This window comes from Rana temporaria, chromosome 4 (genome assembly GCF_905171775.1).
Source record: "Rana temporaria chromosome 4, aRanTem1.1, whole genome shotgun sequence".
NCBI lineage: Eukaryota > Metazoa > Chordata > Amphibia > Anura > Ranidae > Rana > Rana temporaria.
In genome coordinates, this window is record NC_053492.1 from 450,519,397 (window position 1) to 450,663,575 (window position 144,179).

Sequence of the window (144,179 nt, forward strand, 5' to 3'; positions counted from 1 at the left end):
TTAGAGCGGAGACTGCGAGCCAGACTTTCTCCTCCAACATCAGTGCCTGACCTCACAAATGCACTTCTGGAAGAAGGGTCAAACAATCCCATAGACACACTCCTAAACCTTGTGGACGGCCTTCCCAGAAGAGTTGAAGCTGTTATAGCTGCAAAGGGTGGGTCAACTCCATACTGAACCCCACAAACACACAGTCGGATTTTCCGCAGACAAAGCATAGGCCTTTTGTCCGAAGGGCGTTGGCCAGGAATTTGTCTTACATACAAATGGCACACAATTGTCGGCCAACGATCACGAAACTGTTTTTTTAAGCTATTTAGCGCCACCCTTTGGGCACCTTCTGCTAATGTTGTGTTTGGTGAGGACTGATTCCGAGCATGCGTGTTTGTACTTTGGACTTGTACACACGCTTGGAAAATCCGACAACAGACCGTTGTCCACGGAAAATTTTAAAGCCTGCCATTCAACATTTGTCCCTGGAAAATCCGACAATTGTCCGATGGAGCGTACAAACGGTCGGATTTTCCGCCAACAGGCTGTCATTACACAATTCCCTTTGGAAAATCCGATCGTGTGTACGAGGCTTAAGACTGGGATGCCATTAAAGTTCATGTGCGTGTAAAGGCAGACGTCCCAATACTTTTGGTAATATAGGGCCAGATCCACAGACAGAGTACGCCGGCGTACTTTCAAATTTCCCGCGTCGTATCTTTGGTTTGAATCCTCAAACCAAGATACAACGGCATCTGGGTTAGATCCGACAGGCGTACGTCCTCGTACGCCTTTCGGATCTAAGATGCAATACTTTTGCGTCCGCTGGGTGGCGTTCACGTCGTTTTCCACGTCGGGTATGCAAATTAGCTATTTCCGATGATCCACGAACGTACGCGCGGCCGTCGCATTTTCTTACGTCGTCTCTAGTCGGCTTTTTCCAGCGTATAGTTAAAGCTGCTTTTTTGCGGCGTATAGTTAGACTTGCCATGTTAAAGTGGAGGTCCACCCTCAAAAAAAATTCTGACATCACACAGAGTCGCGCCATCCTACCGACAGAATGCCGGTGTTTTTTTTTTTTCTCAGCACATACCTCTTAATCCCGATTTTCACCCCCCGGCAATCCCGCGGGACTGGGCGTTCCCAAGCACTGCCTGTGATTGACAGGCTTCCGAACGGCGCATACTGCGCGTCACAGGTTGCCGAAAAAAACCGAACGTCGGTGCGGCTCTATACGGCGCCTACGCACAGACGTTCGGGTTCTCTCGGCAACCTGTGATGCGCAGTATGCGCCGTTCGGAAGCCTGTCAATCACAGGCAGTGCTTGGGAACGCCCACTCCCGCGGGATTGCCGTGAGGTGAAAATCGGGATTAAGAGGTATGTGCTGAGAAAAAAAACAAAAAAACACTGGCATTCTGTCAGTAGGATGGCGCGACTCCGTGTGAGGTCAGAATTTTTTTTAAAGGGTGAACCTCCACTTTAAGTATGGCCGTCGTTCCCGCGTCGAAATTTGAATTTTTTCGCGTAAGTCGTCCGTGAATCGGGATGGACGTAAGTCACGTCTAAGTTTAAAAAATGACGTCCTTGCGACGTCATTTCGCGCAATGCACGGCGGGAAATTTAGAAACGGAGCATGCGCAGTTCATTCGGCGCGGGGACGCGCTTCATTTAAATGAAACACGCCTAATCGCCAATTTGAATTCCGCGCCGTTACGCCACTTGAGATACACTACGCCGCCTTAACTTACGGCGCAAATTCTTCGGGGATTCGAACCGGCCTAATGTAAGTTACAGCGGCGTAGCGTATCTCACATACGCTGATCTATTTGTATGTGAATCTACCCCATAGTGTATATACTGTGTATATGTATGTACAGTGTATATATATATATATAAAATGTGTTTTACGCAGTGCTTAGCATTAGCAAAGAAAAGGTTTCTACAAAAAAAAAAAAAAGAACACATCTCAGTGCTTTTATTACAACAATTTTTTTTTACTAGTATGTAAAATTATTCAACAATGTATGATTTGGTTGTCACATTTAGATACATCGGCTATATTGGTAACATTTTCACTGCCTGTACAATGTTTAAATAGATCTCAAACATAACGACAGACAGATGTAGAGTAGAGAATGGTGAAAGGGGCACAATTATTCAGGAGAGAACGGCAGAGTAAAGCAGTATTAACCACTTGCCAACCAGGCGCTTTTACCCCAATTTTCAGCTTTCAGCGCTGTCACACCTTAAGGCTGGGTTCACACCAATGCGAATTGGATGTGGATTTCTTTGCATCCAATTCGCATGACAGGAGATTGTGACTGGCTCTCTATGAAGCCGGTTCACATATCTCCGTTGCGGCTGTAGAGCGGTTCGCACAGAGATCCTGTGCGTCTTTGGCTCCTTTTCAGGGCCGATGTAACGGGAGGGCCCGTGGAACACAGAAGCTCTTAGGGCCAGATTCACGTAGAAGTGCGGCGGCGTAACGTATCGTAGATACGTTATACCGCCGCAAGTTTTCATCGCAAGTGCCTGATTCACAAAGCACTTGCAATGAAAACCTACGCTGGCGGCCTCCGGCGTAAGCCCGCGTAATTTAAAGGGGCGTGTGCCATTTAAATTAGGCGTGCTCCCGCGCCGGACCTACTGCGCATGCTCCGTTTCGAAATTCCCGCCGTGCTTTGCGCGAAGTGACGTCATTTTTTCGAACGGCGACATGCGTAGCGTACTTTCGTATTCCCGGACGTCTTACGTAAACGACGTTGATTTTTAAATTTCGACGCGGGAACGACGGCCATACTTTATACAGCAATATGATTGCTGTGTAAAGTTAGGGCACCCAAAACGACGACTAAATTTGCGACGGGAAACTAGACTAGCAGCGACGTAGCGAACGCGAAAAACCGTCGTGGATCGCCGTAACTCCTAATTTGCATACCCGACGCTGGTTTACGACGCAAACTCCCCCCAGCGGCGGCCGCGGTACTGCATCCTAAGATCCGACAGTGTAAAACAATTACACCTGTCGGATCTTATGGATATCAATGCGTAACTGATTCTATGAATCAGTCGCATAGATACTCTGAGAGATACTCCGTCGTATCTCCTTTGTGAATCTGGGCCTTAGAAAGCATAAGCCAGAAAATAATGGACATTCAGAATAGATCTTGGATCGCTTTAACACGGGTCTGTAATTCACAACATATTTCAGGATATCTGTAAGGAACTATTACTGGTTGTTGATTCTGAACTCAACAGGTTAATTGAAAGATGTCATCACCTCCAGCTACCTGGCTGCCTGTGTAATGCAAATTGAATCCAGACTAACTTCTAAGGCTCTTTCATTGTGGCTTGCTCTAATTTACCGTGGGGTGGATTCAGGTACGAATTGCGCCCTCTTACGGAGGCGCAGCGTACCGTTTTAACACTGCGCCTCCGTAAATTACCTGCGCTGCGCTTCATTCATGAAGCAGTAGCTACGTAATTTGCGCGGGCGCTCCTTAAAACTGCCCGGCGTAAGGGCGCGTAATTTAAATGATCCCGTAGGGGGCGTGGATCATTTAAATTAGGCGCGTTCACGGGCCGAACGTAGTGCGCATGCTCCGTCGGGAAACTTTCCTGACGTGCATTGCGGCAAATGACGTCGCAAGGACGTCATTTGCTTCAACGTGAACGTAAATGGCGTCCAGCGCCATTCACGATTCACTTACGCAAACGACGTAATTTTCAAACATCGCGATGCGGGAACGACGGGTATACTTAGCATTGGCTGCCCCTGCTAATAGCAGGAGCAGCCTTACGCGGAACCCGACGAACGTAAACGACGTAAAATGCGTACGTAGGGCACGCGTACGGTTGTGAATCGGCGTTAGTATGCAATTTGCATACTCTACGCTGACCAATACGGGAACGCCACCTAGCGGCCATTGTAAGAATGCAGCCTAAGATACGACGGCATAAGAGCCGTATGCCAATCATATCTTAGGCTGCAGTCGGCGTAACGAGCTTTCTGAATACAGAAAAGTCGTTACGCCGGCGCAACTAAGCAATTGCCCTGCGTAACTATGGTTACGCAGACGCAATTGCTTACTGAATCCACCCCCCTGTATTGTGTGAAGGTCTATTGATGATAATGTGTATTGTGAGTTAACAGGCAGCCTAAAGGTCAAGTGTATGAGTCATCAGATGTAGTTAATTAGCTCATGTAAATTAGGTCAGGAGTTGGAGTCAGGATGTCTGTTAAAAGATGTATTGAGGAGGATGTGTATTGGGGCTCATTAGGTAAACATTGTGTGATGTTGTGGGTGGAGTTGGGTCATTGTTCATTTGATTACTGCAGTATCCTAAAGTGTATATAAGAGCTGTATTTCTCAATAAAGGGTTATTCCTGTTGAACCTCAAACAGAGCTGTGTCTTGTTAATGGGGGAATCTAGAAGGGCAAATGTAGAAGGGAGAAGAGTAGAGGAGGTGGAATATAGAAGGACAGTTGTGGATGAGGGGGGGGATGGGGGGATCTAGAAGGACAGATGTAGAAGGGAGAAGAGTAGAGGAGGTGGAATATAGAAGGACAGTTGTGGATGAAGGGGGGGGATGGGGGGGATCTAGAAGGGCAGATGTAGAAGGGAGAAGAGTAGAGGAGGTGGAATATAGAAGGACAGTTGTGGATGGGGGGGGGGGGGTAATCTAGAAGGGCAGATGTAGAAGGGAGAAGAGTAGAGGAGGAGGAATATAGAAGGACAGTTGTGGATGGGGGGGTGTAGAAGGACAGTTGTGGATGAGGGGAGGGATGGGGAAAATCTAGAAGGGCAGATGTAGAAGGGAGAAGAGTAGAGGAGGTGGAATATAGAAGGACAGTTGTGGATGGGGGGGAGGGATGGGGGGAATCTAGAAGGGCAGATGTAGAAGGGAGAAGAGTAGAGGAGGTGGAATATAGAAGGACAATTGTGGAGGTCACTCTAATAAAAGGTTATTGGAAAAGAATAAAAGGACAGAGGGGATGAGATCTAGAAGAAGGGTAGTTGTTGTGGAGAGAAGTGGAGAGGGGGTTGAATTGAAGAAAGTTGTGGGGTGAGAATGGCAGAAGATCTTGACTTTTAGAAAATCTAGAAGGATAGTGGTAGAGAAGAAAATGGCAGAGATGGTAAACCCAGGAGGAGGATAGTTGTGGAGGAGTGAAGAGTAAGAGGGGGATTGAGCCTAGAAGGACGGTTGTGGAGGTGAGAATGGCAGAAAAACTTGACTTTTGAAAAGAAAAATTGTGGATGGGGGGGGTGTAGAAGGACAGTTGTGGATGGGGGGGTGTAGGACAGTTGTGGATGGGGGGGTGTAGAAGGACAGTTGTGGATGGGGGGGTGTAGGACAGTTGTGGATGGGGGGGTGTAGAAGGACAGTTGTGGATGGGGGGGGGGTGTAGAAGGACAGTTGTGGATGTGGGGTGTAGAAGGACAGTTGTGGATGGGGGGGTGTAGGACAGTTGTGGATGGGGGGGTGTAGAAGGACAGTTGTGGATGGGGGGGTGTAGGACAGTTGTGGATGGGGGGGTGTAGAAGGACAGTTGTGGATGGGGGGGGTGTAGAAGGACAGTTGTGGATGGGGGGTGTAGAAGGACAGTTGTGGATGGGGGGGGTGTGTAGAAGGACAGTTGTTGATGGGGGAGTGTAGGACAGTTGTGGATGAGGGGGGGGGTGTGTAGAAGGACAGTTGTGGATGGGGGGGGGGTGTAGAAGGACAGTTGTAGATGGGGGGGGTGTGTGTAGAAGGACAGTTGTGGATGGGGGGGTATAGAAGGACAGTTGTGGATGGGGGGGGGGGGTGAAGGACAGTTGTAGATGGGGGTGTGTAGAAGGACAGTTGTGGATGGGGGGGGGGGGGGTGAAGAAGGACAGTTGTGGATGGGGGGTGAAGAAGGACAGTTGTGGATGGGGGGGTATAGAAGGACAGTTGTGGATGGGGGGGTGAAGGACAGTTGTAGATGGGGGGGGGGTGTAGAAGGACAGTTGTGGATGGGGGGGGTGTAGAAGGACAGTTGTGGATGGGGGGGGTGTAGAAGGACAGTTGTGGATGGGGGGGGGTGAAGGACAGTTGTGGATGGGGGGGGGTGAAGAAGGACAGTTGTGGATGGGGGGGGGGTGAAGGACAGTTGTGGATGGGGGGGGTGTAGAAGGACAGTTGTGGATGGGGGGGTATAGAAGGACAGTTGTGGATGGGGGTGAAGGACAGTTGTAGATGGGGGGTGCAGAAGGACAGTTGTGGATGGGGGGGGTGTAGAAGGACAGTTGTGGATGGGGGGGGTGAAGGACAGTTGTGGATGGGGGGGGTGAAGAAGGACAGTTATGGATGGGGGGGGGGTGAAGGACAGTTGTGGATGGGGGGGGGTGTAGAAGGACAGTTGTGGATGGGGGGGTATAGAAGGACAGTTGTGGATGGGGGTGAAGGACAGTTGTAGATGGGGGGTGCAGAAGGACAGTTGTGGATGGGGGGGGTGTAGAAGGACAGTTGTAGATGGGGGGGTGTAGAAGGACAGTTGTGGATGGGGGGGGTGTAGAAGGACAGTTGTGGATGGGGGGTGTAGAAGTACAGTTGTGGATGGGGGGGGGGGGGGTGTAGAAGGACAGTTGTGGATGGGGGGTGTAGAAGTACAGTTGTGGATGGGGGGGGGTGTAGAAGGACAGTTGTGGATGGGGGGGGGGGTGTAGAAGGACAGTTGTGGATGGGGGGGGGGGGGGTTGTAGAAGGACAGTTGTAGATGGGGTGGGGGGGGTGAAGGACAGTTGTGGATGGGGGGGGGGTGAAGAAGGACAGTTGTAGATGGGGGGGTGTAGAAGGACAGTTGTGGATGGGGGGGGTGTAGAAGGACAGTTGTGGATGGGGGGTGTAGAAGTACAGTTGTGGATGGGGGGGGGGGGTGTAGAAGGACAGTTGTGGATGGGGGGTGTAGAAGTACAGTTGTGGATGGGGGGGGTGTAGAAGGACAGTTGTGGATGGGGGGGGGGGGGTGTAGAAGGACAGTTGTGGATGGGGGGGGGGGGGTTGTAGAAGGACAGTTGTAGATGGGGTGGGGGGGGTGAAGGACAGTTGTGGATGGGGGGGGGGTGAAGAAGGACAGTTGTAGAGGAGAGATCGGTGTGATTGGTTGGTTGTAGGTCAGTTGCACCTCATTGTATTCTCCTTTATAGGAGAATCGTGCAGTTCTCCGGGAGTGTGCCGCAGCCCCAGCGGTCGGTAGGTAGGCAGCTGGCGGGCGGCAGGGAGGTAGGTAGGAAGCCGGCGGGCGGCAGTGACATGTGTCCTTCCTCCTCCCGTACCGCAGGCAGCTCTTTGGAGACGCTCCCTTAGGCGGCACAGTCTGCCTCCCTCCCAGCCCAGAGAGGCTGTAGCGCCGGAAAGTGCTGTGCCCTCCGAAGTTGGGGGAGGGAGTGGGGGGGTGAGAAGTCCGCCCGTTGGGAGGAATCCTCGGAGGGGAAGCGGCTGTCCCCCCGGAACGTCCTGCCTTCCTCCCCCTAAGATGAGGCTCCATGGCAGCGAATGGCAGCGGCAGTAGCATGCTGAAATGCGTGGTGGTGGGGGACGGGGCGGTGGGCAAAACTTGCCTGCTGATGAGCTATGCCAACGACGCCTTCCCGGAGGAGTATGTACCCACCGTCTTCGACCACTATGCAGGTAGGTGCTCAATACAAGACAATGGGGGCACCATGAAGGGGGAGGGGGAGGCATCTTAGGAGAAGAAAAAAAAAAGAGCAAAAGATTACATCATAAGTATTACTGCAGATGCCACACAGCTGCCAATCAGAGGAGCAAGAGGTTCTGCAGCAGCAGAGTGACCCCTGGTGGAGAGGGGAGGTTGGTGCCACTTATGGGGACTATACAGGACCACATTTTTGGCAGATGACCCAACTTGGTAAAGCCAACAGAGCCAAAGTTGGGTATAGAGCAAGACTGACCAATCAGAAGGAATTGTTCTCTTGGGTGGCTGTAATATTCTGATGACTGAACTTGGTAAGGTCAACGGAGCAACAGTTGGTTATAGAGCAAGATTGACCAATCAGAAGGAATGGTTTACTTTTGGTGGCTGTAATAATCTGATGACCCAACTTGGTAATGCCAACTGAGAAAAAGTTGGGTATAGAGCAAGATTGACCAATCAGAAGGAATGGTTTACTTGGGTGACTGTAATAATCTGATGACTGAACTTGGTAAGGTCAACAGAGCAACAGTTGGTTATAGAGCAAGACTGACCAATCAGAAGGAAGGGTTTACTTGGGTGGCTGTGATAATCTGATGGGCGTGGGTTATGGCATCTCTGCCTCCCAGAGGTCATTGCCTCCTATAGGGAGCACGCCAGATCACTTTTTCTGTGGATGACCCAACTTGGTGAGGTCAGCTGAGCAACAGTTGGGTATAGAGCAAGACTGACCGATCGGAGGGAATGGATCACTTGGGTGGCTGTAATACTCTGATGACTGAACTTGGTAAGGTCAACAGAGCAACAGTTGGGTATAGAACAAGACTGACCAATCCTGAGAGAACGGTTCACTCGGGGGGTCATAATAATCTGATGACCCAATTTGCAAAGGTCATCAGAGCAACAGTTGGGTATAGAGCGAGACTGACTGATCAAAGGTGAATTTTCACTTGGCTGGCCGTAATAATTTGATTACCCAACTAGGTAAGGTCAAAGACGCGATAGTTGACTAAAAGTGAAACTGACCAATCGGAGGGAACAGTTCACTTGGATGGCCATAATAACCTGATGACCAAACGTGGTAAGGTCAACGGAACAACAGTTGGGTATAGAATGAGACTGACCAATCAGAGGGAGCTGCTCACTTGAGTGGCTGTCTAATGACCCAATTTGATAAGATAAACAGAGCAACAGTTGCCTATAGAGCAAAACTGACCATTGGGAGGGAACGGTTAATTTTGGGTGACCATAATAAACCATCTGATGACCCAACTTGGTAAGGTCAACAGAATCACAGTTGGGTATAGAGCAAGACTGACCAATCAGAGGGAATGGTGGTTCACTTGGGTGGCCATAATAATCTGATGGGTGCACGTTATGGTGTCTCTGTTGCCCAAAGGCCACCTTTAGTTCAATTAAAACTCGGGGGAAATCCAATGGGTACCAACAAGTTTTGGAGGTCTAAGAAAGCCCGATTGTCCCTCTGACGTTTATTGGAATAAAGTTGTATCTGGACCTCTTGGCAGTGGTGGGCACTTCTGTCTCCACTGTTGTTAAAGTGGAGGTTCACCCTCAAAAAAATTTCTGACATCACATGGAGTCGCGCCATCCTGCCGACAGAATGCCGGTGTTTTTTTTTTTTCTCTGCACATACCTCGTTATCACGATTTTCACCTCACGGCAATCCCGCGGGACTGGGCGTTCCCAAGAGCTGCCTGTGATTGACAGGCTTCCGAACGGCGCATACTGCCCGTCACAGGTTGCCAACAGAACCCGAACGTCGGTGCTCAGGCGCCGTATAGAGCCGCACCGACGTTCGGGTTTTTTCGGCAACCTGTGACGAGCAGTATGCGGCGTTCGGAAGCCTGTCAATCACAGGCAGCGCTTGGAAACGCCCACTCCCGCGGGATTGCGTGAGGTGAAAATCGTGATAACGAGGTATGTGCTGAGAAAAAAAAAGAAACACCGGCATTCTGTCGGTAGGATGGCTCGACTCCATGTGATGTCAGAAATTTTTTTGAGGGTGAACCTCCACTTAAATTATATAGCTATATATAACTATATAACTTCCAGATTACTTTTTTGTCAGTTGACCCAACTTGGTAAGGTCAACAGAGCAACAGTTGGGTAAAGAGCAAGACTGACTGATCTGAGGGAACGGGTAACTTGGGTGGTTGTTATAATCTGATGAGTACGGGTTATGGCATCTCAGGTACCCAGAGGTCAGTGCCACAAATAGGGAGCACACTGGATCACGTTTTTGGTGGATGACCCAACTTGCTAAGGTCAATGGAGCAACAGTTGGGTATAGAGCAAGTCTGACCAATCAGAAGGAATTGTTTACTTCGGTGGCTGTAATAATCTGGTGACCGAACTTGGTAAGGTCAACTGAGCCAAAGTTGGGTATAGATCAAGACTGACCAATCAGAAGGAATGGTTTACTTCGGTGGCTGTAATAATCTGGTGACCGAACTTGGTAAGGTCAACAGAGCAACAGTTGGTTATAGAGCAAGATTGACCAATCAGAAGGAAGGGTTTACTTGGGTGGCTGTGATAATCTGATGGGCATGGGTTATGGCATCTCTGCCTCCCAGAGGTCATTGCCTCTTTTAGGGAGCACACTGGAGGAACCCCACAAAAGCACAAGGAGAACCTGCAAACTATTTTCAGTCTGAATATAACTGCCCTTTGAGATTGTTAATTAACTACTTCAGCTCTAAGGCCTCGTACACACGATCAGTCCAAACTGATGAAAACGGACTGAAGTTCAGTTTCATCGGTTAACCGATGAAGCTGACTGATGGTCTGATGTGCCTACACACCATCAGTTCAAAAACCGATCGAGTCCAACGCGGTGACGTAAAACACAACGACGTGCAGAGAAAAATGAAGTTTAATGCTTCCAAGCATGCGTCGACTTGATTCTGAGCATGCCCGGGTTTGGAACCGATGCTTTTGCATACTAACCATCGGTTTTGACTGAACTTCAGTCCGTTTTCATCGGTTTAGACTGATCGTGTGTACAAAGCCTGAGAGGTTTTACCCCCTTCACGACCAGGCTATTTTTTGCGATACGGCACTGCGTTACTTTACCTGACAATTGTGCGGACGCGCAGCGCTGTACCCAAATAAAACGTATGTCCTTTTTTCCCCACAAATAGAGATTTCTTTTGGTGGTATTTGATCACCTCTGCGGTTTTTATTTCTTGTACTATAAACAAAAAAATACAGACAATTTTGAAAAAAATATAAATATATTTTTTACATTCTGCTATAAAACACATTCAATAAAAATACTGAAAAAAAAAATCAAATTTCTTCATCAATTTAGACCAATATGTATTCTGCTATATATTTTTGGTAAAAAAATCACAACAAGCGTATATTGATTGGTTTGCGCAAAATTTATAGCGTCTACAAACTATGGGCTATTTATCGGGGTATTGCGCGCACCCGCATATAGCGCGCACCCCAACCTAGAAGGGAAATTTTTGAGAAAAAAAAAATACTTACAGTTTGAATGCCCCTCGTTGGTGTCTTGCCCGGCGTCCATCGACCGGTGTCCGGTCCGGCGTCCGTCTGCGGCCTCGGTGGTGTCCTCCCGCGCTGTCTCTCAGTCGAATCCCCGCTTCCCGTGCTGAGTTTGAACTGCGCCGCCGACATATACCGAGCGCAGTACACTCGGGCACGTTCGGCCACGCTCAGCTTCTTACGCATAAAGGCTAGGAGGCGTCACAGAGCGTGACCGCGAGCCAAGCCGAGCCTGGCCGAATGTACCCGAGTGTACTGCGCTCGGTATATGTCAGCGGCGCAGTTCAAACTCAGCGCGGGAAGCGGGTATCGGCGTATATCGCGCACCCACGATTTTGCCCTGATTTTAAGGGCAAAAAAGGGCGCGGTATACGCCGATAAATACGGTATTTATTTTTACTAGTAATGGTGGCGATCAGCGACTTATAGCAGGACTGCGATATTGCGGCAGACAAATCTGACACTTTCTGGGGACCAGAGACACTAATACAATGATCAGAACTTAAAAATATGCACTGTCACTGTACCAATAAAAAACTGTCTGGGAAGTGGTTAACATCGGGGGCAATCAAAGAGTTAACTGTGTGCCTAGCCAGTTGTTGTGTACTGTGGGGGAGGTGCTTGTACTAGGAAAAAAGGGCATGGATCCATGTCCCTGCTTAGCAAAGACACAGGATCCATGCCTTCTGTAATGACAGAACGGTTATCTGCCTGTTTTACATAGGTATACCGCCATCCTCCCTCTGTACCGATGGATCGGCAGGTGCCAGCGGGCATTGATGTCACCGGTACCCACCGATTAGCTCCCACTGTGTATAATCACAGTGGGAGTGGGCCGCCGGAAGCGCGCGCCACAGACCCGGAAGTGTCGGATAACGCACTAGCTACTAGGCGCAGTTGTGCCACTTTGCCACCATATATCTAAGTTATACGATCGGCAAGTGGTTAACTGGTCATTCAACGCTGTACCCTAACAAAATGTATACATTTTTCCACACAAATAGATCTTTCCTTAGTGGTATTTGATCACCACTGAGTTTTTTTTTATTATTATATAAATAAAAAAATAAAAAAAATTATTATTATTTTTTTTTTTTTAAAGTAATTTTTTTACTTGAAACCAGTATTTTTTTACTTTCTACTATAAAACATATCCAATACGTTTCTTCATAACTTTTGGTCAAAATGTATTCTGCGCCCCCCCACCCCCAAAGCAAACCCTTGCCTGGTGATTGTCAGGGTCTGCGGGCGGGGACTTATCGGAATCTGGAAGCCCCCTTAAGGTAGCCCCCAGATGACGGGCTCCCACCCCATTCACGTAAAAAATAAAAACACTACACAGGGTTTTAAAATATTTTATTAAGGCAGCTTCGGCTCTTCTCCCTCTTCTGGCGACGTCTTCTCCCTCTGCCGGTCCTTTTCCCCCTCTCCGGTTCTTCTTCTCTCTGCGCTGTCCTCTCTCTTCGCTGTCTTCTGCTCTTTTTCTGGGTTCTTCTCCCACTGTTCTTCTGATGTTGACTCAACGCGATCTCCCGATGTAATGCTGGGTCCACCTGGTGCTATGACTTATATTGGCATGGGGCGGGGCCACCCGATAACGTAAGTTGGAGGCCACGCCTCTTGTGACGTCATCACCCCATTATTCCACCTTTTGCTGGCGTTTTTACAGCTCTAGAGCTGGAGCCTCAGAACGCACTGGTCCTGGAATTTTTTTGGAGCTTAAAAACGCCTATGCCACTTACAGGTCTTAAACACCTTGGTGGGCATGAGGCCATAGGCTAACATGGAGAGGCGTTTTTAAGCTGTGAAAAACGCTCCTAAAAGTGACTGTAAAAACGTCTGTGGGCATGAGGCCTTAAAGAGGAAGGAAACCCTCTGTTCAAAAATGATAAAAATTTAAAATCCTGCAAGACAAATGCATAATGAGCTAGTATGCATAGCATACTAGCTGATTATGTTTTACTTACCTTCGATCGAAGCCCCCTCAGTGGTCCACGTCTCCCCTTCCGGCCACCGACATGTTGTCCCGGAGTGACTTCCCGGTCTCGCGGCTCCGGCGCTGTGATTGGCCGGCGCCACGATGACGTGACTCACGCACATGTGCACCATAACGCCACAGTACAACTGAAGCAACGTCCCATAGTGCCAGTGCTTCAGTTGGCTTAAGTGCACATGTGCCGCATGACGTCAGCACATGTAAATACAGGGATATCTCCTAAACCGTGCAGGTTTAGGAGGTATCCTTGTTAGCTACAGGTAAGCCTTATAGGCTTACATGTAACATTAAGTTGTAAACAAGGGTTTACAACCACTTTAAAAGCACAGTTCACCTTTACAAAAAAACCTGCCTATGCAGATAAGGGGCATCTGTTTAGCTCTGACTAAAGATGAATAATACACTTGTTATAGATGTAGGCCATTTACATACCTTATGAAGCCTGACTGGAATACTCACAGAACGGTGCTAAGTGAGGCCTAGTCATTATTGCTCACCTCCAGCATCACAGGAGTGAGCTCTCAAATACTAAGCTCAGAGCTACTACATCAGGGGGGAGAGTATGTGAGGAGGTTTGAATCGGAGAAGCAGCTCGCTCCTGTGATGGTGAAGGTGAGTAGTAACGACTAGGCCTCACTTATCAACATCCTGGGAGTATTCCAGTCAGGATTCATAGACCAGTTTCACACTGGGGCCGTGGCCATGTTAGCGCTAAAACGTTGTTTAGGCTGCGCTTTTCGGCTGCTAGCAGGACGTTTTTAACCCCTACTAGCGGACGAAGAAGGGGTTAAAAATACCCGTGTTGTGGTGCTCAGGTGCTTTGGAAGCGCTGCCCATTCATTTCAATGGGCAGGGCATTTTGGGAAGGCTGTATACAGCGCTCTCAAACCACCCCAAAGATGCTTCTTGCAGTACTTTTTCTAACGTCCCGCAAGCGCACCGCCCCAGTGTGAAAGCACTCGGGCTTTCACATTCGGGAGACATGGAAGGCAGTTTTCAGGCGCTTTACAGGTGCTATTTCTAACGCTAAAATGCCTGAAAACGCCTCAGTGTGAATGGGGTCATAAGGTATGTAAATGGCCTACACCTATAACAAGGGTATTATTTATCTTTAGTCAGAGCGGCTGTTTGTTTTTATCTACAGACACCCCTTATCGGCATAGGCAGTTTGGTGGTAAAGTCGAACTATTCCTTTAACTGGCTTGCAGCGGAGAACTTGGAGCGCACCACAGCATGTTCCTAGTTCTCAGCCCTTCTGCCAAAGGGCCATGTTAGTGTTCTTGTCAAGGTAACTGAAGCTGCTAAACCATTTAATACATTCTTCTCATGAAAGGGAGAAGAGCTTTGGCAAATCTCGGAGTTATCAGTCTGGGCCCCTTGGAGGTCTAGACCTCGGGGCCACCTCTCCCTGTGCTGTGTAGCTTCTGTTTCTGGCAGTAAAGCTGCAGGGCTGTGTGTTTCCTAGCAATCAGCAGCTGACCCTACTTTCCCCGCCATCCCTCTCATACACACAATGGTTGTCTTGTCTGCTCTCTGCCCCCCTCCCTCTCTGTGTTTTCCTGGAAAGCGTTGGAATAATCCATAGAGATAACGATGATGACACTCGTATCTCCGGCCCTTAGGTTGCTTCTTCATTTCTCTGAGCAAAAAGCCATGACTTCATCAGCCAGGTTGAGTCATCTTGATGGGAATTATTTAAAAAACACTGGCCCGGATTCACAAAGCACTTACGCCGACGTATCTCGAGATACGCCGCCTAAGTGTAAATATGCATCGTCGTATCTAACCAAGATACGCCTGAAAATAGGCTTCATCCGACCGACGTAACTTTCCTACGCCAGCGTATCGTCGGCGCATATTTACGCTGGACGTCAGTGGCGCTCCCATTGATTTCCTATTCAAATATGGAAATGAGGGAGATACGTCGATTCACGAATGTACTTGCGCCCGGCGCATAATATACGCGGTTTGCGTAAGTCGTACGTCCGGCGTAAAGTTATTCCCCATAGATGAGGCGCAACCCATGCAAAGGTATGGACCAGGGAACACAAGCCGTCGTATCTTATGTCGTTTACGTTGTACGTGAATATGACTAGGCGTAGGTTACGTTAACGTCGTAGGCAGTGATCCGTCGTATCTTAGGGAGTAGTTCCGACGTGATTCTGAGCATGCGCACTGGGATGCATCCACGGGACGGCGTTATTCGTATCTTTATGGCGCTCGGCCCATCATTTGCATGGGGTCACGCCTCATTTGCATGGCTCACGCCCACTTCCACTTACGAGGACTTACGCCTAAGAAACCCAGCGCAGATTTGGTGGCAAGTGCTTTGTGAATTCGGGGCTTGCCTCTCTGCGCTGCGTCGGCGTAGCGTAAAGAAGATACGCTACGGCGGCATAAATATGCGCCGATGTATGTGAATCAGGGCCATTGTGATTTGAAAGTGGCACCCATTAATTTCAATAGCTGGGGTGGTGGAGGAGCTCCCACACCGCCCCAAAGATGCTGCTTGCAGGACTTTTTTTCTTGTGAAAGGGGTCCAAAGGTAAAGAAAAGATTTGGGGTATCTTTGACCCCAGATCTTAAAGAGGACCTGTCATCCCTATTTTTATGAGGGCCAGTATACACCATAGAAACAGTCAGGATGCGTTCCAGATGCGCATTTTAGATGTGTTTTGGTGCATTTTTGATGCAGTCCAGTCCATTTTTACCCCCCTTATTTTTTCTTAAACGTAAATAAGGACTTCTATGTTCCACTGTGTTTTTTAATGCGTTTACAGCGTTTCTGTCCAAGAAAAAATGCAGCATGTTCTACTTGAACTGGAACGTATTGGAACTGCAATCACTAGTGTGAACTATGACATTGAAAACCATATAACCTACTTTTCTTGCATTTTTTTTTTTTATGCAGAAAAAAAAACGCACTGGACTGCATGTGGTGTGAACTGGCCCTTACAAAGGATGTTTACATTTCTTGTAATAGGAATAAAAGTGATCAAAAAAAAAATAATTAAAGGCACAATGTGAAAAAAAAAAGGAAAAAAAAAAATGTAAAGCATCTGTCACTCTGAAGAAAACGCATACTTAAATGGTAATTGCACCACACGTGAGGTATTGCCGCAAACGTTAGAGCGAGAGTGCCGTCGTACGTGGTGTACGTAACTGTGCTTTGCTAGAGCATTTTGCAAAAAACGATGGTGTGTGGGCAACGTCGTTTTTTTTAAATGAAGTTTGAAAAACTTCGTTTTTTTTCATGATAAAAAACGACGTTTTTTTACAAGACAAAAAACGACCTTGTGTACGCGGCATTAGAGGCTCCTCTCTTCTTTTTAATACTCAGTTGTGACATGACGCTACTCTTATATCAAGACATCGCTTGTATATCAAGGCAAAATTTGATAAAACATTTTGCTTGTCTTGCAAAACACTCTCAAACCAAGTTACTCTCAAACTAAGGTTTTACTGTATATTGATTGGTTTGCGCAAAAGTTATAACGTCTACAAAATAGGGGATAGATTTATGGTATTGTTTTAATTAGTAATGGCGGCGATCTGTGATTTTTATTTTGGCTGCGACATTATGGCGGACACATCGGACACTTTTGACGCTATTTTGGGACCATTGTCATTTATACAGCGATCAGTGCTATAAAAATGCACTGATTACTGTGTAAATTACACTGGCAGGGAAGGAGTTAACCACCACGGGCGATGAAGGGTTTCAGTGTGTCCTAGGGAGTGATTCTAACGGGGGGGGGGGGCTGGGCTACTAGTGACACGACAGTGATCACTGCTCCCAATGACAGGGAGCAGATCAGTGTCCTGTCACTTGGCAGAACAGGGAAATGCCTTGTTTACATAGGCATCTCCCCGTTCTGCAGCTCCGTGACACAGTCACGGGCCGCCGGCGAACATCGAGTTCACAGGGCACGCGGACACGGTGGGCGCGTGCAGCTTCTTAAAGGGGACATACAGGTATGTCAATTTGCCCACGGCTGCCATTCTGTATATCGGTGTGCAGCAGTCGGCAAGTGGTTAAGGAGAACTTTTTTTTAAGATTAAAGAATTTATTTATGAACTTTACTTTGAATTAATGGTTATTGGATGAACATTTCATGTTTTATTTCAACCCTTGAAGGATTATGTTATTGTGATTCACACTTGGTGATTTCAACAATTTGAATAAGCGCAACCAACATACAATACCGTATTTACACGTTTTTGAGTTGTGGGAACAGAATTATTTGGTTTGTAGCTGTCGCACATTTAGAGTTTTGTAATATTTTTCAGAGGAGATCGCGCGGGATAAATACACTCATTTATTTTATTAAAAGCTGATTGGCTGCACTCCTGGAGAAAAAGTTTGTCTCGATTACTTTTTTAACCACTTAAGACCCGGACAGTTTTTGCGATTCGGCACTGCGTCGCTTTAACTGACAATTGCGCGGTCGTGCGACGTGGCTCCCAAACGAAATTTGCGTCCTTTTTTCCTCACAAATAGAGCTTTCTTTTGGTGGTATTTGATCACCTCTGCGGTTTTTATTTTTTGCGCTATAAACAAAAATAGAGCGACAATTTTGAAAAAAATGCTATATTTTTTCCTTTTTGCTATAATAAATATCCCCCAAAAATATATAAAAATATATTTTTTTCCTCAGTTTTGGCCGATACGTTATCTTCTACCTATTTTTGGTAAAAAATAATCGCAATAAGCGTTTATCGATTGGTATGCGCAAAATTTATAGTGTTTACAAAATAGGGGATAGTTTTATTGCATTTTTATTAATAATTTTTTTTTTATTACTAATGGCGGCGATCAGCGTTTTTTTTTTTGTGACCGCGACATTATGGCGGACACATCGGACAATTTTGACACATTTTTGGGACAATTGTCATTTTCACAGCAAAAAATGCATTAAAAATGCATTGTTTACTGTGAAAACGACAATTGCAGTTTGGGAGTTAACCACTAGGGGGCGCTGAAGGGGTTAAGTGTGACCTCATATGTGTTTCTAACTGTAGGGGGGCAGGGGGCTGGACGTGTGACATCATTGATCGTGTTTCCCTATATTAGGGAACACACGATCAATGACAGCGCCAGAGTGAAGAACGGGGAAGCTGTGTTTACACACACCTCTCCCCGTTCTTCAGCTCCAGGGACTGATCGCGGGACTCCAGCGGCGATCGGGTCTGCGGGTCCCGCAGCCGCGGTCACGGAGAGCTCCGCGACCCACGGCTGGTCACTTAATGAGGACATACAGGTACATGCTTGTGCCCAGCCGTGCCACTCTGCCTACGTATATGTGCAGGAGGCGGTCCTTAAGTGGTTAATAATCCCCCCCCCCCAGGGAGTCTGGGCAGTCACATGGCCAGTACTGTTAAAGTGGAACTAAACCCATTGATTTAACAAAAACGGTTACATTAAAGGCATGCCATGAATGATAACTGTCACAGTTGCTTGTGCTGTCATCTGAACTGTCAAGCCATGAAATGGCTGGTGTCATAACAGATCACATGTGCAGCATCATAACAACTGTGGATCAAATAGAGGCTAAGATGGCAGCTTCCTTGGCTGTAAAGGATAGGAGGGTTTAGTTCCATTTCAATGTCCTCTGTGATAAGTTGGCTGCAAGGGTTGCTGGGAAATAGTTCAGGAAACCGCACTGACATCTCAGGCAGGAGCTGTATTTAATATCATATCATAGATCTTCGATTTTTACATATTTGAGTTGATGTGCTGAATCGTATGACTCAGACCTCCAGAAGATAATAAAACCACTAAACCATATTTTTAGCTTCTTCCCATTTTCCTGTCATTGTCTGATTGAGTGATTAAAAATAATGCAGAAGTTTGGTCTAAACCTGTCTAATCTTAAACCTCCCCCTCCCCCATTCTAAGTCCCATACTCGCTATCCTGTAGATGGAAGAGGTGTATTCTTACCTATTCTCGGGGTGCTCCAATCCGGTCATGTGATCTCCCTAGTGCCAGCTTCAGGGGGTAGAAGGGATGGTGGACAACAGATGCCCCATAATAAGCCCTGTGGGTGATGTCACCAATGAGCTCTCTTCTGTCCCGAAGCCGGCCGATGGGGAGATTGTGTAACCGGACTGGAGCGTCCAAGGAATAGGTAAGCATACAGATCTTTCCTCTACAGCAGTGGTCTCCAAACTGTGGCCTGGATGGGGCACTGTTCCCCTCCACTGATGCCAAGGATGGGCCACTGTTCCTCCCACTCATGCTAAGGATGGGGCACTGTTTCCCCCACTGATGTCCAGGATGGGGCACTGTACCTCCCACTGACACCAAGGATGGGGTACTGTACCTCCCACTGACACAAAGTATGGGGCACTGCACCTCCCACTGATGTCCAGGATGGGGCACTGTACCTCCCACTGACACCAAGGATGGGGTACTGTACCTCCCACTGGCACCAAGGATGGGGCACTGCACCTCCCACTGACACCAAGGATGGGGCACTATTCCTCCCACTGGCACCAATGAAGGAGCACTACTTCTCCCAACTGACACCAATGATGGGGTACTATTCCTCCCACTGACAGCAACAATGGGGTACTATTCCTCCCACTGGCACCAATGAAGGAGCACTATTCCTCCCAACTGACACCAACGATGGGGCACTATTCCTCCCACTGACAAATGATGGGGCACTTTTCCTCCCACTGACACCAACATGGGGAGAACTTTTCCTCCCACTGACACCAATGATGGGGCTCTGACACCAACATCAGGGCACTATTCCTTCCACTGATACTAATGATGGGGCAATAATAATTCCCAGCCAAAGATGGGACATTGTTTATTTCCACTGGCTAGGGTCCACTCCCCTAAAGTCTGAAGCACAGTAAACTGGCCCTTTTTTTTAGAACTTTTGGAGACCCTTGCTATAGAGCAGGGGTCTCCAAACTATGGCCCCTCCAGTTGTTCAGGAACTAGAATTCCCATCATGCCTAGTCATGTCTGTGAATGTCAGTTTTGCAATGCCTCATGGGATGTGTAGTTCCGCAACAGCTGGAGGGCCGTAGTTTGGAGATCCCTGCTCTAGAGGATAATTAGTATAGGACAGTGATGGCGAACCTTGGAACACCAGAGGTTTTGGAACTACATTTCCCATGATGCTCATGCACTCTGCAGTGTAGTTAAGCATCATGGAAAATGTAGTTCCAAAACATCTGGGGTGCCAAGGTTCATTATCACTGGTATAGGACTTACACCAGACTTCTATTTTAAAGCCCAGCTCAGGAATAAGTAAAGATCCGTCCCTGCACTGTGGAGCCTCTGTGCCCATCTGCAGTTTGATTTGAGCCCATCCAATGCAGCCTGATGCCCATCTGAAGCCTCAATGCAGCCCCTGTGCCCATCTGCAGCCTGATCTGTGCCCATCCAATACAGCCTGATGCCCATCTACAGCCTCAATGCAGCCTCTGTGCCCATCTGCAGCCTGATCTGTGCCCACCCAATACAGCCTGATGCCCATCTGCAGCCTCAATGCAGCCTCTGTGCCCATCTGCAGCCTGATCTGTGCCCATCCAATACAGCCTGATGCCTATCTGCAGCCTTACCATCTCTCTCCTGACTCTTCTCCTCTCCATTGCCATAAACTTGTATGTTTGCTCAGACGTGTACAGAAGCCCATGAAACAGTTGACCTTGAAGGTGGACAGGCTGTGCCCTCACACCTACCAGCTTTCTAAAGTAGGTAGCCTTAGTGCCGGTTCACACTACAGCGACTTGGGATCCGACTTGTCAGACCTCAAGTCGTTTCAAGTCGCTGGACATGAGAAATTCCATTGAAGTGAATGAGAGCCGTCTTAATGTACACTACTGATGTCGCTCCGACTTCAGAAAAGGTCCCTGTACTACTTCAAGGCGACTTCTAGCCGACTTGTACCCATAGATTTCAATAGAAGTTGTCTCCAAAGTCGGGCCGACTTTCATGTCGCTGTAGTGTGAACCGGCATTAAGGCTTTGGTTACAGAACAGCTAATCTCAAGTTGAGAATGCACAACCTTCTCCACCCTTATTCCATCAACATAGAACAGGGGTCTTCAAACTATGGCCCTCCAGTTGTTCAGGAACTACAATTCCCATCATGCCTAGTCATATTTGTGAATGTCAGAGCTTTACAATGCCTCATGGGATGTGTAGTTCCGCAACAGCTGGAGGGCCGTAGTTTGAGGATCCCTGACATAGAACATCCAAACAGTAGAGAGTTGGCATACGGGTGACTAATCCTCAATGCTGATGGTGCAGCGCTATAAACAGTCCATATGTGTTGCAGAGACACCTTCAGTGAATATGGTGCTGGTAAAGAACATATAAAGAAGTGACTTCACAGGTGCGATGAACCTCCACCACCAGATGAAATGGCCTCTCACCGCACAGCGAGGACACTAATGCCGCGTACACACGATCAGTCCATCCGATGAGAACGGACCGATGGACCGTTGTCATCGGTTAACCGATGAAGCTGACTGATGGTCCGTCGCGCCTACACACCATCGGTTAAAAAAACGATCTTGTCAGAATGCGGTGATGTAAAACACAACGACGTGCTGAAAAAAAAAAGTTCAATGCTTCCAAGCATGCGTCGACTTGATTCTGAGCATGCGTGGATTTTTAACCGATGGTCATGCCTACTAACGATCATTTTTTTTTCTATCGGTTAGGAATCCATCGGTTAAATTTAAAACAAGTTGGCTTTTTTTTAACCGATGGTTAAATAACCGATGGCGACCACACACGATCGGTCTTGACCGATGAAAACGGTCCATCAGACCATTCTCATCGGTTTAACCGATCATGTGTACGCGGCATAAGATGATAAAGGGTCAAAAAACGCATTCCCTTGCGGGCACTCACAAATAGATCCGGTGACCGAAATCCAAATAGCTCAGAAGGAATTCCCAGGTCTCATGCCAGCATGGAATGGGAAAAGGCAAGAGACATAGTGCTCTCCTCCTCAACAATGTTTAAAATGTATTAAAACACAAAATGAAAACTTACATACAAGGCACCAATAGATCAGGTGCCGATGTATACAGTGTTATATGTAAACAGACAGAACGTGATGTCACAATGCTCCTTCCGCACCCGTGGTCATCACGTTCTGTCTGTTTACATATAACGCTTGAGGCGGAGAGCACTATGGGGCAGATTCTCGTAGATCGCCGCATCTCTGCGGCGGCGTAACGTATCTCATTTACGTTACGCCGCCGCAAGTTTTACGGGCAAGTGCTTGATTCACAAAGCACTTGCCTGTAAAGTTGCGGCGGCGTAGCGTAAATCCCCCGGCGCAAGCCCGCCTAATTCAAATGATCTGGGTAGGGGGCGTGGATCACTTAAATTAGGCGCGTTCCCAAGCCGAACATACTGCGCATGCGCTGTCCCTAAAATTTCCCGATGTGCATTGCGCTAAATGACGTCATTGGTTTCGACGTGAACGTAAATGGCGTCCAGCCCCATTCACGAACGACTTACGCAAACAACGTAAATTTTTTAATTTTGACACGGGAACGACGGCCATACTTAACATTGGTTGCCCCTCATATAGCAGGGGCAACTTTACGCGTCGCAAATCTAACGTAAACGTCGTATCTTCACTGCGTCGACCGCGCGTACGTTCGGGAATTCGCGTATTTTGCTAATTTGCATACTCGATCGGGAAAATGACAAGGCGACACCTAGCGGTGAAAAAAAAAATTGCATTTAAGATCCGACAGCGTAAGAGCCTTACGCCTGTCGGATCTAATGGTTATCTATGCGTAACTGATTCTGATTCTCAGCAGACATGTTTGGCCGTGTGTAGGCCCGAGCGGACCATTTTCGGGCGGATCGGACAGGTTTCCAGCGGACAACTGTTTCCTGGACTTGCTTTAAAACAGTCCGCTGGAAACCTGTCCGCCCGTACATGTACGGTCGTCTGTACCGACCTACCGTACATGTCCTGCCGCCCGCCATCCCTCGCATGCGTCGAATGACTTCGACGCATGCGTGGAAGCATTTTAAAGGCAGGCCGCCCACGTCGCCGCGTCATTGTCGCGGCGACACCGCGGACACGCCCCGCGTAATGTTTACGCGCGGACCTCTGTTCGATGGTGTGTACAGCCATCGAACAGAAGTCCCTGGGCAGTCCCCGGGCAGACATGTCCGATGAAAACGGTCCGCGGACCGGTTTCATCGGACATGTCTGCTCGTGAGTACTCGGCCTTATGTGGGGAGATTTGTTTCATCTCTGTGTATCATCTGAGGCTGTTCACTTCACTGGGTATAGGAGAGGGTTTACATCCACTTTAAAGGGGTGTTCCAGTCATTTTTAATGTTTATTAAAAGTCAGCAGCTACAAAAAGTGTAGCTGCTGACTTTTAACAAACATACACTCACCTGCTCCATGCTCCAGCGACGCGCCGGCCGGGGCTCCACTCCCCCCCCCCCCCCCCCTCTCCGGCCGGCGTCTTCATTCTAAGTGTGGGCACCCGGCCGTGACAGCTTTCGGCTTCACGGCCGGGCACCCACTGCGCATGCGCGAGCGGCGCTGTGCCATCCAATTGGACAGGCGATCGCCTGTGACCTGTCACGTGTCCCAGGCGATCACCTACAGGGAGGGGCTGCCAAAAGGCGATATGACTTTTTGCCTTAGCAGCCCCTCGGCGGAAGGAGGAAGTGGGACAGGAAGTCCCACTCCTCCTGAAGCCCCCCCCCCCCAAAAAAAATTACATGCCAAATGTGGCATGTAAGGGGGCGAGGAGTGGATTAAGTGGAAGTTCCACTTTTGGGTGGAACTCTGCTTTAAGTGACCCTTTTTTTTGGGGACCAGTGACACTAATTCAGTGATCAATGTTAAAAACATGCACTGTCACTGTACTGACACTGGCAGGGAAGGGAAGGTTAACACCATGGGGCAATCAAAGGATTAACTGTGGGCTAGATTCAGGTAGCTGTGCTTGATCTTACGGCGGCGCAGCGTATCGTATTTACGCTACGCCGCCGCAACTTACAGGAGCAAGTGCAGTATTCACAAAGCACTTGCTCCGTAAGTTGCGGCGGCGTAGCGTAAATGGGGCTGGCGTAAGCGGGCTTAATTCAAATGTGGAAGGGGGTCGTGTAAATCTATGATGACCTGACGTGATTGACGTTTTGTACGAGCGGTGCATGCGCCGTCCGTGTACATATCCCAGTGTGCATTGCTCCCAAGTACGCCGCAACAACGTATTGGTTTAGACGTGAACGTAAATTACGTCCAGCCCTATTCGCGAACGACTTACGCAAACGACGTAAAAAAAAAAAAATCGAAGCGGGAACGACGTCCATACTTAACATTGCGTGCGCCTCATAGATGCAGGAGCAACGTTACGCCGGAAAAAAGCCTTACGCAAACGAAGTAAAAAACTACCGCCGGGCGCACGTACGTTTTGTGAATCGGCGTAACTAGGTAATTTGCATACTCTACGCCGAAAACGACGGAAGCACCACCTAGCGGCCAGCGTGAGAATGCACCCTAAGATTCGACGGCGTAAGAGAATTACGCCAGTCGGATCTTAGGCTAATGTCGGCGTATCTTGCTTTCTGAATACAGAAAGAAGATACGCCGGCGCAGATTTGAATTTACGCGGCGTATCAATAGATACGCCGGCGTAAATTCTTTCTGAATCTACCCCTGTGTGCCTAAAATGTGCTTACTAACCGTGGGGGAGGTGCTTGTACTATGCTTAGCAGAAACACAGGATCACTAGTTCCCTACTGACAGAACGACGATCTGTCTTGTTTACATAGGCAGACTGACGCTCTCCCGAACGATCAGCGAGTCCTGGCAGACAACGAGTCTGCCGAACCTGCTAATTGGCTCCTGTTGTGTCCAATCACAGATTCGGAAGTGCAGGAATCACGTGATCCGGTGCAGGAGTGCCGCCTTGCCGCCGTATATGTACAAAATGATTGATTAAAAAAAAAGATACTTTAGGTGGTAAGCGATGTTTACTGGAACTTTTAGTTCCTTGGGCAGCATGACCTGACCCTGGTGGGGGGAGGGGGAAGCGTTGTGGCAGAGCTTGCCTTCTGTATTGTGCTTGGCTCAGGCAAAACTTCCTCTCTGTAGGCTATATTAGGACGGGATAGAGTTCAGTACCTGGCAGAGCGTCATAGAAAAGCTGAACAAGTGTATGACACGCCGCCAACCTTCTCCGATAGTCAGCACAAGCCTCTCATATGCCAGCAGAGGTGTCATTTAACACGCAGTCATTTACTGAAGGACAACATCGCAGGGAAAGCAGTTCTGTCTGCTGGACACTTTAGGGGATAAAAATGTTTTGTAATGTTTATACCATCGGTCCGTGGCGGCTGTTTAACCACTTGCCTACTGAGCACTTTTACCCCCTTCCTGCCCAGGCCAATTTTCAGCTTTCAAAAACTTTCCCTGGCGCACAAGTTTTCCGTAACTAGCCGACCTGCGAGCCGGCTCTATACGGCCCTATACGGTGCCTGCACCCGCCGTGTAGAGCTGACTGCGCAGGCGCCATATAGAGCCGACTCGCAGGTCGGCTACTTACGGAAAACTGGTGACGCGCCTTATGCGCCAGGGGACGTTTTTCACCAGACGTCAATCATCTAACCTCTGAATAGGAACGCCCAGTCCCGCGGGAGCCAGAACCCGGAAGCCGGGGGGAAAATAACAATAAAACGGTATGTACGGCAAAAAAAATAAAAAACAGCATACTGTAGATGTCGGAAGTATGCTGGATGTAATGGCATATAGATGTTTTTTAGAGTGAACCTCCGCTTTAACCACTTCATTACTGGGCACTTAAACCCCCTTCGTGCCCAGACCAATTTTCAGCTTTCAGCGCTGACGCATTTTGAATGACAATTGCGCGGTCATGCAACACTGTACCCAAATTATATTTTTATCATTTTTTCCCCACAAATAGAGCTTTCTTTTGGTGGTATTTGATCACCTCTGTGATTTTAATTTTTTGCGCTATAAACATAAAAAAACAGAAAATTTTGAAAAAAAAACACAATATTTTGTACTTTTTGTTATAATAATATCCCAATTTAGGGACATTTAGTGCGATACGTATTCTTCTACATATTTTTGTTAAAAAAAAATCGCAATAAGCGTATATTGATTGGTTTGCGCAAAAGTTATATCGCCTACAAAATAGGGGATAGATTTATGATTTTTTTTTTTTTTTTTTTTTTACTAGTAATAGCGGCGATCTGCGGACGTATCGGACACTTTTGACACAATTTTGGGACCATTCACATTTATACAGTGATCAGTGCTATAAAAATGCACTAATTACTGTATAAATGTGACTGGCAGTGAATGGGGTTAACACTAGGGGGTGAGGAAGGGGTTAAATGTATTCCCTGGGTGTGTTCTAACTGTGTGGGGGGGAGGGGACCGACTGGGGGGGGTGACCGATGCTGTGTCCCTATGTACAAGGGACACAGATCGGTCTCCTCTCTCCCTGACAGGACGTGGAGCTCTGTGTTTACACACAAAGCTCCACGTCCCTGCTGTGTCACCGACGATCGCGGGTACCTGGCGGACATCACGGCCGCCAGGCACACGCATCGGCTCCCGAGCGATGTGCCGGGCACGTTGTTTCCCCGCTGAGCCCCCCCGCGGCGCGCACGGGGAATGACAACAATAGGACGTCCAAAGACGTCCACTTGGCACTTGAGAGCCGCGCTGTGGACGTCTTTCGTCCATAGCGCGGATCCCAAGTGGTTAAATGACATGACTGATGACTGGAAAGGAAGGATTTTGCAATGCTATATGTCATATAGCATTGCAAAATCCTTCCTCTCCTCTCATCATTCATGTCATTTATTATGCAATAGCCAATCAGTGCTGCATTTCAGTGCCTGCCCATAAGTGTCATCAGTGCCACCTTTCAGTGCCCATAAGTGCCACCTTTCAGTGCCCATGATTTCCATCCATCTGTCAGTGCCAATCTATCAGTGCCATCTGTCAGTGCCAATTAGTCAAATTGTCACATGATATTATAAAAAAGTATCAGTATCGGCGAGTACTTGAAAAAAAAGTATCGGTACTTGTATTCGGTCCTAGAAAAGTGGTATCGGGACAACCCTAATAAAAAGGTAAAAATGATTTTGCGTTTCTAAAATTCTGTGGCACTGCCCCGCCCCCTGCCTTTGCTTTGCTGGAGAAGATCGATATGCTTGTAAGGCCTCGTACACACCAGCGGACATGTCCGATGAAAACGGTCCGCGGACCGTTTTCATCGGACATGTCCGCTGGGATCATTTGGTCTGATGGCTGTACACACCATCAGACCAAATTTCCCGCAGACAGGATACGCGGTGACGTGGCCGCGACGATGACGCGGCGACGTGCTCGACCCTGGAAGGTCAATGCTTCCACGCATGCGTCGAATCACTTCGACGCATGCGAGGGCTTTCGGCCGAGCGGACATGTCCGGTGAGTCGTACAGACGACCGAACCTGTCCGACGGACAGGCTTCCAGCGGACATGTTTCTTAGCATGCTAAGAAACATTTGTCCGCTGGAAACCTGTCCGATCCGCCGGAAAATTGTCCGGTCGGCCGTACACACGACCGAACATGTCTGCTGAAACTGGTCCGCGGACCAGTTTCAGCAGACATGTTCGGTCGTGTGTACGAGGCCTAAGTCTCCTAAATACTCCTCCACCACCCACCTGTTAGCTTACAGAGCAATGCATTAATCTTGTGCTGAATTTCGCTTTGTTCAGCCTAACACTGTGTTTTTGTTCTTGCAGTGAGTGTTACTGTTGGCGGCAGACAGTACCTTCTTGGACTTTATGATACCGCGGGACAAGTGAGTATAACAGATGGTGAATGTATGTTGTATGTATATATTCATTCTATGGAGTAGCTCTCTGGGCACTATGGCTCATATACTTGAAAGCCTTTTTTCCAAAGAATTTACTTGGCAACACCTGGTAGGTCACCAGGTCTCTACTCATCCCTCCCTCCAGTTGCTTGGCTTGGGAGCGACATACAAAATGTGATCATACCTGCGCATAGCCAGTTTGTATTCACGTACTAGGGCCAGTTTAGATAGGAGCCAATTACTTTACCAGCGTGTCTTTGGAGTGTGGGAGGAAACCCAGGCAAGTAGAGGGAGAACATGCAAACTCCATGCAGATAGTGTCCTGAAACAAAAATGTATACAGCTCCACATTGGTCCATATTACACTGCACCTTACCAACCGTTCACTGTCTGCCACTCCTCTCTGCCAATCACTCCACTGGCTTCCCATTGCCCAACGAATAAAATTCAAAACACTAAAGCCCTGTACACACGATTGGTTTGTCTGATGAAAACAGACCGATGGACTGTTTTCATCGGACTAACCGATCGTGTGTGGGCCCCATCGGTTTGTTTTCCATCGGTGAAAAAAAATAGAACATGTTTTAAAATTTTCCTATGGATAAAAAAAACGATCGTCTGTGTGGAACTCCATCGGAGAAAAATCCACGCATGCTCAGAATCAAGTCAACGCATGCTTGGAAGCATTGAACTTCATTTTTCTCAGCACGTCGTAGTGTTTTACGTCACCGCGTTGGACACGGTCGGATTTTTGACTGATGGTGTGTAAGCAAGACTGATGAAAGTCAGCTTCATCGGATATCTGATGAAAAAATCCATCGGATTAGATTCCATCAGATATCCGATCGTGTGTACAGGGCATAACAATAACGTACAAAGCCATTCGCAATTCTGCCCCGAGCTACATCACCATCTTATCTCTAAATATCACCCAAACTGTCCTGTCTGCTCCTTCCAAGACATTCTCCCCTCTAGCTCCCTTGTCTCCTCCTCCCATGCTTCTGTCCAGGACTTCTCCAGAGCCTCTCCCATCCTCTGAAACTCACTACCCCAATCTGTCCGGCAGTGCCGATCCTGACCTCCCTGGGGCAACTAAGCAAAATGACAGGGGGGGGGCTGCTGAAAATGACATGTCACATTTAAGTTGAGAAGCAGGGGGAGGGGGTGTTCTGCTGTGGGAAATGACATCTTACATTAAAGTGAGAAGCGGGGGGTGCTGACTTCTTCTTACCTCTTCTCCCATACAGCCAACGAGTTGAGAAGCGGGGTGAGGGGCCAAAAATGACTTCTCACCAGGCGGGGGCCTCTAGTAATTTGGGGGGCCCTCCACAGCTTTGTGTGGCCCTAAGCCGCATAGTGAGCCTATAGGGCGGATCGGCCCTACTGTCCGGTTACCCCCTACTCTCTGGAACCAAATCCCGCTTAACATTCGCATCTCCCGAAGCCTATATGCGTTCAGGAAGAAGCTGAAGACCTGGCTATTCTGCCAAGCATTTCAATCCTAGGCCAATTTTTCTTCGCTGATTTCTTTTTTTTTTTCTTCTCCCTTCTCTTTTAATTATGCTCCCCACGCCAGAACATCCGGGCTATTTTGTCACAAAGCGCTTTGGCACCACCGACCAGTGGTATATGCGCGCTTCCCAAATAAATAGTAATAAATAATAAATAATAATAATACTCTGTCCACTTTTAGGTGATCCCTGAAAACTCCTCTCTTCAGGGAGGCCTATCCTGCCTCCAGCTAACAAGCGAATCTTCTACTCCCCTCATAAGTTCATCCCTCACAGTCCCTAGCTTTTGTTGCACCAGCCCCTCCCTTTTAGATTGTAAGCTTGCAGGAACAGGGCTCCTCTAACCCTCTTGTATTGTGCAAACTGTTGGCGCTATATACATCCTGTATAATAATAATAATACTTACAATGGGTGTCAGTCCAGCTAACACTGAGGTGTCAAAAGATCATAGATGGGTGACCACACTCCAGTAGAATTACTTATTTATGGTAATAAAACCATAGAACAAACAAAACAGCACGGCAGGGAAGATGTGATATAAAAACACGTTTCGCGTTACAGCGAGCACTTCGTCATATGATAAAACGCGTTGCCAGTATCTTCTCTCTTGCCATGCTGTTTTGTTCCATGGATTTATTATAATAAAGGAGTCATTTTTACTGGAGTGCGGTCACCTGGGTAGTGTCCTTATTGTGATTCGAACTATAGACCCCAGTGTTTGTGATTCGAACTATAGACCCCAGTGCTGCAAGGCAGACGTGCTTGCTACTAGGGGGGCTTTTTCTTCTGTTTTTGCCTTACAAAAAGGAGAAGAAAAATGCATAATCATTAAATCCTATTGAACTCTTCACACCAGTTAGTTGTCGGTCAGTTGCGTTTTTAAAAGTCCTGCATGTTGCATGTTTGGTGTGGTAAAAAAAAAAGCACCATAAACGCATCTCCCTATTGAGATTAATAGAAAAAGCATGAAAAACTTGGCAAAAATGCATCAAGAACGCACCCACTGTTATCGGTGTGTCAGCAGGATTTAAGGCTGCTGTAGAAAATGGCAGTTGAGAAATAAGAAGTTGAATTGGAATACTAGGGGGCAACTCAAACTGCTCTTATTGCAGCATTTCAGACACAGATAGACCAGGCAGAATGATATGTACTGAGTATTTGTGCATAAATAAAAATATATGGAACATATGTCCATATGGACATGCTGTCCATAATAACCAGTCAGATTCCAACTCCTATTCTGGAAACTGTAAGGGAATATTACCTGGAATGATAATATTCAATGTATGATTCTGTTTTAAATGCTTAGACTGTTATTTTTATATAACACATTATTGGTGAGTACACATCGGCCCTGAATGAGTCATTCCTGTGGCAAACCGACCTTCAGTCGTTCATGAAGTCAAAGTTAAAAAAAGCTATAAATGATAAGAAAAGAGCTTTTAAAAATAAAGGAACACTATCATCATTTAAATGTTACAAGGAATATAACCGAATATGTAAAAAGGAAACCAAGGCCACAAAAATTCAAAGCAAAGGATAGTAGGATAAATCCAAAGAAATTCTTCATATATATTAATAGTAAAAAGGTCAGGTCTGAGCATGTAGGCCCTTTACAAAATAATCTAGAGTGGGTGACTGGGGACAAAGAGAAGGCAAAATTATTAAATACTTTCTTCAGCTCTGTGTATACAAAGGAGCATGGGGGAGCTCATGTCCATAATGGGGGTGGTAGTGACACAGCCCCAAATGATACACTTTTGCTCAAAAATGATATGGTCCAGAAATACTTATACAGAATAAAGGTGGATTAAGCATCCCAGATGGCATCCACCCGCTGATCTTAAAGGAATTGAGCTCTGTAATTTCAAAGCCATTGTTGAATGACAATTGCTCGGTCATGCAACACTGTACCCAAATTAATATTTAAAACATTTCTTCACACAGACTTCTTTTGGTGGTATTTAATCATTGCTGGGCTTTTTATTTTTTAGAAAGAAAAAAGACCAAAAATGTTGAAAAAAATTAAGTTTTCTTGGGCACGGTCACGGAGCTCGCGGCGGGCACCAGCGTGCCCGCTAGACAGCAGTTTCAAAGCAACGTACAGGCATGTTGCTTTGCTTGCCTGTGCCATTCTGCTGACGTAAATGTACGTTAGCCAGTCGGCAAGTGGTCAAGAACCATCTTCAGGGTAAAGAAGAACAAGGAGTCCTGGAATTGATGGTTTGGCCCCTACAGAGCCCTGATCCCAACATCATGGAGCCTGTCTGGGATTACATGAAGAGACAGAAGGATTTGAGGCCGCCAACATCCACAGAAGATCTGTGGTTAGTTCTCCAAGGTGTTTGGAACAACCTACCTGCCGAGTTCCTTCAAAAACTGTGTGTAAGCATACCTAGAAGAATTGAAGCTGATTTGAAGGCAAAGGGTGGTCACAGCAAATATCGATTTGATTTGGATTTCTCTTTCACGTCTATTTCTTAAAGCATTCTTTATCTACATTTGTTCACACCTGCCTTATGCAGAGTACACACGACAGTTTTTCATGACGAGAAAAATGCAATTTTTTTTAATTGGTTGTGAAAAATGGTCGTGTGTAGTCTCCAGAGCATTTTTCTCGTCAACAAAAATGGCCGTTAAAAAATTATAACCTGCTCTATTTTTTCTCGTCATTTTTCACACAGTCGTTTTTCTCGACGTGAAAAATGGTCGTGTGTACGCTTTAACGTTGGGGAAAAAAACATGCATGCTCAGAAGCAAGTTATGAGATGGGAAATTAGCAAAATCAGCCCAAAGGGTGGCGCCATTCGAATGGAACTTCCCTTTTATAGTGCCGTCGTACGTGTTGTATGTCACCGCGCTTTGCTCGAGCATTTTTTATCACGATTGTGTGTATGCAAGGCAGGCTTGAGAGGAATCGCGTAGAGAAAAACTTAGGGCCATATTCTCAAACAAGTTACGCCGGTGTATCAGTAGATACACCGGCGTAAATCGAATTTCCCGCCGGCGTATCATTGTTTTGTATTCACAAAACAAGATACGCCGGATTTAGGCTAGGATCCGACTAGTGTCACTTACACTGTCGGATCCTAAATGTAATTCGCCGCCGGCCGCTAGATGGCGTTTACGTTCAGGTCTCATTTGTTTATGCAAATGAGCCTGATACGCCGATTCCCGAACAAAATCGCGTCGCGTAACCGTCGCTTACGTCGTTTGCGTAAGCGTAAGGTTACCCCTGCTATATGAGGGGTAACATTACGCCAGTCCCACGTATGCCATGTTAAGTATGGCGTCGGGTCCGCGTCGTCTTTTCCCGTCGAGTACGTCGTTTTACTAAGTCGTTCTTGAATACGACTTTACGTCAATGACACACACGTCGGCGTCATTGACGTTTTCCGTCGAGAACTGGAGCATGCGCACTGGGCTATTTTTTGCCCGGCGCATGCGCAGTTCGAACGGCACGGGGCGCGCTTAATTTAAATACAAGCCGCCCCCTTGGATTTACGCGGGGATACGCCGGGCCAATTACACTACGCCGCCCCAAACTACGGAGCAAGTGTTTGGGGAATACGGCACTTGCTCCTGTAAGTTGGGGCGGCGTAGTGTAAATGGCTTACGCGCCGCCGCCGCAGAAACTACAAGAATCTGGCCCTTAGTTTTTTCCCATGACATGAATAACGGTCGTGTGCACGCGGCATAAGACTTTTGCACAGTACTGTATGTATTCCGATTGTGTGGAGTTCAGCTTTAAACTCCATCACCTTATTCTGCATTTCACTTTGAAACTAAACAGAAAAAAAAACAACCTCATTGGAATAAATGATGTAGAATAGCTGCAGTTTGTGTTCGCAGAGATGAGGGGTATTATCTAGTTATAGCACATAGAATGTCATCTGCCATCTCATTGTAGAAGGGAGTGAAGAGAACATTGTATTACTCTGAGCTGAGGAAAGATTCTCTACAAGCGCATATAAGAATCTCATTTTCTTTGATCATTATTCTCTCCGCTGAACATTTATGACAACACAGAGCATATTATGCAGAGTAGCTACACAGCCCGTTACCATGCTTGGATGGTTTACATATTGAAATGTGCCGTGTTTATATATCAGCGATGTTCATGGAGTATTCGGAGCGCTGTCAGATCAGTGGTAAGTGGGTTTGTCTTGGCCATTGCTCAAAATGTATCAGCTGGCTCTTCAATCCAAGTGAAACTTCCGCAAGATTTTGGCCTAATGTATCAGTGTCTGAAAAGGAACTGTCTGTTTCCTTGTAGCATCTAGTGGGATTTAAAGTAGGGTGACCAGACATCCCTGGTTTCCGGGGACAGTCCCCGGATCGAGCACGCTGTCCCCGGACCATGTCTGTCCCCGGTTTTGTCCCCGGATTGGATTTGAACAGGGGATTAGGCAATTTTAACCACTTGAGACCCGCGCTATTGACAAAAGACGTCAACAGCGCGGTTCTCAGGTGCCAACTGGACGTCTTTGGACGTCATTTGAAATGCATTACCCGCGCGCGCCACTGGGGGGCGTGCAGCGGGTAACCACTGTGCCGCCGCATCGCTGGGGACCCGATGCGTGTACCTGGCGGCCGCGATGTCCGCCGGGTACACGCGATCGTCGGTGACACAGCCGGTAACAGCAGGGACGTGGAGCTCTGTGTGTAAACACAGAGCTCCACGTGCTGTCAGAGGAGAGGAGACCGATCTGTGTCTCTTGTACATAGGGACACAGCATCGGTCACCTCCCCCAGTCACCCCTCTCCCCCCACACAGTTAGAACACACCCAGGCTACAAAGTTAACCCCTTCCTCACCCCCTAGTGTTAACCCCTTCCCTGCCAGTCACATTTATACAGTAATTAGGGCATTTTTTTAGCACTGATCGCTGTATAAATGTGAATGGTCCCAAATTTGTGTCGAAAGTGTCCGATACGTCCACCGCAATATCGCAGTCCCAATAAAAATTTGCAGATCGCCGCCATTACTAGTAAAAAAAAAAATAATGAAAAAAAATTATAATTCTGTTCCCCATTTTGTAGGCGCTATAACTTTTGCGCAAACCAGTCGCTTATTGCGATTTTTTTTTTTACAAAAATACGTTGAAAAGGACGTCAATTTTGTTTGGGAGCCACGTCGCACGACCGCGCAAATGTCAGTTAAAGCGACGCAGTGCCGGAAGCTGAAATTTCGCCTGGGAACGAAGGGGGTTTATGTGCCCAGTAAGCAAGTGGTTAAAGACAGTCAGTGCAGAATAATAAAATAAAAATAAAAATCTGAATTACACACCCCCGCTCTGCTGCTCCTACTAGCTTAGGGGGTGTATTTTTTCCATTATCTGTGCCCCTTTCTGATGATTATGTGCTGGTCGGAGCGGAGCGAATATTTCTTCAGTTTCGGGTGCATGCCCATTCAGCTCCGCTCGCATGTTCTTCTGCCTTGGCTCAAGTCCCGGCCAGCCGCTTGCCTTTCCTGACAGAGTGATCTTCCTCCGCCCGGCGGCGACAGGCAAAGAGTCGCTGATTGCCACCATTACTAATAAAAAAAAATGTGTCCCTGGATTTCATTTAAAAAATCTGGTCACCTTAATTTAAAGCATAACTAAACTATTGCCTCCTGTCCAGTAATGCAATTTCCACAAGCTCCTTGGGCACCGCCATTCTCTTCTCCCCCGCTTCTTCGGGGGTGCACGGTCTTTGGCATTCTTGATTGGCGAGGCTGGGATGATGAAACTCTGCACATGTGCACCAGGGGTTCATTCATCGTGGCATCAATACGTGCCAAGAGCTGTGCCTTCTTCCAGACCTTCTTGATTGGCAAGGCCGGGATGACGCAACTCTAGCACATGGGTATGGCAGTTTATTCAGCCCCACATCGAGGCGTGCCAAGAATATCCGCTGAGCTGCATGTTAGTTATTCCAGGTTTATGGTGTACAGCTATCTTGATTGGCAAGGACAAATGAAACAACTCTGAAGCCTCGTACACACGCACAGTTTTCTCGGCAAGAACCAGCATGAAAACTGCCAGCAGAGCTTTCTTGCCGTGTATACCGAGCGTGTGTACGAGGCTTTGAGGTTTCTCATCAAGAAAACTGCCCAGAATCTAGACGAGAAAAATATAGAAACTGTTCTCTATTTTCTCGTCTTGAGATTCTCGGCAGTGTTTTCCTGCTGAGAAACCCGAGCGCGTGTATACTTACCTGTCTCTGTGGAAACCCGCGCATGCTCGAAATGACTTTGACGCATGCGTGGTAGCTTCCAAGGCATAGGTAGGGTAAAGCAAGGTGGCGGTGACGTCATCAAATGTGATGAGCGCATGCTCGTCGTAGTCGGTGATGTCACCGCGTTCGTGCCATTCAAAAGAACGGCGGTTCTTTTGAATCGTACGTGTGTACACTTGGCCGAGAATCTTGCCGTGTGTACAGGGCTTAACACATGTACAGGGCTTAACACATGTACATGGGAGTTTATTCGTCCTGGTAAGAAGGCAAGCCAAGAATGTGCATCGAGCTGGGTGTTCTGAGTCCATGGTCTTTAGCCATCTGGAATGACCAGGCCAAGAAAACGGAACTCCTATACATGCACACCAGGGGGTTTATTCATCCTGGCATCAAGGCACGCCAAGATTGTACACTGAGCTTCATGTTTTTCTGAGTTTGGGGTCATCGGTCCTCGCTCCCAAAACGAATGCAATGAATGGGCAACGCTTCCGAAGCGCCGCAACACGGGAGTTTTTAACCCCTTAAAGTGGTGGTTCTCAACCTTTTAGTGCCGTGACCCATTGATACAATTTCCCAAGTTGTGGGGACCCCTAAAACAGTAAAATTTTCGTTGCGTGCGTTGTCAGCACCCGAAGAAAGAAAAGTAATTTGCACCCCTGACCCACGGAAATGTTGCGCTCCCTGAGTCCCCTCCACTCGTACAGTATTAAAACCTCATATGGTACATTTTAGGATGTACCACTCTTTCTTTGTTCTGCTCTCTTTACCTTTTATCTCTCGCTATCCTAATTTCTTGTTTTTCCCCCCGTCCCTCTCTCTAGCTGTCTTTCTTGTTTTTTCTCTTATTCTCTCTCTCCCTTTTTTCTTTCTTCCTCCCCCTCTTTTCCTCTCCCTTCCATGTATTCTCTATTTTTATTCCTTCTCTTACTCCTTGGTGGGGGGGGGGGGTGATGGAATGAGGGGTTGTGCTGGGGGGGGGGGGGGAGTTCTGATCTTCTTCTGAGTTCTGAAGTGGGGACTTTTAATGGCAACTATAATCACTTTGTGGTGTCTCGTATAAGTGACACCTATGCTGAAATTAGGAGATAGGGTCTCCTCCAGTCCCACCTGACAATCCTCACCAGTCAGCAGACCTCTAGTCATTGCCCCCCAGCCATGCTGTGAACTGAATGGGCGGCTGTGAAGAGGCTGAGTGGGCGGCTGTGGGCTCCAGGAACAGCCCAGCTGGGTGGCCACAGGCTCCAGAGACAGCCCTGCTGGGCAGCTGCAGAAAGGCTGGGAGAGTGGTGCGGGCTTTAGGAACAGCCCAGGATTTGGTGACCCCTGGCAAATCATCATTTGACCCCCGAGGGGGTCCCGACCCCCAGGTTGAGAACCACTGCCTTAAAGGGAAGCATTTTTTCTTCTTTTTTTTTTTACGCAAAAGCAATTGAAAAACTCCTCAGTGTGAAAGAGCTCTTATTGTTATGCCTGGTACACACAATGAGATTTTTGGATGAATGATTGTCCGTTTTTATTTATTTATTTTTTTCTTTTTGCATGCTAATCTGATACCGAAAATCAAGTGGTTATTAAAATTACAAAAATTCTCGTATGACAGAATAAAAATTCGGAAGTGTAATGTATCTGTAATGTATTTTCGGACGACAACTGTACTGATTAAACGAAAATCGTAAGGTCTGGTATGGTATGAGAAACACTTTTGTGCTTGTCCTATCAGATAATTTTGCATGAATTGTGATCGACTCTCGAAAGCTGTGATTATCGGACGATCGCTTCAAAAGTGGTATTTTTGCACGACTTTCTGATATTGTGTGTACGGGTCTTTAGTGTATTTTATGTATGGCCCAAGACAATTCCTCTTTTTTCAATGTGGCCCAGGAAGGTGAAAATGTTGGACACCCCTGCTGTAGGGTATAATGTTTCTAGAGAAAGCTACCGGTAGGGGCAACCAGGGCTGGTGCCAGGATTTTTGACACCCTAGGCGAAACCTCATTTTGCTGCCCCCTTGGCTCCACCCCTGACTCCACCTCCTTTGCCCTGCCCATGTATACCCCACCCTTTTAATGAAGTGTGCATCAAATGCAGCCCACTAGCACCCATCAATGCAGCCTACCAGCGCCCATCAAATGCAGCCTCATCATCGCCCATCAAATGCAGCCTCATCATCGCCCATCAAATGCAGCCTACCATCGCCTATCAAATGCAGCCTACCATCGCCTATCAAATGCAGCCTACCATCGCCCATCAAATGCAGCCCACCATCGCCCATCAAATGCAGCCTACCAGCGCCCATCAAATGCAGCCTACCAGCGCCCATCAATGAATGTTTGCTTGCTTCCATTCATTCAGGAGTCGGAACACAGACACAGTCCTCCACCGCCGCTGCACCTCTGACTTAGTTGCTTGCTGCAGAGAGAAAAGAGTAGGAACACCAGTGGCCGTAGTGCCCTAGGCAGCAGTGCGCCCTAGGCGGATGCCAAGTTTGCCTAGTGGTAGCACCGGCCCTGGGGGCAACTATGGGGGATGATGTCTCTGGAGATGGCTGATGGTTTTCAGGGGCAATGTGTTAGAACATAGGTCATTGTGGGGGCTACAGAACACCGCGGGACACTGTTGGGGGCACGTGGGAGGTTGACAGGCACTGTGTGGAGAGCTGGGGGTAACTGTTGGTGATGGGGGTCTCCAGTGGGAAATGGGGGTCTTTCCAGAAAGCTGGTGGTTTTCCAGGTGCAATGTGGGAGACCGGAGGCACAGTAGAGGCCGAGGGACACTACATGGGGCACTATGGGGGTCTGTAGGTTTTGCAGCAAGCTAGAAACTTCTAGAAAGCTAGAAACTTCTGGAAAGCTGTAAATTGTGGAGGTTGAGGGGCAGTTTATTTATAGTGAGATTCTACTTCAGATTATCAAAGCTGAAATCCCAGGTGCTAGTACTGGAAACTTTGAAGTAGACCACCCTAAAGAAACGTAACTCACACAGACTGCTGGAACTATTTTCCTTGCCAGCTAACTATGGCCTACGATGGGATGTTGGGTCCTTGCACTTCCGCAGCAACTGGAAAGCCGCAGGTGGCCTAAGCTTGCGACAGAAGGACTATAAGCCCTTCTAGGTTTCATACATGTGTTCAAGACTTACCCTATGCAACTGTTACCACTGCCCTTTCATGGTTAAACATTGGATTCCTGCCCAGAACTTATTTTTGGCTCTGCTGGATAGTGTCACAAGCAGTAAAGCCAGACTAGAATTTCTTTTTAAACCACAGATGTAGCAGATGGTCTGTGATTTAAAGATCACAAAGGAAGAGGTGCCAGCTTGTACTCTAACCTGGGTGTGATGCCATCCACGCTACTTAAGTCGCTAAGAGAGCGAAATAGGAAAACGTTACTGAGAAGTTACAGCTGAGGTCACAGGAATTTTATTAAGATTTAAAGCGGGGGTTCACCCTATCGACGGGAAAAATTTTTTTTTTTTTTCTTTTACCTTTAAATCAGGCATTGTAGCGCGAGCTACAGTATGCCTGTCCCGAATTTTTTCCCCCCATACTCACCTTGTAGTCGTCCATCGAAGATACCGGGGAATGGGCGTGTCTCTGGAGACGGAGGATGATTGACGGCCGGCTCTGGCGCGTCACGCTTCTCCGGAAATAGCCGAAATAGGCTTGGTCTTCACGACGCGTGCGCATAGCCTGTGCGCACGCGCCGTGAAGAGCCGAGACCTACTCCGGCTGTCTTCGGGGAGAGTGACGTGCCAGGGCCGGCCGTCAATCATCCTCCCTCTCCATAGGCACGCCCATTCCCCGCGGGAGCCGAAATCTACGATGGACGACTACGAGGTGAGTACGGGGTTAAAAAAATCGGGACAGGCATACTGTAGCTCGCGCTACAATGCCTGTCTCGATGGTAACATCAAGTACGAGAGGGTGAACTACCGCTTTAACTGCAACACGCAGAGCGGAAGGGGATGAAAACGTTCGTTTTGTACACATCTGGAAATTTAATTCCTCCGTAAACCTTGGATTTGTGGGAGGGTCGCGCCATAAAGTGATATTAAATCTCTCGTTTTTTTTAGCACTTTCAACAGCTGATCACTTGCTGAATATTCAGTTTCTTTATCTTTTAATCCTTCCTTATGTTCCTGTTGAAAGCTGAGTTCCAGGAATTCAGGTCCTTTGTAAAAAGTGAAGGCACACAATGAGTTAATCACTTGCCGACCGTGCTATAGCCGAAAGACGGCTACAGCGTGGCTGGTCAGTTCTAGGGGGGCGTCATATGATGTGATCGTGCCCGCTGCGGCACGTGGGTGGCAAGCTCTGTTATTGCTGTATCCTTAGGACACAGCTTATCACAGATCAGGGTAAAGGGCCAATCACAGTGGCCTTTAACCATGTGGTTGGACACAGCTGATCATGTTGTAAACACAAGCCGGTTATCGGCATTCCTTTCCTCATGCTAACAACTAGGGTTGTCCCGATACCAGTATCGGTATCGGGACCGATACCGAGTATTTGCGGGAGTACTTGTACTCCCGCAAATGCCCCCGATGCCTGAATAGAATACTTAACCACAATCCCCCCCCCCCCCCCCCCCCCGCCGACGCATACCGCAAAGCCGCCGCTGCCGCGTTAATCAGCGTGCGGGGAACATTACAGGCAGCTTTCGTTTGAATAGCTGTATTCCTCGCCGCACCGTGTATAGACACTCCCCCTTGCTCGGGATTGGACAGATCCGTCCAATCCCGAGCAAGGGGGAGTGTCTATACACGGCGCCGCAAGGAATGGACAGCTATTCAAACAAAAGTTGCCTGTAATGTTCCCCGCACGCTGATTAATGCGGCAGCGGCGGCGGCATCATCATCTACTAGGTATGGGGGACATGGTTGCAATATATGGGGGGACATGGCTGGATATATGTGGGGGGACATGGCTGGATATATGTGGGGGGGACATGGCTGGATATATGTGGGGGGGACATGGCTGGATATATGTGGGGGGGGGACATGGCTGGATATATGTGGGGGGGACAAGGCTGGATATATGTGGGGGGGACATGGCTGGATATATGTGGGGGGACATGGCTGGATATATGTGAGGGGGACACGGCTGGATATATGTGGGGGGGACATGGCTGGATATATGTGAGGGGGACACGGCTGGATATATGTGGGGGGGACATGGCTGGATATATGTGAGGGGGACATGGCTGGATATATGTGAGGGGGACATGGCTGGATATATGTGGGGGGGACATGGCTGGATATATGTGGGGGGGACATGGCTGGATATATGTGGGGGGGACATGGCTGGATATATGTGGGGGGACATGGCTGGATATATGTGGGGGGGACATGGCTGGATATATGTGGGGGGGGACATGGCTGGATATATGTGGGGGGGACATGGCTGGATATATGGGGGGGGGACATGGCTGGATATATGTGAGGGGGACACGGCTGGATATATGTGGGGGGACACGGCTGGATATATGTGAGGGGGACACGGCTGGATATATGTGGGGGGACACGGCTGCAATATATGTGGGGGGACATGGCTGCATTTGGGGACACATTTTAAAAAAAAGTATCGGTATTCGTTATCGGTGAGTACATGAAAAAAAGTATCGGTACTTGTACTCGGTCCTAAAAAAGTGGTACCGGGACAACCCTACTAACAACAAGAGGAGAGCCGATAACCGACTTGTGTGAAAGGAACATGTACACTGATAATCAGGGCATGGATTATCATTGCAGTCTCAACAGTGCCCACCAGTGCTGTCAATCAGTGCCTCCCCATCAGCACACATCAGTAAGGGCCGGTTCACACTGCTGCGATCCGGGAACCCTGCGAATCCACTGCGGGTTCCTGCATCGCATGTTTCCCGGCGGCAGTTCACACTGCTCTATGCAAAGTGTTGGGAGTGTCAGTTAAAAGTTAACCACACCCCCAAATCAGTTTGCATATCGCAGTGCAATCTGCAAACTCGGACAGGAACGCCCATGCGATCCAATTCTGCTGCGGACAAAAAAAGGGTCCTGTGCGAGTTTGATGCAAATTCAGCTATACGATCTTTATGGCTGAAATCGCATCCGATCTCTGACATCACACCAGTGTGAACCGGCCCTGAAAGAGAAAAATTACCTGTTTACACAATTTTATAATGAACTATGAAAAAAGTTTTATTTTTCAAAATGTTCTGTCTTTTTTTTTAGTTTATTTAGCAAAAAAAAAAAAACCCAGTGATGATAAACCGTCTCACGCAGATATACTGCAGCAGAATGGCTCCCCTGGTCGAAATCCTGTACTGGTACGTTCTTCCCCTTTTCGGCCACTAGAGGCCGCCGGCCACAAACGATCACGTGCACGAGCGCCAGCACAGGGATTTGTGTGTTTGAACACACAAATTCCTGTGCTATCAGGGGAGAGGAGACTAAGTTGTTCCTACTTGACTTGTTCCTACTAAGTAGGACTTGGTGGTGCTGTAGGGGATAAGGTTTCTAGGGGGAGCCAGGGGAAACTTTGGGGGATGGGGTCTCTGGAGGGGGCTGGGGGTCTTTCAGGGGCAATGTGGGACAATGTGTCACTTCAGTGGCTATGGGGTACTGTGGGACACTGCTGGGGGCAATAAAGGGGGCACTGTGGGAGGTTGATGGGCATTATGCGGGGAGCTGGGGGTAACTGTTGGGGGTGGGGTCTCTGGAGGTAATTGTGGGTCTCTCCAGGGGCAATGTGGGAGACTGAAGGGCACAGTGGAGGCTGGGGGCACTAAGGGACACTGTAGGGGGCTGGAGGCTTTTCAGCAAGCTAGTGGCTACTTCAGGAAACTGTGGGGCACTGTGGTGGCTGAAGTATGTAAGGGGGCCTGGGGGCAAAAAAAGAGGTTGTGGGCCACTATAGGAAGTTGGGTGGCACCATGGGAGCTGGGAGGTACTGTGGAAGGTTAGGGAATCTGCAGCTAGCTGAAGCTCCAGGTGGAGAAAGGCCATGCCCCAGCAGTAGGCTGTGGCCTGGTGGTTGACTCACTGTAGTAGACCATTCGGCATGTACAGATCACCCATGGAAACCAGTAAAATGCTAAAGCGGAACTAAACCCTCCTATTCTTTTCGGGCCAAGGAAGCTGCCATCTTAGCCTCTGTTTGATCTGCAGTGGCTATGCTGGTGTGCAGTCATGTTGGAACAGGAAGGGGCCATCCCCAAACTCTTCCCACAAAGTTGAGAGCAGGAAATTGTCCAAAATATCTTGGTATGCTGACGCCTTAAGAACTAAGGGGCCAAGCCCAGCCCCTGAAAAACAACCCAACACCATAATCCCCTCTCCACCAAATGATTTGGACCAGTGCACAAAGCAAGGTCCATAAAGACATGAATGAGCTAGTTTTGGGTTGAGGAACTTGACTGGTCTGCACAGAGTCCTGACCTCAACTCAATAGAAAACCTTTGGGATAAATTAGAGCAGGGACAGCGAGCCAGGCCTTTTCATCCAACATCAGTGCCTGACCTCACAAATGCACTTCTGGAAGCAGGGGTGTATTTAGGTTTTGTGCTGAATTTAAATATGACCCACCCCTTCCTGTCAAGGCCACACCCCTTGCGGTTTAAGACCCACCCTGAAATTTACAAGTGGGGACGGCCTTCCCAGAAGAGTTGAAGCTGTTATAACTGCAAAGGGTGAGCCAACTCAATACTGAACCCTACGGACTAAGACTGGGATGCCCACTAAAGATTTCTGATCGCCGCCATTGCAGTAAAACCTTGGTTTGCGAGCATAATTCGTTCCAGAAACATGCTTGTAATCCAAAGCACTTGTATATCAAAGCATTTTTTTACAGAGTATAAAAGAGAAGAGAGGCACCTCTAAGTGTAGCTATAAGTTGATAAATGTTGTACCTTCATTAAATGTAACCATATTGCTACACTTGGAGGCTCCTCTCCTTTTTTATACTCAGTTGTGACATGACGCTACTCTTATATCAAGACATCGCTTGTATATCAAGGCAAAATGTATTAAAACATTTTGCGTGTTTAGCAAAACTCTCTCAAACCAAGGTTTTACTGTACTAGTAAAAAAAAATAAAAAAAATGCCATAAATATATCCCCTATTTTGTAAACGCTATAACTTTTGCGGAAAACAATCAATATACGCTTATTGCGATTTTTTTTTTTTTTTTTTACCAAAAATATGTAGCACAATATATATTGGCCTAAACTGATGAATAAATCTGTTTTTTTATATATATATTTTTGGATATGTATTATAGCAGAAAGTAAAAAATATTGGTCCAGATTCAGTAAGCAATTGCGCCTGCGTAACCATAGTTACGCCGGCGCAAGTCAGCAATTGCGCTGCGTAACGAGTTCTCCTGATTCAGAGAACTCGTTACGCCGACTGCAGCCTAAAATCTGCGTGGCATAAGGCTCTTATGCCACGCAGATTTTAGGCTGCATTCTTGCATTGACCGCTAGGGGGCGCTCCCATTGTGGTCAGCGTATAGTATGCAAATTGCATACTTGCGCCGATTCACAATGTTGCGCGGGCCCTGCGTACGCAAGTTACGGAGTTTCCGTACGGCGTCTTAAGCGTAAGGCTGCCCCTTCTAATAGTAGGGCCAGCCAATGCTAAAGTATACCCTCCGTTCCTGCGTCGTGAAATTTGAATTTCACGCCGTTTGCGTAAGTGATACGTGAATGGCGCTGGACGCCATTCACGTTCACTTTGAAGCAAATTACGTCCTTGCGACGTCATTTGCCGCAATGCACGTCGGGAAAGTTTCGGCGGGATCATTTACATTGCGCGCGCTTACGCCAGGCAATTTTGCTGGCGCGCCCTCGCAATTTACGGAGCTACTGCTCCGTGAATCGAGGGCAGCGCAAAATATTTGCCGGGGCGCAGGGCAAAATCGCTGCCCTGCGCCTCCGCAAATAGAGCGCAGATCTCTTTGAATCCGGCCCATTGTTTTCTTTTCAAAATTGTCGCTCTCTTTATTTGTTTATAGCGCAAAAACTAAAAACCGCAGAGTTGATCAAATACCACCAAAAGAAAGCTCTATTTGTGGGGAAAAAAAGGACTTCAATTTTGTTTGGGTACAGCATCGCACGGCCGTGCAATTGTCAGTAAAACAGTAAACAAAAGTCACTGCCCCTACCTATGACTGGTCTATACAATAAGGAGTGCTGGAAAGGGCGTATATACATACAAAAACATGGAATATCCAGGCTCAAACTTACCGACCAATCAGCAACCAACCAAATTCACCTGTCTAACAGTGTGCGTTAAAAACAGAGGTTTAGTTGCACGCATTTGCAAATGCATGTGTAAGCTGCAGGCCCCGTCAAGGCTCTCTGTATACTGTATATGCGCCCTTTCCAGCGCTCCTTATTGTATAGACCAGTCATAGGTAGGGGCAGTGACTTTTGTTTGTTGTATTTATGTCACTGTGGTCAGGCAGCGCACTGGCACCCTGGCTTCCATGTGCTGAGTGTGCAGTGTGCTCCTGCCCCTTTAATGAGGGCTGGGCTACCTCCAGTCACCTGCCCCTTATCTATCCATCAGCAGTCATGTGCTCCTACTGAGGAGACATAAAATGCAATGTTGCAGTTAGGACTGCAGTATACAGAGAGCCTTGACGGGGCCTGCAGCTTACACATGCATTTGCAAATGCGTGCAACTAAACCTCTGTTTTTAACGCACACTGTTAGACAGGTGAATTTGGTTGGTTGCTGATTGGTCGGTAAGTTTGAGCCTGGATATTCCATGTTTTAAAGTAAAACAGTGCCGTATCGCAAAAAATGGCCTGGTCAGGAAGGGGGTAAATCCTTCTGGGGCTGAAGTGGTTACAATCAGGGCCGAAACAACGAATCGATTATGAAATTAAACAATTATGAAAATAGTAATCGATTAATCGGCCAGTAACATAATGGGGTTAAAATCACTACTGTAAATATTACTTTCACTGTCCCACAGAAAAAAATGAACCCCTTACAGTAGCGATTACCGTATTTGCCGGCGTATAAGACGACTCCCTAATTTTCCAGCTAAAATTTAGGTTTTGGGATATACTCACCGTATAAGATGACCCCCTTCCTACTAGGCATGCCTCGCCTCACTGTGCCATTACATGCCAGACTATGCCACCATTACATGCCAGACTGTGCCACCATTACATGCCTCACTGTGCCATTACATGCCAGACTGTGCCACCTTTACATGCCAGACTGTGCCACTACATGCCTCACTGTGCCATTACATGCCAGACTGTGCCACCTTTACATGCCAGACTGTGCCACTACATGCCTCACTGTGCCATTACATGCCAGACTGTGCCACCATTACATGCCTCACTGTGCCATTACATGCCAGACTGTGCCACCATTACATGCCTCACTGTGCCACTACATGCCTCACTGTGCCATTACATGCCTTACTGTGCCACTACATGCCAGACTCACTGTGCCCCATTACATGCATCACTGTGTCACTGCATGTCTTGACGATCCCTTACCTTATCCTAAGACATGCAGACCGCGGCAGTCCATTTTTTCAAAAGCCGCGCCTCCTCCTTCTGCTGTTCCGTGAAAGGCGGAACACTCAGCTTCCCAGGAGACACTGTGTTCATTGTTCCGCCTATCACGGAGGCCCTCTCGTCCTCGGACGAGAGGGCCTCCGTGATACTTTTAAGAAGAATTTCAGGGGTTAAAAAGTCATCTTATACGCCGGAAAATACATTATTTGCTCTTTGTGTACAAATTTTTGTTTTTTTAACCCCATTATGTTACTAAACATCTCAGGCCGGGGTCACACCTTTTTGGTGCTTTTTGCAGAAACACACTACAGCTCATTTACATGTTTTCCTATGGGGCACGTTCACATCCATGATTTTTTTTCAGCTGTTGCGTATTTGGAAAGGGCAAGGACTTTTTTTTAATGCAAAACGGTGCGATTTTTTTGTTTTGTTTAATATACTTCAATGGAGAAGCCATACCTCCCAACTTTTCAAAATCCTACCGCAGGACATTCATTCCATTTATTTTCCATGCCATTAAAGTTGTTGTTGCTACTACGGGACGACGATAATGAAAGTGTTGAGCGGGGGGGGAGGGGGGGGCTACCGCGGGTCGGCGATAATAATGAAAGTTTTGCAGTAAATTGATGCCGATCGTCCGACATCTGACTTGGTAGGGGAGGGGGGTGCTGTCCTACCTCCTCCTCCTGTGCTGCCACCACTGTCTCCTCTTCCGTTGCGGGAAAATTACCGCTATCGCGGAAATGCGGCAATGAAGTGTCTGTGCGGGGAAAGTCCCGCAGAATCCGTGCGGGTTGGGAGGTATGGAGAAGCTGCAGAAAAGCATGTAATGCGTTTTTGCGGAAATTTGTGTTTTTTAACCACTTAACGCCCGCCGCACGACTATTTATGTCTGCAAAATGGCACGGACAGGCAGAAGGGCGTATATATACGTCCTTGCTTTCTAGCGGGTGGGGGGTCCGATCGGGACCCCCCTGCTGCGTGCGGCGGGCGGATTCCCGCGGGGAGCGATCCGGGACGACGGCGTGGCTATTCGTTTATAGCCGCTCCATCGCGATCGCTCCCCGGAGCTGAAGAACGGGGAGAGCCATGTGTAAACACGGCTTCCCCGTGCTTCACTATGGCGGCGCATCGATCGCGTCATTCCCTTTTATAGGGAGACTCGATCGATGACGTCAGTCCTACAGCCACACCCCCCTACAGTTGTAAACACACACTAGGTGCACCCTAACTCCTACAGCGCCCCCTGTGGTTAACTCCCAAACTGCAACTGTCATTTTCACAATAAACAATGCAATTTAAATGCATTTTTTGCTGTGAAAATGACAATGGTCCCAAAAATGTGTCAAAATTGTCCGAAGTGTCCGCCGTAATGTCGCAGTCACGAAAAAAATCGCTGATCGCCGCCAATAGTAGTAAAAAAAAAAAAATTTATAAAAATGCAAAAAAACTATCCCCTATTTTGTAAACGCTATAAATTTTGCGCAAACCAATCGATAAACACTTATTGCGATTTTTTTTTTTTTACCAAAAATAGGTAGAAGAATACGTATCGGCCTAAACTGAGGAAAATTTGTTTTTTTATATATGTTTTTGGGGGATATTTATTATAGCAAAAAGTAAAAAAATATTGCATTTTTTTCAAAATTGTCACTCTATTTTTGTTTATAGCGCAAAAAATAAAAACCGCAGAGGTGATCAAATACCACCAAAAGAAAGCTCTATTTGTGGGGAAAAAAGGACGCCAATTTTGTTTGGGAGCCACGTCGCACGACCGCGCAATTGTCTGTTAAAGCGACGCAGTGCCGAATTGTAAAAACGCCTTTGGGCATTTAGCAGCATATTGGTCCGGGGCTTAAGTGGTTAATCTACCCAACAACAAATTGGCCAAAATAAAAGTAAAAATGCAAATCGCCACAAAATCACTTTTTTTTTTTTTATGTTATTAACCGATTAATCAAAACAATAATCGGCCAACTAATCGATTATGAAAATAATTGTTAGTTACAATAAAGCCAAAGATTTACATGAGCCTGGCCGTACGTTGTGGCAGGTCTCACTTGCATGGCAGTTGGTTCCGTTTTCCTGTGACTTTTCTGTATGATTGTTAGCTATGCAGAGGCTCATCAGTCTATAAATAGTTCCCCTTCCAATTTCATTCCCAGCCTGCTTGTCATTGTTTATTTACCGCTTGTTTAATCTCACGCTGTTTTCCTTTACATTAGTAAATCATAAAAATGGCCATTAAAGTGCATTCTGTTCTGCTGCGTGCACGCCAGCGTGCGATCAGCGAGGCTTGACAATTGCCAGGACATGCAGTGCTAATTCTTGACCTTGCTGGTGAATTCTATGTACAGAGGTTGTATACACTGTGCCGGGTCAGGGGAACCATCATTCAACTCTATGTCCTGCAAGGGGCGCACACATCACCAACCTGCCTGGATAAAGGAATCTATTCTGTGCTTCACTACTTTTATTATGTTTGTTTTACTGCAGAGAGAAACAGTTTGTGCCCAGAGCTTTCCCTGACCAGGAATCTCTCTTATGTTATTCCATATCAGTGTGGAGCTTACAGTGATCCTAAAAGTCAGTTGGAAGCAGGGCTGGGACAAAGGGTGGGCAGGAGGGACAGCTGCCCCTGGCGCAATGGTTTATTGCAGGGATGAGGGACACCCTGACCTTAAAGGGGTTGTAAAGGTACAATTTTTTTTCCCTAAATAGCTTCCTTTACCTTAGTGCAGTCCTCCTTCACTTACCTCATCCTTCCATTTTGCTTTTAAATGTTCTTATTTCTTCTGAGAAATCCTGTTCTTCTGTCTGTAACTCCACACAGTAATGCGAGGCTTTCTCCCTGGTGTGGAGTGCCGTGCTCGCCCCCTCCCTTGGACTACAGGAGAGTCCACTAATGCCCACTAACACACAGCTCCTTTTTCTATCTGCAACGTAGAGAGCGTCCTGACTCTCCTGTAGTCCAAGGGAGGGGGCGAGCACGACACTCCACACCAGGGAGAAAGCCTTGCATTACTGTGTGGAGTTACAGACAGAAGAACATGAAATGAGGATTTCTATTCTCTGTTGCTCGACGCGTTTCGTGTCAGTGACACTCATCAGGGGCTGATGCTTGGGATATCTACAAAATATGTAATATACAGTATAGTTACTTAAAGCGGAGGTTCACCCAAATAACATTTATATCAGATCAACTTCTTTATACTTCTAACATGTACAGTCCGCAATTTTTTTTTTTTTTTACGCTGAACATACCTTCTAATCTATATTTGCAATCCGGCTTCCGGGTACTTCTCCCCGCGGGAGTAGGCGTTTCTATGCTGAGGAGGCATGTCATCTGGGAGGTCGCCCAGATGATTGACGTCCTTTCAGAAAAAGTTCTCCTGGGCGGATAAGGCCCCGTATTGCGTAGGCGCATCACGAGTTACGGCGTTTCCGAAAGAAGCCGAACATGCAGAGCTGCGAGTCGGCTCTATACGGGGAGCCGTGTAGAGCTGACTGCGCAGGCGCCGTATAGAGCTTCTTCATGTTCGGCTTCTTTCGGAAACGCTGTGACTCGTGACGCGCCTACGCAATACGGGGGGGGCGGGGCCTTATCCGCCGGGGATAACTTTTTCTGAAAGGACGTCAAGAATCTGGGCAACCTCCCAGATGACATGCCTTCTCAGCATAGAAACGCCTACTCCCGCGGAGAGAAGTACCCGGAAGCCAGATTGCAAATAAAGGCCCAGATTCTCAAAGGAGATGGGACGGCGTATCTCCAGATACGCTGTCGTATCTCTGAGTCTGAGCCGTCGTATCTATGCGCCTGATTCATAGAATCAGTTACGCATAGATTTGTATTAGATCCGACCCACGTAAGTCTCTTACGCCGTCGGATCTTAACTGCATATTTACGCTGGCCGCTAGGGGCGTGTACGCTGATTTACGCCTAGAATAATGTAAATCAGCTAGATACGCAAATTCACGAACGTACGCCAGGCTGACGCAGTACAGATACGCCATTTACGTTAGGCTTTTCCCGGCGTAAAGTTACCCCTGCTATATGAGGCGTACATGCGGCGTACCAATGTTAAGTATGGACGTCGTTCCCGCGTCGAATTTTGAAAATTTTACGTCGTTTGCGTAAGTCGTCTGTGAATGGGGCTGGACGTCATTTACGTTCACGTCAAAACCAATACATCCTTGCGGCGTATTAGGAGCAATGCACACTGGGAGATTCCACGGACGGCAATCACGTCGGGTCACAAGTTATTTACATAAAACACGCCCTCCTGTTCCACATTTAAATTAGGCTGGCTTAAAGCGGTGGTTCCCCTAAAAATAAAATTTTAACATTGCTTTTCCCAAATAAATTACGATTGAGAATCGGCCGGTTTTATTAAAAAAAAAAGGTCCGTACATACCGTTTGTTATATTCGTTCCCACCGCCACTTCCGGGTACGATGCTGGCGGTGGGCGTTCCTAATTGATGGACAGGCATCCGACCGACGCATACATCGCGTCACGAGATGCCGAAAGAAGCCGAACGTCGGCGCGCATGCGCCGTATAGAGCCGCACCGACGTTCGGCTTCTTACGGCATCTCGTGACGCGATGTATGCGTCGGTCGGATGCGGCGTACTTTGGAGCAATGCACACTGGGAAATTCCACGGACGGTGCATGCGCCGTTCGGGAAAAACGTCAATCACGTCGTGTCACCACCCATTTACATAAAACACGCCCCCCTCATACTCATTTGAATTAGGCGCGCTTACGCCGGCCCCATTTACGCTACGCCAACGCAACTTACGGAGCAAGTGCTTTGTGAATACTGCACTTGCCCGTGTAAGTTGTGGCGGCGTATCGTAAATAACATACGCTACGCCCGCACAAACTTACGGCGGGCTACTTAAATCTAGCACTCTGAGTTCCAGTTACACCGGCTGAGAAGGACAAACTCACGTCCATAGTCATGACGCCAACCTGACGTCACACGCTGGGTGGGATGCATGGCGCCGATGCGCTGTGTGCGCAACCGCCCCCGTCTGCCCTAGGAGGGGCGGGAGGAAGGATAGCAAGGAGGCAGCGCCCAGAGCACATCGCAGCTCCCGAATTGACAGACACAAGAATGGCCCTGGACACATCACCAACCTGCCTGGATAAAGGAATCTATTCTGTGTTTCCTATTCTTATTATATTTGTTTTGTGCCCAGAGCTTTCCCTTACCAGGAATCTCTCTTGTTATTCCATATCAGTGTGGAGCTTACAGTTAGGCCCCTTTCACACGGGCGGCCCGTTCAGGTCCGCCTGCCAGTTTTTTAGGCGGACCTGAACGGGCGCTCCGTGCTCCTCTACGGAGCCGCGGATGTCAGCGGTGACATGCCCGCTGACATCCGACCCGCTCCGATCCACCAAAGTGTGACGGAGGAAAAACCTATTTTTCCATCCGTCTGGCGGATCGGATCGGGTGAACACGAACCATAGGGGAGAGCGGAGAAAAGACAGGGCGGTCCCTGCACAGTGTGCGGGGACCGCCCTGTCATCCGCCGGCTCAGCGGGGATCAACGGAGCGATCCCCGCTGAGCAAGTGGAGGTTCGCGGGGCGGATCATTACTGATCCGCCCCATGTGAAAGGGGCCCTAGGGTGACCACATTTCCAAACTACCATTCAGGGACACCCTCCTTCCCTAAAATCAGTTTGTGCTGTAATGAATCACAGCACAGTGATTGGACACAAGAGGCGGGATTTATTATTTCTCCAATCACAAGCAGGGGGCAGGATTGTGCTCCTCCAGACATTCCCAGCCAGGACAAGTACTGTCAGTGAGTAAAGCGGTGATGTGGCGGCCTTTTTTGGGGGCATCAGATCGGCCCGGGGGTGGCTGTGTCAGTTTCATTCCGGGACACTGTATTGTCCTGGAATAAAGGTACCCGGGACAGACCTGCAAAATGCGGGACTGTCCCGGGCAATCCGGGACATGTGGTCACCCTACTTACAGTGATCCTAAAAGTCAGTTGGAAGTAGAAATGTTCAATACGAATCGAAATTTGGACGACATTCTCGTTATTCTGAGACTTGGATGTATCAAAATCTCCAAATCACCATAGTAAGGAATTTCAATGAATCCAAAATAAATTATAAGGATAACATTTCTATTCATTCGGATGATAGAATGGGATAGTTTGGGCCTTTCGCAATGTCAAAAGTCACAAGGAAGTCGTTTCTTTGTCTTATCTTTTTGCGACTTTAGAGGGTTTTTTAAGCTCAAAAACACAATGGGGGTTATTTACGAATAGCAAATCTACTTTGCACTACAAGTGCAGTCGCTGTAAATCTGAGAGGAAGATCTGAAATGAGGGGAATTTATTATCCAATCATGTCCAAGCTAAAATGCTGTTTTTTTTTGTTGCCCCCCCCCCCCCCCCCCCCCCCTCAGATTTACAGCAACTGCACTTCCAAGTGCACTTTGCATTTTTCTTTAGTAAATAACCCCCAATATCTCACAGAAGTAAGTACACCCCTCACATTTTTGTAAATATTTTATTATATCTTTTCCTGTGACAACACTGAAGAAATGACACTTTGCTACAATCTAAAGTAGTGAGTATACAGCTTGTATAACAGTGTAAATTTGTTGTCCCCTCAAAATAACTCAACACACAGCCATTAATGTCTAAACTGCTGGCAACAAAAGTGAGTACACCCCTAAGTGAAAATGTCCGAATTGGGCCCAAAGTGTCAATATTTTGTGTTGCCACCATTATTTTCCAGCACTGCCTTAAAGGGGTTATAAAGGTAAATGTTTTTTTTACCTTAATGCATTAAGGTAAAAAAACATCTGACAGCACCGGCCCCCCTCGAGCCCCCGTTTTACTTACCTCACCGTTCGAAAGTCCCGGGCGCGTGCTTGTCATCTTGCTCGGTTCCCAGCCTGGCCGTTGATTGGCTAGACTGGGCGGATTGATAGCAGCGCAGCCATTGGCTGGCGCTGCTGTCAATCACAGCGGATGACGCGGCACGCTGGGGGGCGGGGACGAGTGATAGTCGGCGGCTATGGCCGCTGCTGTATCACGGGAGCGCGCTCGCAAAAGCTTTCCACCATGCGAGGGAGCGGGCATGAAGGTGGAAAGCTTTTGCGAGGAGGAGCCGAGACAGCCGCCGAGGGACCCCAGAAGACACGGATCCGGGTCACTCTGTGCAAAACGATCTGCACAGTGGAGGTAAGTATAACATGTATGTTATTTAAAAAAAAAAAAACATTGTGCCTTTAGTGTTCCTTTAACCCTCTTGGGCATGAAGATCACCAGAGCTTCACAGGTTGCCACTGGAATCCTCCTCCCCTCCTCCATGACGACATCAGGGAACTGGTGGATGTTAGAGACCTTGCGCTCCTCCACCTTCCATTTGAGGATGCCCCACAGATGCTCAATAGGGTTTAGGTCTGGAGACATGCTTAGCCAGTCCATCACCTTTACCCTCAACTTCTTTAGCAAGGCAGTGGTCATCTAGGAGGTGTGTTTGGGGATGTTATGTTGGAATACTACCCTGTGGTCCAGTCTCTGAAGGGAGGGGATCATGCTCTGCTTCAGTATGTCACAGTACATGTTGGCATTCATGGTTCCCTTAATGAACTGTAGCTCCCCAGTGCCAGCAGCCCTCATGCAGCTCCAGATCATGACACTCCCACCACCATGCTTGACTGTATACAAGACACACTTGTCTTTGTACTCCTCACCTGTGATTGGTCACATTCCTAAGTAAAAAGTGAATGCACCAAGCACTGTTAAGTACACATTTAATTGCCCCTGATGTTAACCACTTTCAGCCAGTGTCATTAGTGCAGTGACAGTGCATATTTTTAGCACTGATTAATGTATTAGTGTCACTGGTTCCTAGAAAGTGTCAGATTGCCTGCCATACTATCATACTATCTTCCTATAAGTGGGTGACCATTACTAGTATAACAAAAAAATCAGTCTATATCTCATAGTTTGATAACTTTCATGCGAACCAATAAATATACACTTATTGGGATTTTTATTTTTACCAAAAATATGTAGCAGAACACATATTGGCCTACATTTATGAAGAAATTCGATTTTTTTTTTATTTGATATGTTTTATAGCATATATTTTTTTTCTCCAACAAAAAGTTTGTCTTTTCTGTACCCCAGATGCCCCCCATGGATCTCGAGGTTCCTGCCCCCACCTGTACATTCTGATCATATCTCTTAAGGGATTGGTTGTTTCTTGCTGCAATCCAAGTATGGAGAATACTTTAGGGAAACACCAGCATGTTCTATGGCAAAGTGATCCTTATCTTCACATATACAAGGTCATTCAGCTGACTCTCAGCTGCTCCTCCAGCTATCTTGACAAAGAGGAGCTTCTCTAAGAACTCTTTGTAAGCAGAATCCAATGTAGTCGTATTCCTGATCTTCATAGGGCAGGGGTGTCCAAACTTTTTTCAAAGAGGGCCAGATTTTGATGAAGTGAACATGCGTACGGCGCCGACTATTTTGCCTGACATTCTTTGAACCATTATAGTGTGTTAGTCTGAGCACTAATACACGGCCCAACAAGAATTCTTGTCTTTGTGGCTGTGTGTGGTAAAGAGATGAGCTTGGGCATGTTATTTGGATATGCCGTATTTATCGGCGTATAACACGCACAGGTTTACCATTGCCATGAATGCAGCCTCAACTTTGCCATAAATGCAGCCTTACCATTGCCATAAATGCAGCCTTGCCATTGCCAAGAATGCAGCCTTGCCATTGCAACCAATGCAGCCTCACATGTGCCATAAATGCAGAGGGAGGGGGGGGGGGTGGTACGAGTGCCAACAGATTACAAAAAGGAGAATTTCTTGTTTACTCTGTGGCCTCTTTAATACAAAGTCCCGCCTCCTATGATAGACAGAACAGTCGTCCAATGGCATCCCAGAAGAAGGGACTTCCAATACAGACGCTGCTGAGTAAACAGGAGATTCTCTTCATGTAATCTGATGGCGCTCGTCCTGCCCCCTTCCTGTCCCCTCCAAGGCAGCGCCGATAAATACGGTATATATCTTTTGGGGGCCACAAACAATATATATATCCAAATCCCCAGGGAGGCCATATTAAATCAACAGGGGGGCCGCATTTGGCCCGCGGGCCGGACTTTGGACATGCCTGTCATAGGGGGTTTAGTCACGATATCCACTCACTGGCCACTTTATTAGGTACACCTGTTGAATTGATTGGTGACACAAATTGCTAATCAGCCAATCACATGGCAGCAGCTCAATGTATTTGGGCATCTAGACGTGGTGAACACGACTTGCTAAAGTTCTAACTGCGCATCAGAATGGGGAAGAAAGGGGATTTAAGTGACTTTGAACGTGGAATGGTTGTTGGTGTCGGACGGGCTGGTCTGAGCATTTAAAAAATTGCTGATCTGCTGGGATTTTCACACACAACCATCTCTCGGGTTTACAAAGAACGATCCAAAAAAAGAGAAATTATCCAGCGAGCGGCAGTTGTGTGGAGGAAAATGCCTTGTTGCTGTCTGCCGCTCCCTGGATATTTTCTCTTTTCCGGATCATTCTCTGTAAACCTGAGAGATGGTTGTGTGTGAAAATCCCAGCAGATCAGCAATTTTTTAAATGCTCAGATCAGCCCGTCCGGCACCAACAACAATTCCACGTTCAAAGTCACTTAAATCCACTTTCACTTTCTTTCGCACTCTGATGCTCAGTTTGAACTTCAGCAAGTCGTCTTCACCATGTCTAGATACCTAAATGCCACGTGATTGGCTGATTAGCAATGTGTGTTACCAAGCAATTGAACAGGTGTACCTAATAATGTGGCCAAGGAGTGTATGGGGTTAATTTACTAAAGGCAAACAGTCTGTGAACTCTGCAAAGTGCAGTTGCTCCAGTAAATGAAGTAAAGCGTCACTTTGCAAAGAATATCCAATCACATGCAAGGAAAATGATTTGGATGTTGAAGTCAGCAGAGCTTCTGCTCATTTACTGAGCTCTGGAGCAACTGAAGTGCGCAGTTTATTTACCGTTAGTAAATCAACCCCATTGTATCTATGGACTTCTGTGCAGGGAATGCGCTCCCAACACAGTGACCGAGCGGTGACGGATCCTGGTAATGTTTGGGAGCCGGTGTTCTAACAATATGGGTCCCCTATCCAGGGCTGATCCGCCCTATAGGCTCACTATGCAAGCCGCTTAGGGCCCCGCAAAGCTGCGGAGGGCCCCCCAAATTACTAGAGGCCCCGCCTGGTGAGAAGTCATTTTCGGCCCCTCACCCCGCTTCTCAACTCGCTGGCTGCATGGGAGAAGAGGTAAGAAGTCGGCATCCCCCGCTTCTCACTTTAATATAAGATGTCATTTCCGACAGCCGAACACCCTCTCCCCCCGCTTTTCAACTTTAATCTTTTATGTGACATGTCACTGTGGGTAGTGACCCCCCCCCCCCCCCCCCGCTTCTCAACTTTAATGTGACATATCATGATCGGCACTGCCCCTATCAGATAGTGCCCGGCCTGGACTGCGCATGCGCAATCGGAGATCACGGAAATCTCAGAGAATGAACATCTGTTCCATCAGCTGTAGTTGGAGCATGCGCAGTTAACACGCCGCTCGCTCTATCAGATGATGGACCCATCTCGATAGAACAGCGCTGGCCACGCTCAAATACAGCAAAGGGCGGATGGTTTTATCAAAGGGGCGGATATGATTATAAGAGGCCGCTCTCACTGAATAAGCATAATACACCTGCCCCTTAGAATAAAAATACTTGCTGTATTTTTTATTTATTTCTTTTTTTAATTTTTTTTTTAAAGTGTATTTTGTGCGTGTACTCGAGAGAGGAGCCGGACTGCAGGAGTTGGGAGTAGGCAGGCCTCCCCCAGAGGCAATCTGCCACCTTTCTCCATGCCCCGGGTGGCAATGGTGGGTGTGTGAGGGGTCCTCCCACACAGCCCGCCCTACCTGCTCCGCTTTGAAGCCCAACGGGGCAGAGGGACTCCCTATAAGGGAGTGAGAGGATTAGCCCGCTCAACCAGCCCCGTTAGTCCTTCGCCTCTCTTTTTAGAGACCGCGTGGTCAAAGTGCGTGCATGTTAACCCAATTTCGAGTGCGTGTAAGTGTGGTGGTTTTTGCGGGAGGGGGGTGGGCGTACTAAGCGCAAGCTTACCTCGCATAGCACACCCCCTGGGAGCCGGGCTGAGACCACCAAACTCAATTCACATGTAGCTGAGACCGGGATCCGAACCTCTAGCTGCAGAGGTGAATGGCTTGTCAGCGCAGTGCCAATCGCGTTGAGCCACCGCAGCTCCCCCCTTGCTGTATTTGAGCACGGCCAGCGCTGTTCTATCATGATGGGTCCCCCATCTGATAGAGCGCCTGGCGTGGACTGCGCATGCTCCAACTACAGCTGATGGAACAGATGTTTATTCTCTGAGATTTCCGTGATTTCTGATTGCGCATGCGCAGTCCAGGCTGGGCACTATCTGATAGGGGACCCATAATGATAGGACACCGGCAGGACGCTCTCCTGATCATGTGACCACTGTGGCAGCCAACTACAGAGGTCACGTGATGGGGCAGTATATCGTGTCTTCCTCTGGGGCATAAAGACCCAATTAAAGGGACACTGGGGCTGGACAGGATAGGGTTAATGGATGAATAACTGCAGTATTTTATTTTTTTTTCCTACCTGGAGTTCAGCTTTTACCACACAGTTCGGTAAGATTAGAATATTCGGGGGGCACTTGCTCGTGTGGTAGACAAATGTTCAAGGTGCTCCCTTTTGTTACTTGTGCCAAGCTGGACCTTTGGGTGATGGGCATAAAGAGCAATAAACTTCGAATGACGCCATCACAGTGATATGATCTCCATATTTCAGCTGACTATTAATCATGACTTCTTTTTCCAGGAAGATTACGATCGCTTGAGGCCGTTATCTTATCCCATGACAGACGTGTTCCTCATCTGCTTCTCCGTGGTGAATCCGGCCTCCTTCCAGAACGTGAAGGAAGAATGGGTTCCCGAGTTAAAGGAATACGCGCCAAACGTACCGTTCCTGCTAGTGGGAACTCAGGTAGAGTGTTAAAGGGGAACTCTGCTTCCGTCCAGAACTTTTCCTGTCCTTTGTAATGAGAGATTTTTAGCCATTTTGGAAGGTGGAAAGCTGGGAAAATGCAGATCAACTTATCTGCTTAAACTAAGACTCAGAGGCCCAGATTCTCAAAGGGCTTACACCGGCGCAACGCCATGTACGCCGTCGTAAGTCCTAATCTGGGCCGTTCTTAGAATCAGTTACACATAGATATCCATTAGATCCGACAGGCGTAAGGCTCTTACGCCGTCGGATCTTAAATGCTATTTTTTTTTTGTCCGCTAGGTGTCGCCTCCGTCGTTTTCCCCGTCGAGTATGCAAATTAGCTAGATACGCGAATTCCCGAACGTACGCGCGGCCGACGCAGTAAAGTTACGACGTTTACGTTAGGCTTTTCCCGGCGTAAAGTTGCCCCTGGGTATATGAGGGGCAACCAATGTCAAGTATGGCCGTCGTTCCCGCGTCGAAATGTATAAATTTACGTTGTTTGCGTAAGTTGTCTGTGAATGGGGCTGGACGCCATTTATGTTCACGTCAAAACCAATGCTTGCGACGTCATTTGGAGCAATGCACCCTGGGATATTTTACGGATGGCACATGCGCAGTACGTTCGGCGCGGGAACGCGCTTAATTTAAATGCTACACGCCCCCTACCCGCCTAATTTGAATTAGGCGGGCTTGCGCCGGGTGATTTACGCTACGCCGCCGCAACTTTACAGGCAAGTTCTTTGTGAATAAAGCACTTGCCTGAAAAATCTGCGGCGGCGTAACGTAAATGAGATACGTTACGCCCGCCCTAAGTTACGCCATTCTACGAGAATCTGCCCCAGAATATTTTATTGTCATACTAACCTTGCTTTAATATTATTGCCTGTCAGCAGGGGCCATGTTGTGTTTATTCCTTTCCCCACTATTGCAATGTTAGCGACGCATTAAAGCGGGGGTCACAAACTGGCTGCCCTCCAGCTGTTGCGAAACTACAAGTCCCATCATGCCTCAGCCTGTGGGAGTCATCCTTTTAACGGTCAGCCTTGCAATGCCTCATGGGACTTGTAGTTTCACAACAGCTGGAGGGCCACCAGTTTGAGACCCCAGCATTAAAGGTTAAAGAGGAACTGCAGTCTGCTCACATAATTTGTTATAACACCGTTGCCATTCTGAAGCTTCGCTCCAACCACTTTGCATATTATTTTCTATATAGACTTTGATTCTGTACTTGCCAAATATGCTGCAGAAATCTCCCTCCAATGAGTCTGGCTGCATCCATTTTAACTGTGGGCAGCTGAAGCTGCTGCCTGTTCACTTCCTGGATTTACACAGAGGCACACCTGCAGCTCTCATTGGCCCTCTTATGACCCCCCCCCCCCCCCCCTTTCTGGCAAACTCTCACGAGATAGAAAGCTGTGAATGATATAATAAGCATAGGGAAGGATAATAACCAGACGAGAAACAGGAAGTGGGCTGTATAAGGTATTAACTGGCAGAAAATAATGTTTTACTATCCAAAGTTAAAACAACAACAAGGGCAGAAGATTTACTAGATGGAAAGTTGAAAAAAATGACTGAAGACATACCTCCCAACTTTTTGAGATGGTAATGAGGGACACCTATCAGAAAAAGTATGCAGGCATAGGACACACCCCCTGTTATGCTCCCTTAAAGCTCAAGGCCTTTTACTGCCCAAAGCTCAAACACATATGAGTGTGTTTATGTGTGTGTGTATATATATATAATATTTATATGTGTGTATAGATATATATATATATATATAAGATAAATAGATGGATAGTGGGGCACTGGACGATGTCAGTAGGGCAGAGATTGCTGTCAGTAGTTTATCCCTATTAGTTTTTATTTTAGAGTTTTATTCTTTACAAATGATTTTTATATATTTTTTTATTTTTATTCACAATTTTTAGGAGCCCAATTGGGGGGGGGGGGGGTGAAATATCAGGGGTCTCACTTTTGAGACAGAGAGAGGGACTGGGGACAGAAATTCCTCAGTCCCTTTCGCAGCAGGGGGGAATCTGCCCAGCACAGGGTGATCTAGATTGTAAGCTCCAACGAACAGGGCCCTCTGACCCCTCCTGTATTGATTTGTATTGTGACTGTACTGTCTTCCCTGATGTAAAGCGCTGCGCAAACTGTTAGCGCTATATAAATCCTGTATACTAATAATAATTAGGGTGTGCCCATGCAAACCCTGTGCGCACACCTATGCATTGCATAGATATCGTGTACCATGAAAAAAATTGGAACTACCACCATTTTATTCTCCAGGGTCTCTGCTTTCAAAAAAGCAATGACATTTGAGGGTTTTAACTAATCTTTACGCCTTTAATTAATTTTTTAAATGGCTTGTGCAGTGAAAGAGTAAGGCCCCCTTCACATTGGACTGGGAGCCGCGGTGGCGGTATATCGCCACTAAAAATAGCAGCGCTATACCGCCGGGATTGCTGCGGGAATCGGCCGCTAGCTGCAGAGGCGCATTGCGGGCGGTATTGCCGCGGTTATCCATTGTTTTAAATGGGAAGGAGCGGTATACATACCGCTCCAAAGATGCTGCTGACAGGAGATTTTTTTCACATTGAGGTTGCTGGGCAGGAGTTTTTCAGGCGGGATAGCAGCGCTATTTTTATCGCTGTACCGCATGAAAAACTCCTCAGTGTGAAAGGGGTCTTAATTACAGGATCAGTCCAAAGCTTTGTCTTAATCAGCTCAGAATCTTCCAGTCCTTACAATAATAAAAAATGCCTATGTAACACAGCCCTGCTATAAACATGCAGTTTCAAAGTCTTGGGAGACGTTTTTCAGATGAAGTAAAGGTATGTGGGTCGGCTCATTTTATCTGACCGTGATGGAAAGCGTTCTGTGTTTTGGTTCTCATTAAATGTCTTATTATAAGTGATTCTCCAAAGAGGGCACGAGGGCATAGTCTGCCCCATCGGTCTGTGGTGCCGCTTCCTCATTCTTGCATTTGCTTTTTTCTTGTTCCCGATTATGAAAAAAAGAGACCAAAAAAAAAGAATTTCATTTGAATGCTTTGCAGATCGACCTCCGAGATGATCCCAAGACTCTAGCAAAACTGAATGATGTGAAGGAAAAACCCATTACCAGCGAGCAAGGGCATAAGTTGGCGAAAGAGGTAAAGAGACGGATTGTTTTTGATTGTTATGTCTCGGTGCCGTATGAGTGGAGTACTTTGAAGTCGCGGCTTCATTGTATATCAGATGTATTTGTTGTTTTGTACTAGACAGGTGAGGTTGGTTTATTAAAGTCAAAGTGGAGCTGTTGGCCATTGTGCATATCAGCCAATCAGAATGCTTGATTCAGGGGATGGATTTCTATCATTGGAAACTGTAGGCACACAACCTTTGGCACCTGAAATAGCACCCCATGAATTAACTTGCTACATACACTATATCACCAAAAGTATTGGGACACCTGCCTTTACACACAAACTTTAAAGTGGTTGTAAACCCTCATGGTACTACATTCTATGTATTAAGGTGAAAAACCTTCTGTAGTGCTCCAGCCCCCCCATTTTACTTACCTGAAGGCTGTCATCCTCCAGCCGGGAACGAGCATACCATCTCTAGCTGGTGTCTCGTGTCCTGATTGGATAGATTAAAGTGATACTAAGAGCCGGTTCACACAGGGGCAACCTGTCAGGCAACTCAGTCGCCTGACAAGTCGCAGTCCTCTCTATTCAATAGGAGCAACGCAAGTCGCTCCAACTTACAAAAAGGTTCCTGTACGACTTGGGGGGCAACTCGGGGCGACCTGCATTGACTTCAAAACAGAAGTCATTTTGCAAGTTGCCTCTCAAGTCGTCTTGAGATCGCCTTGCCGAGTCGCCCCCAAAGTCGTGCTGCCTGTGTGAACCGGCTCTTAACCACTTAAGCCCCGGACCTTTAGGCAGCTAAATGCCCAGGCCAGGTTTTGCGATTCAGCACTGCGTCGCTTTAACAGACAATTGTGCGGTCGTGCGACGTGGCTCCCAAACAAAATTGACGTCCTTTTTTTTCCCACAAATGAAGCTTTCTTTTGGTGGTATTTGATCACCTCTACGGTTTTTATTTTTTGCGCTATAAACAAAAATAGAGCGACAATTTTGAAAAAAATTCAATATTTTTTACTTTTTGCTATAATAAATATCCCCCAAAAACATATATAAAAAACATTTTTTCCTCAGTTTAGGCCGATACGTATTCTTCTACCTATTTTTGGTAAAAAAAACGCAATAAGCGTTTATCGACTGGTTTGCGCAAAATTTATAGCGTTTACAAAATAGGGGATAGTTTTATTGCATTTTTATTATTTTTTTACTACTAATGGCGGCGATCAGTGATTTTTTTCGTGACTGCGACATTATGGCGGACACTTTGGACAATTTTGACACATTTTTGGGACCATTGTCATTTTCACAGCAAAAAATGCATTTAAATTGCATTCTTTATTGTGAAAATGACAGTTGCCGTTTGGGAGTTAACCACAGGGGGCGCTGAAGGAGTTATGTTTCACCTAGTGTGTGTTTACAACTGTAGGGGGGTGTGGCTGTAGGTCTGACGTCATCGATCGAGTCTCCCTATAAAAGGGATGACACGATCGATGCAGCCGCCACAGTGAAGCACGGGGAAGCCGTGTTTACATACGGCTCTCCCCGTTCTTTAGCTCCGGGGAGCGATCGCGAGGGGGCGGCTAGAAACGAATAGCCGCGCCCTCATCCTGGATTGCTCCCCGACCACCGCATGTACCAGGGGGGGGGTCCCGATCGGACCCCCGACCCGCGGAAAGGCAGGGACGTACATGTACGCCCATCTGCCTGTACGTGCCATTCTGTGGACGTACATATACATGCGGCGGTCGTTAAGCGGTTAAGGTGCCCCCGTTTTTTATTTATTTTTTCCTAAAAAACAAACATATCATACTTACCGCCACTGTGCAGTTCATTGTGCACAGAGTGGCGCCGATCCTCCTCTTCTGGGGTCATTAGATAACCCCCTCTGGGAAGCTCTCTCCTGAGGGGGTTACCTTGCGGGCGCGCTCCTGACTCATACAAAGACGCAGAGTGTATGACTCGGCCCCGCCCCGGCATCATTCGATTTGATTGACACCAGCGGGAACCAACTGGCTGCGCTATCAATCTATCCAATGAAGAGCCGAGAAGCCATGGGAAAAGGGACGTGGGATCGCACCCACGGAAGTTCGGGGCTTAGGTGAGTAAACTGGGGGCTCGGGGGCAGACACTGCAAGGTGCTTTTTCACCTTAATGCATAGGATGCATTAAGGTGAAAAAACACAAAGGTTTACAACCCCTTTAATAGCAGCACAAGCCATTGGCCCCTGCTGCTGTCAATCAAATCCAATGACACGGCACTGGGGGCAGGGCCAAGTCCTGCATTCTGTGTGAATGGACACAGATGCAGGACTTGGGAGCGCGCACGCACGGGTATCCACCTTAGGAGAGCCTTCTCCAACGTGGACACTCAAGGCGGGGAGGAGCCCAGAAGAGTAGGATTGGGGCCACTCTGTGCAAAAAGAATTGCACAGTGGAGGTAAGTATGACCTGATCCCAAACTCGCTCATTCATGTATTTATGGACCTTGCTTTGTGTACTGGTGTGCAGTCATGTTGGAACAGGAAGGGGCCGCCCCCAAACTGTTCCAACTGAAATTGTTCAAAATGTCTTGGTATGCCGACGCCATAAAGCGGTAGTTCCCCCTCCAAAATTGTTTTACCCTTAGTCTGATGCTCATTTTGTCTCTGGGAATCGGCTAGTTGTTTTAAAATCGACACAGTACTTACCGTTGTAGAGAGCGATCTTCTCCGCCGCTTCCGGGTTTGGTCTCCGGGGATGGGCATTCCTTCTTGATTGACAGTCTTCCGACAGGCTTCCGACGGTCGCATCCATCGCGTCACGATTTTCCGAAAGAAGCCGAACGTCGGTGCGCAGGCACCATATAGAGCCGCGCCGATGTTCGGCTTCTTTCGGCTACTCGTGACGCGATGGATGCGACCGTCGGAAGCCTGTCAATCAAGAAGGAACGCCCACTCCCGAAGACCCATACCCGGAAGCAGCGGAGAAGATCGCTCTCTACAACGGTAAGTACAGCGTCGATTTTAAAACAACTAGCCGATTCCCCTAGACAAAATGAGCATCAGACTAAGGGTAAAAGATTTTTGGAGGGGGAACTACCGCTTTAAGACCCCTTTCACACTGACGAGCTTTGCAGGCGCTATAATGCTAAAAAATAGCACCTGCAAAGCGCCCTGAAAGAGCCGCTGCTGTCTCTCCAATGTAAAAAACCCCGGGGGCTTTCACACTGGAGCGGTGCGCTAGCAGGACGGTAAAAAAAAAGTCCTGCTAGCAGCATCTTTGGAGCGGTGTGTATCCCTTCACTGGAACTTAAGGGGCCAAGCCCGACCCCTGACAAACATCCCCACACCATAATCCCCCCTCCACCAAATGATTTGGACCACAAAGCAAGGTGCATAAAGACATGGATGAGCAAGTTTAAGACGGAGGAACTTGACCGGCCTGCATAGAGTCCTGTCCTCAACCCAATAGAATTAGAGCGGAGACTGCGAGCCAGGCCTTCTCACCCAACATCAGTGCCTGACCTCACAAATGCTCTTCTGGAAGAATGGTCAAACATTCCCATAGACACACTCCTAAACCTTGTGGACAGCCTTCCCAGAAGAGTTGAAGCTCTTATAGCTGCAAAGGGCGGGTCAACTTCATGTTGAACCCTTTGGACTAGGACTGGGATGCCATTAAAGTCCATGTGTGCGTAAAGGCAGGTGTCCAGGCCCGGACTGGCCATAGGGCATACCGGGCATATGCCCGGTGTGCCGCGGCGGCCCGCGGGCCGGTACTTGCCCGCGAATGGCCCTTGGCGGCCCGCGTGCCGATCGCGGCCCGCGACCGGCCCTCGGCGGCCCACGAACGGCCCTCGGCGGCCCACATGTCACTTCTACCCAGAGGTGTACCAAGGCCCTTGGGGCGGACTGGGCTGGGTTGCAAGAATGCATTTGCCCCCTGGGCTGCTCTAATGTCCTGCAAAAAGGCCACTGAGCTGGCCGAGTGCGCCACCTGCCACAAGTTGTGGATTGTCCACTGGCCACGTCACCTGCCATGTCACCTGGCCACGTCACCTGCCACAAGTTGTGGATTGTCCACTTGCCATGTCACCTGGCCACGTCACCTGGCCACATCACCTGCCACAAGTTGTGGATTGTCCACTGGCCACGTCACCTGCCACGTCAACTGGCCACGTCACCTGCCACAAGTTGTGGATTGTCCACTTGCCACGTCACCTGACCACGACACCTGCCACAAGTTGTGGATTGTCCACTTGCCATGTCACCTGCCACAAGTGGATTATGCACTTGCCAAATCACCTGGCCACGTCACCTGCCACAAGTTGTGGATTGTCCACTGGCCACGTCACCTGCCACGTCAACTGGCCACGTCAATTGCCACAAGTTGTGGATTGTCCACTGGCCACGTGACCTGGCCACGTGACCTGCCACATCACCTGGCCACGTCACCTACCACAAGTTGTGGATTTTCCACTTGCCACGTCACCTGCTTCAAGTTGTGTATTGTCCACTTGCCATGTCATCTGCCATGTCACCTGGCCACGCCACCTGCCACAAGTTGTGGGTTGTCCACTTGCCATGTCACCTGGCCACGTCACCTGGCCACATCACCTGCCACGTCACCTGGCCACGTCACCTGCCACAAGTTGTGGAATGTCCATTCGATTTGATTGACACCAGCGGGAACCAACTGGCTGCGCTATCAATCTATCCAATGAAGAGCCGAGAAGCCATGGGAAAAGGGACGTGGGATCGCACCCACGGAAGTTCGGGGCTTAGGTGAGTAAACTGGGGGCTCGGGGGCAGACACTGCAAGGTGCTTTTTCACCTTAATGCATAGGATGCATTAAGGTGAAAAAACACAAAGGTTTACAACCCCTTTAATAGCAGCACAAGCCATTGGCCCCTGCTGCTGTCAATCAAATCCAATGACACGGCACTGGGGGCAGGGCCAAGTCCTGCATTCTGTGTGAATGGACACAGATGCAGGACTTGGGAGCGCGCACGCACGGGTATCCTGCTTCAAGTTGTGTATTGTCCACTTGCCATGTCATCTGCCATGTCACCTGGCCACGCCACCTGCCACAAGTTGTGGGTTGTCCACTTGCCATGTCACCTGGCCACGTCACCTGGCCACATCACCTGCCACGTCACCTGGCCACGTCACCTGCCACAAGTTGTGGAATGTCCATTGGCCACGTCACCTGCCACGTCAACTGGCCACGTCACCTGCCACAAGTTGTGGATTGTACACTTGCCACGTCACCTGCCTCAAGTTGTGTATTGTCCACTTGCCACGTCATCTGCCATGTCACCTGGCCACGCCACCTGCCACAAGTTGTGGATTGTCCACTGGCCACGTCACCTGGCCACGTCACCTGCCACAAGTTGTGGATTGTCCACTTGCCATGTCACCTGGCCACGTCACCTGCCACGTCACCTGGCCACGTCACCTGCCACATCACCTGGCCACGTCACCTGCCACAAGTTGTGGAATGTCCACTGGCCACGTCAACTGGCCACGTCACCTGCCACAAGTTGTGGATTGTCCACTTGCCACGTCACCTGCCTCAAGTTGTGTATTGTCCACTTGCCACGTCATCTGCCATGTCACCTGGCCACGCCACCTGCCACAAGTTGTGGATTGTCCACTGGCCACGTCACCTGGCCACGTCACCTGCCACAAGTTGTGGATTGTCCACTTGCCATGTCACCTGGCCACGTCACCTGCCACATTACCTGGCCATGTCACCTGCCACAAGTTGTGGAATGTCCACTGGCCACGTCACCTGCCACGTCAACTGGCCACGTCACCTGCCACAAGTTGTGGATTGTCCACTTGCCACGTCACCTGCCTCAAGTTGTGGATTGTCCACTTGCCACGTCATCTGCCACGTCAACTGACCATGTCACCTGCCACAAGTTGTGGATTGTCCACTTGCCACGTCACCTGACCACGACACCTGCCACAAGTTGTGGATTGTCCACTTGTCACGTCACCTGCCACAAGTGGATTATCCACTTGCCAAATCACCTGGCCACGTCACCTGCCACAAGTTGTGGATTGTCCACTTGCCATGTCACCTGGCCACGTCACCTGCCACGTCACCTGGCCACGTCACCTGCCACATCACCTGGCCACGTCACCTGCCACAAGTTGTGGAATGTCCACTGGCCACGTCACCTGCCACGTCAACTGGCCACGTCACCTGCCACAAGTTGTGGATTGTCCACTTGCCACGTCACCTGCCTCAAGTTGTGTATTGTCCACTTGCCATGTCACCTGGCCACGTCACCTGCCACATTACCTGGCCATGTCACCTGCCACAAGTTGTGGAATGTCCACTGGCCACGTCACCTGCCACGTCAACTGGCCACGTCACCTGCCACAAGTTGTGGATTGTCCACTTGCCACGTCACCTGCCTCAAGTTGTGGATTGTCCACTTGCCACATCATCTGCCACGTCAACTGACCATGTCACATGCCACAAGTGGATTATCCACTTGCCAAATCACCTGGCCACATCACCTGCCACAAGTTGTGGATTGTCCACTTGTCACGTCACCTGCCACAAGTGGATTATCCACTTGCCAAATCACCTGGCCACGTCACCTGCCACAAGTTGTGGATTGTCCACTGGCCACGTCCCCCTCTCTGCATATTAAGTGTTATATTACAGCAGCCTGTGACAGTTTCTTGCCCTCCTAGATGTTATGATGTGGGTTCACACTGGCAAGCTGCAGTTTAGCTGCAGTGCTGGTGTTCTGGCATGTTACCCCCCAGTCCCATAGACTTCTATTAGGTTGTACATTTTTGCTGCATGTCCTGAAAGTGCACAAAAAGTCCTGCATGCCGCATCTGTGGTGCAATTCCAAAAAATGCAGCAAAAACGCACAATTTCTAATTAGAAGTCTGAGGGACTGGGGCTATGGGAAACCGCCACAGTGGCGGCCTGTCCATTAAGGGCACACGGGCACTTCCCCCTCCATTATGCCACCCCCATATGTAAAATGGATAGATTCATGGCTGCATTTGATGGGGCACAGTGGCTGCATTTGATGGGACAAAGTGGCTGCATTTGATGGGACAAAGTGGCTGCATTTGATGGGGCACAGTGGCTGCATTTGATGGGACAAAGTGGCTACATTTGATGGGACAAAGTGGCTGCATTTGATGGGGCACAGTGGCTGCATTTGATGGGGCACAGTGGCTGCATTTGATGGGGCACAGTGGCTGCATTTGATGGGACAAAATGGCTGCATTTGATGGGCACAGTGGCTGCATTTAATGGGGCACAGTGGCTGCATATAATGGGGCACAGTGGCTGCATTTGATGGGGCACAGTGGCTGCATTTGATGGGGCACAGTGGCTGAATTTGATGGGGCACAGTGGCTGCATTTGATGGGGCACAGTGGCTGTATTTGATGTTTTTGTTCAGTTTGATTGCTTCCCCCCAAAAAAATGTTGAGCACCAGTGTAAGCCAAAAGGCTTGCACTCACAGATACTCCACTGAAATGTTATCAATTCTCATGTCACTTTTCAGAGGCATTTGACAGACAGTAAGGAGGTGATGCCTAATTTCCTCCCTGCCTGTTTTAACCTCAGCCAGTCCCTCCAGATATTTCACTTTGTACTCCACCTTATTTTCATTACTCTTTATAGGTATTAGATGTTCTCTCACCTTATTCTTTGCACATCTAATACATAATGAGAGTTCTGGAAATAAGGTCGAGTTCAAAGTGAATTTCTAAACCTAAGTTGAGAACCCCTTTCAGAAGATTTGAGGATATTATTAAACCCAGACTGGTGGACTTAGGCCATCATAAATAGATTGAAATTCTGCCAGTTCAACAGAAATTTCAATCTATCAATGTGCAGACTGGTTATACAGACTCCGATCTATCAACTGACTTCAGTACAACAATGGGAAATGTCCAACGATTTCTCTCTGTTCCAGCAATGTGGAGTGATTTCTCTCTCTGTGCCACAAATGTGGAGCAGTCTCTCTCTCTCTCTGTGCGGGCATTCCATCATTAACCCCCGCCGTGTGCCCCCCCCCCCCCCCCCCGGGCTGCTCAGTCTAAAATGCCCGGGCCTATTTTTTGTCCCAGTCCGGGCCTGCAGGTGTCCCAATACTTTTGGCAATATAGTGTATCAAGTTTCAGTTTTAAAGATGTGTTACGGCCATCTGTCTTTTCTGCCTCTGCAAAAAGCTTATTGTGACCCCAAAGGTCGTCTGGTAACTCGAGGGATTCTGTGTGCTCAGGATGACACAAGTCATTGCAGACGGCTCCAGGAATCTGATTGGTTGTTCTAGTCGAGAGAGCGCTCCGCTATTGTCCAAGTGTTCATAATCCAGCCTGCAGATGTTTTGTACATCTTGTTACCTTCTGTCCTGTGTAATTGTATTCTATGTAGACTAGAACCTCAAACAATCCGTACAGCAGGGATGAGATCCAAAGCTTGCAATTTTCTTTTTCTTGCCTACTGAACAGGAAGATAAATTGTGCAAAGTGGTCCCATTTCAAGGACAATGTATGTTCTCGTCTTCTTTTTCTGGGCAATTTAACTTCACTGTTCGAAAATATAGTTATCGTCTCTGAACTTCTGTCTGTGACGGGGGCCGTGCCTTCAAGTCTACTGAGCAGAAATGAGACGTTTTTATAATTTTGCTTTTTTTTTCCTATAAAGAGAGCCTTGGCTGTTTTATTCTTCATTAGCAATACCAAATCTTTTGTAAACCTGTCATGAGACAAATATGGGGCTGTCATTGCTGACCTCCTTCTGAACATGTTAGTCACACGAACCGTCTGACCTCTGTGCTCTTCAGTGAGCCCAAAACAGGTACGCACCCACGGAGTGTAATCAGAATCCCTTATCTGCCTACTTTTACAGTGTATTTACAATCAATATAGGGCTAGATTCATAGAGAGTTACGCCGGCGTATCAGTAGATACGCCGTCGTAAATTTAAGTGTATTCTGGAAACCAGATACGCTTAAATTAGGCTAAGATCCGAGCGGCGTAAGTCTCTTACGCCGTCGTATCTTAGATGCATATTTACGCTGGCCGCTAGGTGGCGATTCCGTTGGATACGCCGATTCAGAAACGTACGTGCGCCCGGCGGAATTTTTTACGTCGTTTGCGTAAGGCTTTTTCCGGCGTAACGTTGCTCCTGCTATATGAGGAGCAACCAATGTTAAGTATGGACCAGCGTCGAATTTTGCGTCGTTTGCGTAAGTCGTTCGCAAATAGGGCTTTGCGTAAATTACGTCGAAAGCATTGACTATTTGCGACGTGATTAGGAGCATGCGCACTGGGATACGTTCACGGACAGCGCATGCGCTGTTCGTGAGAAACGTCATTTACGTGGGGTAAAACACGCCCACCTCTTGACAATTTGAATTCAGCGCGCTTACGCCGGCAGATTTACACTACGCCGCCGCAACTTACGGAGCAAGTGCTTTGTGAATACTGCACTTGCCTCTCTAAATTGCTGCGGCGTAGCATAAATAACATACGCTACGCCCGCACAAACTTACGTCCCCCTACCTGAATCTAGCCCATAATCTACAAATCTTTTTCTCTGTCGCATTATTTTTTTTTGAAGAAGACCTTTAATAAAACAGGTCGAAACGCGTAGGGCTATCATGTGAAACTCTACACAAGCTTAATGGTTTTATACAACTTGAGTTCATGTGTACTTTTCCCATTGTTGATGAGTTATGTCTTTTATGTCAAGGCCAGAACTTCTTTTTACGACTCCTATGTATTTGGACAAAAACTTTTTTGATACCATCCATGACACTAATAAATATACATTTTTATGAAAATTAAAGTGGATGTAAACCACTCTCATCCTATCTAAACTACTGTCATAGTGCTGATCTATAAGGATATAGATGCCTCCTGCATGTATCCTTACCTGTCACATGTCTCCCCTCTGTCTGTTATAAGAACTGAAAAACTGCAGATTCTGTGGGTGGGTCTGTTGTCTGGAGTTCAGTGGGTGGAGTCATGATGTCAGTAGACTCTCCGCCCTCCTCTACACTCCCCTTGTCAACATGCGTTTTTTCCTGTGTATTCCTTACACTAAAGTCTGCTATGATCACTAACATCTAGTCAAAATCCAGAAAAGTAACCACATGACTTCAGAAAAGGAGTGGGGGTGGGAATTAAAAAATAATGCCTGTCTCCAGGCTAGTGCATGAGATGTAAATAACCTGTCACTCACAGCAAGGGGGCGGAACGGACTGAGGTTTTTCTCTGTAAGTCCGTTTTATTTCACTGAACAATAAATAAGGATTGCTCAGAGCTGGATTAACTCTGTGTGGCAAGACTGGGCACAGATGATAGGAAATCTTATACTGTACATTGTGACATCAGAAAAATAAATAAAAAAATCGGGTTTACATCCACTTTAACTGTTAATGCTGCTTAAAAAAAAAAAAAACCTTGAGGGATCTTCCATTCAACTTGCCTACTTTTTTTTCCAGGTCACTGAATAGAAGTAAAAGAGGGTCACCATGACTGCCAGGCAGTTAGCATTTTTAACTAGTTCAGCTCTTTGGACGTACATAGTACGTCCCAAAGAGAGAGAACTGTTAATGACAAGCTGATGGCTGCAGCAGCCATTAGCTTGAGATCCATTTGTTCAGCTGGCCATGGGGCTAGAAAGTGATGTTGCGGTTCCCTAGCCATGTGACTGATGAAGGGGTCCTGCGAGGCTTGCGAAACGTTTCAGCTAAAATGACGTATTAGCTGAAAATTAAGAAGAAAGCACTCATATGGCCACATCCGTATGAAAATTTGTATGGAATAAAAAAAGAAAGGGCAAGAGTAGCCCAAGGTCGGACTTTTAGGGCAAAAAATGAGCAGTGAAGAGTATACAAACTTATTAGAATAATATTTCTTAGATATGGTACAAAAACATGAAGAGTTAAAAAAAGCACATATATAAAATACATGTTGTCAAGTGAGCCCCTGTGAGTCAACGCGTTTCACCATTAGGCTTCGTCAGGACACATTCAGGGATCATTGGAGAGGAAAACAGGTCTGTCTACAATAAAACATATATATATATATATATATATATATATATATATATATATATATATATATATATATATATATATATATAAGAAATAGTGATATAATGACATACATCTTAAAAATAGACCATCATCATTTCTAGGCAACATATAAGGCAGAACGGTTTTCCTCTCCAACGATCCCTGAATGTGTCCTGGTGAAGTCTAATGGCGAAACGCGTTGACGCACAGGGGCTCCCTTCACATCATGTATTTTATATACCGTATTTATTGGGGTATAGCGTGCTCCCGCGTATAGCACGCACCCCTAAAGTTGAGCAGAAATTTCTGTGGAAAAAAGGATTTTGTACTGACAGTTTTGGTGTCTTGCGCGGCGTCCATCGGCGGCCTCGTCGGGTCCGGCGTCCGTCTGCGGCTTCGGGTGTCCTCTTCGTCGGGTCCAGCGTCCTTCAGCGGCGTCATCCTCGCTAGTTTCCCGCGCCAAGTTTGAATACTGCGCCGGCATATACCGAGCGCAGTACACTCAGGCAGGCTCGGCTACTGTCGCGCTCACGTCCTGTACATCCAGGACATGAGCGCGGAAGGAGCCGAGACTGCCCGACTATACACGAGTGTACTGCGCTCGGTATATGTCGGCGCAGTATTCAAACTAGGCGCGGGAAAGCGGGTATCGGCGTATATCGCGCACCCACGATTTTGCCCTGATTTTCAGGGCAAAAAAGTGTGCGGTATACGCCGATAAATACGGTATGTGCTTTTTTAACTCTTTTCATGTTTTTGTACCATGTACTGTATGTAATAAATATTATTCTAGTAAGTTTGTATACTCTTCACTGCTCGTTTTTTGCCCTAAAAGTCCGACCTTGGGCTACTCTTACCCTTTCTTTTTTATTCCATACAGATGTATTAGCTGAATAAAGCATTGGGCCTGTTCTGGAGATCCTTTGGTGTGCTGGTGACATCCTCTCACTCTAGAGTAAGAAAAGGGGTACAAACACCTGTCAGGTTTTTCTTGCTGTGTCCCCTGCTCGTGGTTTTCAGGACAAAAAGTAAATGGGAAAATCAAAACTTTTATAGTTGTCACTAGAACAGGAGGCGAGGGGAATGTTCCAGTGTGGACAACTGTTCTGATAACAACAACTTTGGCCTGGACACTAAGTGAGATCTCCCCAACGGGGCACAGCCAAAAAAAGAAACCCGACTGGGATTTTAATTTCTCTCTTTTCAAAAACGAACATTTTGGCTATAGAACGTGCAAATGTAAGTGCCATAGTTTGATGAACAAGCCCAGTTGCTAATAAAGATTACATTTTATATAGTACAGCTACAGGGCTTGTGGACCATTTGGTATCAAATATGGCCTGATATTAAGGGGGCAAAAGGGTTAAAGTTCAGTAAAAAAAAAAAAAAAAGCACTGGAGATGGTTGCTGTTCATCTGGACTAGGTCTCGAGTTACCTAATGACATACCAAAAATAGGCAGATGAGGGCACCACCATCTGAGTGTAGACTATTTTTTATAACCAGTATTAAAGCGGTTCTCCACCCTAAAGTGGAGTCCCGCTGATCGGAACCCTCCCCCCCTCCGGTGTCACATTTGACACCTTTCAGGGGGGAGGGGGGTGCAGATACCTGTCTAAAGACAGGTATTTGCACCCACTTCCGGCCACACGATACGGGCAAAAGACGGGCATTCCGTCACATCCCGTCTTTCGCCCGTTGTGTGCTGGGAACACTCGGCTCCCAGGACACAGCGTGTGAGCCAATCGGCGGGCGCAGCGCGACTCGCGCATGCGCCGTAGGGAACCGGGCAGTGAAGCCGCAGCGCTTCACTTCCTGGTTCCCTCAGCGTGGATGGCGGGGGGAGCAGCAGAGTGACGAGCGATCGCTCGTGCTCTGCTGCGATCGGCGCTGGACTCCAGGACAGGTAAGTGTCCTAATATTAAAAGTCAGCAGCTGCAGTATTTGTAGCTGCTGGCTTTTAATATTTTGTTCCCGTGGCACATCCGCTTTAAGGGCAATAATGCACCCACAGCATATTGTAAATCCAAGATGGAACCATCTATGGTTTAGGAAGGTCAGCATATTGTAAATCTAAGATGGAACCATCTATGGTTTAGGAAGGTCAGCATATTGTAAATCCAAGATGGAACCATCTATGGTGCAGCTCTAGTCAGGTCGGCAGAAACGCTTGTAAATGCAGAGCTGCTCCTCTGGACCAGGTCTTGAGTTAACTAATGACTTACCAATAATAAGCAGAAGAGGGCACCACCTTCTGAGTGGCAACGGTTTATAAACCTTGTATTAAAGATAAAAATGCACTCACTGCATAATTAGGAAGGTCAGCGTATTGTAAATCCAAGATGGAAACCATATATGGAGCAGCCGTAGTCGGCAGGTAAATGCAGAGCTGCTCCTCTGGAATTATCTAATGACATACAAAAAATAGGCAGATGAGCGTAGACTATTATAACCAGTATTAAAGGCAGTAATGCACTCACTGCATAATTAGGAAGGTCAGCATATTGTAAATCCAAGATGGAACCATCTACGGTGCAGCTGTAGGCAGCAGAGGTCTGCAGGAAGGAGGCTGGTAAATGCAGAGCTGCTCCTCTAGACCAGGTCTCGAGTTACTGTTACTTAATGACATACCAATAATGAGCAGGATCGGGCACGACCACCTGAGTGTAGACTATTTAAAAAAAAATTGTTAAAAGCAAAAATGCACTCACTGCATAATTAGGAAGGTCAGCGTATCGTAAATCCAAGATGGAACCATCTATGGCGCAGCTCTAGTCAGCAGGAAGGTGGCTGGTAAATGCAGAGCTGTGCAGGGAAGCTTCTGGTGTCAGGGAGGATAGATAGCTGTCAAGCCCCCCAAATGCAGAGTTAACCCCCTATGGGCTGAGTGATGTCACTTCTGGACTCAAATCCAACATGTTTTTAAATTAAAATCGCAGTTCTTTATCAAGGATGCATCTGAGGGCAGCTTGACATTGATCCTTCCGACTAGAGCTGCTCCATAGATGGTTCCATCTTGTATTTACGATATGCTGACTTTCCTAATAATGTAGTGAATGCATTTTGCTTTTAATATTAGGAAGGTCAGCATATCGTAAATACAAGATGGAACCATCTATGGAGCAGCTCTAATCAGAAGGATCAATATCAAGCTGGAACCCAAGTGCCCTCAGATGCATCCTTGACAAAACTGTGATTTTTAATTTGAAACATGTTGGATTTGAGTCCAGAAGTGACATCACTCAGCCCATAGGGGGCTTGACAGCTATCTATCCTCCCTGACACCAGAAGCTTCCCTGCACAGCTCTGCATTTCCCGGCCACCCTCCTGCTGACTAGAGCTGCTTCATATAGATGGTTCCATCTTGGATTTACGATCCGCTCACCTTCCTAATAATGCAGTTTGCTTTTAATACTGATTTTATAAATAGTCTGCATTCAGATGGTGGCGCTCTCGTCTGCTTATTATTATTTATTTGATCACCCCTTCAAGTGGTAGCAGACACCTATTTTTTTTTTTTTAACCTACAGGTAAGCTTACCTGTAGGTAAAATGAATATCTCCTAAACGTGCATCGTTTAGGACAGTGGTCTCCAAACTGCGGCCCCGGGGCTGCATGTGGCCCTTTGCTTGCCTTATTCAGGCCCTTGGGACTTTCACTGATATGAGACACTATTCCTCTCACTGGCAACGATGGGGCACTATTCTTCATGGTGACACCAATGATGGGGCACTATTCCTCCTCTGACACCAATGATGGGGCACTAATCTTCCTGCGGAAACCAATGATGGGGCACTATTACTCCCATTCACTCCAAGGTCTGGCCCTCCTAAAATCTGAAGGACAGTAAACTAACTAGGGTTGTTCCGATACCGATACTAGTATTTGCCCGAGTACTTGTACTCGGGCAAATGCTCCCGATGCTTCACCCGATACTTGTACTGTTAGCGGTGATCAGTGCATGGGGAAGTTACAAGCACCGATTACTGCTGTATAGATTTAAAAGTAATTTCTCTGCTTCTCTCTCTCTCTCCCAACCCCCCTAGCCCCCCCCCGGCTCTCATGTGCTTTAAAATCGGCGGTGATCGGTGCTTGCAACTCCCCCACACACGATCCCCGCTGACTGTCCCGTGTCCTCCTCCAGCCCGCTCCGTTTTGCTGCAGTCTCCCTCCGTGTCCCCCCCGTGTTTCTCTCTCCCTCCGTGTCCCCCCCACGTTTCTCTCTCCCTCCGTGTCCCCCCCGTGTTTCTCTCTCCCTCCGTGTCCCCCCCCATGTTTCTCTCTCCCTCCGTGTATCCCCCGTGTTTCTCTCTCCCTCCGTGTCCCCCCCCCACGTTTCTCTCTCCCTCCGTGTCCCCCCCCGTGTTTCTCTCTCCCTCCGTGTATCCCCCGTGTTTCTCTCTCCCTCCGTGCCCCCCCCCCCCGCGTTTCTCTCTCCCTCCGTGTCCCCCCCACGTTTCTCTCTCCCTCCGTGTATCCCTCCATGTCCCCCCCGTGTTTCTCTCTCCCTCCGTGTCCCCCCCGCGTTTCTGTCCCCCCCGTGTTTCTCTCTCCCTCCGTGTTTCTCTCTCCCTCCGTGTATCCCTCCGTGTCCCCCCCCCTTTCTCTCTCCCTCCGTGTATCCCTCTGTGTCCCCCCCCCCCCCGTGTTTCTCTCTCCCTCCGTGCTCCTCCTCCACCCCCTGGAACTGTCAGGATGGAGAGCGGGGTAGGAGCCGGTAAATCTGGCTCCTTACTGCTCCGAATGGACAGAGTCAGTGATCACTGACCCTGTCTATTTACATAACTGAAACATTGTAAACTATGATTACAATGTTTCAGTTTATGAATGAAGAGAAGCGGCTGTCTTTACTCCATTCATTTTCAGCGTAGCTGAGGCTGCTGAGAAAGGGACTAGGGAACATGTGTCCCTAGTCCCTTTCTCTGTCTCAAAGAGGAGATGTCAGAGGTATGTTAAGACCCCTGATATCTCACCAAAGCCCCCCAACAGGGCTGAATAAATAAATAATAATAAAAAAAAAAGAATTAAAAAAATGATTGTAGAAAATAATAAAAAAATAAAAGAAAAAAAAACACACTGACACGGTCCAACCCCCCCCCCCCCCCCTTAAAAAAAAAAGAAAACATTATAAAAAAAATAAAGAAATTGTAAAAAATGTAAAACAAGTTGTTAAAGATAAAAAAAAAAAACTATTGACACATGTGCCGCTGTCACATGAGATTAAAAAAAAAAGTATCGGTATTCGGCATCGGCGGGTACTTGAAAATAAGTATCGGTACTTGTACTCGGTCTTAAAAAAGTGGTATCGGGACAACCCTAAAACTAACCCCTTGTTTAGAAAGTTTGGAGACCCCTGGTTTAGGAGATATTCCAGTGGGCAATAGCTGGCAACGTCACCAGAGCATGCGCTCTGAAGCAACAGCATACCTGTGCCATGGCTCCCGCATGCATGCACAGGAGTGACGTAATCGCGGCTGCAGCCCGCGAACCCAGAAGGAAGCCTCTGCAGCGGTTACAATGCACCGCTGGAGCGCTTAGTTTCAAGGTAAGTCTTTTTAAGTTTACTACTGCTTTAAATAAATTTGGAAACTTTAGAGTCTAAGCACCTATTTCTCCCATTGACAGATCGGGGCGTGCTGCTACGTCGAGTGTTCGGCTCTGACACAGAAAGGGTTGAAGGCCGTCTTTGATGAATCCATTATCGCTATTCTTACTCCAAAGAAAAACCCCATGAAGAAGAGACTGGGCTCGAGGTGTATAAACTGCTGTCTGATCACGTGAGGCAAGGACGTGCCTCGTGCAACGCCCACACACGGTACGAGTCCAACGCACACAACGCTTGTAACCGCCGCTGCACAAAAAATATTTTATTGACCTGCTTTTGCAAACATAACGTTTGACGGCAACATGACGAGGACATGATTGTTCAGCGATGTTCTGAAAGATGCCATTTCTCAGGGTAATATTTCTACAGAGGTTACAAGTGTCTCTTATGGGGACAGAACTTGATAAGGTGGCCTGAGTTTCATTGCACAGAAGCTCTCATCATCCGCCCGTCCCTGCTATCTTCGTTTGTACGTCAGTTGTTTCCGGTTCCAGTAAATCCAGAAGGGTGCCAAGAGGAGGCTGATAACGTAACCAAAGCTGGCACCCAGAGAGCAAGAGATGGGCCACACCTAAAGGAAGACACACAGAACAAGTATGGTCACCAATTAGCACAATGGTAGGCAGGTCATACAGATGTAATGATTGTATCTACAGGATAGCTCTGTATCATTGGGCCTGTGTTTGTTTCTTTTTTTATATCTTGCCACAGATATAAAAAGATTTAAGTTATTATTGTGAACATGGAAAAATGCTTAAAGTACTAAACAAATAGGTTTATTTTTTTTCCCTGTTTAATGCACTTAACTGCCTCCTGCATTATGTTTATACAGCAAGAGTGTTCATTAAAATATACAAGGCTTTATATAAAAAAAATAATGTCATTCACATTAAAAAATGTCAGACTTTTATCACTTTGATCTGGGGGGGGGGGGGGGTAAATGTTTTATTTCCCATAGATAAAGAACTTCATGGCAAGTTACCTGATAAGGGAGGTTATTTACGAAAGGCAAATCCACTTTGCACTACAAGTGCACTTGGAAGTGCAGTCGCTGTAAATCTGAGGGGAAGCTCTGCTGATTTGATCATCCAATCATGTGTGCAAGCTAAAATGCTGTTTTTTTATTTTCCTTGCATGTCCCCCTCGGATCTACAGTGACTGCACTTTCAGTGCAATTTTACTTGTAGTGCAAAAAGTGGATTTGCCTTTCGTAAATAACCCCCATGGAGTCCTAGGGAGATGGTACCATTAGTTCCCAGGTGCTGATTAATGAAAATCTGCAGCACCACAATATGTTATTTTGTTAGTTAAAAAATTAGGGCCAGATTCATGTAGATTTGCGGCGGCGTATCGTATCCCGTTTACGTTACGCCGCCGCAAGTTTCCAGCGTAAGTGCTTGATTCACAAAGCACTTGCGTGTAAACTTTTGGTGGCGTAGTGTAAAGCCGTACGGCGCAAGCCCGCCTAATTCAAATGGGGCGTGTACCATTTAAATTAGGCGCGTTCCCGCGCCGAACGTTCTGCGCATGCTCCGTTTGTAAATTTCCCGCCGTGCTTTGCGCGAAATGACGGCACCCCGACGTGTTTTTTGAACGGCGAGGTGCGTAGCGTACTTTCGTATTCCCGAACGTCTTACGCAAAAAAAAAAAAATTTAAAATTGGACGCGGGAACGACAGCCATACTTTAACATGGATGGTGTCATTTTACACCATCTAAATAGCACACTTAACTTTACGACGGGAAAAACCAATGTAAGAGAATACGACGAACGCGCGTACCTTCATGGATCGCCGTAAACAGCTAATTTGCATACCCGACACTGGAAAATGACGCAAACTCCACCCAGCAGCCGCCGGAGAATTACACCTACGATCCGAAGGCGTACGCCTGTCGGATCTATGCCAAAAGCCGTTGTATCTTGGTTTGAGGATTCCAAATCAAGATACAACGCGGCAAATCTTTAAATACGCCGGCGTATCAGTAGATACGCCGGCGTATTTCTGCTGTGAATTTGGCCCTTAGTATTTCTAAAGCAGGGGGGTGCTCAACCTTTTGAAGAGCGAGGGCCACTTAAGGCCCCTTTCACACTGCTGCGACTTGAAAGTCACGCGATAATTACAGCAATTTTACAGCCACGATTTCAGGGAATGCCTGTGTAAACTTGAGCTCTATGGACCTCAACTCGCATCAAAGTCAGACCAAAGTAGTGCAGGGATTACTTTGAAGTCGCACAGATATGAATGATACTTATTGAAAATCATGGGGTACGACTTGTCATGCGACTTTTCAGTCCCAAGTCACACAAGTGGGAAAGGGGCCAACGTGATTTGAGATCTGGTCACAGGCCACAATAATCTATGAGACTTTAACCCCCCCACCACCACAAATGTAAATGAGCCCTTACTGTTCTGAGCCTCCCAAAAGGCTGTTTTCACACTGATGTGCTGCTGCTTTCCTGCGGGTTAGCTGCAATTTGCTATTATGTCTTATGGGTGTGGTGCACTTTCTGAAAGCACACCAAACCTGCAGGCTATAATAGAAGTCTACGGCTGAGTGCAGCTAACCCACAGGAAAGTCGCAGGTGCACTGCGCTGTACCTGCAGATCAGTGTAAAAGCAGTCTAATAACCCCTTTTTAGAAGTGCAACTATGGCCATTGCAAAAGTGCAGTGTATGCGATATTTAATATACTGGCCTTTTCCTCCTCCTGCTTCTGCTAGCATCGCTCTTCAGGCCGCTATGATGTCCCAGGCGAAGTGCACTTGGTATTATAACTCTGCCTGGGACAGGACTCGGCGCTACAAAAGCAGCTCCTGCTCCCTCCATGGCCACCTGCTGTCTCCAGTGCTGGAATGCTGGTTGGCACCCCTTTGAACGTGATCTGGGCTTGATGACCTACTATTCCAGAGCATGGGCATGCCCTTCCATGGTGAGGTCGAGGGCCACATATGACTGGTTTCCTCCGCACTGGAATCGGATCGCAAAGTCACCTATGCGACACAATTCCTGCACCATTTGACAGTTCGCACTGTGATCTGAGAACCGATTTTGGAGGGGGTCATTAACTTTAAATTGGCAACCCCAGCGGTTCACAGATGTCAGTGTGAACCAGTACGCGATTCATGCAAAATGAAGGAAAAACTTTCTGGACAGCCACACTCCAAAAATAAATTGCTTTTTATTTTAAAACCAAAAAACACACAAAAAGCATGCCACAGCAGACGGGGTAAAAATCTGACGCGTTTCACACCAAACTTTATTGCTTATGAATAAGCACTAACGTTTGGTGTGAAATGCGTCAGCTTTTTACCCCGTCTGCTGTGGCATGCTTTTTGCGTGTTTTTTGATTTTAAAATAAAAGCAATTTATTTTTGGAGTGCGGCTGTCCAGAACGTTTTTCCTTCATTTTGCATCATTCCATGCATTGCCAGCACCTGTGGCTTTGGATCAGGTGAGGAAACTTTCTGATTAGTATCCTAGAGCAGTGATTTCTCTTTTTCACTACGTGATTCAGGTGCGATGCGGGAATCGCCACTGAATCGCAGGGTTTTCCAAATCGCACCAGTGTAAACCAAGACTCAAGGCTCAACTAATTGTTACCAATATTTAAATACTTGAATCTCCATGAACTCGCCACAGATCCACTTTAAATATTATTAAGCAAATCAAGTTTTCTCATCTTAAAACCATTTGTAAGAGAGGTCTGCTAGACCTGCTGAAATGGAACAAATGGCACGTTACTGATTTTCCCCCACCAGCTCTTGGACTAATAGTGTAATTAAGTAGAAGGCCAACTTGCATTACATCAGCCTAAAAACCCTAACTAAAGAATAGGAGGACTTTAAAAAGGTACATACATACATATATACACATTATATATATATATATATATATATATATATATAGTCAATATTTTATTCTACAAAATGTTAAAAAACATATATGGCATTAAAAAGACAGAAGTACTATATTTATATATATATATATATATATATATATATATATATAAACATTGCAAAAACATGGGATTGTATTGTATATAATTACTCCTCATCCCCGCCAGACTGGGGGGATGGATTGCTTGCTGTAAATTCAAGCAATCCACAGACGTTACAGCAAGCAATCCATCCCCCCAGTCTGGCGGGGATGAGGAGTAATTATATACAATACAATCCCACGTACTTGCAATGTTTATATATAGTACTTCTGTCTTTTTTAATGTCGTATATGTTTTTTTAACATTTGTAGAATAAAAAATTTACTTTTTATTTATATTTATATATATATATATATATATATATATATATATATATATATATATATATATATATATATATATATATATATATATATATATATATATTTATATATATATATTTATATATATATATTTATATATATATATTTATATATATATATTTTTATATATATTTTTATATATATATATATATATATATATATATTTATATATATATATATATATATATATATATATATATATATTTATATATATATATATATATATATATATATATTTATATATATATATTTTTATATATATATATATATTTATATATATTTATATATATATATTTTTATATATATATATATATATATATATATTTTTATATATATATATATATATATATATATTTTTATATATATATATATATATATATATTTATATATATATATTTTTATATATATATATATATATATATATATTTTTATATATATATATATATATATATATATATATATATATATATATATATATATATATATATATATATATATATATATATATATATATATATATATATATATATATATATATATATATATATATATACGGTACCTTTAGGGCTCATTTACACTTGCTTCGGCTTCAACACACATTAACGGCTAGTTTACACTTGCTTCAAAACATGGCTTTGGACATGCTAGTCAACAAAGCCCCTGTCACTAAATAAAATGGTTATCTTACAGTCCTGTTTAGGGCTCTTTCACACGTCCGTTCCGTTCGTCCGTTTTTTGGACGTCCGTTAACGGACCGCAATGCTTCCCTATGGGTTAATGTCCGTTAGCGGATGAGCATCCGCTAACGCATCCGTCTGCGTTAAGTTCCGTTTTTTTGGACGGAAGAAAACCCTATTTTTCTTCCGTCAAAAAAACGGAACGGACGAAAAACGGACGTTAGCGGATGATCCGTTTACCATCCGATCCGCTAACATCCGTTTTTCATCAAAATATGTAAAAAGCCCCAAAAAAAAAAAAAAACGGATGAAAAAACTGATGGAAAAACTGATGGAAAAACTGATGAAAAACTGACGGAAAACGGACGAAAAACGGACGGAAAAACGGATCAACTGATGAAAAAAAAACTGATCTAAAAAACTGAGCTGATGTGTGAAAGAGCCCTTACACCTTGCTTTTGCTCAAAAAAATATATACTCCATGTAGCTTTAGTAGTGCTTCAAATCCACTTCAATCTTTGTACTGCAAGTGCATTTAGAAGTTCAGTCGCTGTAAATCTGAGGGGAAGATTGAAATGAGGGGAAGCTCTGCTGATTTTGTCATCCAATCATGTGCAAGCAAAAATGCTATTTGTTTTATTTAACTTGCATGTCCCCCGTCGGATCTACAGAGACTGCACTTCCACTTGTAATGCAAAATGGAGTTGCCTTTAGTAAATAACCCCCTATGTGTCTTAAACAGGGGTCTTCAAACTACGGCCCTCCAGTTGTTCAGGAACTACAATTCCCATCATGCCTAGTCATGTCTGTGAATGTCAGAGTTTTACAATGCCTCATGGGACTACTTGTTCCGCAACAGCTGCAGGGCCGTAGTTTGAAGATCCCTGGTCTTAAATCTAGAAGGTCTCCTAAAGGCACTGGTTGCAGGTGCGATTCCTGTATCGGCATCCAGCCCGCAGATTGCAGGCTAGTGTGAACTGAGCCTTATGGAGAATTAATAAACTTGAATACTTTTTGACAGACACTTAATGAGGCTGAATATACCATGGCCTAGTTTCCTTACTCAGTGTCTGTGGATGTTCTGTTGTGTGCACTAGAGATTTTATCCTTATGGGTTTCTTCCAGAGCGGTATTTCTGTGGCAGACACTGCAGTTTAAAGCATATTGGCGCATATAAAAGCTTCTATATACATCTACCATATAGAAATAATGGTTTTGTACGTAGCATGGGGTAGTTTAGTCCCCACTTCATCAGAACTCACAAAAAAATCGCAAGTACCATTGGGCTATTTAACCAGTTCCCATCCTGCGGCCAACTATTTACGGCCGCAAGGTGGCTCTGATCTGCCGAGAGGCCGTCTATATACGGCCTCCGGCCGCACGTTACTGGGGGACGCGCGCCTGCCGCGTCACACTGGTGGCCGCGATGTCCGCCAGGCAACCGTAATCGGCAGTCACAAAGCCAGGGACGTGGAGCTCTGTGTGTAATGATGGGGTGTAAACACAGAGCTCCACGTCCTGTTAGGGAGAGGAGACCAATGGTGTGTCCCTTGTACATAGGGACAACCATCGGTCACCTCCCCCAGTCAGTCCCCTCCCCCCACAGTAAGAATCACTCCCAGGGTACACATTTAACCCCTTGATACCCCCTAGGGTTAACCCCTTCCCTGCCAGTCACATTTATTCAGGAATCAGTGCATTTTTATAGCACTGTTCGCTGTATAAATGTGAACGGTCCAAAAAATGTGTCAAGTGTCCGCCGTAATATCGCAGTCGTGCCAAAAATCGCAGATCGCCGCCATTACTAATAAAAAAAAAATAATTCTATCCCCTATTTTGTAGGCGTTATAACGTTTGCGCAAACCAAACACTATACCCTTTTTGCGATTTTTTTTTTTAACCAAAAATATGTAGAAGAATACGTATCGGACTAAACTGAAAAAAAAAATAGTTTTTTTTTTTTTAAATGGAATATTTATTATAGCAAAAAGTAAAAAATAGTGTTTTTTTCAAAACTGTCGCTCTATTTTTGTTTATAGTGCAAAAAATAAAAACCGCAGAGATCATCAAATATCACCAAAAGAAAGCTCTATTTGTGGGGAAAAAAAAGGACGCCAATTTTGTTTGGGAGCCAAGTCGCACGACCGCGCAATTGTCATTCAAAGCGTGACAGTGCTGAAAGCTGAAATTTCGCCTGGGCAGGAAGGGGGTATATGTGCCCAGTAAGCAAGTGATTAAAGAGGTACGCCATATAAACAATCCAATCGTTAAAAACATTGCAAAAAAAATTAAAATCATAAAACACATTCAATGTAACACATAAACATCAAGCATTGTGGGAATACACCCATCAGTAGTATAGATTAGAGCTGCATGATTAATCATTAAAAAAAAAAAATCGTGATCTCGATTCAACCCCCTCCTTACGATCTTTATGCAGAATTTCCAGATATATTCATGTAAGTGTAGAGATTTCTCTGCTCACTCAGCTGTCAAAAGAAAAGAAAAAAACAAAACAAAAACCGGGCAGTCTGCCAAGTTTTTCACAACATTGTCCAAGCTGGTAGGTAACTAGAAACAATGTAACTTTTCGCTCTTAGATCAAAGGGATGAACTTCGGTGTGTAAATGAGGGACATTTAATCACTTAAAAGACTAAACCTTTTTCTGACACTTGTTTCTTACAAAGTCAAAATCAGTATTTTTTGCTAGAAAATTACTCAGAACCCCCAAACATATATATATATTTAGCAGAGACCCTAGGGAATAAATAGCGATTGTTGTAATTGCACAGTGGTCTTTCAAATGCAATTTTTGGGGAAAAATACACTACAATGAATAAAAAAAAAAACTAAACAGTAAAGTTAGCCCAATTTTTTTTGTATAATGTGAAAAATTATGTTACGCCATGAGAATCGTGATCTTTATTCTAAGCCAAAAAATTGTGATTGTGATTCTCATTTTAGCCAGCATAGTGCAGCTCTACTATATATACACACGATTGTCACTGTGGTCACATTAGGGCCACACACGATTGTCACTGTGGTCACATTAGGGCCAAAACAACTAATCATTTTAAAAGCATGAACATGTTAGATATCCATTTACTCGGTGTGACATCATCCTTCACAATATAACAAAAATTGGGGTAAATATTGTGTTTTATTTTTTTAATCACTTGCCGACCTCCTCATGTACATTTACGTCAGCAGAATGGCACGGACATGCACATGTACGTACCGGTACGTCCTCTGCTTGACGTGGGTCGGGGGTCCGATCGGGACGGCGCGGCTATTCGTTTATAGCCGCCCCGTCGCGATCGCTCCCCGGAGCTGAAGAACGGGGAGAGCCGTATGTAAACACGGCTTCCCCGTGCTTCACTATGGCGGCGCATCGAACGAGTGATCCCTTTTATTAGGGAGACTCGATCGATGATGTCAGTCCTACAGCCACACCCCCCTACAGTTGTAAACACACACAAAGTGAACCCTAAATGTTACAGCGCCCCCTGTGTTTAACTCCCAAACTGCAACTGTCATTTTCACAATAAAGAATGCAATTTAAATGCATTTTTTGCTGTGAAAATGACAATGGTCCCAAAAATGTGTCAAAATTGTCCGAAGTGTCCGCCATAATGTCGCAGTCACAAAAAAAATCGCTGATCGCCGCCATTAGTAGTAAAAAAAATTAAAAAAATAAAAATGCAATAAAACTATCCTCTATTTTGTAAACGCTATAAATTTTGCGCAAACCAACCGATAAACGATTATTGCGATTTTTTTTTTTACCAAAAATATGTAGAAGAATACGTATCGGCCTAAACTGAGGAAAAAAAAAATTATATATGTTTTTGGGGAATATTTATTATAGCAAAAAGTAAAAAATATTGCATTTTTTTCAAAATTGTCGCTCTATTTTTGTTTATAGCGCAAAAAATAAAAACCGCAGAGGTGATCAAATACCACCAAAAGAAAGCTCTATTTGTGGGGGGAAAAAGGACACCAATTTTGTTTGGGAGCCACGTCGCACGACCACGCAATCGTCTGTTAAAGCGACGCAGTCCCGAACTGTAAAAACCCCTTGGGTCTTTAGGCAGCATATTGGTCCGGGGCTTAAGTGGTTAATTCATTAAAGTGTATATATATATTTTTTTCATTTGAAAGACCACTGCGCAAATACTGTGTGACATAAAATATTGCAATGATCAGCATTTTATTCCCTAGGGTCTCTGCTAAACACTGGGGCGTTGCGCTTCCGTTTTCCGCATTTTTGAAAAAAAAAAACACACACCTCCACATTCAAAATGTGTCAATAACACAGTGGTTTTTGAGACACACGTCTCGTGAAAAGCGCACAAACGCAGTAAAATTGCAGCAATCCTGTTTCACTATTGCTCATAATTTACTGTGCTATGTTTTTGTTCTTTTATCTGCTGAGATAACTAATAAAACTGTTATTTGAAAAAAAAAAAATGCGTTTTTGCTGCAGATCCGTGTGAAAGTAGCCCAAAAGTATCAGAGCTGTGGCGGCCTTTCTGTGGGTGAATGGGTCATTTCCAGTACAGGTGATATTGGCACAGCAACAGGCAAATGAGAAGTTACATGTTCATAATCCTTTTAATCCTTTTTCAGCCTACAAAATGTATGCTTTTCTATCGCCCTTATGTTATGTTTTATTGTTGGGATAGACAGAGCCAGACCATTCTATTCTATCACCATCCAGTGTGGAATGCAAAGCCAGCCTCTGTGTGGTTGGGAGGTTTAGCTGGCAGAGGAATTGTGGTGCAAAGTAATTCCAGTTATCAGTAGATTTGACTGTGGTATTCAATCAACCTTATTGAATGCCAGCCAAAACGAACATCTTTTACTTTGTATTTACCAGTGCCAAGAGCAAGATATGCCGCGCTGGTATATCCTCATCTTATTTTGTGCAGCAGGTGCATCTATTCAATCAAATTCACAATAATATACTGCAAATTGATTTCCCCCGGCTAGTCATTACCATCGTGCTCTGTTGTTTTCTGGAGAAAGTATAGGTGTAGTTTTGTACAGCGTTACAATTAACCTTCTGCCTTGAAAGGACCACTTAACATAAAGCAAAGATTATACTATGTTAACCACTTAAGCCCTGGACCATTTAGTAGCTAAAGGACCAGGCCACTTTTCGCGATTCGGCACTGCGTCGCTTTAACTGACAATTGTGCGGTCGTGCGACGTGGCTCCCAAACAAAATTGACGTCCTTTTTTCCCCACAAATAGAGCTTTATTTTGGTGGTATTTGATCACCTCTGCGGTTTTTATTTTTTGCACTATAAACAAAAATAGAGGGATAATTTGTAAAAAAAAAAAATCAATATTTTTTATTCTTTGCTACAATAAATATCCCCCAAAAAGATATAAAAAAAAATGTTTTCCTCAGTTTAGGCCGATACGTATTCTTCTACATATTTTTGGTAAAAAGATTGCACCAAAGTTTGAATGGTTTGAGCAAAAGTTATAGAGTCTACAAAATAGGAGAAAGTTTTATAGCATTTTTATTAATATATATATTTTTTTTTTACTAGTAATCACAGCGATCTGTGATTTTTATCGTGACTGTGACATTATGGCGGACACTTTTGACACATTTTTGGGACCATTGTCATTTTTACAGCAATCAGTACTTTAAAAATGCACGGATTACTGTGAAAATGACACTGGCAGTGAATGGGTTAACCACTAGGTGGCGCTGTAGGGGTTAGGTATTCCCTAAGGAGTGATTCTTACTGTGACACGTCACTGATCGTGATCCCGATGACAGGGTACACTATCAATGACAGTGTCACTAGGCAGAACGGGGAGATGTGTTTACACTAACATCTCCCCATTCTATCTCTTCGTGAGACGGTCGTGGGTATGCCCGCGGCGATCGAGTCCACGAAACCCGCTCACGGAGATTGCGGCGCGTGCGCGCCCCCTCAACAGTCGCTTTTTAAAGGGGACGCACAGGTACGTTCTGCTTGCCCGTGCCATGCTGCAGACGTATATCTGCGTGCGGCAGGCAGCAAGCGGTTAAAGAATATGAGAATAAAATGTTATTAGATTTAACAATGTGGGTGTTAAAGGGAGTAGAGCATGTTCATGTTACAACGCAATTTTTACTTTGGTTTAAGAATTAGCTCACTTTTCAGAATAAATGAAAACACTGTACACCCCCTCCCCCAGTTCTCACTGCAATTACCTCCATGGGTGAAGAGCTGTCAGTGCACACGCAGGTATTCTGGCGCCATCTTGACTAAGGGAAACTGGGGGCCAGTTTACTGCTGCGCTGCTTTGTGAATAGGTTGGCTGTGTGGGAAGGAGGGGGCAAACTAAAGGTGCCAAATGTGGCAGCAGAGAGGGGGAGGAGGCGGACAAGCAGAACGTCACCTTTTGGGTGGAGCTCCACTTTAACCGCTTGTGGGCCGCCCACTCTAGGTATACTGTGGCAGGGCAGCCGCTCTGTGCCAGATCACATACCTAGTACGTGATCTGAGGTGCGCGCCACCAGCGACCACCTTCTGCTGTGACTGGACACAGCGGGAGCCAATCAGCTGGTCTGGTGGACACGATGTCCGCCGGGACACGCTGATCATTTGGGAGATAAGCAGGAACACAGATCTTTATCTTCCTCCAGTCAAAGCAGCAACCCCCCCCAGTTAGCAAGCACTCCCTAGGAACACATTTAACCCTTTGATCGCCCCATATATTAATCCCTTTCCTGACAATGTCCTTTGTACAGTGACAGAGTGCATTTTATTTAGCACTGATCGCTGTATTAGTGTCACTGGTCCCAAAAATGTGTCAGTTAGGTGTCCGATTTGTCCGCCGCAATATTGCTCTCTATTGGTCTCTGATCGCCACCATTACTAGTAAAAAAAATAAAGAAAAATATCCCATAGTTTGTAGACTCTATGGCCCGGATTCAGATACAGATACAGATCCGCCGCCGTAAATTAGGGTGCAAGTTCCGTATTCAGAAAGAACTTGCGCCCTAAGTTACGGCGGCGTAACGTATGTGGTCCGGCGTAAGCCCGCCTAATTCAAATGTGGATGATGTGGGCGTGTTTTATTTAAATTAATTGTGACCCCACGTATCGGACGTTTTTTTGCGAACGGCGCATGCGCCGTTTGTGAAAGAGTCCCAGTGCGCATGCTCGAAATTACGCTGCAAATCGTCAATGCTTTAGACGTGAACGTAACTTACGTACAGCTCTATTCGCGAACGACTTACGCAAACGTCGTAAAATTTTCAAAATTCGAAGCGGGAACGACGTCCATACTTAACATAAGATACGCCTCATATAGCAGGGGTAACTATACGCCAGAAAAAGCCTAACGTAAACGATGTAAAAAAATGCGCCGGGCGGACGTACGTTTCTGAATTGGCGCATCTACCCAATTTGCATATTCCTCGCGTAAATATACTTAAGCGCCACCTAGCGGCCAACGTAAATATGCAGCCTAAGATACGACGATGTAAGACACTTACGCCGGTCGGATCTTAGGGAAATCTATGGGTAACTGATTCATGAATCAGTCGCATAGATACGACGGCGCTCATTCGGACTTACGACGGCGTATCTGGAGACACGCCATCGTAAGTCTCTCTGAATCTGGGCCTATAACTTTTGCGCAAACCAATCAATATACACTTATTGGGATTTTTGTTACCAAAAATATGTAACAGAATACATATTGGCCTAGATCAGTGGTTCTCAACCTTTCTGGTGCCGTGACCCCTTGATAAAGTTTCCCAAGTTGTAGGGACCCCTAACAATAACATTTTCCTAGCATAGGTTAGCACCCAAGGTAAGGCAAGTAACCTGCGCCCCTAACCCATGGACATATAGTGCTCCCCGAGTTACTTCCACTCGTACAATTTTAAAACTCCTTATGGTACATTTTCTCCTTACTTTACCTTTTATCTCTCTTTATCCTAATTTCTTGTTCCCCCCCATCCCTCTCTCTAACCGCCTTTCTTGTTCTTTCTCTTATTCTTTCTCTCCCCTTTTCTTTGCTCCTCCCTCTTCCATGTATTCTGCATTTTTTTCCTTCTCTTATTCCTTATAAAGGGGGGGGGGGGGGTTGGGATGAGTGGCAGTGCTGGGGAAAGTTCTGATCAGCCAACTTAGGTGCTCTTGATCAAGGTCTTCTGCTGATCTGAGAACTGTAGTGGGGACTTTTAAAGGCAAATATAATCCCAGTGTTACTCACTGTGTCTCTGGCTTCACTGTGTCTCTCACTTTGTGGTGTCTCGTAGCAGTGACACCTATGCCAAACTCAGGAGATAGAGTCTCCTTCAGCCCCTCCCACTTCACATTCCTCACCAGTCAGCGAACCTCTAGTCATTGCCCCCCAGCCATTTCCGTGAACTGAATGGGTAGCTGCGAAGAGGCCGAGTGGGCGGCCGCGGGCTCCAGGGACAGCCCTGCTAGTCAGCCACGAGAAGGCTGGGAGAGCGGTGCGGGCTCCAGGGACAGCCCTGCTAGTCAGCCACGAGAAGGCTGGGAGAGCGGTGCGGGCTTTGGGAACAGCCCAGGATTTGGTGACCCCTGGAAAATCGTCATTCGACCCCCAGGTTGAGAACCACTGTTCTAGATTGATGAAGAAAAAGTAAAAAAAAAATTCAAAATTATTGGTCTTTTTTTGTTAATACCGCAGAGGTGATCAAATACCAGCAAAAGAAAGCTCTATTTGTGGGGAAAAAAAATTACATACATTTTGTGTACAGTGTCACGCGACCAAGCAATTATCAGTTAGACCCCTTTCACACTGAGGAGTTTTTCAGGCGGTACAGCGCCAAAAATAGCGCTGCTATACCGCCTGAAAAACTCCTGCTCAGCCTTCTCAATGTGAAAGCCCGAGAGCTTTCACACTGAGGCGATGCGCTGGCAGGAGAGAAAAAAAATCTCCTGCCAGCAGCATTTTGGAGCGGTGAGAGGAGCGGCGTGTATATCGCTCCTTGCCATTTAAAACAATGGGAAACCGCAGCAATATCGCCCGCAATGCACCTCTACAGAGGCGCATTATGGGCAGTATTAACCCTTTATCGGCCGCTAGCGGGGGTTAATACCGCACCGATAGCGGCCGAATCCCGACAGTTTAGCGGCGCTATACCTCCACTACGGCTCCCGCCCCAGTGTGAAAGGGGCCTTAAAATAACGCAGTGCAGTATTGCAAAAAATGGTCTGGTCATAAAGGGGGGGTAAAGATGAAGTGGTTAAACAAGCTGCTAGCAGGTTTTCTGCAAGCTTCAAGTACTGTTGAAGCCTGCTAGCAGCTTGCTTAAAGTGGCAATCAACTCCCCCATTAGTATTTGTGTTCAACATTTAGAAACTGAAGATGAATGGTACTTTAAAAGCTTCAACAAAGCTTGCAGAAAGCTCTGCAAATGCTTTGTCAAAGCTTGCTGTCCACACTGCTCTTATACCAGCTGAAGCCCCTGCAAAACAGGCTTAAACCTCCCCTATTGTGTTTCTCAGAAAAACACTTCCAGCCCGTGTGCTCGGTCTGATAATGATCTTACTTACCGTGTCTGAAGCCTGAATGAAGTATCGGGCAGCACTCTAAACATGGATGAACTGGATTTACTGTAAAAGTTCTGCAGTATTTATATACATGAGTTTTCCTCCTAAACAATTTAAACCAATGTGGCGTTTTTGTACAGCTGCATTTTCTAGATAGTTGCATGTTGTATATTGAGCCTCCTATATAGTGTGCAAAGTTATTTTTTATTGTTGTATAACCAAACGGCACTGTGTTTTTAATATTGCTTTTTCTACATTGCAATGGGTACAGAAAATAAAAGACATTTTAATAAAGGCTTATTTAAAAAGACTTTGCAAAACTGGTACGAGAAGAGATTTTGTTAACACTCGTTTCCACCAGCGTGAGAACGTGCGTCTCTAATGCGGACAAAGTGTGCTTATTTTTTTTTTTTGTACAGTAAAAGGCTCTGAGAAGCAGCCAATGCCAATATTAATAAGAGGAAGCGGAGTTGCCTAGATCTGAGGTATGGGAGATTTCTTGTGGGAATTTGTGTCACCTCTTCACGCCCGGACAAGCTTGGCACGACCTCAACGCAAGCCTCTGCACAACTTGATCACGCCAATGTGCCTCAGTCTTTTTTTTTTTTTTTGGTGCGACTATCTCTAATGTGATGAGCATAAGTCATTTATCATGCCTAATAAATCTGTGTAGTGTTTATTACCAGCTATGTGTGGACTTTTTATTGTTCCCCAAGACCCCTTTCACACTGAGGCATTTTTACAGCATTTTAGTTTTAAAAATAGCGCTATTAAATGCTCATAAAATGCTCTCCATGCATCTCAATGGACCCTTTCACACTGAGTCCTGCAAGCAACATCTTTGGAGCAGCTTTTGGGCGCTGAAAAAAATGCTCCAAAAACGCCACTCTCCATTGAAATGAATTGAAAGCACTGAGGCACTGCAAAAACGCCCTAAAACCTTAGGGTCTTAGCGGTGCTTTACCAGCACATTGGGATTGCAGATGAGGCTTCACTCGAAAAACGCCCCAGTGTGAAAGGGGCCTTAGAGAATTTTAGCTGCTTTTCAAACACCAAGGATAACCGTGAACTAAAGACATGGCTCCCTGCAATACATTATTAAAGGGGACCACAGAATTTACAATACAGAAGGAATGGGAGGGCCCTGCTCATCGAGCTCACAATCTAAAGGGAGGGGGAGGTTGTACAAAAGGTAGTGCTGTAGGGGATGATCTGATGGAGGGGACTCAAGTACAGTTCTAAGGTGGAGGTGGGATAGGCTTCCCTAAATAAATGTGTTTTCAAGGATCGCCTAAAGGACAGGGTAGAAGCTGACCGGACATACTGGGGCGGGGAGTTCCAGAGGATCAGATATACAATATCTCACAAAAGTGAGTACACCCCTCACATCTTTGTAAATATTTTATTCTATCTTTTCATGTGACAACACTGAAGAAATGACACTTTGCTACAATGTAAAGTAGTGAGTGTACAGCTTGTATAACAGTGTAAATTTGCTGTCCCCTCAAAATAACTCAACACACAGCCATTAATGTCTAAACCGCTGGCAACAAATAAAAATATTGACACTTTGGGTCCAATTTGGTAATTTTCACTTAGGGGTGTACTTACTTTTGTTGCCAGCAGTTTAGACATTAAGGGCTGTGTGTTGAGTTATTTTGAGGGGACAGCAAATTTACACTGTTATACAAGCTGTACACTCACTACTTTACATTGTAGCAAAGTGTCATTTCTTCAGTGTTGTCACATGAAAAGATATAATAATATATTTACAAAAATGTGAGGGGTGTACTTACTAATAAGAATAATATAGATATGTGTGTGTGTATATTATTTATATATATATATATACACACACACAAATATTTAAATGTCGACAGTGCAAAGCAGATTGGCTGCTGCCATTGCCACGCTGGCTGCAATTATTTTAATACACTAAAAAGAAGTGCTAAAGACTTATTTTTCCTTAAAGTTCAAAAATCAGTCTTGCACAGGCTCCTCTCCTGTACTAAAAAATGTTCCCCTGATTTCACTGCACACTGTAAGCTTCTCACAATGTGCTTCAGATACTGCAGCAAGTCAAATAGAGCCTGGCTGGGGGCAAGCATCATCTAGCTCAGGCGGCTCCAAACTTTCAAAACAAAGGGCCAGTTTACTGTCCTTCAAACTTTAACCACTTCCCACCCGGTCAATAGCAGATTGACGTCTGGGAAGTGGTTCTGAAATCCTGACTGTAGTCTATTGACGTTCTGCAGGATTTCATGCCCGCACGCGCCCGTGGGGGCGCGCAGTGCGGCGATCGGTGATGCGGGGTGTGAGTCTGACACCCTGCATTTTCGATCTCGGTAAAGAGCCTCCGGTGGAGGCTCTTTACCACGTGATCAGCCGTGTCCAATCACGCTGATCACGATGTAAACAGGAAGAGCCGTTGATGGCTCTTCCTCACTCGCGTCTGACAGACGCGAGTAGAGGAGAGCCGATCAGCGGCTCTTCTGACAGGGGGGGGTTCGCGCTGATTGTTTATCAGCGCAGCCCCCCCTTGGATCGCCACACTGGACCACCAGGGAAGGGCAAAAAATAAATAAAAAAGTCAGTAAAAAAAATAAAGATGCCAGTCAGTGCCCACAAATGGGCACTGACTGGCAACATGTATCCATCAGTGCCACCCCACAGTGTCCCTCAGTGCCACCCCACAGTGCCCATCCATGCCCAGTGCCCATCTGTGCCACCCATAAGTACCCATCAGTGCCGCCCATGAGTGCCCATCAGTGACACCTCATCGGTACCCATCAGTACTTCCTTTATCGATGTCCATCAGTGCCATCTCATCGGTGGCCATCAGTGCCGCCATATCAGTGCCCGTAATTGTAAGAGAAAACTTACTTATTTACAAAAAAAATTTACAGAAAAAAATAACGTAATTTTTTTTCAAAATTTTCAAAATTTTCTGTCTTTTTTTTTTTTTTTTTAAATCACAGAGGTGATCAAATACCACCAAAAGAAAGCTCTATTTGTGGGGAAAAAAGGAAGCCAATTTTGTTTGGGTACAGTGTAGCATGACTGCGCAATTGCCATTCAGAGTGCGACAGCGCTGAAAGCTGAAAATTGGCTTGGGCGGGAAGGTGCGTGAGTGCCTGGTATGGAAGTGGTTAAGGGGGCCAGTGAGAGTAGAAAATGCACCAGCATTAGTGGGTGGTCAGTGGAAGTAAAAAAAAAAAAAAAAAAACTTACATTGTGTCAGTGGAAAGAATAGTGCCCCCCCACCTAAACTCTTAAAGCTGCAAGATGAACCAAGCAATGGGGCTTAAAAAGCAGCAGACACCACGTGGTTGGTTTGTAGGAGGGTTAGGCTATGGTTGCAGCTCTCAATATAAACGTTATGCCTGGAATTGCATTTGAGCTTCTCATGTGAGATTCTGTTTAAAAGGTAAGGAACATGGAACTATCTCTCACAAAATATGCCAAAACTTTCATAGATTATGAAAACAGACAGTAGATTTTAAAGTAAAGCTATTGGCGAGACATTTTTCATTTTGGATAGAGTAAGGGAGGGTTAAAACCCATCAGGATTTATTTTTTTTCCCCGTCATCCCATTGCGCAGATTTCCCTTCACTTCCTGTCCCATAGCCAAACAGAAAGTGAGAGGAAATCCCTGAAATTAGGGGAATTCTTTGGGGACCCCCGGATCATCAGAACTAGTGACCCCATTAGAAGATTCCCCCTCTATTACTTTTCTGGGGACAACACAAAATTTGTGATTTTCTTTTACTTTCAATGAGAATAGTAAACAGGACAAACAGAGAGAGAGAGAGAGAATCTCTTTAACGGGATCACAGATTGCAATAAAATCTGACAGGGGTTCTAATCCCCTTCCATTCTGTCCAAAGCTAAAAAAAAAAAAAAAAAAAAAGTTATGCCTTTAGTTATACTTTAACTTAATCTACTACATAAAGACATGCCTTTTAAAGGGTTTCCCAATCATGTCATTACTTCAAATTTCTCCTGGAAATAAGGAAAGCCAACATAAATCCTATTCGTTCCTCATGCAGTGTGAGCTCTCCTGCCGCTAGGAGGTCTCAGTTCCTTTCAGACGGGCGATCCAATCAGGTCTGCCTGTCAGGTGGACCTGATCGGAAGGTCATATTCATCCCTATAGACAGGCAGGTGTCCGTTTACACCCAGCTGCCTCCAGGACTGATCAAGTCTGCTAAATAAATGTGATAGGACCCCGTCCTCTTCCGTTTAGGAGGAGTGGATCACAGGTATTCAGAGGCACATCGCTGCCGTTACTCCCGGGCCCACCTACAGAGCAAAGCAGGGTCTGCCCATGTCGGCTCTGCAGATACTGAGTGGACACAGATGTGTCCCCCGTCCGCTATGATCAGATCAGCTGATCACAATGGAATCCGCCCCCTGTGTGAAAGGACTCTGAGGCCTGGTTCACACCTATGCATTTTTTTTTAGTGCATTTTGAGTTTTGCAGAAACATACTACAGTCCATTTAACATGGTTTCCTATGGGTCGCGTTCACATCTATGCATTTTATGAAACTTTTTTTTTCCTATTTTTGGTTCCATAGACTTCAATGGGTCAAAAACATGCATTGAAAAAGCAAAATGTACCTGGAATATGCAAAGTGCAACCTGCATAGGTATGAACCAGGCCTTAGGTAGGGCATTGCTCTAAACAACAGAAATTGTTGAGCAAATGAAGGGTCAGGTATTGGTCACTGACACACAGGTACCCACTGGGGGTACATTAGTTAATTTGTTAAAAGTGTTTTCATTGGTCAGCAAAGTGTAAGGGCTCTTTCACACGGGCGGCCCGTTCAGGTCCGCCTGCCAGTTTTTTAGGCGGACCTGAACGGGCGCTCCGTGGTCCTCTATGGAGCAGCGGATGTCAGCGGTGACATGCTCGCTGACATCCGACCCGCTCCGATCCGCCAAAGTGTGACAGAGGAAAAACCTACTTTTCCATCCGTCTAGGGGATCGGTCCGTGTTCATCCGATCCCCCCATAGAGGAGAGCGGAGAAAAGACAGGGCGGTCCCTGCACAGTGAGCGGGGACCGCCCTGTCATCCGCCGGCTCAGCGGGGATCAACAGAGCGATCCCCGCTGAGCATACGGAGGTTCATTACTGATCCGCCCCGTGTGAAAGGGGCCTTAGTGAGTATAGACAACTGCTTACAATGTTCATAATACTTACACTGACACGAAAACAATTTCCAAGAATTACTAAATGCCAAGGTGAAGAAAGATGCAATGGTAGACTTACGAGAAAAGCAATTGATTATTGGACAGAAGCAATGCCAATATACAGGTTAACATAAAACAAACATACTGCCCTAAAGAATCTGCATGAATGACTCACCTGCCAAGGTCTGTCCCAGTCTAAAGGAATAGGAAATGCCCCCAACCAGGCACCAACCACACTACAGATGGTTGTGATCTGAAGACTGTGATCCCATACGGACATTGCCCTAAGAATCAAATGTAAATAGACATACATTTTACTGTCTTGCAGCATTTTTGCAGGCTCTGAGGTTTTCATATACATAGTTATATATAGTAGGTAAGGTTCGATAAAGACAATAGTCCATCCAGTTCAACCTGTGTAGGTGTGTATGTATGCACCATGAGGGGTACCGTCAATAAAAGCATACCCCCACTTCATTTAAAGTAAACCTTTGCTAAGTGAAATATGAATGTCAACCTCCTGACAGTTATTCTGACCCTCGGGCTTCAATATGTTGAGTCACTGACAAGGAACAAGGACGCAGATCAAGAAAGTTAGGGTCTAGATAGCAGTCCTCATCTGTATACTTATTCTGGGCACATATTGCATGATTGTTTGCATAAAACAAATATTTAGCATTTAAATATCAGGAAAATTATTTAAAAAAAAATTACGACTTACCCATCCTTACTGAATACTCTGACCCAAGCATGAAAATTTGGTCCAAGAATGCACAGACAGCGTGACGTTGTGAAGGATGACAACAAAACCGCAAAAAAGAAGGTTTCTCCCACCGATCTGTAACATAATGTGAAGAGTCAGCTGGAGAGTGAAATTACAATACAAACCAATCGCATTTTTTTTTTGTAAAAGATGTAAGATCACTGAGCCAAAGAAAACTTGGACAGCTGCACTCCAAAAAACTTTCCTTTTATTTAAAACAGGTCACAAAAAATACATGCCACAGCAAAAAATAGAACAGAATCTGACGCGTTTCACACTGTAGCTCAGTGCTTAGTCATATGCTCTGTAATCATGTTTGTCACAGCACAGTGGGGGTTATTTAATAAAGGCAAATCCACTTTGCACTGCAAGTGCACTTGGAATAGCAGTCGCTTTAGATCGCAGCTGAAGATCTGAAATGAGGGGAAGCTCTGCCGATTTTATCATCCAATCATGTGCAAGCTAAAATGATGTTTTTTATTTTCCTTGCATGTCCCCCTCAGATCTACAGTGACTGCACTTCAGTAAAATTAGAAGAGAAGCGGTTTAACCTTAAAGCGGAAGTTTTGGGTGAAACTTTGCTTTAAGTGCTGGCGACCCCCTGACATGGCACATTTGGCATGTCATTTTTTTTGGAGGGGAGCAGTTACCCTGTTTTACAGGCACCCAGCTCCCACTTCTTCCCCTTGCGCTGCGGCATTGGAAGGAAGATCACCTCTCCCACCTCACTCCCTGCAATCTTCTGGGACACGTCACAGGTCCTAGAAGATTGCCCGGCCATTCACAATGCGGCTCGTGCCTGGCAGTGAAGCCACAGCCGGGCGCCCACAGTTGGAATGCCGGTGCTGTGGAGAAGATGGGCAGAGGAGAGGGGCTTTGTGCGCCCACATCGCTGGACTGTGGGACAGGCGAGTGTCTGATTATTCAGCCATCGGGGATTACTTTAAGCAGATGCCGAATCACCCAGAGAAAAATGATATCAGAGTTATGGCAGCTGGTTGCTGCCACAACTTGGATATTAAACATCAAAGTAATGACATATATATATATATATATATATATATATATATATATATATATATATATATATATATATATATATATATATATATATATATATATATATATATATATATATATATATATATATATATATATATACACACTGTGGGCGGTCGGCAAGTGGCTAGTAATATTTTTTCTCCCCTCCGTCGTGCTTTGACTATTCTACTAGAAGCATTAAAGGGGTTGTAAAGGTAAAAGTTTTTTCACCTTAATGCATCCTATGCATTAAGGTGAAAAAATATCCGACGGTACCGCCCCCCCCCCCCCCCCCCCCCCCTCACCCCAGTTTTACTTACCTCACCCCTCGAAAGTCCCACGCGCGTCCCCGTGATCCTCTTCGGTTCCCAGCCTGGCCGTTGATTGGCTAGGCTGGACGGATTGATAGCAGCGCAGCCATTGGCTGGCACTGCTGTCAATCACAGCGGATGACGCGGCTCGCCGGGGGGCGGGCCGAGTGATACAGTCGGCAGCTATGCCCGCCGCTGTATTACGGGAGCGCGCCCGCAAAAGCTTTCCACCATGCGAGCTCGCTCGCATGAAGGTGGAAAGCTCTTGCGCGGAGGAGCCGAGACAGCCGCCGAGGGACCCCAGAAGACCGGATTCGGGGACACTCTGTGCAAAACGAGCTGCACAGTGGAGGTAAGTATAAAATGTTTTTTCCTGATAAAGGCATATAATACAGGAAGATTTCTGCATAGGAACTGATATAAAGACGACTCCTGGAGCTGTAGAAGCTTTCATGGCATCGCTGTCTGGCAGGTAGCTAGACGGATTGTGCGCATTTAAAGGGATAATTTCTTTTAAACAAAACCGCGGCAGCTCCTTTTCCACTCTCCTTTTCATTCTGCACCTCTAGTTTACAGAATACATGTGATGTACAGAGATAATGATTTCAGGACTGCTAAATAAAAACAATACTCACTCTACAAGAGGTGCTCCATACAAAACTATAATCCCATGAAACAGCAGACAGGAAGCTAAGAAATATAGGCAGGATCTATACAGTTTATTGACCTGCAAAACAGAATAACTAATTAGATAAAGTAAAGCTAAATATTTCAATAAACAAACCTTAATTAAAGGAAAATTGTCAGGACAAAAAAACATGGAGGATGTCACCAGATTGGCTGAAGATTGTTAGGAGGGCTTTCCTGACCATGAAATACAAGGCACCACTAAGTGAGGTACTTGTGATCACTCAGACCTTTCACACCGGGGCTTTACAGGTGCTATAACAGTGCTTTTTGGTCGATAGCAGGTGCTTTTAACCCCCGCTAGCAGCCGAGGAAAGGGTTAATAGTGCCCGTGTTGTGGAGCTGGAAAAGCACTTTGGCAGCGCTGTCCATTCATTACAATGGGCAGGGCGGTGCGGGAGCGGTGTATACACCACTCCCGCACCACCCCCAAGTATGCTGCCGGCAGGACTTTTTTTCCCCGTCCCGCAAGCGCACCGCCCCAGTGTGAAAGTACTCAGGCTTTCACACTGGGGTGGTTTGAGAGAGGCACTTTACAAGCGCTTTTTGTTAGCACTAAAATGCCTGAAAAGTGCTCCAGTGTGAAAGGGGTCTAAATACACTCATTAGGGGAGATTTACTAAAACTGGAGCTCACAGAATCTGGTGCAGCTCTGCATGTTATCCAAACAGCTTTTAACTTTAGGCTGTTAAATTAAAGTGTTACTAAACCCAGGACTCTGCATTTACTATATCTTGTCTCCCACAGTACACAGAACATGGAAATGCAATTCGTTTAGTAAATATAAACTGCTAAAGACCATTTTTCATCAGCAGTATATAGCAGTCTTGTGACTTCTATCGGTGTCTGGTTAAAGCTTGTAAGAGGAGTTTTCATATTGCACTGGCTGTCCTATCAGGATGCGGGACCCCTGACCCACTACCTGGACAGCGCCGATTGGCCCTGTGCTGATCACATGCACCCTCCTCTTTGCACCAGGAGGAATATTGAGCATATATGGGACACTTAACAACTATTAGCTAGATTCAGAGAGAGTTACGGCGGTGTATCAGTAGATACGTCGTCGTAACTCTGAATCTACGTTGTTGTAAATTTAAGCGTATTCTGGAAACCAGATACGCTTAAATTAGGCTAAGATACGAGCGGCGTAAGTCTCTTACGCCGTCGTATCTTAGGGTGCATATTTACGCTGGCCGCTAGGTGGCGCTTCTGTTGTTTGCAGCGTCGAATATGCAACTGAGCAAGATACGCCGTTTTACGAACGTACGTGCGCCCGTCGCAATTAGTTATGCTGTTTACGTAAGAGATACGCGGGCGTAAAGATTAAGCTGCTCCCTAGGTGGCGCAGCCCATGCAAGGTATGGACTCTTTTTACGTCGTTTGCGTAAGTCGTACGCGAATAGGGCTGTGCGTAAGTTACGTTCACGTCATAGGCAGTGTTCGACGTATCTTAGGCATTCTATCCGACGCATGCGCACTGGGATATGTCCATGGACGGCGCATGCGCCGTTCGTTAAAAACGTCAATCACGTCGGGTCATGGTTAATTTACATAAAACACGCTCACCTCTTCACAATTTAAATTAGGCGCGCTTACGCCGGCCCATTTACGCTACGCCGCCGTAACTTAGGAGGCAAGTGCTTTGTGAATACAGCACTTGCCTCTCTGACTTACGGCGGCGTATTGTAAATACGATACGCCGGGTCAAAATTAAGCCGCCCTACCTGAATCCAGCTATATATTTATATTGCAGTTAGTTAATTCTCACTGGATTAAAATGTATTTGATTACCTACACACATTACACTGTATAGCACTGCAACGTTTTTTTGCTTTGATAGTTATAGGCAAAACTGGTTTTGTATTTTTGTTTGGTTTTGGATAGAGTGCAGATGGATTAGAATACCTGTTGGGTTTTTATTACTGTCTGTGTGCCCCCCCCCCCCCATTAAGGAGATTCACCCTTTCTCTTTGGCCCCTTTACCACTACTGTTGAAAGTGAAAGTAAAAGAAAATTCAGAAATGGGTTGTCCCCAAAATAGTAATGGAGGGAAAATCTTCCAATTTGCACACTAGTTTTGGTGACCTGCAGCGCCCCAAGAGATTTCCTTAATTTGTCAGGATTTCCTCTCACTTCCTGTAGCTATGGGACAAGAAGTGAAGGGAAATCTTCCCAATTGGACACAGATGGCAAAAAAAAAAAAAAGAGGGGTTACAACTCCCTTATACAAAATGAAAGAAAATACATTGCGCCAATATTTTATACTTTTACATCACAGTTAACACGGAGTAAAGCCTGGTGCATACAGGAAGCTTTTCCTTTCATTCCACCCAGCGGGCTGAAAAAAAAAAACCTGAGCAGGTTGCTGTACTAACTATCCAATGTTAGTACCAAGATCTCCCCCATTGTGCTATTGTGTTCTGTGTCCCCCACCCATCAGAGCACGCCGGTTAGCACTCGCAGCCAATGGCTACAGGTACTGATCAGACACCAATTGGCTGCTGGTATTCCACATGGGCCGAAAGTTGGCTGGAAACTGCCAAACCAACTGTGTGCCTTGCTTTAGGCTTTAACCACTTGCGGCCCGCCAATGACAAATTGACGTTGGCAAAGTGGTTGTAGAATCCTGAGTGGACGTCATATGACGTCCTCAGGATTTTGAGCCGCTGGGCGCCCCCCGGGGGCGTGCATCGCGGCGATCGTTATTGCAGGGTGTCAGTCTGACACCCCACAACACCGATCAAGGTAAAGAGTCTCTCACGGAGACTCTTTACCATGTGATCAGCTGTGTCCAATCACGGCTGATCACGATGTAAACAGGAAAAGCCGGCAATCGGCTTTTCCTCACTCGCGTCTGTCAGACGCGAGTAGAGGAGAGCCGATCAGCTGCTCCTGTGACAGGGGGGGTTTGTGCTGATCGATTTATCAGCACAGCCCGCCCGAGGATGCCCACTGGACCACCAGGGATGCAAAGAAAAAAAAAAAAGGGTATGCCACCCTAGACCACCAGGGATGACAATGACACAAAAAATGGATGCCAATCAGTGCCGCAATGGATGCCAATCAGTGCCCACAATGGGCATCACTGATTGGCAGGCATTGTTTGGCACTGATTGGCATCCATTAGTACAACTCATACGATAGTGCCCATCTATGCCCATCCGTGTCACTTATCAGTGCTCTTCCATGCCGCCTATCAGTGCCCACCCGTGCCGCCTATCAGTGCCCACCCGTTCCGCCTATCAGTGCCCACCCGTGCCGCCTATCAGTGCCCACCCGTGCCGCCTATCAGTGCCCATCCGTGCCGCCTATCAGTGCCCATCCGTGCCGCCTATCAGTGCCCATCCGTGCCGCCTATCAGTGCCCATCCGTGCCGACTATCAGTGCCCATCCGTGCCGCCTATCAGTGCCCATCCGTGCCGCCTATCAGTGCCCATCCGTGCCGCCTATCAGTGCCCATCCGTGCCCATCCATGCCGCCTATCCAAGCCCATCCATGCCGCCTATCAGTGCCCATCCGTGCCGCATATTAGTGCCCATCAATGCCACCACATCAGTGCCACCTCATTGGTGCCCATCAGTGCCGCCTTATCAGTGCCCGTCAGTGCACTACCATCAGTGCCCATCAGTGAAGGAGAAAACTTACTTATTTACAATGTTTTATAACAGAAACAAAAAAAAACTTTTTTTTTTCTAAATTTTTGGTAATTTTTTAATTTTTTTTGCAGAAAATAAATATCCCAGAGGTGATCAAATACCACCAAAAGAAAGCTCAATTTGTGGGTACAAAATGATAAAAATTTTGTTTGGGTACAGTGTAGCATGACCGCGCAATTGTCATTCAAAGTGCAACAGCGCTGAAAGCTAAAAATTGGTCTGGGCGGGAAGGTGTATACGTGCCCGGTATGGAAGTGGTTAAAGTCATGATACAAAAGCAGAACTCTAGGATAAGGTAAATACATGATCTAATCACCTTGCTTGAAAGGGAGCTTCTTTTGGTTGAAGGGTTTGGTTTGAGCGTTAAAAGTAATAAACAATTAACAGCGATGACACAGACGGAGCAGAAGCACATCCATGTGAGATGTGTTCCCAGGACAGAGAAGTAATCGAAGAGGAATGGCGGCACACACAGGGAAAACAGCACAGCCAAGGCGCTCAGCACATGTCCCACTGCAAGTCTCCGGATCTCCGTCTCATCCATTGGGTCGCCTAACAATACAAAAGACATGCACTTTATTTAAATTACTACAACCAAAACCTCATTTTGTATTTATATGGTTCCCTTTCATTTTCTTGCGGCATGTTGTCCCTTTGCAGTGGTTTTCGACGTATTATCTGAGGGCAGGGCTCGACAAAATCTGGGCGCCCGGTCGCAGTTGCAACAAGAAATTGTGACCGGGCGCCTGCACCCGCCGGTAATTAAGGCCTAAATTACCGGCCGGCGTGGCGGGGGTGCATGGAGACACAGGATCCTTTGTCTCCATGCGCTCCCCACCTACCCCGCCATGCGATCGCGGCGGGCCCACGCCCGCCGGGAATTGAGGCCGCGGCTTTGCGGCCTTCTGCAGGCTTAAGCTTCCTTCTGTGATCTGGCACCGTCTTGTGGTGGCCGTTGGCATTACAAGTAAAACAGCAGTTCTAATGTGCCATCTCCTTCCCTCTAATTATAACCCCCAAACATTATATGTTTTTATTCTAGCACCCTAGACAATAAAATGGCGGTTGTTGCAATACTTTGTCACACCGTAGTTGCGCAGCGGTTATACAAGCGCACTTTTTTCGGGAAAAAAATACACTTTTTTAAATTAAAAAATAAGACAACAGTAAAGTTAGCCCAATTATTTTTTATATTGTGAAAGATAATGTTACGCCGAGTAAATTGCTACCCAACATGTCACGCTTCAAAATTGCGTCCGCTCGTGGAATGGCGACAAACTTTTACCCTTTAAAATCTTCATAGGCGACGTTTAAAAAAATTCTACAGGTTCCATGTTTTGAGTTAGAGGAGGTCTAGGGCTAGAATTATTGCTCTCGCTCTACAAATCGTGGCGATACCTCACATGGTTTGAATACCGTTTACATATGCGGCCGCTTCTGCGCGCGAGCTTGGCGGGACAGGGCGCGTTTTCTGGCTCCTAACTTTTTTAGCTGGCTCCTAGATTCCAAGCAAATTTGTCAAACCCTGTCTGAGGGCAGGTCAGCAGGACTGGAGGAGGGGGGTCCTGTGTAAGTTCACCTCATAGATGTATCTGTAAAGGTGAACTTAAAGGGGTTGTAAAGGTAAAAGTTTTTTTACCTTAATGCATCCTATGCATTAAGGTAAAAAAACATCTGACAGCACCAGATACCCCCCCCCCGAGCCCCCGTTTTACTTACCTCACCGTTCGAAAGTCCCGGGCGCGTGCTTGTCGTCCTGCTCGGTTCCCAGCCTGGCCGTTGATTGGCTAGGCTGGGCGGATTGATAGCAGCGCAGCCATTGGCTGGCGCTGCTGTCAATCACAGCGGATGACGCGGCGCGCCGGGGGGCGGGGCCGAGTGATACAGTCGGCGGCTATGGCCGCTGCTGTATCACGGGAGCGCGCTCGCAAAAGCTTTCCACCATGCGAGGGAGCTCGCATGAACGTGGAAAGCTTTTGCGAGGAGGAGCCGAGACAGCCGCCGAGGGACCCCAGAAGACACGGATCCGGGTCACTCTGTGCAAAACGATCTGCACAGTGGAGGTAAGTATAACATGCATGTTATTTAAAAAAAATAATAATTGTACCTTTAGTGTTCCTTTAACCTTTAGACCCCTTTCACACTGGAGCGCTAAAAATATCACCTGCAAACTGACCCTAAACAGTGGCTGCTGATCCTCCAGTGTGAAAGCCCCGAGGGCTTTCACACTGGAGCAATGCGCTAGCAGGACCGCTCCAAAAGTCCTGATAGCAGCATCTCTGGAGGGGTGAGAGGAGCGGTGTGTTTACCGCTTCTTTCTATTGAAAACAATGGGAGACCGCAGCTATACCGCCGGCAATGTATTAACCCTTTTTTGGCCGCTAGCGGGGGTTAAAACCGCACCACTAGCGGCCAAATACCGCCACAATTTCGACGGTATAGCTCCGCTAAAAATAGTGGCGCTATACCGCCACCGCACCTCCTGAAAGTCCTACTAGCAGCATTTTTGGAGCGGTGAGAGGAGCGGTGCGTTTACCGCTTCTTTCTATTGAAAACAATGGGAGACCGCAGCTATACCGCCGGGCATTGCCGGCGGTATTAACCCTTTTTTGGCCGCTAGCGGGGGTTAAAACCGCACCACTAGCGGCCGAATACCGCCACAGTTCCGACGGTATAGCGCCGCTAAAAATAGTGGCGCTATACCGCCACCGCACCTCCCGCCCCAGTGTGAAAGGGGTCTTAAGGACGCAGCAGCCCGCTTCCTGGCCCCACTCCTTAACAACCAGCTATTCACTGCGCCCTGATTGGGCAAAGCTCTGCCCAGTCAGTGCTTAGAATGCACTGTGCAGTGCATTGTGGGGCACTCGGCGGACGGACGTCCCACCGAGTGCCCCGTAAACCCGGGTGTTCACTGAAAAGGGCGATGTTCGGCCTGAACTGTCGCCCAGCTCTAGTAGCGCAGTACACCGCCATGGACTGCGGTCAAATGTGGAAATTTGGTGAGAACGGAGAGCCCACTGATCTCTATGTGTCCTTCTACCCATCCATAGACAGTGTGAGGGATGAGGGGCCCCCTGGGAGGTGAGGAATGCTGACTTCTCTCAGGACACACCACCCCAGCACTCCTGAAGGTCAAAAAGCAGCCAGGCCCTTGGTATTTCCAGGAGGTGCTCAGTCAGGAAGCTCCTGAGGGGTGAAGGGCAGACAGATCCTCATGATGGCTCTCCCGCTGTGTGCGGCCTCACATACGGCTCCACCTGGGACATTATAAACTGAGGAGAACCCCGACACTCCACACAGATCCCCATCTCCTTCCTCAGGTCACCATCACCTCACCTGTCCGCTCACAGCTCCTCCTCCATCACCTGCGCCGGGAACACGCCCACGGCCAATCAGCGCCCCGCTCAGCCACAGACACTCAGCGCCCACAGCCAATCGGTGCCAGCCTCAGCCAACAGCCACCTAGCTTCCGGCTCAGCCCTCAGCCAATTAGCGCCAGCCTCAGCCAGTCGCAAGCGGGAAGTGACGTCTATTGGGAGCGCCCTTGTTTACCAGGAAGGAGAAAATGGTGTGCGAGAAGTGTAAGTGGGCTTCATATCCTCCGGTAGCTGTTGCCTGCCCGTCTTCTATACAAACATTATTATGAGCTTGCCTGGCTGTTTGTGAGTTGCTGGCAGCGAGGGAGTGTCAGGTGAAGTCAGACCTCCTGACCTGAGTGGTTTATTCCACCTCAGCGGCTCAGAAAGGGTTACTGAATTCTGAACTTGGTTGTGTTGTTAGGATTGGAGTAAGGTTAGAACCTCTGTCTGGCTTTATTCACTGGCCGGGGGTCATGTGGGGGAGATTTTGTCCCACTTCCTGTTTCGGTGACACGGATGAGGAAATGCAGGGTTGTGCTTTGGATAGGGTTGGGTTAGAACCTCTGTTTGGTTTAATTGCTGGATGGGGTAATTTTGGGGGAGAATACCTCTCACTTCCTGTTGTTGTTGCTGGGCCAGGAAGTGAGGTGATGGGGTAGGGTTTAAACCTCTTTCTGGGTTTAATCACTGGTTTGGGTCATACTGGGGAGACTTCCTCTCACTTCCTGTCTCAGTGACACAGATGGGGAAATTTCTAACAGGGCACCACACTAAAAAGCCAGCAAAGGGCTTCTAGTCTTCTCTCAGTGAGGGGGCATCTCTAACACAGGGGGTCATGTGGGGGCGATCTTTTCTCACTTCCTGTTGTCACTGGTCCAGTAAGTGAGGAGATGGGGTAGTGTTAGAACCCCTGTCTGGGTTTAATCACTGGCTGCAGTTATGTTGTGGAGATTTCCTGTCTCAGTGACACCAATGAGGAAATGCAGGGAATTCTCTAAAGGGACACCACAATAAAAAGCCAACATAGGCTTCTATAATTCTCTTAGTGAGGGGACATCTCTAACACAGGGGGTTATGTGGGGGAGATCTTCTCTCACTTCCTGTTGTCACTGGTCCAGGAAGTGAGGAGATGGGGTAATGTTAGAAGAACCTCTGTTTTGGTTTAATCACTTGTCTGGGAGATGTTCTCTCACCTCCTGTTGTCGCTGGGCCAAAAGTGTAGAGATGGGGTAGTGTTAGAACTTCTGTTTGGTTTAGTCACTGGCTGGGGTGATATCCTGACTCAGATGCCAATGCTGGGAAATCTCTTACAGGGACACTGCAATAAAAAGCCAACAGAGGCTTCTTGCTTTCTCTTAGTGAGGGGACATCTCTAACATAGGGGGTCATGTGGGGGAGATTTTCTCTCACTTCCTGCTGTCACTGAGTCAGGACGTGAGGAGATGGGGTAGTGTTAGAACCCCTGTCTGGGTTTAATCACTGGCTGCAGTTATGTTGTGGAGATTTCCTGTCTCAGTGACACCAATGAGGAAATGCAGGGAATTCTCTAAAGGGACACCGCAATAAAAAGCCAACATAGGCTTCTATAATTCTCTTAGTGAGGGGACATCTGTAACAAAGGGGGGTTATGTGTGGGAGATTTTCTATCACTTCATGTTGTCGCTGGACCAGTGGGGTAGGGTAAGAACCTCTTTCTGGGTTTAATCACTGGCTGGGGAGATTTTCTCTCACTTCCTGTCTTAGTGACACCAATGAGGAAATGCGGGGAAATCTCTAACACACGGGGTCATGGGGGGGGAGATTTTTCTTACTTCCTGTTGTCACAGAGCCAGGAAGTGAGGCGGTAAGGTAGTGATAGAACATCTCTGTCTGGGTTTATTCCATGTCTTTGCTCATATGGGGGAGATTTCTCTCACTTCTGTCTCAGTGACTGCGGGGAAATCTCTGACAGGAACATTGCAATAAAAAGCTGTCCGAGTCTTCCAGCCGTCTCTTAGTGAGGGGACGTCTCTCTCTAACACGGGTTGGAATACAAATTTCCTAGATTATGGAGAGAATAAGGATTTCTGATTATTGCTGCTTGTGTCCCCGTCCTTGCATTGTCAATGGGACGTGATTTTTGTGGTTGAAGCCCATCGTTTTCATTGAAATTAATGGGATGCAGTTGCAGTATGTCATTATCGGCACAGTTTTTATTTTTTTTTTCTATCGGCAAAATACAGGTAAGCTTATTTTCAGTCAATCATTTTCGGTGGAAGATATATTGCTGAATCCCTACTTTAATGTGAATTGAGCCACATGAGTTCTATTTATAATGGGTAATGCTGAGCACAAGCGTTCTTTGTATTCAATGTTTTTTTTTTCTTTTTCTTCTGCAAGCTATGAACTCGCAGAAACCATCTAAATTGTTTTCACCTTTCATAATGACCTTTATATATCCTCTTCTAATATCAGGTGAGAAGAAGCTGGGCACAGTCATCACACCGGACACATGGAAGTCCGGTGCAAGGAACACTACAGGTACAATATTTCTTTACTAATATGGATGAATTAAGGCCAGTTTGGCTGAAACGCGTTGACATTTGTGGATGTCACCCGCCAATAAACACAAGATTGCAGAGTATACACCGGAGTGCCGCCTTTTCTTTGCTTTTACGGACCGCGTGGGTGAGGAGTCGGCTGCCCCTGCCAGAGCACCGGTGATAAAGCCGCATTATAACACTGGGGAGTAGCAGCACCTACTTCCTTGTGTTCAGGATGTGGGAAGAATGGATTTGTATTTCAGAATGTATTTACTGTATCAACATATGTAAAATGCAGATACTTTTTATATTTAAAGCGGCGTTCCGGCCACAATTTCACTTTTTAAATATAAATACCCCTGTAATACACAAGCTTAATGTATTCTAGTAAAGTTAGTCTGTAAACTAAGGTCCGTTTTGTTAGGTTGTTACAGCATTTAGACACTTTATAAAATAGAAATTGACTGGGGCCATCTTAAGTGTGGGCATCATGAAGCCAGACTGTATGACTTCCTGGATTTCAGCCTTGCAGATCTCACACATGATCAGTGCTGCACAAACAGTGTAATAGGTTTCAGATCAGGTTTCAGCACCTGTACTGTCCAAGTTACATGATTCTTCGAGACTGGGAAGTGCACAGACTCCTGGAAAGTTACACCCACTACATTCCCAGGAGTCTGTGCGGTGTAGGTTAGGAAGAGGGAAGATTAACTATTCTGCCTAGCAACAACACTTTGAAGGCATCTAAAAAAAATGATTTTTTTTCCTTAAAGGACTAATTACATTTTTTTAAAACTACTGATGTAATGTTATATTTATGGGTGGAACTCCACTTTCAAGAGGAATTAAATCCTCCTTTCTTTTACAGCCGCTGCAGATCAGAGGCCAAGGTGACCGCTTCATCATCTTGACCACTTGATCTGCAGTTGCCATGGTGCTGCACCTGTGATCGGTTATGACACCATTTGGTGGTTTGAAAGTTTGGAGAGTACAAGCCAATGTGAGGCCTCGTACACACGGCCGAGGAACTCGACGTGCCAAACACGTCGAGTTCCTCGGCAAGTTCAGCCCTGAAGCCGCCGAGGAGCTCGGCGGGCCGAGTTCTCCCATAGAACAACGAGAAAATAGAGAACATGTTCTCTATTTTCTCGACGAGTTCCTCGGCAGCTCCATCGGGCTGAAAGTGCACACACGACAGAGTTTCTCGGCAGAATCCGGCTCTGACCGAGTTTCTCGCTGAATTCTGCCGAGAAACTCTGTCGTGTGTACGAGGCCTGACAGTTATATTCCTGTTATATTTTAACTAACAGATCCTCCTCTTCTTGGGTCCCTCTTCGGTGCGCCTGACCCCTCCCTCCTGTTGAGTGCCTCCACAGCAAACAGCACCCGAGCCGTGTCACAGCTACCTTTGTCCATTCAGACACAGAGCCATGGCCTGGCCCCACTCCCATTCTCTCCTCATTGGCTGACTGACTTTGACAGCAGCAGGAGCCAATGGCGCCAAGCTGCTTTCTCAGCCAATGAGGAGGGGAGTCCCCGGCAGCCGAGACAATCCTACAACATCGCTGGATCTGGATGGGGCTCAGGTAGGTATTAGGGGTACTGCAGAACGCAGAAGGTGTTTTATCTTAAAGGGGTTGTAAAGGTTCGTTTTTCATTTTCTAAATGGGTTCCTTTAAGCTAGTGCATTGTTGGTTCACTTTTTCCTTCAATTTCCCTTCTAAATGTTTTTTTCTTTTGTCTGAATTTCTCTCTTCCTGTTCCTCCTCAGTAAGCTGTTCTGGCTGACTAGCCCCCAGCCAGAACGGCTCGGATGATGGGGGCAAGCTTATTGAGGAGGAACAGGAAGTGAGAAATTCAGACAAAGAAAAAAAAAATTTAGAAGGGAATTCGAAGGAAAGGGTAAGTGAACCGACAATGCACTAGCTTAAAGGAACCTATTTAGAAAATAAAAAACCTTCTGACTGTACAATCATTTTAAGGTTTGTTCTGAAAATCTCCAGCAGGCCATTCAGAGGATGGATATGTAGTGATGTAGAATTTTTAAACTGGCTGGCAAGCAAACAAAGACGGGCATGGTGCCCTTGAGATGCAGATGATTGGTGATTTATAGCCAACTGATCCACTGTAAGAATATTACTGTGTACCTCTGTATAATAGTTTAGCACTTCTTGACGAATGATTATTGTCAAATACATTGAAGCTGACACGTATTTTCTGTCATTTTGAGTTCATCCTAATCTAAATTTGTATCTTAATTTTGTTAGAAAGTGGAGGTCGGAAACTGAATGAAAACAAGGCACTGACTGCAAAGAAAGCAAGGTAAGTTGAGTTTACATCAATGGCTCTCTTGGTTTTTCATGTTTCTCTTAAAGCAGGGATGCTCGACCTGTGGCCCTTGGAGCCTTCTCATGCGACCCTTGACCTCAAACCATTATATCCTGTGGGTTTGGTGCACTTTCTGAAAGTACAGCACACCTGCACCATATAATGGAAGTCTATGGAAAAGTGCAGATAACGTCAGGAAAAGCCACAGGTGCTCTGTGCTGCACCTAAGGTATAGCGCAGTGCATCAGTGTGAAAGCAGCCTTTTCTAGGGGGCTATGGACAGTAAGAGCTTGTTTACTTTTGCAGTTTGGGGGCAGTAAAACCCCATAGTTGTTTTTACCAGACACCCCAACCACTGGAGTAGCATCAAAGGTCGCAATGGCAACCCTCCACCATGCTGCCTTCCTGCCACATTCTGTTTTATGCTTGGACAGGAGGGGCGGAATATACAGGAACTGATCCTCTCCATTTTCCTCCTGCAGCCCCTGAAAGCCAGCTTCTTCTTTTTCTCTCCCGCTGGCATTTAGCGGTTGCAGGAAGAAAATGTGCTGCTGCACACAGGTTTTTTTTTTTATCCTTTAAAGGATAAGTCCAGCCTGAGCTCATTTGGCTGGGCTTCTCCTAAGGGTCGCAGGAGTGCAATTCGTTTTGCACTCCTGTGATCCGTTTTCAGCAGAGAGCGGTCTGAAGTCCGCTCTTGCTGATGTCACAGAGTTCAGTCATCGAGTCATCCCAACTCTGGAAGTCTGCATTTGCCAGGTGCCTGGCACTGATGGGCATCTCAGCCTCTTAGTGAGCTGCTGAGACGACCGCTCCCCACCCCTCCACAGCTCAGTGCTCCAATGAGCGTGGAGGAGCACAGCAGGAGAAATGCTGGCTGACAGGCAGCAGCTCTCTGCTTGAGGGAGGTGAGAGAACCGAGCCATCAGCGGTGTTCGGTGGCTCAGCTCTCAGTGAAGAGGCAATGTGGGACATCCACCCAGGAAAGTATGATCATGGGATGAAAAAAAAAATATCCCATACTTCTCTTAAGATTAAAAAAAAAAACACTTCTGCCTTTATAACCACTTTAATTTGCACTTTGCAAGCAGGTGATTATTGCAGAAGTGACATAGCATATCTCTTCTGATATAAAAACTGCCCGCTTGTAGTTTTTTTTACAAGTTAGATTTAGTTCCACTTTAAGCTTTAAAGTTCAAAATGGCCATAAAAAATTTAGAACATGCTCTAATTTTTCACAACGTTTTCAACGTCGTAAAAAATGGTCGTGTGTGGGCTTTAACGACGTGAAAAAAACGCGCAAGCTCAGAAGCAAGTTATGGGACGGGATCACTCATTCTGGTAAAACTAGCGTTCGTAAAGCAGTAAGCACATTCATCATGCTGTAACAGACTGAGAAGCGCGAATTGTCTTTTACTAACACGAAATCGGCAAAAGCAGCCCAAAGGATGGCGCCATCCGAATGGAACTTCCCCTTTATTGTGCCGTCATACGTGTTGTACGTCACCGCGCTTTGCTAGAGCATTTTTTTTTTCACGATCAGGTGTCCATAAGCACAGGCCTACCTTGGCTATAAACTTATCTCATGTTCCTAGTCATTGATGTTTGTATAGAGTTCTGCCAAGGCACTCATCTTCTACTGAAATAAAATGTGTTCATTCAACAGTGTTCAATTGTTGCAGGTTTGACCCATATGGAAAACATCGCTTTGCGATATGTCGTATCTGCAAGAGTTCTGTCCACCAGCCTGGGTCGCACTACTGCCAAGGATGTGCCTATAAGAAGGGTGAGTGACAGAAATTCTCCCACAAACATGAAACGTGCTATTAACTCTGAAAACTTGTTTCATGTTTTTTACTTTTGTTTTCTACCTTATTTTGATTCTGATAATAGGGTTTGTGAATGGAGGGGGGGGGGGGGGGATTCTGTGACTGATCAGGTTCTCTCTCCTATTCACAAAGAGCGTGTTACAGGCAGTGTAATCAGTGAAAACCCTTTTCTAATTGGAGGAGAGGGCAGGAGGGGTTGTGTCCCCATCAGATCATCTCTAGTGCAGCTGAGCCTGGAGACCCAAAGCTGTTAACCCCCAGAGCAGAGCAGCAGGAAGAGGAAGTGAAGATTTCTATAGGATCCAGCAGTCTGCACATTGTGTGATCTCCCTTCATTGCACATACAGTGGGGCATAAAAGTAATTAGTCAGCCACCAATTGTGCAAGTTCTCCCACTTAAAAAGATGAGAGAGGCCTGTAATTGTCATCATAGGTATACCTCAACTATGAGAGACAAAATGTGGAAACAAATCCAGACAATCACATTGTCTGATTTGGAAAGAATTTATTTGCAAATTATGGTGGAAAATAAGTATTTGGTCTCCTCTACAAACAAACAAGATTTCTGGCTCTCACAGACCTGTGTCTTCTTCTTTAACTGGTTGCCGACCAGCCGCCGTCGTTTTACGGCGGCAGGTTGGCTCCCCTGCGAGAGAGCCCGTAGCTATACGTCGGCTCTCGCGCAGGCCACTAGGGGCTCTTTTAAAGGGGTTGTAAAACCTCAATGTTTTTCACATTTAATGCATTCTATGCATTAAAGGGGTGTTCCAGTCAGTGTAGCTGCTGGCTTTTAACAAATATACACTCCCCTGCTCCATGTTCCAGCGCCGGGGCTCCGCTCCTCTCCCCCCCCCCCCCCCCCTCCTCTCCGGCCGGTGTCTTCATTCTAAGTGTGGGCACCTGGCTGTGACAGCTTTCGGCTTCACGGCCGGGCACCCACTGTGCATACGCGAGCGGCGCTAGGCCATCCGATTGGACAGGTGATCGCCTGGGACCTGTCACGTGTCCCAGGCGATTGCCTACAGGGAGGGGCGGCCAAAAGGCGATATGACGTATTGCCTTAGCAGCCCCTCGGCAGAAGGAGGAAGTGGAACAGGATGCCCCCACTCCCCCCCCCCCCCCCCCCAAAAAAAATAAGGGGGCGAGGAGTGGATTAAGCGGAAGTTTCACTTTTGGGTGAAACTCCGCTTTAAGGTAAAAAACTTCCTGTGAGGCAGCTGCCCCCCTTTTTACTTACCTAAACCCGGTCTTTTCAGCGACGGGGGTGAGCACACCAGCTCCAGCCAGTGTCTCAGGTCCTGATTGGATAGATTGCTTGCATTGGCTCCCACTGCTGTCAAGAAAATCCAATGATGTGGGGGCAAGTGTCAATAGACGCAGCAGGTCAGAGAAGCGCGCCTGCACAAGTGCCCCGAGGGAGAGTGGCTCTCCAACTCGAGTAGAGGAGGAGACAGGAACTCCACTAAGGATCCCCAGAAGAGGAGTATTGGGGCCAGTCTGTGCAAAACCAACTGCACATAGGAGGTAAGTATGACTGTGTGTGTGTGTGTGTGTGTGTTTTTAGATATCCTTTGTGTGTGTGTGTGTATGTATAGGTGTATGTATGCAAGTAGTTATTGCAGGATCATGGCTGCAGCTGCCTGACCACTTTTTCAGCACTGCCGAGTCTCCTCACCACCAGCCACCTCTAATAGACCCGAAAGTTATTTTAAGGTCATTATGAATGACTTACCTGAGATCGAGGCCCCCGAAGCGCTTCTCGTTCCCCTCCTCCGCCATGTCCCCTCCGCGCTTCTTCCGGGCAGCGGCGATGACGTCACTCCCACGCATGCGCGCAGGACTGGCATTATCCCAATCATAATGCTGGGACGCTCAGTGCACCGGCGCGGTAGACATCGGTGCAGTGTTTTCTGCAAATATCTCCTTAACTGTGTAGGTTAAGGAGATCTTTCTTACACCTACAGGTAAGCCTTATTCTAGGCTTACCTTTTAGGTGCAAGTTGTCAGAGTGGGTTTACAACCACTTTTAATTTTTTAAAGTGTAAAAAAATAAATAAATAAATACATTTGAATGAAACATATAATAGAAAAAAGTCAAAAGCACCCCTGTCCCCCTGTGCTCATGCACAAATTCAAGTGCACATTTAGGTCTGGAGCACAAATGTAAACCGTGATTGCAGCACACATATGCGATATTGCCACAAATATTGGAGTTAGAGCAATTATTCTAGCGCCATCGCTCGTGTTTGATTCTAACTAAACTAATTAAAGTGGTGCCTATGGACAATTTTGGGTACCATAGTTTTGATGCTGTTTCACAGACATGCACAATTTTAAATCTTAAAGTGGATGTAAACCCTCTTCTATACCCAGTGAAGTGAACAGCCTCAGATGATACACAGCGATGAAACATCTCCCTACATAAGTTGTTTTTTTTTGCATGTACATCTGCTGTCTCCCCCTTTTATATGCTGTTTAGAACGTGCACATCCTGTTAGATTTTATTTTTTCCACTTCCTCATTCATCTGTAGGGGTGGATTATTGTTAGACACTGTGAGACAGCTGATTGGAGGAAAGGCACCTTCTGCCTTTACAACCACTTTTAGGGCCATACACACGGGCCAAATATAGTTACATAGGTTGTAGAAAGTCCATCTAGTTTACCCAATAAAAGAGGGGGGCCTAAAATAAATGGCACAATTCTATAACCACAGTTGATCCAGAGGAAAGGGGAAAATCCCAGCAAAGCATGATCCAATTTGCTCCAGCAAGGAAGAAAATGTCTTCCTGATCCCCGAGAGGCAATTGGATGTTCCCTGGAACAACTTTACCTACAAATGTTAGTTCCCATGAAAAAGTAGCCTCTTGAAAGGCAAATGAGTAATCTATGATAAAATTGGTCATACCATCATCCAAGAAATTGAATATATAAAGATCGGAAAATTGGTCCCCAAATCAAAACTCCGAAAAACAGGGGGGGGAGGCGGGCAATTAGACTATCGCGGTACAGATAAGATGAAGTGAGGTATAAATACACATGTATAGAAAAATAGCTGGATTTTATTAATAAATTAAAAAAGAAATTGCGCTAAACCTGAAAAACGTGAAAAAATATATATAGCAGCCGGCACCAACAACGGACAGTGTTGTATACAAAAATTTAAAGAAAGAAAAGTGCAGCGCTAAGCATTATCCGAAATGAATCAGACAATGTGTAGTGAATAATCAAAAGCATGTGTTCCATATAAGGAATCCTGTGTTAATTAGCATCAAACCAAACTATTCAAGGAATAGTGTGGGATGGTGATGTATATAGAATAAATGTAATACCGCAGGAGACCACTGGAGGGGATATCAATATAGGTAAAACAAAATATATAGATAGGTCACACACACAAGGATGATAGTATGAATATAGCACATTACCAAATGTGTCCAAAGACCTAAAAAAAAGCATGTAGCCATATTGTGACAAAAAAAAAAATCACAAGTGATGATAAGTAATATAAGTCCAACAAGTGATATGTAATAAATAATAAATGTGCATGAGCAATAACTCCTAGAGTCCTATAATGAAAGAAGGGGAGATTCCTTGAGGAGGGACTGGATAGCAAAAACCGTGTGAGGTAGGTCTTTCTCAGATACAGGAATCAGATAACTTGTACAGCCAATGCAGGTCTCATCAGCGATCCACAGTGATATCCAAATAGTAAATATAAGGTAGGGTACTCTTAACAACTGACGTGGACACACTCGTCAGCGACGGTGTGTCAATCAGACATTCACGAACTCCAGGACAGTAATGAGATCAATAGAAGCTCCTTTTGATGTGCAGACCTTCGATCGTCAGGAGCCGGATAGGTCCAATGGTAAAAAATCTTGTGGAAGAGACTTCAATGGCGCCGCTCCTCTGATGCCCCCACAAGGGATTTTATTAATAGACGATCAATAAAAAACAAATAACATTCATGTACAATTAAAAACATTTTGTGGCAGATCACCAATAGAAAAATCCCCAGGTGGGGGAAAAAACCCAATGGGACATGGGTCGCAAACTGCATCTCTACTAGTTTTGCGGTGTGAATCGCTTCATCAGGAGGATGTCTAAATCCCCTAATAGACCCGAGACACTAGGCGCCACAAAGGGAGGTACCCTGCGGCGGACATGGGGGGGGGGGGCGGGACGGGACGTGCCATGGATGGATGGACTGACTGCAGTGTAAAAGTGCAGTGTAAAGGGCCAGACCCAGGGAGATAGACCAATAGTAGATGGATACCATAATTGAAAGGGCGCTGTGGGATCGACAACGGGTTACAGAGCGTGTATAATACACTGCAACGGAACCCAGTATAGTGTACTGGGTAATGGTAAAGGCAGGTGTTCCCCGGGCCCGAAGTCCAGGAACACCTGTCTTTACCATCACCCAGTACACTATGCTGGGTTCCGTTGCAGTGTATTATCCACACTCTGCAACCTGTTGTCGATCCCACAGCGCCCTTTCAATTATGTTATCCATCTACTATTGGTCTATCTCCCTGGGTTTGACCTTTTGCACTGCAGTCAGTCCATCCATGGCACACCCCCCCCCCCCCCCCCCCCCCATGTCTGCCGCAGGGGACCTCCCTTTGTGGCGCCTAGTGTCTCGGGTCTATTAGGGGCTTTAAACGTCGTCCCGATGACCAAACTAGTAGAGATGCCCTTCGCGACCCATGTCCCATCAGGTTTTTCCCCCACCTGGGGATTCTTCTACTGGTGATCTGTGTGGTCTGCCACAAAATGTTTTTAATGGTACATGAATGTTTTTGTTTTTTTATTGATCATCTATTAATAAAATCCAGCTATTTTTCTATTCATGCGTATTTATACCTCACTTCATCTTATCTGTACCGCGATAGTCTAATTCCAACAGCCAATGGACCAATTTTCAGATCTATATATACTAATGTTAGTACCCAGTTATATTCTGTACATTTAGGAAAAAATCCTCTAGACGTAAAGAGTGACCCCGTGTCCTCAGTATTGACATTTTAAAGTGAATAACTCAACACCAAGTTCAATATATGGACCACTTATGTATTTGTACATGTTGGATCATATTACCCCCCCCCCCCTCAGCAGGACCCCTATCTGTTCTTTCACTGCTGTGATTGGGTGTCACATTCAAGTCTTCCCCCCCCCCCACCCCCACCCCCCCCAGCCTGTGACTGGACTCCTCGATATGTCACTCTATTGTCTCCTCTTATCAACATGTTCCAAATGACTGGCTCCATGCTGCTGCTTTCTCCAGTGTGATTTATTCAGTATAGAGGATTGCAAAAGGCTCATTCCAGTCAGATTCATGTGCTCACACTGCTTTTATGAAATATAAAAAAAAAATGAAGAATTTATGTCAAGGCATACAGATCTGCATTAATTTGTGTCTTTTTTATACATGTGCCTGACATTTGGCTTTGGGTTCAATCATGGAAAAAACAGACAAATCACTACAACTAAAAACTGCTTTTCCCTCCAAAATAAAGGCATAACCCTGCTGGACATGAGTGGTTAGATCTTGTATCCCAGTCTCTCTGTATTCTTCATCACGAGATCAAACTTTTTTTTTTTCTTATATATTCCCCTCAATTTGCAAAACCGGAGAGCACTTATCTCCAGTGCAACAAAGGAAAACATACCAAGAAGTTCTGATCTTGTGTCTGCAGACAAGCACAGCAAAAAAAAAAAAAAAAAATGAATTCCCTCTACCTCCCTGTGTGTTAATAATTAATACCATACTGTATAAGAGAATTGTTTTATGTTGAATGTGCTCACACCGCCATCTGTTTTTCTTGCAGGAATCTGTGCAATGTGTGGGAAGAAAGTGTTGGACACGAAGAATTACAAGCAAACTTCTGTTTAATCAAAGCCCAGAAGAGCTGCATAATGATTCTAATGCTCGACCCGGTTAATGTTTCAGCAAGTAATTTGGAGAGTGAGAGGGGGTGGGGGGGGGGGGGGGAGTGAACAAGAGTTTAAAGGAAACCTGCTACAAGAGGGGTATAAATGCTAGTTACCTGCCTGGCATGATGATCCTCTGGCTTCAATATGTTTGAGTCCTTGACCCAAGACAAGTATGGAGGTCATGAGCTCACTCTTCACTCCCTGCATTCTCATTTCAAGGCATTGACACAGAAATACTGGATCCTGACATCCTGTGTACCGGCTATGCAGCTTGTATTTTAAAGAGACACTGGAGTTAATTTACTAAAACTGGAGAGTGCAAAATCTGGTGCAGATCTATATGGTAGCCAATCGACTTCTAACTCTACCTTGTTCAGTTGCGCTTTGGAAGCTGATTGGTTTCTATGCAGGGCTACACCAGATTTTGCGCTCTTCAGTTTTAGTAAATCAACCCCAATGTCACTTAACAAAGTCACAATGTCTGTGCATAGCTGCCCCCCAAACCCACTGATGCTGCTCTTCCGTCCTCCCCTGCCGTACCTCCCTCTATCTTAGCTGGCAAAAAATACATAGTACTTCTAAGTATGGGGTGGTATGTGACCTACTCCACATGACAGAAGGGGTGACCTCGCCACCCCCTTTAGGCTCAATCACTGGGCATTTAAGTGGCCACTGCAATGAATAAAGGTGCAGGGAGAGCGTCCTGGAGTGGGGAAGTATTGGGTCAGGGGTGTGGCATTGGATAGACACTGTATGTAACATTGGCATGAATGGTTAATGTGTAAATATGGGGGGGGGGGGGGGGACGTATAAAGAGTCTGAGAAAATGGTTGCTTTAATGGAGAGCAGCCAATGTATTCATTCCACCAAGTGTCTCTTTAAGAAGGAGCTCAGTAATGTTAACCTAAGGGGTTGATTTTACTAAAGACAAAACGACTTTGCAGGTGTAGTTGCACTCTGGAAGTGCAGTTGGTCAAGAGCTTGGTAAATGAGGAGAAGCTTCACTTTACAATGAATACCCAATCGCAAGGAAGAAAATGTATTTTTTATTTTTTTGCTTGTACATAATTGGATGATGGAAGTCGGCAGAGCTTCATCTAATTTTATTAAGCTCTGGGGCAACTGCTCTTTCATGTTTGTTTACCTTTAATAATTCAACCCCTATTTTTCTCTCAACACGTTTCCTTTAGGCTGGATTCACACTGCTCCACCTCAGAGTCCGGTGCGTCTCCATTCATCATTTCAGATCCGATTACAACCCAAATGTTTGGCTGAATTCAGACCTGAAACGGGTCAAAAGACGCACAGGACTCCTGGGCAAATTGCATCAGAGCCGCTGCGGAGATGTGTGAACCTGATCCATAGAGAGCCAGTCACAGTCTCCTCATATGCAAATTGGATGCAGAGAAACCCTTGCATCCAATTCGCAACAGTGTGAACTCAGCCTTAAGGTTTTATTTATACAGAGCGTAACCAACTGTATGCCCGTGGGGGGGCCGTGTTTACCTACATGAAGATGCACATGTGTTTTGTGCATCCCCATGCAAGCAGTCCCATTGGTGTCGATTTGAGACACAGCTGCTGATGTGCCAATGTGACAACTGTGCAGGTAAACACGGCCCTCCACAGGTGTACGGTTATGTGTGCCCCCCATGTGAATGAGGCCTAACTGTCTCTTGTGAATATACCGTATATACTCGAGTATAAGCCGAGGACCAAATTTTGCCACAAAAAAAAATGAGAAAACGTATTGACTCGAGTATAAGCCTAGGGTGAGACTGCAGCAGCTACTGCAAGCGGAAATAAGGGTCAACAATGCTCATTTGCAGCCTGACCTCACTGTGCCCATTTGCAGAATCCGATCTGTGTACCCGAGTCTGACAGACGGCGGCCGTGCAGTTTTAAAAAATTGCGCTCCTCCTTTTGCTGTTCTGTGAGAGGCGGAACACTCGGTTTCCCAGAAAACCCTGGCCCGGATTCAAAGAGATCTGCGCTCTATTTGCGGAGGCGCAGGGCAACGATTTTGCCCTGCACCCCCGCAAATATTTTGCGCTGCCCTCGATTCACGGAGCAGTAGCTCCGTAAATTGCGAGGGCGCGCCGGCAAAATTGCCCGGCGTAAGCGTGCGCAATGTAAATGATCCCGCCGGGGGCGGGAATCATTTAAATTAGGCGCGTTCCCGCGCCGATCGTAAAGCGCATGTGCCGTCGGGAAACTTTCCCGACGTGCATTGCGGCAAATGACGTCGCAAGGACGTCATTTGCTTCAAAGTGAACGTGAATGTCGTCCAGCGGGAACGACGGGTATACTTTAGCATTGGCTGCCCCTACTATTAGAAGGGGCAGCCTTACGCTAAAGACGCCGTACAGAAACTCCGTAACTTGCGTACGCAGGGCCCGCGCAACATTGTGAATCGGCGTAAGTATGCAATTTGCATACTATACGCTGACCACAATGGGAGCGCCCCCTAGCGGTCAACGCAAGAATACAGCCTAAAATCTGCGTGGCATAAGAGCCTTATGCCACGCAGATTTTAGGCTGCAGTCGGAGTAACGAGTTCTCTGAATCAGGAGAACTCGTTACGCCGGCACAAGTCAGCAATTGCGCTGCGTAACTGCTTACTGAATCTGGGCCACTGTGTTCAGTGTTCTGCCTCTCACGATCGCCCTCTCGTTTGTGATGGACGAGAGGGCGATCGTGATAGGCGGAACACTGAACACAGTGTTTTCTGGGAAACCGAGTGTTCTGCCTATCACAGAACAGCACAAGGAGGAGCGCGATTTTTTTAAAACTGCACGGCCGCCGTCTGTCACAGACTCTGGTACACAGATCGGATTCTGCAATGGGCAAGTTACTGATTCGAGTATAAGCCGAGGGGGTAATTTTCAGCCCAAAAAAAATACTTGAGTATATACGGTAAATCATTTTTGTAATATTTTTTTTTTTTTTGCACAAAATATGTTACAGCTTGTAAAATGAACTTATCAGAGGAAACATTTATTTTTTTTCCTGGTTCACACCTATGCATTTTTATTTTTATTTTTTTGTGCGTTTTCAGTTATGCAAAAACACACACTACAGTCCATTTAACATGGTTTGCTATGGATGTAGTTCACATCTGTGCATCTTATGGAAAGGGTCAGGGATTTTTTTCTGGTTTCATAGACTTCAGCGGATCAAAAATGTGTATTGAAAAACACAAAATGCACCTGGAATATGCAACCTGCATAGGTGTAAATCAGGCCTTAATGCTGCGGTTAACTGCAGCTGTTGTATCGCATACAATCATATTATGAAATACTCACCTTGGATCAAGGCCCTCCAGCACTGTACTGTCACCGCTGAGAGGGCTGACATCTTCCCCTGGTCTTTCTTCAAGGTGTGCGCACTTTGGCTATGTGATTGGCCGGAGTCACGATGATGTCACTCCCGCTCCCTCGGCTCTGGCACGAAGCTCTCAAGGTCCAGCAAGGTATGCCTTCAGAACGCATGAGCCAGTGATGTAACTGGCTGCATCCAGGGTGACTATCTCCTAAACTGTGTATGTTTAGGAGATTTTCATTTTACCTACAGGTAAGCTTTATTATAGGCTTACCTGTAGGTAAAAAATGACCAATCAGGCTTTACTACCGCTTTTTAAAGAGGAAGTAAACTCTGATGGGTTTTACTTCCTCTATATTCCCCTACAAAGTAAAAGCATAATGGTCTAGTATGCATTGCATACTAGCCCATTATGTGCCACTCACCTTGCAAACGAAGCCTGCGATGTCCCCTGCTGGGGACATTCACCCCTCTTCCGGGGCCGCGGACTCCAGGTCTGTGACTGGCCAGAGCCGTGTAACGTCACTCCCACGCAGGAGCCGAGCCTCCAGTCACAGCACACGCTGGGGAAGAAACGGCACAGAGGGGCGTTCCTTCACTGCGCATGTGCCGATGACATCATTGGTGCATGTTTAGGAGATATTTCCAGTACACATAGGTAAGCCTTAGTAAAGGCTTACCTATATGTAAAAATAGGTCGGGGGTTTACAACCACTTTTAAGGTGGTCGTTGCATATACACATTGCAAGGATCTTGCCGCCTCCTACATCTACTATTCTGTTGAAACTGACGCATGTATTTCAGTCACTTACTCCTTACTGGGTGCTTTGTAGTCATGCCTCCCTGCTGTGGTCACATGATCAGCCTTCGTATTGTACTTTACAAATTGCTAGGATGACATGTCTGTGCAAGAAGGTGTTTCCCTTTCCAAGTGTTATGGTAATCGGTGGACCACGTTACCAAAAACAGGTAGCCAACAAAGAGCTACTAATATGATTTATAACCTTGTAGAAGTTCTCACAGCTGCATAAAATAAGTAACTTGTGCAGTCTTTAGGTCCATGTGAAATACTGACATTTGTCAACTATATTGCTACTGCATGAAAAGTCGGCTTTTAGAAAATATTGGTCCCAGCTATACCAGATCTATTTTCAATGTACTCAGAAACATTTCTTTCTTCATGCAAATATAAACCAGTTTGTAAACATTATATAATTTATGTGTAGAAAGCTTTTATTCTTGGATTTGTTTTACTTAATTTATGTTTTATTTTTATCTTCTGCAGTGAGAATTTGGGTCTCATCAGTTCTGTTTTTTGCTTGGGGTGGTTTTTATGATGTAAAAAGTAGTGCCATACTCTGCAGACTGAGATGGTTTGTGTATGAAATAAACTGTACATTTCTACATCCTATAAAGTCTGAAGATTATTTTATTAAAGTGTTGCATCTTTCCATCTATTAAATCTTTTGCCCTTGTTTAAAAAAACAAAACAAATTCTGCCAGTAAATACCTTATACAGGCCACTTCCTGTTTCTTGTCTGGTAAAAAGCCTAGGCTTATGACATCATGCCTTCCTTTTCCTTCCTTCCTTCCTTCCTTCCTTCCTTTCCCTTTTTCTTTTCCCTTCCTTTTCTTTTTCTTTTCCCTTCCTTTTCTTTTCCCTTCCTTTTCTTTTTCTTTTCCCTTCCTTTTTCTTTTCCCTTCCTTTTCTTTTTCTTTTCCCTTCCTTTTCTTTTCCCTTCCTTTTCTTTTTCTTTTCCCTTCCTTTTTCTTTTCCCTTCCTTTTTCTTTTCCCTTCCCTTCCTTTCCTTTTTCTTTTCCCTTCCCTTCGTTTTCTTTTTCTTTTCTTTTCCCTTTTCCCCTTTTCCTTTTTCTTTTCCCTTTTTCTTTTCCTTTTTCTTTTCCCTTTTCCTTTTTCTTTTTCTTTTCCCTTTTCTTTTCCCTCTATTACAAAAAGAATTGCTAGAATAAAATGATCACCTTTTTAAACCAGGGCTGTCCTCGCCTACCCAGCACCCTGCGATCTCAGGACATCAGACACACTGCTTTCACCTCCATTTCTGTCCATGGACAATTCCAAAAGGTGAAACTGCCTACCAGGGATACAACAAAAAAAAAACTATAAAAACCTGACAGAGGTTCCAATACTGCTCAACTCAATCCAAAACGTTTGGCTATGTGTATAATGTTCAATTGGCTGAGATTATGAACTTTTCAGGCACTAGCACACAACATTTTATGAAGGTAGAAATGTATTAATCGTACAAATTCATTAAAGCGGAGTTCCACCCAAAAATGGAACTTCCGCTTTTCTGAACCCCCCCCCCCCCCCTCTGGTGTCACATTTGTCACCTTTCAGGGGGGAGAAGGGTGCAGATATTTGCACCCACTTCCAGGCATAGACTCCCGTGGGAGTCACGCCACCCCATACCCCGCTGTCTTCTGGGAAACGCACTGTTCCCAGGAGAGAGCGGGGACCAGTTGCGATGCGGCACGCAAATCGTGCATACGCAGTAGGGAACCGGGCAGTGAAGCCGCAACGCTTCACTTCTTGATTCCCTCACCGAGGATGGCGGCGGCAGCATCCGAGGGACAATCGATTTGCTCGGTCTCGGCTGCCGACATCGCAGGTAAGTGTCCATTTAAAAAAAAAAAAAATCGGCAGCTGCACTATTTTTTTGGGGGAAATGATAGTCTATCTAAGGCAGTGGTCTCCAAACTGTGGCCCTGGGGCCGGATGTGGCCCTTTGCTTGCCTTTATCTGGCCCTTGGGACACTATTCCTCCCATTTATGGAGACACTTTTCTGCCAACTGACCCCAACAATGGGGATCCATTTCTGCCAATAACACCAACAGTACACTAGTCATTCCAATGATACCAACAATGGGGCACCATTATTTCCCCCAATACCAAATGTGGTGAAGTTTTTTCCCAATACAATAAAGTGACCCTTTGTTTAGAAAGTTTGGAGACCCCTGATCTAAGGTATGAATACAGAGATATAATACCCTTTTTAAAACATGAACAAATAATAATGGTCATACCAATGTATAATACTTGCATCTTGTACAGTACTTAGTGTTACTAAACCCACAACAGTAAAATCAGTCTGCAGATGCAGTAAAGCATTCTTGTTATACTCACTGTGGAACCTAAGGGGTTAATCCTCTGCATTGTGTAAAGGCAGTTTGATCCAGTATTTAGCATTTTATATTTACTAAAATAATTGCATTTCCATGTTCTGTGGGAGACCAGATATAGTGAATGCAGGCTCCTGGGTTTAGTAACACTTTAACCACTTTACCCCCGGACCATATTGCTGCCCAAAGACCAGAGCACTTTTTGTGATTCGGCACTGCGTCGCTTTAACTGACAATTGCGCGGTCGTGCGACGTGGCTCCCAAACAAAATTGGCGTCCTTTTTTTCCCACAAATAGAGATTTATTTTGGTGGTATTTGATCACCTCTTCGGTTTTTAGTTTTTGCGCTATAAACAAAAATAGAGCGACAATTTTGAAAAAAAAAAAAATATTTTTTACTTTTTGCTATAATAAATCTCCCCCAAAAATATATAAAAAAAAATTGTTTTGCCTCAGTTTAGGCCGATACGTATTCTTCTACCTATTTTTTGTAAAAAAAAAAACGCAATAAGCGTTATTCTTTGGTTTGCGCAAAAGTTATAGCATTTACAAAATAGGGGGTATTTTTATGGCATTTTTATTATTTTTTTTTTTTACTAGGAATGGCGGCGATCAGCGTTTTTTTTTCGTTACTGCGACATTATGGCGGACACTTCGGACACTTTTGACACATTTTTGGGACCATTGGCATTTTTATAGCGATCAGTGCTATAAAAATGCATTGGATTACTATAAAAATACCACTGGCAGGGAAGGGGTTAACACTAGGGGCGGGGAAGGGGTTAAGTATGTTCCCTGGGTGTGTTCTAACTGTAGGGGGTGGCCTCACTAGGGGAATTCACTGATCTTCTGTTCATACATTGTATGAACAGAGGATCCGCATTTCCCCCCCTGACAGGACCGGGAGCTGTGTGTTTATACACACAGCTCCCGGTCCCCGCTCTGTAACGAGCGATCGCGTGTGCCTGGCGGCGATAGCGCCGGGGCACGGGAGTCGGAGGCGAGCGGGGGGCCACCTAGTGCCCTACGCCAGAGCCAACGTCTTACTACGGGCTCTCGCGCAGGGGAACCGACTTGCTGCCGTAAAAGGACGGTGGTCTGGAGCTCCATGTCAGATCAGTTGAGAACTACACGGGAGGTGCTTGTAAATGATCTCAAGGCAGTTGGGACCACAGCCATCAAACAAAACAATGGTAACACAATACTCTGCCATGGATTGAAATCCTGCAGCACCCGCAAGGTCCCTCTCCTCAAGAAGGCACATGTACAGGCCCATCTGAAGTTTTCCAATAAACCTCTAAATGATTTTGAGAAGGATTAGGAGAAAGTGCTGTGGACAGGTGACACCAAATTTGAGCTCTTTGGCATTAACTCGATTCGCCGTGTCTAGAGGAAGAAAAATGCTGACTATGACCCTAACAACACCATTCCTTCAGTCAAGCATGGAGGTGGAAACATTATGCTTTAAGGCTGTTTTTCTGCTAAAGGTGCAGTCCAATGAAAGGGGCCATGTATTGTAAAATCTTAGATGAGAACCTTCTTCTCTCAGCCAGAACACTGAAGATGGGTCGTGGATGAGTTCTCCAGCATGACAATGACCCAAAACATACCGCTAAGGCAACAAAGAAGTGGCTCAAGAAGAAACACATTAAGGTCATGAAGTGGTCTAGACAGAGGGCATTTAGTTTGCTGTGTGCTCCGTGTACCACAACAGTTGTCATTTACCCCCCAAAAAAAACAACGTCTATTTATTGAGCTTTCAGAAAATTACAAACTGCATTATTTACTGGTAATAGGAGAACACACAAATGTGTACATGTACATCATCGTGTTCAAGTGGTTATAACGGGACCATGGCTGCAGCTGTCAGCCATAACATCAAAATTATCTGCCGGCGATTTTCTACCCTATAAAAGTGACCGATTAGATCCCTTTTACAAGTAGTTTCTGGTGCCCGTACCTTGTTTTCTGGTGCACTGGAAAGCCCGGAATATAATATAATCCAACGTATGCGGCCAATGACGATAGAGGTGAACGGAGACTGGATCTTCTTCAATCACCTCTATGATCTAGGACAGCGGTCTCCAAACTGTGGCCCTTTGTTTGCCTTTACCTGGCCCTTGGTGCAGTGTTCCTCTCACTAATACTAGGTTTTTGATGGGTAGGGATCGCGCTGTACTGACTTAGTAGGTAACTGGTTGTAAACAGAAGGTCAGATGGGCAGAATAGGAAAATTATTTCCAGGCTTATAAATTTTCCGCGGACAACGGTCTGTTGCCAGATTTTCCTATCGTGTGTACACAAGTCTGTCAATGCACAGCAAACACGACATTAGCAGAAAGTGCCCAAAGGGTGGCGCTCGTAGAGCTGAAATTTCATGTAGTATGTCGCTACGTTTGTATTTGTTGGCCGACAATTGTATGCCGTTTGTATGCAAGACAAATTCATGGCCAACAAAAGTCCTGCGCTTTGTCTGCGGAAAATCCGATCGTGTGTTCGAGGCTTTAGTTTAAAGTTTTGTTATTTTTTATTAGTCATTAAAGTGTTTTTTTTTCCCAAAAAAAATGCGTTTGAAAGACCATTGTGCAAATAGAGTGTGACATAAAATATTGCAATGACAGCCATTTTATTCTCTAGGATCTCTGCTAAAAAATATATATAATGTTTGGGGGTTCTAAGTGATTTCTAGCAAAAAAAAATTAAGATTTTTACTTGTAAACAACAAATGTCAGAAAAAAAAGTGGCTAAATAATAACACCCTCCAGAGTGATTAACCAGTTAAGCCCCGGACCAATATGCAGCCTAAAGACCCAAGGTGTTTTTACAGTTCGGGACTGCGTCGCTTTAACAGACAATTGCGCGGTCGTGCGACGTGGCTCCCAAACAAAATTGGCGTCCTTTTTCCCCCCACAAATAGAGCTTTCTTTTGGTGGTATTTGATCACATCTGCGGTTTTTAGTTTTTGCGCTATAAACAAAAATAGAGCGACAATTTTGAAAAAAATGCAATATTTTTTACTTTTTGCTGTAATAAATATCCCCCAAAAACATATATAAAAACATTTTTTTCCTCAGTTTAGGCCGATACGTATTCTTCTACCTATTTTTAGTAAAAAAAAATCGCAATAAGCGTTTATCGATTGGTTTGCGCAAAATTTATAGCGTTTACAAAATAGGGGATAGTTTTATTGCATTTTTATTATTTTTTTTTTTTTTACTACTAATGGCGGCGATCAGCAATTTTTTTCGTGACTGCGACATTATGGCGGACACTTCGGACAATTTTGACACATTTTTGGGACCATTGTCATTTTCACAGCAAAAAATGCATTTAAATTTCATTCTTTATTGTGAAAATGACAGTTGCAGTTTGGGAGTTAACCACAGGTGGCGCTGTAGGAGTTAGGGTGCACCTAGTATGTGTTTACAACTGTAGGGGGGTGTGGCTGTAGGAATGACGTCATCGATCGTGTCTTCCCTATAAAGGGAATGACGCGATCGATGCGCCGCCATAGTGAAGCACGGGGAAGCCTTGTTTACATACGGCTCTCCCCGTTCTTCAGCCCCGGGGAGCGATCGCGACGGAGCGGCTATAAACAAATAGCCGCGCCGTGGTCCCGGATCGCTCCCCGAGCGGACCCGACCTCCGCATGTAGCGGGGGGGGTCCCGATCGGACCCCCAACCCGCTAATAGGCAAGGACGTACATGTACGCCCATGTGCCTGTACGTGCCATATTGTGGACGTATATGTACATGCGGGGGTCGGGAACTGGTTAATGAATATCTGTCTAAAAAAAAAACTGAAACAAAAAACTGACAGTTGTTTACCAGGCTGGCAGATTTGAATTTTGTCAGTTACAGAGATACACATCCTTATCCAGGTGTCACAGCTCTGTGTCCTAATTTGCATTGTGATGTCATTTGACTCCTCCCCCTTTGCCTATTTAAAGGATCGCACAGGAGCTGCAGCTCACTTGCTTATCTGACTTTGTCTGAGCAGGATGCGATCTCTCTCTCTCTGCGGTGTTGCTAGTTCTATGAGAACAATGACACGATTTCAGAGAAAGAACGGTTACAAGGCGAAGAATCTTTTGAACAACAACCAAGAAGATTCCGTAATTTTAATAAACATGCGCCCATTAACAGGGGAGCACCAGACAAATGGACCGCTCACCCCTACCGCCCCTAATAGAAGTGGGGCCAGGGCAATTGGGCAGAGGGTCAGGGCTGCCATAGGCAGAATCTGGACCTTCAAGAGCCACAAAATCACAATCACGAATCCAGATGACGTTGATGGTAAGTAGTATATGGCTAAGTTTACACCTCTGTGTGTGCCCCCGATGCATTTTTTTTATTCACATATATACACACACAGTATGTGATCCCCCATGACTGAGTTCAGGTGAATGTCCTGGTAATACTACAATAACTAAATGTTATTAGATTTGGGGGAAATTAGAATTCTTATAGTGAGATGTTACATTGCAGCTCTGAACCTTGAGCCTCACACACACACACACCAGGATAAAGTTTTTTTTTTTTTTTGATTTTAAAAGAAATTTATTAAAGATTATCATTGTACAATTTAGTTTCTCCGGAACAATCTGGAGCAAGAAGAAGTACATACAATTCATTTGAAATAGATAACATAGCATAGGATAATTAGAGGCATTGGTTAACCAAAAATAAATAAACATAAAAAAAAATAATACCAAAAAAATAAATAAAAATAAAAATTAAATAGCAATAATACCTTGACTCTCACCCATCATTAAATAAGTTATCCTATCCAACCCTGAGTGAACCATTCTGTAATGGTAGGAAAAATAAAATCATAGCATTGAGCTAATCACTTAACCGATAAGACTTGTTTCCGACACCCCTGATGGGGACACACTGTGCCGGAGAAGAAAAAAAAAAAGAAAACGTAAGCCTCAAGTGCTATTGGAGCCACGTACTGAAAAGGACTGGCCACGCATCTCCGGAAAAACCAGAAAGTTCCAGAGCCATGCAGGTGTCCATGAGTGAAGGTATTAGCGGTGGACCCTATGGACTCAGTGAAACCTGACCTTCTCCGGAAAAACCAGAAAGTTCCAGAGCCATGCAGGTGTCCATGAGTGAAGGTATTAGCGGTGGACCCTATAGACTCAGTGAAACCCGGGAAATCCCTACTGATACAGCATACAAAGTGCGGATTCTCAAAGTTTTTTTTTTTTTTAACTGACAGTTATTTTTAGGCTGGCAGATTTGAATTTCATCAGTTACATAGATAAACAGCCTCATCCTGAATTAACCCACACAGCAGTAACAATAGCTTTGTGTAACAGACTTTTTTTTTTTAAACTGACAGTTGTTTACAAGGCTGGCAGATTAGAATTGTGTCAGTTACAGAGATAAACATCCTCATCCAGGTGTCACAGCTCTGTGTGTATCTAGTCTATAGACAGGAATAATAATGACTTTATTATGGGCTGAATACAGAAAACATTTAGAAAACAGATGTAAAATGAGCAAAAATATCCCATATTTCTTTTATTGGTAAAATAATTGCCAAATAAACCCCCATAGAAGTCCCAATGGCTTTGTTTAACAGATATTGTGCTGTGGCTGTAGCAGTAAGGTCATGTGACCTAATTTGCATTGTGATGTCATTTGACTCCTCCCCCTTTGGCTATTTAAAGGATCGCACAGGAGCTGCAGCTCACTTGCTTATCTGACTTTGTCTGAGCAGGATGCGATCTCTCTCTCTCTGCGGTGTTGCTGGTTCTATGAGAACAATGACACGATTTCAGAGAAAGAACGGTTACAAGGCGAAGAATCTTTTGAACAACAACCAAGAAGATTCCGTAATTTTAATAAACATGCGCCCATTAACAGGGGAGCACCAGACAAATGGACCGCTCACCCCTACCGCCCCTAATAGAAGTGGGGCCAGGGCAATTGGGCAGAGGGTCAGGGCTGCCATAGGCAGAATCTGGACCTTCAAGAGCCACAAAATCACAATCACGAATCCAGATGACGTTGATGGTAAGTAGTATATGGCTACATTTACACCTCTGTGTGTGCCCCCGATGCATTTTTTTTATTCACATATATATACACACAGTATGTGATCCCCCATGACTGAGTTCAGGTAATGTCCTGGTAATACTACAATACCTAAATGTTATTAGATTTGGGGGAAATTAGAATTCTTATAGTGAGATGTTACATTGCAGCTCTGAACCTTGAGCCTCACACACACACACACCAGGATAAAGTTTTTTTTTTTTTTTATTTTAAAATAAATTTATTAAAGATTATCATTGTACAATTTAGTTTCTCCGGAACAATCTGGAGCAAGAAGAAGTACATACAATTCATTTGAAATAGATAACATAGCATAGGATAATTAGAAGCATTGGTTAACCAAAAATAAATAAACATAAAAAAAAATAATACAAAAAAAAAAATTAAAAAAAAAATTAAATAGCAATAATACCTTGACTCTCACCCATCATTAAATAAGTTATCCTATCCAACCCTGAGTGAACCATTCTGTAATGGTAGGAAAAATAAAATCATAGCATTGAGCTAATCACTTAACCGATAAGACTTGTTTCCGACACCCCTGATGGGGACACACTGTGCCGGAGAAAAAAAAAAAAAAGAAAACGTAAGCCTCAAGTGCTATTGGAGCCACGTACTGAAAAGGACTGGCCACGCATCTCCGGAAAAACCAGAAAGTTCCAGAGCCATGCAGGTGTCCATGAGTGAAGGTATTAGCGGTGGACCCTATGGACTCAGTGAAACCTGACCTTCTCCGGAAAAACCAGAAAGTTCCAGAGCCATGCAGGTGTCCATGAGTGAAGGTATTAGCGGTGGACCCTATGGACTCAGTGAAACCTGACCTTCTCCGGAAAAACCAGAAAGTTCCAGAGCCATGCAGGTGTCCATGAGTGAAGGTATTAGCGGTGGACCCTATAGACTCAGTGAAACCCGGGAAATCCCTACTGATACAGCATACAAAGTGCGGATTCTCAAAGTTTTTTTTTTTTTAACTGACAGTTATTTTTAGGCTGGCAGATTTGAATTTCATCAGTTACATAGATAAACAGCCTCATTCTGAATTAACCCACACAGCAGTAACAATAGCTTTGTGTAACAGACTTTTTTTTTTTTAAACTGACAGTTGTTTACCAGGCTGGCAGATTTGAATTGTGTCAGTTACAGAGATAAACATCCTCATCCAGGTGTCACAGCTCTGTGTGTATCTAGTCTATAGACAGGAATAATAATGACTTTATTATGGGCTGAATACAGAAAACATTTAGAAAACAGATGTAAAATGAGCAAAAAGATTATCATTGTACAATTTAGTTTCTCCGGAACAATCTGGAGCAAGAAGAAGTACATACAATTCATTTGAAATAGATAACATAGCATAGGATAATTAGAGGCATTGGTTAACCAAAAATAAATAAACATAAAAAAAAATAATACAAAAAAAAAAAAATTAAATAGCAATAATACCTTGACTCTCACCCATCATTAAATAAGTTATCCTATGCAACCCAGGGTGAACCATTCTGTAATGGTAGGAAAAATAAAATCATAGCATTGAGCTAATCACTTAACCGATAAGACTTGTTTCCGACACCCCTGATGGGGACACACTGTGCTGGAGAAAAAAAAAAAAAAGAAAACGTAAGCCTCAAGTGCTATTGGAGCCACGTACTGAAAAGGACTGGCCACGCATCTCCGGAAAAAACAGAAAGTTCCAGAGCCATGCAGGTGTCCATGAGTGAAGGTATTAGCGGTGGACCCTATGGACTCAGTGAAACCTGACCATCTCCGGAAAAACCAGAAAGTTCCAGAGTCATGCAGGTGTCCATGAGTGAAGGTATTAGCGGTGGACCCTATAGACTCAGTGAAACCCGGGAAATCCCTACTGATACAGCATACAAAGTGCGGATTCTCAAAGTTTTTTTTTTTTTAACTGACAGTTATTTTTAGGCTGGCAGATTTGAATTTCATCAGTTACATAGATAAACAGCCTCATCCTGAATTAACCCACACAGCAGTAACAATAGCTTTGTGTAACAGACTTTTTTTTTTTAAACTGACAGTTGTTTACCAGACTGGCAGATTTGAATTGTGTCAGTTACAGAGATAAACATCCTCATCCAGGTGTCACAGCTCTGTGTGTATCTAGTCTATAGACAGGAATAATAATGACTTTATTATGGGCTGAATACAGAAAACATTTAGAAAACAGATGTAAAATGAGCAAAAATATCCCATATTTCTTTTATTGGTAAAATAATTGCCAAATAAACCCCCATAGAAGTCCCAATGGCTTTGTTTACCAGATATTGTACTGTGGCTGTAGCAGTAAGGTCATGTGACCTAATTTGCATTGTGATGTCATTTGACTCCTCCCCCTTTGGCTATTTAAAGGATCGCACAGGAGCTGCAGCTCACTTGCTTATCTGACTTTGTCTGAGCAGGATGCGATCTCTCTCTCTCTGCGGTGTTGCTGGTTCTATGAGAACAATGACACGATTTCAGAGAAAGAACGGTTACAAGGCGAAGAATCTTTTGAACAACAACCAAGAAGATTCCGTAATTTTAATAAACATGCGCCCATTAACAGGGGAGCACCAGACAAATGGACCGCTCACCCCTACCGCCCCTAATAGAAGTGGGGCCAGGGCAATTGGGCAGAGGGTCAGGGCTGCCATAGGCAGAATCTGGACCTTCAAGAGCCACAAAATCACAATCACGAATCCAGATGACGTTGATGGTAAGTAGTATATGGCTAAGTTTACACCTCTGTGTGTGCGCTTGATGCATTTTTTTTATTCATATATATACACACAGTATGTGATCCCCCATGACTGAGTTCAGGTGAATGTCCTGGTAATACTACAATACCTAAATGTTATTAGATTTGGGGGAAATTAGAATTCTTATGGTGAGATGTTACATTGCAGCTCTGAACCTTGAGCCTCACACACACACACACACACACTAGGATAAAGTTTTTTTTTTTTTTTTTAAAGAAATTTATTAAAGATTATCATTGTACAATTTAGTTTCTCCGGAACAATCTGGAGCAAGAAGAAGTACATACAATTCATTTGAAATAGATAACATAGCATAGGATAATTAGAGGCATTGGTTAACCAAAAATAAATAAACATAAAAAAAAATAATAAAAAAAAAAAAATTAAATAGCAATAACACCTTGACTCTCACCCATCATTAAATAAGTTATCCTATCCAACCCTGAGTGAACCATTCTGTAATGGTAGGAAAAATAAAATCATAGCATTGAGCTAATCACTTAACCGATAAGACTTGTTTCCGACACCCCTGATGGGTACACACTGTGCCGGAGAAAAAAAAAAAAAAGAAAACGTAAGCCTCAAGTGCTATTGGAGCCACGTACTGAAAAGGACTGGCCACGCATCTCCGGAAAAACCAGAAAGTTCCAGAGCCATGCAGGTGTCCATGAGTGAAGGTATTAGCGGTGGACCCTATGGACTCAGTGAAACCTGACCTTCTCCGGAAAAACCAGAAAGTTCCAGAGCCATGCAGGTGTCCATGAGTGAAGGTATTAGCGGTGGACCCTATAGACTCAGTGAAACCCGGGAAATCCCTACTGATACAGCATACAAAGTGCGGATTCTCAAAGTTTTTTTTTTTTTTTAACTGACAGTTATTTTTAGGCTGGCAGATTTGAATTTCATCAGTTACATAGATAAACAGCCTCATCCTGAATTAACCCACATAGCAGTAACAATAGCTTTGTGTAACAGACTTTTTTTTTTTAAACTGACAGTTGTTTACCAGGCTGGCAGATTTGAATTGTGTCAGTTACAGAGTTAAACATCCTCATCCAGGTGTCACAGCTCTGTGTGTATCTAGTCTATAGACAGGAATAATAATGACTTTATTATGGGCTGAATACAGAAAACATTTAGAAAACAGATGTAAAATGAGCAAAAAGATTATCATTGTACAATTTAGTTTCTCGGGAACAATCTGGAGCAAGAAGAAGTACATACAATTCATTTGAAATAGATAACATAGCATAGGATAATTAGAGGCATTGGTTAACCAAAAATAAATAAACATAAAAAAAAAATAATACAAAAAAAAAAATAAAAAAAAAAATTAAATAGCAATAATACCTTGACTCTCACCCATCATTAAATAAGTTATCCTATCCAACCCTGAGTGAACCATTCTGTAATGGTAGGAAAAATAAAATCATAGCATTGAGCTAATCACTTAACCGATAAGACTTGTTTCCGACACCCCTGATGGGGACACACTGTGCCGGAGAAAAAAAAAAAAAGAAAACGTAAGCCTCAAGTGCTATTGGAGCCACGTACTGAAAAGGAATGGCCACGCATCTCCGGAAAAACCAGAAAGTTCCAGAGCCATGCAGGTGTCCATGAGTGAAGGTATTAGCGGTGGACCCTATAGACTCAGTGAAACCTGACCTTCTCCGGAAAAACCAGAAAGTTCCAGAGCCATGCAGGTGTCCATGAGTGAAGGTATTAGTGGTGGACCCTATAGACTCAGTGAAACCCGGGAAATCCCTACTGATACAGCATACAAAGTGCGGATTCTCAAAGTTTTTTTTTTTTTTAACTGACAGTTATTTTTAGGCTGGCAGATTTGAATTTCATCAGTTACATAGATAAACAGCCTCATCCTGAATTAACCCACATAGCAGTAACAATAGCTTTGTGTAACAGACTTTTTTTTTTTTTAAACTGACAGTTGTTTACCAGGCTGGCAGATTAGAATTGTGTCAATTACAGAGATAAACATCCTCATCCGGGTGTCACAGCTCTGTGTGTATCTAGTCTATAGACAGGAATAATAATGACTTTATTATGGGCTGAATACAGAAAACATTTAGAAAACAGATGTAAAATGAGCAAAAATATCCCATATTTCTTTTATTGGTAAAATAATTGCCAAATAAACCCCCATAGAAGTCCCAATGGCTTTGTTTAACAGATATTGTGCTGTGGCTGTAGCAGTAAGGTCATGTGACCTAATTTGCATTGTGATGTCATTTGACTCCTCCCCCTTTGGCTATTTAAAGGATCGCACAGAGGCTGCAGCTCACTTGCTTATCTGACTTTGTCTGAGCAGGATGCGATCTCTCTCTCTCTGCGGTGTTGCTGGTTCTATGAGAACAATGACACGATTTCAGAGAAAGAACGCTTACAAGGCGAAGAATCTTTTGAACAACAACCAAGAAGATTCCGTAATTTTAATAAACATGCGCCCATTAACAGGGGAGGACCAGACAAATGGACCGCTCACCCCTACCTCCCCTAATAGGGGTGGGGCCAGGACAATTGGGCAGAGGGTCAGGGCTGCCATAGGCAGAATCTGGACCTTCAAGAGCCACAAAATCACAATCACGAATCCAGATGACGTTGATGGTAAGAAGTATATGGCTAAGTTTACACCTCTGTGTGTGCCCCCGATGCATTTTGTGTATGTTTTCCAGCACATTTTTGATACTTTTTGTGGAGAATTGCATAGATGTGAATGGGATCCATAGGAAATAATGTCACATGGAGGCTGTTCAGCAAACGCACTAAAAAAAAGTATAAAATAATGTTTTTTTTTTTTTTTTTTTTTAAACTGACAGTTATTTTTAGGCTGGCACATTTGAATATTATTATATACAGAGATGAGCAGCCTCATCCTGAATAAACCCACATAGCATTCACAATAGCTTTGTGTAACCACAAGGACTCGACACCTTAATGCGAGCTCGCATGGCTATAGCCACCGACTGTATCACTCGGCTCGCGCCCCTGGTGTGCTGCGTCATTGGATGCGATTGACAGTGGCTGCGCTGCTTTCAATCAACCAATGAATGAGCCAGGAAGACGGCCGAGAAGCCTGCGCGTTCACAGCGCGGGACTGTCGAGGGGTCAGGTAAGTAAAGGGGGGGTTCGGGGGGCCTCTAATTTGCAGATGTTTTTTCACCTTAATGCATAGAATGCATTAAGGTGAAACATTTTTTTACCTTTACAACCTCTTTAATCAATGATGTGTAAAAAGCAAGAATAATAACGACTGTTATCTTCTCTCTCCAGGACAAATTGACGAACGTCTCAACGTCAGACAGCCTTACATACAGATTCCATACATGAGTAAGGCTGAACTGGATAAAATGATGGAGAACGAGCAACAACTAGTCACTCCATCAACCACAGATGACCACAAGACTGTACAGGATACAACTATGGAGGATGAACAGAAGACTGTACAGTCTGAGATTATGGAGGATAATACTGCAGTCTGTCCATCCACCGAGGACAACAATACTGCAGCCAGTCCATCCACCGAGGACAACAATACTGCAGCCAGTCCATCCACCGAGGACAACAATACTGCAGCTTGTTCATCCACTGAGGACAACATTACTGCAGCCAGTCCATCCACCGAGGACAATAATACTGCAGTCAGTCCATCCACCGAGGACAACAATACTGCAGTCTGTCCATCCACCGAGTACAATAATACTGCAGCCAGTCCATCCACCGAGGACAATAATAATGCAGCCAGTCCATCCACCGAGGACAACAATACTGCAGCCAGTCCATCCACCGAGGACAACAATACTGCAGCTTGTTCATCCACTGAGGACAACATTACTGCAGCCAGTCCATCCACCGAGGACAATAATACTGCAGTCAGTCCATCCACCGAGGACAACAATACTGCAGTCTGTCCATCCACCGAGGACAATAATACTGCAGCCAGTCCATCCACCGAGGACAATAATAATGCAGCCAGTCCATCCACCGAGGACAACAATACTGCAGCTTGTCCATCCACCGAGGACAGCAAAACTGCAGTCAGTCCATCCACTGAGGACAACAATACTTTCATCAGTATGCGGCCTGCATACATGCGCCCCGCAAACCATAAGGTGGCCTCACCAGTCCCATCCAGCACTATCATCAAGGTCCCGTCATGCGTACTTTCCTTTGAACAAATGACGTGTTATAGAATCCTTGGAGAAGGATGCTTCGGGAAGGTGCTGTTGGCGTCTCATCCCGCCTTTGACCAGAAGCTGGCGGTTAAAATAGTGCAAAAGAGAAAATTACTTGAAGATGGTAATGATAATTGCGAGATGGTTTTCTTAGAACGTGACGTGCTAAAAGCAGCCGGGAAGAGTCCATTTATTATACATCTGTTTGGAACTTTCCAGACAAAGGTAAGTCGTTTCACCTTTTACTTTCTTCACCTCTTTCCTGTACTGCACTCCACTACTGATCACGGCCACCTAAAATTGTTATGCAAATTGTGACTTATTTGGGAGCTAAAATGTACACTAAGCAACCCCCTTTAAGCACTGAGTGCTAAATTGTGAGAGGTGGAAGGGAGCTTCACCTGTGTCCCACACCAGGTTTTTCCTGAGGGCTTCCGGCTGTAGTCAGGGCAAAGCAGTATGGGGAAGAGCAGATCTCTAGAGTGCCTCCTACAAGCCTGGAGGTGAACTGTACAGAGTAGAGGTTTTAGCTAAAGAAACCACATTTTAAGAGGCTGCCATTGCTAACCTGCTTTTGAAATGACTAGTTGCCTGGTTGGTTCTGGTCTCAAAACCTTGAGTGACTAAGAACAAGTCCACCTCTAGCAAGACAGGGGACGCCAGGCCTACATGGGACTTGCAGGATGGTGAACCAAATAAATATATTCTTTAGATCTCCAGAACAGCCAAAGCTAGCATTGCAATAAGGACAGCCTAGCAATTGCGGCCTACATAATTTCTCTGTCCAGTTTTCCTAAATTGTGTGTGCGTCTGTCTATTTCTCTACAAAATGAAATCATGCATGTTTATAATGTAACCTTTATCTCTTATTTTCACACAGAGTCATCTAGCCTTTGTCATGGAATGCATGAGCAGAGGGAATCTGTTGGACACCATGGTTAGAGCACCTCCATTATCTATGGACTCCATAAGGTAAGATAAATAACCGGGTCACTCCGGAGTCGGGGATGACTGACCACTGAAGACAGGCAGTGACGTAGTCAGCCCCTTCGCCTGAGCCCTGTCCATCTGCACCCCTATGTACTATAGGGGGAAGTCATTTCATTTTTAGCTTTAATTAGTCTTTGATTAATTTGGATGCTAATTCATATATCTTGTTCCCCATTAGATACTTCATAGCGGAAATGGTCTGTGGTCTGCAGTTTCTGCATTCTAAGGAGATCGTCCACAGAGACATCAAGCCTGAAAATATCCTCTTGAATGATGACGGGCACATCAAAATTGCCGATTTCGGCTTGGCCGTCATCGGTATTACGGAGTCCAAGAGGATTAAAAAGCGAGCAGGAACAGCCATGTACAACGCGCCGGAGGTAAGATACCTACAATCCACCTGATATTTGACCTAATTGTAATGTTTATTATTATGGGATATAGAGATGAAAAGGGGGGCGGGCTCATTTTCACTAAATTAAGATTTTTTTTCGCTGGTGCACTAGTTGCTTTCAGTGGGTTTTCAGACTAAAACTATATCCCCAACAAAGGGTGGGAATTTCTGAGAGCTGCAGCAGTGTTGAAGCTTCATTTTAGGTGACATTGAGGTCGGGTATCGATGGCTGGCTCTGTCCAGCATGATTCACACATATAAATGGGATAAAAGGTTCAGGAATTGCCCACCTGCTGTACTCCTTCTCTTTAACATGATGAGCGCTTGTGAACCTTGAGCTATTGGGATCAGTATTCCTTTAAAACCTTTCTAATTTTGTTTTGGTAAGAGTGGGGAAGGGTTAGACACTCTGTTAGCTTTACATTGGGACCCCATCTGTTCGTATTGGTGACCATTGTCATTGAGAAAGAAAGTGAGGGGAAATACAAAGTCTTAGAGTTTTCCCCAAAACATGAGGTGAGGAGAACCCTTCAATGGGGATGCCTGTTCTATTCCTAGAGAGAAATTTGCCTCAGTTTGTAAGATTTCAACCAATTTCCCTTTTTTGTCTCTGGGAGACCTAAAGCAGCACCTCCAAAATCAACAAGCTCTGCCTTAGTTTCATGTCTTTTGTGCAAAATTATTAAACTCCTAGGAGCTCATCCTTCTTTCTCTCCATACTGTTTCTACAGGTTCTTCAACGGGTTCCATACTTTGGCATGGCTGATTATTACTCTCTGGGAGTAATAGTGTATGAGATGGCGTTCGGCAGGCATCCACTTCTTACTGGCTTCGAGGACTTGGAGGAATTACCTATGATAGTGACCACCATGGAACCGAAATATCCACGTTCAACGGACTCTAATCTTCGTGACATCATAGAGAGGGTAAGTATACACAGAACGTTTACATAGATTAAGAGACAAAGTCATTTCCAGGTTGCATATATCTTAATAGGATTTTAGAAAACACGATTTCACCTTCGTACCTGCACACATTGATGGAAGTCATAGCAGTACTGCTTAATGGAGGGTGATCTGCCTTCACCTGTCGTAAGAAAAAGCAGCAGCCCTTGTGTCCTTTTAGCAGTGTAAAAGTCTTAAAAAAGTCCAATCCAAAAAATCTATTGCAGAACATATGTGAGGAAAGGAGCAGCCATTGTGTCCCCTAAAATCCAATTGCAGAGGATGTGTTTAAATTGAATTCACGGTCTGGGTGGTTCCCTTGGATATTGACAGGGCCATTCGCACACTCAGTAAATAACATTTCCGGGGACATTCCATACAGACAGACTATAAAACTCCCCTTGGTCTACCATCGTCATGAGAAGAAAATCATGGCAGTTACAGATTTCATAGAAAGATCTTTTTTTAACACATTCCTCATAACAATTAATTACAAAATAGCTGATGTTTCTTTCCTTTAAAAACTCCCCTGAACTAATAGGACACAAATAAAGCAACATGCTACCATCCAATCCAATCGGGACATAGTAGCGGGTTAGAAAGCAAAATTAAGCAAACTGAAATATGTAACTGTCAGAATCAAATATGGGGATTGTTCAGATATTGTTATTCCAGTGTTTCTTATTATATTTTTTTCCTCTTTACAGTTCCTATGTAAAGACCAAGAGAAGCGGATGAGGCTAGTAAAATATATCAGAAAACACCTATTCTTATCGAAGGTGGACTGGAAGGAGACAGAGAAAGGGAAGTCACCGCCTCCATTTCCATCAGGACATGTAAGTATATGGTCTAGTCCAGTGTTTCTCAACCTTTTTCCAGTCGGGGCACCCTTAAAAAGTATTTTCAGTCTTGAGGCACCCCAGTCCAAGGCTTGGTTCACATTATGGTGTGTCGCAGAACACGCGCAAAATCGCGCTCATTCCTGACACACAGAATAATGCTCTGCTCTTTAGAGGTACCATTAATTCTTAATGGTACACCCACACATTGGAAAATGTCGGGTGCTTTAGCTGCAGTGCAATTAAAAAAAAAAAGAAGAAGGTTGGGGACTTGTTTCCCTGCATTTTTGTGGGTACAGAAGCCCATTGAAATGAATGGTCTGCCCTACATGCAGCTGCACAGATGTGAACCAAGGGCTTGTTAACATGTCAAAGGGGCGGTAAAACCACATGGTTGAGACGTTTTTACCACCCCCAACTTCTCTACCTTTAGCTGCAGAGGCAGCAGCTGGGGTGTTCACATGCTGTGGCTGCAACTGGAGGTATACCGAGGGTGAATGGGGGTGCACTGCAACTACCCCGCAACTGTGTGCATTGCACGGTTGCGGTGTAGTGATGCTGCATTTACGGGCTTAAAACAGGTAGTAAAGAGGCAACATAATGCCTCTTTACGGCCTGTCAAATGCCTCTGAAAAGCGATCTGTGCATGGATTGCTTTTCAGAGAAGCAGCAGTCCTTGCTATCAAACAAGCCCTACAAAATCCATTGTCATGGTACAGGAATGGGGGGGGGGCAGGATTAAAAGTAACATACATACAGACTACAGACACAGGCTTACACATGCATACACATACATACCAGGGTTGCCAACTTTCAGTAAATTTACGAAGTTTGTAAAATCCATACTTTTTTCATCTGTCCTTGAATGTCCATTGCGGACATGTAGGCTGCATGTCTGTAACTGACATTCATGGACAAATGCAAAAAGTATGGATTTTACAAACTCTTTGTAAATTTACTGAAAGTTGGCAAACCTGATACACACACGCACACAGACAGACAGTCACATGTGCACACACACACATACACAGTCACATGTGCACACACACACACACACACATACATACAGACAGTTACATGTGCACACACATACAGACAGACAGTCACATGTGCACACACACAGTCACATGTGCACACACACACATACATACAGACAGACAGTTACATGTACACACACA

The 144,179-nt window shown here is 45.8% G+C and overlaps 3 protein-coding genes across 3 annotated transcripts; 2 read left to right on the forward strand and 1 right to left on the reverse strand.

Annotated features, from left to right (window-relative positions):
• The first annotated feature begins 7,279 nt into the window (after positions 1–7,279).
• Positions 7,280–78,394, forward strand: RHOQ (ras homolog family member Q). The gene is made up of 5 exons (XM_040351562.1): positions 7,280–7,652; positions 27,985–28,043; positions 58,231–58,395; positions 61,463–61,558; positions 78,217–78,394. The coding sequence occupies exons 1-5, from the start codon at positions 7,508–7,510 to the stop codon at positions 78,370–78,372; spliced, it is 621 nt and encodes a 206-aa protein (XP_040207496.1). The 5' UTR covers positions 7,280–7,507; the 3' UTR covers positions 78,373–78,394.
• Positions 78,395–78,440: 46 nt separating this feature from the next.
• Positions 78,441–107,797, reverse strand: PIGF (phosphatidylinositol glycan anchor biosynthesis class F). The gene is made up of 6 exons (XM_040351561.1): positions 107,710–107,797; positions 104,690–104,925; positions 100,666–100,757; positions 98,637–98,753; positions 98,091–98,199; positions 78,441–78,767 (listed from the first exon to the last, which is right to left on the reverse strand). The coding sequence occupies exons 2-6, from the start codon at positions 104,915–104,917 to the stop codon at positions 78,654–78,656; spliced, it is 660 nt and encodes a 219-aa protein (XP_040207495.1). The 5' UTR covers positions 104,918–104,925; positions 107,710–107,797; the 3' UTR covers positions 78,441–78,653.
• Positions 107,798–107,857: 60 nt separating this feature from the next.
• On the forward strand, positions 107,858–121,150 carry CRIPT (CXXC repeat containing interactor of PDZ3 domain). The gene is made up of 5 exons (XM_040351563.1): positions 107,858–107,954; positions 110,187–110,252; positions 112,522–112,576; positions 114,265–114,368; positions 120,245–121,150. The coding sequence occupies exons 1-5, from the start codon at positions 107,939–107,941 to the stop codon at positions 120,307–120,309; spliced, it is 306 nt and encodes a 101-aa protein (XP_040207497.1). The 5' UTR covers positions 107,858–107,938; the 3' UTR covers positions 120,310–121,150.
• The last annotated feature ends 23,029 nt before the right edge of the window (positions 121,151–144,179 follow it).

What these genes read in the sequence shown, in the direction of transcription:
- RHOQ (XM_040351562.1), top strand. Translation starts at nt 7,508, where the DNA reads ATGGCAGCGAATGGCAGCGGCAGTAGCATGCTGAAATGCGTGGTGGTG. An exon ending in CGTCTTCGACCACTATGCAG is followed by an intron (nt 7,653 to 27,984) that starts GTAGGTGCTCAA and finishes TTGTTCTTGCAG; the next exon opens with TGAGTGTTACTGTTGGCGGC. An exon ending in TTTATGATACCGCGGGACAA is followed by an intron (nt 28,044 to 58,230) that starts GTGAGTATAACA and finishes TTCTTTTTCCAG; the next exon opens with GAAGATTACGATCGCTTGAG.
- PIGF (XM_040351561.1), bottom strand. Translation starts at nt 104,917, where the DNA reads ATGGATGAGACGGAGATCCGGAGACTTGCAGTGGGACATGTGCTGAGC. An exon ending in GAAGCTCCCTTTCAAGCAAG is followed by an intron (nt 100,758 to 104,689) that starts GTGATTAGATCA and finishes TCTGTTTTGCAG; the next exon opens with GTCAATAAACTGTATAGATC. An exon ending in TATGGAGCACCTCTTGTAGA is followed by an intron (nt 98,754 to 100,665) that starts GTGAGTATTGTT and finishes ATTATGTTACAG; the next exon opens with ATCGGTGGGAGAAACCTTCT.
- CRIPT (XM_040351563.1), top strand. An exon ending in CGGTGCAAGGAACACTACAG is followed by an intron (nt 110,253 to 112,521) that starts GTACAATATTTC and finishes TAATTTTGTTAG; the next exon opens with AAAGTGGAGGTCGGAAACTG. An exon ending in AGGATGTGCCTATAAGAAGG is followed by an intron (nt 114,369 to 120,244) that starts GTGAGTGACAGA and finishes TTTTTCTTGCAG; the next exon opens with GAATCTGTGCAATGTGTGGG.